Source organism: Triplophysa rosa, linkage group LG7 (genome assembly GCF_024868665.1).
Source record: "Triplophysa rosa linkage group LG7, Trosa_1v2, whole genome shotgun sequence".
In the NCBI taxonomy this organism is placed as follows: domain Eukaryota; kingdom Metazoa; phylum Chordata; class Actinopteri; order Cypriniformes; family Nemacheilidae; genus Triplophysa; species Triplophysa rosa.
In genome coordinates, this window is record NC_079896.1 from 22045496 (window position 1) to 22189674 (window position 144179).

General features: G+C 41.4%; 1 protein-coding gene across 1 annotated transcript; it reads right to left on the bottom strand.

Annotated features, from left to right (window-relative positions):
- Positions 1-17229: 17229 nt before the first annotated feature.
- zeb2b (zinc finger E-box binding homeobox 2b) lies at positions 17230-77437 on the bottom strand. Its single transcript, XM_057337717.1, is given in 9 exon segments — positions 17230-20127; positions 22322-22502; positions 24058-26051; positions 26422-26530; positions 28475-28689; positions 29577-29771; positions 31490-31558; positions 35020-35283; positions 77336-77437. Coding segments are annotated over 9 exon segments (3675 nt in total). The 5' UTR covers positions 77409-77437; the 3' UTR covers positions 17230-19552.
- Positions 77438-144179: the final 66742 nt, after the last annotated feature.

Below are 144179 nucleotides of genomic sequence, written 5' to 3' on the forward strand. Positions count from 1 at the left end.
GTAAATAATTAGGTGGCTTCTGGTAACAAATCTTCAGCAGGCAGGAGAATTCAGCGGAGATTACCTCTGCGTATTTAACCCTTATGATGACTGTCAGTCATTTATTTATAATAAATATTGTGTTGTTGTGTCTACTGTTGTGAGAGCTTGTGTGTCTGATGTCGCCAGGTCAATCTTGTGAAACCCAAGAACATGTTATGCATTATGTAGTCTCACATTATATAATATTATTTAGTATTATTAAGTATTTACATAATGTTAGTATTTGTTACCTAACAATTCAATTAATGCAAATAAAAGTAAAACATAGAGCTGCTCTGGAATGACGAGAAACTTTAACATAGATTGTATTTTCTGATTTAAAAAATGTGTGTAGGTCAATGTTTATGTGTCAAAAAACTGCAATTCTCTACAACGACAATTAAATAAGTATCATTATATGACATGTAGAAGAATATGTTGGACAAACGTCCATTAAGACAGAGAGAGCGAGAGAGATAAGGCTAAATAGCAGCTCATGAATCTGCAGTAATTAGAGCTGTGACAGCCGACAGCTCCCATACACAACACTCACTGCAGAAAGAGCTTCAGATGATTGCTGACAGGTCAAGAGTGAAAGGCCAAAGGTCAACCTGTTCACTTAAAATGAAGAAGGATCTGAGCCGGGCTGAGGTGACCTACATCAAAAGACGAGGAATTACAGGCGAGAGAGAGACTTCCTCAGGGAGCGCTGTATCGCTGCCAGGCTTTAGATGGAGGCGTTTGAAGGAGTCCACTCAAAAGTGTGCATCCCTTTTGAAAGCAGACGGAGCAGTTAAGAGCAGAAATGGAGTGTTACAGGACAAAAGGCCATCTTGTTTAGGAAAGGTGAAGGACATGTTGTAGATCCGCTGTATATGTAAGTGGTGCACAATGACCAACACACAGAATTCAGAATGCAGAATTCAGTCATTATTTATGCACCCTTATCAGTTTTTTGATAGAGGCAGGGGGCTTGTTAGGTACGGTCATTGTTAACTTGTATTAAGACGTTTCACAAATTCTCTTCTCACTCTTCTTACAGGTTTGGCATAATGTGAAATAAATACAGACAGTTTTTTTTTTAAGGTTCTTAACGTGTGTGGTTTGTAACAGCGAAATACAGAGAGCTGTTTTCATGCAGGCCTGCGTAGAGATAAGAAACAGGTCTGTTCATGTGACTCGACGCCGGAGACTCCACGTTTGAGTTTGGAAGTAGAAGAGTTTGTTGTTTCGCCGCCTTTGACTGAGGTCATATCAAATTAACAGTCTATCTTCGGCGTAAAAATAGCATACCATTAATTTCTGCTGCGCATAAATCTTAAAGGTTGACCTGATTTTTAATGTTAAACTCTGTGAAGAAATTAAAGAGCGCCGAGTATGTTACAATACGCAGACAGAACTAATTTTAGCTCTATCTCTGTCAGCGCGGGTCATAGACGTGCTGTCTGTCTGCACAGATCTTAAACTGTCTATCTGACTGTCTGCCTGTCATGAGAGGTGTTGCTGTGATTTAACCACGGGTAAGAGGTTTACCGTAGGAAAGTGACGGTAAAGAACTGCCTCCAGTGGTAAAGGCAACCGCAAAATGATCTGAGACACCAGTGTTCTGTAAACAGTTCTGTTTATTAATTTCAGTAATCTGAATAACCATTTCTTGTATCCAGTACTATAGATTATTAGTCAATACAGGCAGTTCACGACTGGCAAGTAATGAGCCGCATTTCACAACGGCTGATCACAGAACAGTTTTATCCGTATTATAATTAGGATTTTAAAATGTGTGTCATTACGCAAAGAACTTGGCAACACTTTATAATAACTTTCATTTAATAAGCCATTAACAAATATCATACAGCGTAATGCTCAGCAGATCGCCAGTGCATGCAGATCCAGCTATGAACACATATGAAAATATATGAATCAACGTTTTCCTGACATTTCTATCTCGAATGTACATTGACTAATGATGTGTTAAGCGTTATATAATGTAATAGCATTTGTTCATTTAACTCGTGGAAGTTATTATGAAGTGCTTCCAAAAGCCATAATGGAAACTTCAACTTCGTGGGCAACAAACTCACGCAGTCACAATCATTTTTCAGGTAATGCAATTCAAGTTTAGCAGGCTTAAATTCTTTAATTGTATCCGCAGCAGTTAACAAGCTTAGCGCTGGGCATACAATGTGGTCAGCGTAGTTTAAATAGATCCTAATTATTTCTTGTTAAAGGTTTTAGATTTGTTGCCTCTTGTGCAGCGCAATGATAAACCTTCCCGCTTTCAAAAGCAGCCATTACAAGTGCATTAGCTAAGCATTAGCACCCGCTACTTTATTAGCACGTTCAGCCGCTAGCGCAGACGCAGGCACCGGCGAAAGCAGATTATGCCTCCAAATCAAGGCTGAACTAATGATAAAGTGCCACAACCGAGTCAATTATAGTATTTTCATCAGTCTTTCCGCCGTGCATTTGCTGTTTGTTATTTCAATATCACGGAACGCTGGATGTGAAGTGACAGTGGCTGAAGATGAGTCAATCAGACTGCAGACAGCTGGAAGTCTGACAAGAAGATGCTTTTAAAGAAAATCATTTCAGTTAAATCAGGACGGTTTCCAAAAGCTGAGAGCAGAAGGCATTTAAGTTCATTTCAGTTTAAGACGCAAATGTTGGGAAGAGCTTTTAAAACTGCTTGTGGTGCTGCAAGCTACAATATTTTTTTCTGCATTAAGGTGATCATATGTTTTTTAATAAACCCTATAGAAATGCTCACTAAGGACAGAATTTATCTTGCACTACAAAAATAAGTAACCTGCTTAAAATTGACTTTCCTGTTTCCCAGTCTTTGCTGGTTTAAACTGGTTTAGCTGGTTTTGGTCTTTGGGGTCAAACTTATGAAAAAAATGTACAGCAATAATGCTCTGTTGCTTAAAAAAACATTCGCCATTTGCTTAAATGTAACTGTAAAGTTAGAAAAACGACCTTAATTGACATAAAGCTCTCTGAATGAAGTGATTTATTAAATCGCTTTAAAACAGTAATGTGGTATTGTATAATTTTACTTTCATGATCGCTGAAAAAAGTAGTTTGTTACACAGCACTGTTTTGAAAACAATTCATCGACTACATTTGTCCAACTATTAAAAAAACTTGGTTTATATGTAAACGTAATTATTTTGCATTATTACAGTAGTGAAAACACACTACTGGGTTGCAATGTTCAGAAGAAGATCACGTTCTCAGAAAGAGAGCCACAGCAAGTTTTTTTTATGTCTGAGCTTTATATTTAGAACTGAGAAAGCTCAAAACAATTAAGTGCATTTGTCACAGTTTTTATAATGTGCTACATATCTTCAAAACCTCAACCATGTGAAATGAATCTTTGATCAGCAGATGTTAAAGGAGAAAGCTCTTTACTCCAGACAGCTCTTCCAGCTGATGAACAACCTCAAAAAACAGACGCGATAGAGCTTTAACCTAATTTAAGTCTATACAAGGTTAAGGTCCAAAAATATGCGAAGTGTGATGATAACTTCACAAACTTCACCCCACCAGTAAAGCAATAAGAGTCCATTTAAATAGTTTCTCAATAAGAACGGCTTGAGTTATAGCGTTTAGGGGGCTAACACTTTTTCTCATCAAAACGCGATGCTGTTGAAGGCGAACAATTTAAGAAGAAACGCAAGAGCATAAAACAGCAAGAAACGACGAGAGCCATTAATAAAACGCATCTTGCGGCCGGCGACGTGCAGACTGAACCTTTGAGCTTCAGAAAGCGGGCGTGTCCCTTTAACGGTACCCGCTTCCAATCCTTTCATGTGGTTCAGCCCATGGGTCTCCAGCACATCACCGCGCGTCGTCCCATCCAGGAGTATTTGCGTTTCCTGCGCTTTCTACGTTTCAATCAAAACTTCAGAACAAAAGCGCTCCCCTCCCAAAGAAGTGCAGATGCCTGAGTTAAACCAGATGAACCCCCCTCCCACCTACCCACCGCTGCCAAGAGGAGTCTCAGGGACATCCTGTGCGCCGAACCCCACATTACTTTAACTGCGTTCAGAAACAAAGACATTCCTCAGTTCGAACCATCAGCCTTTGAAAATGATCCTGATTACTTGATTATTTCTGCCTTTTGAAAGGGTGGAACCCAACATGCATTTATCAGAATCCACACCGGCATCTGGGCTGATATTATGTGATCAGCTCCAACACTGATTTCACGTAACAGATAACAGCCGGTAGGACAGGATACATGTAAACCTTGCTGATCAAACAAAACATTAAACATCAAATCACGGCCGTGTTTACACACACGGGAGCTTCATGTGATCTTCACTCCTGTAAATGAGATTTGTTACCACAGTGACTACTGTATTACTCACATATGGACGGATAATTTAGTGGGCTCTTGGTTGCTGCTGTGGGTTTCTGAGACCACCACAGGTGCCCCACACAGACCCGCCCTAGCACCACAGCTTCACCCCTAAACCCACCCCATCATATCATTTCACCACACACTTTCATTGGTCTAATTCCATAAACACTTCAACGGCACATAATCACACACAGATGATGTGTAACGATCATATTTATGCTCACACAACTAACGCACAGCAAAATACACACAACTGTTACCAAAGCACAACCTTTAGTGATTTAAAGGTGAAATTCCTTTCTACCCATCTTCCATTGTTCAGTCAAACAGGAAGCCCTAGTTCTCTTAACTGATTTGGAATGCCGTGAATTTGTGAATCAGGGACGTTATTGTGTGGTGTGTGTGATGTGTGGTGTTTAATTCTAACCCTTGTGATGTCAGCGCTGCAGCGGCTCATTTCTAATTTAAAAACAGTAGCTCCTTCATCCTTATTAAAGACATTTCAGGGCATTCAGTAGCCAGAAGGTATGCTTTAAATATATGTCATTTACCAGCTTTTTGAAGAGAAATCTGGTTTTACTGAAAAAAGTTACAGTTACAGGATGTTCGCTACGATACAGTTGTACTGAGAGCACTATCGTATGCAGGAAGAAAGGTAAAAGCATGCAACATCCAGAATACAAAAAATCTTTAATAAAACGACAGTTTGACATTTTTTATGCTGTGCAAAGTGACTAAACCACCAATCAGAGCACATCATATTATTAATATACAGACATGGGTGGGTTGGGCTGGGCATGTTGCATGGGTGGGGCGGGGCGTCCCAGTGATACTGAAGAAAAATAAATAGAATAGGATTTCTAAAAGTAGAAACCGTGAGAGTCATTAAACATGGTGTGCTGTTATTCAGGTAGATACAAGCATGTCAACTTGAATTAACTGGCACATTAAAATTCTCCTCAGACATTTGCTGACCATAGAAAAGGATGCTAATATAGAGCATGCTTAAATGACGTATTTAAGAACGCACATGCACAAAAAGTAGAATTATTCACCGTCACATACATACATTTTTGAGATTGAGAGTCTGAACTGGACAGTAGAATACACTTTTTTTCTAAATGGTTCCATAAAGAACCTTTAACATTCAAAGAACCTTTCTGTTTAAAAAAAAGGTCTTCAGATTATTAAAAGGTAAAAAAAGACATGGTTCTTTAAAGAACCTTTGACTGAATGGTTCTTTGTGGAACCAAAAATGGTTCTTCTATGGCATCTCTGTTAAGAACCTTTAAAGCACCTTTATTTTTAAGAGTGAAAGAAACATCTCATCATTCATGCTGAAGTAAAACTGCGACCTGTATAGAGCCCTGACTGTTGGTGAAGTGTCTAAATCACAAAAAAAACGTCCTTAGTTTATCAATGTTCAGTAGAGGTATGCATGAGAATGGTTGAGGAATGTGAATACATTCCTCCAGCTGGAGACCTTTTTTTACAGATTGTGTTTCCTTCTGAACACGGGGTTCCTTAACATCAGCACAGAGACTCGACAAATCAAACTTATCCAAACATCATCAAAACAACTCATTTGCACACAAAAGCAGAGAGGATTAAGTACGTCCATCCTTCAGCTCCTGTAAACAGACATTGTGTTGAGACGACACAGCTGTAATCGTACTTCTGTTACTTCTTTTGTACTTTAAGTTCCTTTTATTAAGAATACGTTATGCAGTTAGTGCTAGTACTAGTATGCTTGTAAGTGTACTAAAAACTAGTTGGGACTAAATTGGCACTTATTAGTTTATAAAAGTGTCTTTTTAAGTATATTCTGTGTTACACTAGTAAATCTTGAGTTCACAGCTAGTTTACACAACATTTTTCCTGAGAAGTAGCCAACATAAAAAGTAGACAGGAAGTCTACCGCACTTGAATTTTTTGTAATGGTGAAAAAAGGGTTACGCAAGAAACACACACAAGACCTGACAAATTTTTTTGAATGTTTGACCATAAGTGCTTAACTTCAACACTGAGATTCTATACAGTATACATTGATTTGTTTACAGATTATATTGTACAAGTATAAACTCATAGCAATGAAGATTTACCTTTAACATCTACAGAGCCAGTGGGGCTGGGGGGATCTGGGACCCCCCATATGGCATTAGAGACCCCCTATAATAGGTAAAAAAATAGACTTAGGGGGTTCTTCAGATATATATTTTAAATAATAATAATGATTAATAATTAAAAATGTGTGTGTGTGTGTGTGTGTGTGTGTGTGTGTGTGTGTGTGTGTGTGTGTGTGTGTGTGTGTGCGTGTGCGCGTGCGTGCGTGCGTGTGTGTGACAAACTCAGAACACATATTTAATAGGATCGTTCTTATATTTTCTCTCTTCATAAAAGAGACTGGTGGGTGGAGTTTGTATAAATAGACTCTAGGTGAGCTATTTGCACTGAGTATAACTGGACATTCCAATAATATATTTAGAATTGTTTTTAAAACTATTTTTAAATAAATTGGAAGATTTTGGTCCCGCCCTAAAAAAAGACATCTCATGGCGGGGACCCCCCATAAGACCTGATTCAAATTGAGCACAATTCTTTTAAGAACCGTTGACTGAAAGGTTCTTTGGGGTACAAAACTAGTTTGTCTATGGCATCACTGCAAAGAACCCTCATCAGCACCTTTATTTCCAGAGTGTATCATGAAGATGCGTCTCACAGTGGAAAACTGTTGAAATGAAACCAGAGGTTGTTTTGCTCTCCAAGCTTTCCGGAGAACCCGTGAACTCTATTAAACTTTGACAGGTCTATTTAAGTTGAACTTAATTGTTTACAAACCTGTTCAGCTGAGGTCTGCAGGAGAGATTTCATTTAGATTAATGATATGGAGCTGCTTTCTAATGAGGCCGTTTGACAGTAGACACTTCCATTCGCTGGGCCTCGGGGAAGTGTCTTTGTAGTTCAGGTAATTACACACAAACCCTTCACAAACTCTAACCTTTAGAGCTTAACACACACACACACACTCCTGTTAGTGAACAGTAAACGCATTCAACCATTGGACAAAATGGTCTTAGACAGACACGTGCAATTAGCTCGGACTCTTTTTGTGTTGTGAGCAGTGAGGATGCTGTTCTGCCTGCGGTTTATTTGTTGAGTCTGAACTCATATAAATCACTTTAACGTCTCCGTTGTTTCTCCTGGACGGCGTTGAGATCAGATGAAAGGTTTCGCTAAAGTCTACGGTTTCTCAGATGTTTCTCTGACGCAGACAGCAGTTTGCTCATTTGTCTCCTCTTGTTTCAGAAGCGATGGCATGGATATCTCATTCAGTCAGAGATCTCCATCATTTGCTCGGTTGAAGTTCTCGCAAAGATCCGGTTGCAAATTGCAAAATGACTTTCATCTCTTAAGGAATTTCAATAAAATCTTTTGCGATTAAGATACCGATGTGAACCATAACTGAGAGCTCTTAAAAGCATCCAAAGCTTTGTAAAAGCAACAATACACGATTTTCGCACAAAATCCGCTGCTTGTCAAATTGAAAGCACATTCAAGAAAAACACAACGCACAGTCGCGATGAAAGCTAGAGACGGTTCACTCTCTTAATCATCCCTCATTTTGACTTTAATTCATCTTGGCACGCATTCTGCAGAGCTCAAACTAAAATATATGTTTAGCCCTTGTTGTTCGATGCGGTTTTGTGCTGGTAAAGGCAGCAGACAAAAGATCGCGGGCCGGAGACAGGCCACAGCAGCGGCACTATTGAGAGGCGAGAAAGTGCAGAACAAAGTGATCTGTGTGAAAGGCGAATGGAAGAAAGAGACAGATTATCTTAATTATCATTCAGAGGCAGCGCTCGGCAGCACCTGTGCATGAATAATAACATTTATCAGCGCTCGGAGATGTGCGAACATTCTTTAAATCACCCTCATTACTGCCGAGCCGAGAGATCAGCCCTGAATTATCTGTGTCTACACACAGACGGACGGAAAGCACCTCCCTGTCTCAGGGGATGGGGCGTACACGGGCCGCGCATCAGTGAAAGGCCTCGCCAGGACCCATAGAGTGCCACGGTGGGCATGGGACACAAAGCGCTCCGGGGGGAGATGGCATGGCTTCACCCTGCATTAGCTCACAAACCTCACAGCGCTCGGCTTCAATATTGTCTCGATGTGAAAAGCATTTGATGGGATAAGGCCCGGTGAATGACTGAGGCTCTCTGCTGTCACACGCGATCACTTCGGTTTAATTCAGAGCCTGTCAGGAGACACACGATCATATTTACGAATAGCTGCATGCTGATGGAACGCTATGCAGGAAGACGTGGGAAAATTCAAACCAAAACAAGTTACGAACGAGTTCGGACAAGAGAATAGAAAAACCAATGGCCAATAGCTTTGAACCGGGTTTTATGTTTTCTGCACTGACGAAACTGGTGTTGCTCTGTTTGAGTTCGAGTCATTTTTTTTCATGAAATATGAGAATTTTAATTTGTGTTTAAGTTACTTGTTTAAATGTGCTATTCTTAACAAACAACCTGAAAGACGCACAATTCATGCTCTCTATATCAGAACTGCTGAAACCATCTCTGCCACGTTTCCTAAAATATCTGACACTCGGATAATTTGAGAGTTAGTCACTCCGAATGAAAATGTCTTTTCTGAAAAAAAAGAAAGACTTAATTACGCTAGTGGTAATGTTCCTCATTCTGTGTTTTAGTCCAGAGACTACAGAGGTTTAAATAAGAATCCATTTCCAGGTCCGGTGAGACGTTACATTCCTCCACGGGCCGCAGCTGGTCACTTTCTGGTGGTTTGTAACTTCTGCGATCACGTCATGGTGAATTGCAAGGATTCCCCAACCGCCCGCGTCAACAAACACGCACTACGTTTGCAAACAATCCCCATCTCTCCCATTTCATGCAAAACTTCAGCACGCCAGTCGCCTACACAAGCAATTGCGATGATCTGTCCCTGCTTTCTAAAGCCTTCGTCGTAGGCGAAGAGGAGACCCTCATTTATCAAATACACGTCATCTGTGAGGGGGACGGAGGTGAATAGTTTTAGAAGTCGTAGGGCAAGGGTCCGAGGTTGAGGAGGGCGCACCATGGGAGGGCTTGAACAAAGACGTGCTTAGAAAGGAGCTTCAGTGCAGCAAACACATAGAAATGCGAAAAATTCACCCACTGCAATGCAGCCACCAAAGCAGGAGGAGATGTTGAGCAGGGCTGTCAAAAGTTCAGCGCTATAAGAGTTGCCTTTGTCCACGCCGTCACGCGTGAAGAAGAATAGACTCGTTTATTTGAGCTGGTCAATTCTGAGGACGAATTCGGTTGTGTCATTTCCTTCTGACATCAGAAAAATGCTCTGAAGTCTGGACTTGACTCAAACTCCAATGACCAATGCTTGTAGGTTCAAATCCACGAAGCCATGATCACGAATACTAAGCCACAACAGGGCGGCTAAATCTGAAGCGAATGACTCACAACGTACAACATTTTCCTGGAAAACAAAATGAGATTTGAGGATGAAGTCTTATAGGTTTGTGTCGTGAGCTGGTTTTAGGGCTCGGGTCTAGAACACGTCTTACTTTGTTTTAAATAAAAATGTCCAAATCATCTCTAATGTAACCTCAGACGACAACAGACTAAGACCTGAATTAAAAACGTTTTATCAATTTGAGCGTCTTGTCGAATCACATCATATGAAACGAATCATTTTCACCCGTATATTCACTTCACACTAATGCGATTTTTTCTCTCTGCTCTTTAAAGATGAAGACGACTAAATCAGTCTAAATTCACCTCCATCACCGCACGTGTGTGTGGGGGTATCACGAAGCACTCTGAGACTTTTATGAAGGTAAATGAGATGATATTATTCTGCGGTGTGATACGGTCTGTGTGTTGAATCATTTATAGATCTCTAATAGCTCTTCAGAGTTTTGCACGTGTCAACCGGTGAATGTAGTACACTGACCTTCAGACAGCAGATTAAAGACACGTAAGTCATTTCTTATGAATATTCGCAGGTCCTCCTAATATGTGAAATATTTGCTTTTACTCTCTCCTACTGTTTGATTTATATAAAATATCGCATCACGATAAATTATTCATGTCAATTAGCTTTTCATCTTCCCGGATACAAACTCATTGATCCTTTTTAACAACTGTTTGTTTCAGCTGGTGAGTGTGTTTCCACAGCGGTGGGGTGTCTGTGAGCCTCGGGCCACATTTCTTTAATAAAAGCATCAGATTTTTGCATACCTATGATTTCCATATTAAAGGCGTGTGTGGCTCTTTAAATGGATTTGGGGACTCCAAAATTCCCCGGAATTCTAAGGTCCTCAGCGTCTTCCCATCAGAGACTATCTGCAAATTAACAAAATCTTTTAAAACTCTATTATAATCAGGACTGAACTTATTAAAGAAATGCGATACTATGTTTTTATATTATAAATTAAAAGACCATATGATATATTCAGCAAGAATTGGGGACAATTGTGCAAAAAATCTCAATAATCCTGAACATGGAGTTATTATATTGAGACTTTTAAAAATAAATATAGATCTTTTAAGCAGCTAATGATAATAATAATAATAATAATAAAATGAATAATATTATTAATAGTGTTGGTAAGTGTTATTATCAATAGTAATAATAATACATTTTTATTTTAGATTTAATATTACAAATAAACCAGGACTGAACTTATTAAAGAAATGCAATACAATGTTTTTATATTATAAATTAAAAGACCATATGATACACTAGATTTAGTAAGAATTGTGCCAAAAATATGGAGTTACTTTATAGAGACTTTTTAAAATAAATATAGATATTTTAAGCAAATAATAATAATAATAATATTAGAATGAACAAAAATATTGTTGTTATTAGTGTTATTGTCAATAATAATAATACATTTTATTTTAGATTTAATATTACAAATAAACCAGACGTTATTCCTTTAACCAAAAGATTCTACGAGAACTTTTAATAAAGTTATGATAAATCATTCATCTTCTATAATTATAAAGGCATCGTCTTTTAGACCTTTGACATCAGAATGAAGTCCTCCGATGCGATTTCTCCTCAGTTCTGATCGTATTTGATTTCACAGTTGATTAAAAGACATTTCGTCACAGATGAGATACAATTTAAGAACTTTGGGAAGTAATATTCCAGTCAGATTCATATGGATGAAGGGAAACAGACATGAGAAGAAACTTTAATCGGTTCTATATACTATCTTAATCTCTGTTCCTGTCACAGAACATTACACTGTCTCTTCTTCTCGGGTTGGCGTGCGTCACGGGTTGAGGTTTACCTCGACGGGACAGAACTATTGTACGCTGGCAGTTTGCGGGTCTTACAGACGGGTCACGGACAGTAATCATAACGCATGTAACACAGATCGGGCATGCCCATTGGTCAGGTACAGCGAAACCACATGTCAGGTCACGTCAGGTTTATTGAAAGAGCACATGACTTAATAAAGCTTATAAAGGCCCATATGGACACTGGACTGTATTTTCCCTTTGGCTGCACAGGAAGTGACCTGCCACCCATCAGTATAATGTAACTTTGACTGGTTGTTCCTTCTAGGCACGACCGTTTGAGTCACCATGACCATCTCAAGGAGAAAGACTGAGCAATGCTGAGGTCAACATTTACATCATGCTGTCCCTCCATATGTCGTGACCTAGATATGTTCAGTTCAGGAACATAGTTTTGTGTTTGCTAGGTTGAAAACGTGTCGCCTATAGTCAGTAAAAAATGGTAGATGCGTTCCTATTCACTTCCACTGTAGAAAAATGAAGCCGATATGTCCAAGATGGCCGCTGACATATTGCGCCGATGACACCATTTGGAGCCAGAGTCTCTGCAGTATAATGAACGTGAGGTGAAGCCACGGTTTTAGGGTCCCGCCCATATTCCTCAATCGACTCAATTGTAAACGAAGAAATGTTAACACCCATTTTTTGTAACATCTTATAACTAACTAAAACTAAACGGACAGGTAATTGAAATATGAATACTTGAACATTCATCAGCGGGATAAGAAAATGACAATCTTTGCTGTCCCATGATTCTTTCTGTTGGTATTGGGTGGGTTTAAAAGTGAGGACCCCCAATCAAAGCTCATCCTCCAACCAATGACGGACCAATCAGCAGCCTCGCAGGATTGGGATTTCATCAACTTCTGAAAGAATTCCAGCATGGAGTTGTATTTTTCTTTGGTTGTTTTTCCTGTGGTTTCGGCAGCGTGAGAGTTCTCGTGGGCTCTAGACTCTGCTTTTAATGAAGTAAAAACAACTCCCACACAAGTTCATGAGTGTTTCTGAGCAAATTCTGAGATGATTACAAGTGAGCGAGAGCCGGAGGGGGTCTCTGACTCCTGAGGAAACACTGATGTTTTTTTTTCTGTCTCTCTTTTCCCCCGTTTATTTTTTCTCTTTTTCACACGCCGATTCTGCCTTTTTAATCACCCTGTCTTTTTCATAATCGATACATGGCTTCATGCCAAATCGCCGTTTGCACTAAAATGAAATAATTTAGTCGACACCACACAAGCACAGATAAACATTTCCACCAAAAAGCAACGTGCAGTCCAAGAAATGATCGTCCTGGACTTCATCCAGATCTGAGACATCACATTTCACAGGTCTTCAAAGATCTTCGTGCAGGAGACGGTGAGCTGCATCTCCCAACGAAGCATTTGATGTTCCTCTCTCCAGGAGGTAAAAGCAGAATCCGGCCGGACTCTTTTACATATCACGAATGTTTCAACTGATTGCAGCAAATCTAAAAAAACAACATCAAAAAAGGTTCCCGAACATTTACACAACCATCACTGCAAGAGAAGGCAGACACGTGCAGACGGATGCGCAGCTCTCGGCCTCGTTAATGTATTTGCTGGATAATTACCGGTCGAAATTTCTGCCTCACCCTCAAAAATGACATGCAAATGAGATACGCATAAAATTAGGCCGGTGAATAAGTGAGTAATTGAGCCTCCAAACCTTTCCTTTTGTGTGAGGACATTTCACACTTTCTCAAAGCCTTTCTGCTGTTTTCGTTATAATGGACGGGGTTGGAATCGGTTCGCTCTCGGCTCTTTCATCTGGTATTAAAGGATAAGGGAAAGTTGAATTTTTCTAGATTAAGGTTTCAAAGCAACAAAATGGCCGAGATCTTTTTTACTCTTCTATTTCAATTGAGTGAGTCGGGAATCTCTTTGCCTCTCAAGAGTGGAACTTCATAACCGATGAAGAAAGAGAGAAATCTTACAAGTGTCTTGAGGTTAATTATAAGACGCTAATGATGAACTGCTGGACGTTTGTGACGGTTTCACAAATGACACGTATAGTAAAAGTGAATGCAACAAATATTGTTTAAGATCATTTTACGTTAAACGAATGAAAGCGAAAGATATGACCCAATATTTTCACTTATAGGTGTTATCAGATTCTAACTGAGCGTGTGTTAAGTTAACATAAAATTAACATTCACAACCAATTTAACTTCTAAGGTGTGACACATTTTTTAACTGTAGGGCAGGACTTGTACAGTGAACTTTGGGTGGGTGGAGTCAGAGGGTTGGAGGGGAGGAGTTGAAAAATAAGAAGCTTTATGACGTAAACAGAACAAGAACGTTGTTTCAGAGGCTGAGCAGGTTATACAATTTTGATGAAATATTAGAGACAAACATCTTATTATTGGCAACGTGTATTGAGAAAGTTAACAGTTTGTTTTTTGGGGATAGTCAATACTTCTTCATACTTTAGGCACATTGGATTTGTTGTTTTTTTCTACCTAAATACTACAATTTATTATTATAATCATCATTATTATTATTATTATTATTATTGTAAATAATATTTTTGCAGTACTGAAAAAATATTTTAATACTACTGACCTGAGAATGTAAATTAATGTTATTTGACATTTTATATTACTATTAAAACTAAAATTCCAAATATTCAAACAATAAAGGCTGAATAAAAACAATATAAACACAATATTTTACACTATAATCAAAGTGATGAGTGAAATTATTCATCCGTATAAATTGTTTTCCCCCATCTCTTTTTTCTTCGGATCCTTTATTTTTTTTATGTGATATTAAGACGTGTAATTAACATGAAGCGCATTAAAGGGGCTCTTAACTATAATTTGCAGTTCATGAACTGTTTTTAAAAATTACACTTAATATAATTAACTTCTGTCATTAGGCCTAATCCCCAGCGGCTGTGTGTAAATGCTTTGCCTTAAAAAATTACATATAGAGAGAAGGATAAAATGAGACGTACTGTAGGTTTCTCTGTCCACAGAACAGATCTGATAGCGTTCAGCGAATTAAGAATGTGCGATTATCAAACTGACTTCAGAAACAACAAAAAATCAACACTGGTACGTTTTTTTATAAACTGACTGCTCACAAACACACACACCTTCCATACGTATTCCAACCCTGGAAATAAATCGGCAGCACCTCTTAAGGATCTGCCTGTGAAAACCGAACAAGTTCAATTAAATCCAAATATTGAAAAGTCTAACTTAAACCGTGTGACATCATGACAGACAGCTGTGGAGTCACATGACTGTATCGATGACATCAGCAGTGATATATGTAATATAAGCGTGCAGTGGTACAATGGTGTGATGGTTCTGTCCTGAGTTACAGTGTGTTTTGCTGCTTTTACTGTCTGTCAGTGTGTGTGAAGGAAACAGAATGTGTGTGTGTGTGTCTGGGGAGGGGGGGGTGTCTATGTCAGAATAACTGACCGCTAATCTAAACAGATATGATTATAACCTGTACGACAGGCCTCCACACGAGCACAATTCTGCTCCCCTGGAAACACGTAATGAAGGATGTTCCTGGTCCCCAGCTGAGACCCTGCAGTCAGAGCCATGATAAGCCATCTAATCAGAGCTCGCACACACACACACACACACACACACACACACACACACACACACGCACACACACGCACACGCACACACACACACACACGCACACACACACACCACAACCTGCTGCCTGCCGTTCAAATCTGCGTTTCTGCATATCAAAGGCTCCACAAAACGAGCTGGTAAAACCTGTAATTACCTTTCTCCTCTTTTAAACCAATAGCCCAAATAAGATGTTACTGTAGGTATGTGTGTGTGTGGACATTAAAGGCAGATGTGAATGTATATGTGTGTTGAGCTATAAATAAAGGTTACAAGGTCATTACAATATTTTCCCAGTAGAAAAAACATAACCTCATTGAATAATTTAATATGCAATAATTTCTATAATGCTGTTTATATTGGGTGTAGTTTGTGTATTGCTTTTTAGGTTTGTGTAATTGTGAACTTACGAGGTTTGTGCAGTAAACCAGTTCTGATGTGTGTGTGTGTCTCTCTGACAGTCGCTCTTGGCCTCTTACTGCTGTCTGTCTGTGTCTGACTGTACGACATTGAACTTTCTCTTTTTGACTGCCAGGCTGCACACACACACACACACACACACACACACACACACACACACACGCACACACACAGATTTATACAGCCAGCATATGGGAGACATGAATAATTGAGTTCGGTCAAAAGTGTGAGTCCAGCAAAACTTAGGAACAAATCAGACACTTTAACTTCAGAAATGTGTCAGAATTATTTTCAACAACATTTAATCTATAAACATAGTAAAGTATAGTGTGACCTATTGATGTTATTACATCATTTGTTGTAAAAATGTAATAAATGTGTAATATTATGACTGCAAAATAATAGACATCATGGAAGTATCTGTATTTATGTAGTGAACGTTTTATATCTTCTTATGTAATCTAAATTTTCATCTTTAAAGAAGCCATCTTAAATCTGCAAAACACTGACTTTCCTTCACCCCCCCATAAAAAACTTGAAACCTTAAAATTTTAGTTTTTGTAAATTATTTTTAAAACATACACAATTAGCATTTGTCTAACACGAATTTTATTTATTTTTACACATTTCAAGCAAAGCTTTAAGATCAACTGATAATATTTATTTTATTAAAAGTTTAACAGATATTCTTGAAACATAATACTGAATATTAAGTAATATTTCATTACCTATATATTGCCTTTTATGTGTATAGCTATGTCTTTTAACATAATAAAAGTGTACACTACATGACAATTTTGGGCAACAACCAAAACCATGTCAGAAATAAATCTGTATTGTTCCACTGTTCTGTCCATTGCACAAAACTATTATAAACTATCACTAATATTGACTTAAACCTACACAGTTAACCTAATGTGTGTACATTAATTCTGCCTACACAACATATAGAGCAGGAATGCGTTCAGTGTGTGTATGTGAGTGTGTGTGTGTGTGTGAGAGAGAGAGAGAGAGAGAGAGAGAGAGAGAGAGAGAGAGAGAGAGAGAGAGAGAGAGAGAGAGAGAGTGTGTGAGAGAGATACTGAGAGTTACTTTGTTTTTACTTTGGAAGATTTAAGCCATGCAAAAAAAAGATGTTTTAAAAGCACACGGCCGACCAACAGCAACACACGCTTATGACAGAGAGAGAAGAGGAGAGGATGAGAGATGAAGAGAAGAATGAGAAAGAGATGGGACAGAACGGTGAGAGAGAGATGAAGAGAAGAGAGAGAAAGAAGATGAGAGAGAGAGAGAGAGAGAGAGAGAGAGAGAGAGAGAGAGCTCTGCCTCTCAGTAATATTGGTGAATGACAGCGAATCGCTAAAAGGGAAAAACCTCCAACACAGCGAAACATTGCCATTTGTTTTTAACTTCATTGTTTATTGAATATAATAAACAATTCTATATTTTACATATTTATTTGTATGTCTGCACATATGTTTTTAATAAGCTTTGACTATGTACGATGTCACTGTATGACAAACTATCAAATCCTCTATTGCGAGCCTGTGGAACATAAAAATAGAAGCTTACTGATATTCGAACAAATTGTTTTTTGAATGCCGACAAACTTCCCCTGAATTATTTTAGATACACACAGACCCTATAGCCGTTAAAAGTACCACACTGTATCATAACCCAAGGCACTTTATATGTACACAAATAAGGACGGGGCTAGTTTTTACACGTCAATCATTTTACAGTTTTTTCTATCAGTGGTTGTTGTTTATCAGTTCTATTTTTTTATTTTAAACTACAATCTAAAACTGCAATAGTGTCATTTTTTGTATTATCTGTTAAAACAAATAAAACACAATAAAACCACACAGGCAAACATTAAAATCTGTACAATGAATGAAGTTTAATTTACATAATTTTCATACATTAATTATAATATATCTGTTGTCTAACACAATGGGCAAGTACAGTGCAAATGTTTAGTCGTTTTTCTTCATTGCATTAAAAAGTGTGACAACTAGCCCCGGTCCCTTGAGGTAAGTTATAATATGTTTTTTATACTTTTAATTTTCCTGTCATAAAATGTCGTACTCTACTTATATGTCATGCTTTGGCAGCATTGTAAGAAACAGTCAGTTGAAATTGAAGAAGTAGATTTGATAAAGGCCATTGTGATGTATCAATACTGAGGCGTCTTTATTTCTAAAGCATCAGTTGATCAGGTGAGGAGGAAAACAGACCGTCTCCTGTGTGTGTGAGAGTGTTTGATCTGTCTTTCATATGCATATGCCGTGAGAACTCAAGATACGTTAAGCTTCGCTGTCCTCTCTTCGCACTGTCTCTCTCTCTCTCTGGCTCTCGCTTTGTTCGACAGGTTCTTTGCTCTTTATTTGAAGAGTTCATTGAAAACCTGCTCGGCCTTTATCGGCTGTGAAGTTGTTGAATATCTAATGATGGAGGCCGTGAATCACCTCTGAAAGGTGAAATATCTGCCGCTCTGAGACTGAAGATTATAATGGTGTGTGTCCTCTAAAACAAAACACATGAATATATGGACGACCTATGATAATTCAAACCGTCTCTTTAAACTAGCACACACGCTCACATTCACACACTGGCGTTCTTGGAAAACGTTCTTTAATTTGGCTACTTTTATTTGAGCATGGTCATTTCCAAGAGAAATTACAAATGAAAAATTCCATAATACTCTTACAAAGACATTTTCAGGAAAGGTTCTCGTGTAGTCAGTTACGGTATCTTACATGGAATTTCAACTGTCCCTATTCCACTTCAAACATCAAAGTGGATCTCTTTTTAACGCTTTCAGTCGAAAATACAGTGATCTTACAATATCGTATCAAAATTTCCAAATTTTGGAATTTCCAGTAACTGGAAAATAAAAGAACAGAAAAACGAACCATTTAATTGAAAATTTGCATTTCACAATTAATGTTTCAAAACACAATAAATGCTCTCATTAACTTCATGTTCCATTTTACTAAAATAGATCTATTTCTTGAAGAACTATAATACTGTACTGTACAGTATGAAATAAATAAAATTAGGAGATACAAAATGGGCCACATAAATAAGATGTCCTTTAAACCTACGAACAAAAGGATGCAGTTCCGTTGTTTGGTGTAATACTGAGAACAAAATTGCACAAACATCATTGTAAACCCAAGAGCTGCTTGGCTGACGGAGAGAACGAGAACTGAGCGTTTGATTCGGAGAGAGGGTCTCTCTTCTCCGTTTAACACTGAACAGGGTTGGCACTTCAGAAACGTGCTGATTAACAGGTTCGTCTATAAGGCAACACCCTTACAAAGGCTTCATCTGACCTCGCCTGTTTATTTCCTCATTCTCTCTCCAACAGCCCCTTTAAGACTTCTTCAAAACAAACAGAATACTGTTACGTTCCTTCACATAAATTAGGTGACGAGGCCATAAAGTGTGTGTGTGGTGAGGGCAGAAACACGCATTAAATACTAATCGCCCGCAGATTCTTTTTTAACACTGTATAAATATACATCGGCGAATAATTGTATTATTTCTGTAGTGATTATAGAAGCGGAGTGCAATTTTCTTTGTACAAGTTACTAGTTTGTGCTATAAATACTATGGAACACAGGATTTTAAGATGGTAGCACCACACATTTTTTAGGCCGTAATACTGTACACTTAAAAAAAATCATGTTATTCCTTTTCCTTTTTTCATGTTTGCATAATGCAGCTTCTCAAACGTCCCCTGAACAAACAGTAGAGGCAGAACATGGCCCGAGACGGCTACACGGCTTCCTCCGTCACGTCCTCGTGATCCGACTTGGATTCCGCCTTCCCGTCCACGGAGCTTTCGTCCATGGAGTGCTCGCCGTTCTCCTCGTCGTCCCTCATCGTGTCTCCGTCAGTGTCCATGCTTTTGTTCTCGCTCTCTTCCTCCTCCTCCTCGAACTCCTCGTCTCGCCGTCCCATCTTCACGAACGTTCCTTCCACCTCCTTCAAGCGCTCTCGTATGCTTCCGTTCAGTCCGTCTCTGAGGATGGGCTCTCTCTCCTGGTGCTCTGGGTATCCGGGCGGAGCGATGCCCTGCAAGTACGCCCGGTTCAGCAGCAGCTCCGTGGGCTCCAGGTGGCCCTTTTCTCGCGCCTCCCTCTCGGCCGCCTCTCGCTCCTCGGCTTCCCTCTTGCAGTACGAGTATCTGTGGTTCATGTGCTGCGAGTACGAGCCGGAATGCGAAAAGCGCTTGCCGCATTTGTCGCACTGGTAGGGCTTTTCTCCCGAGTGCAGGCGACTGTGTTCGATCAAGTGATGCTTGTGTTTGAAGGCCTTCTTACAGATCTGACACTGGTGCGGTCGTTTACCTGCGGAAACACACGAAAACAGACGAGACGTCATGAGCGAGCGCTCCGGCACGCACCAACGCATCACACTTTTCAACACTAACCAAAATCAACTGCAAATAATAAGGGAAACTAAACGGTTCGGATGAAAAACAAGCGAAAACAATCTAATACAGTCGTGTGTTATGTGTGCCGACGTGCCGTCTGTGCGAGCGTTTGTGTATTTACTTTGTAACATTCCCTCACAGAAGTGAAGCGTGAAGCGGTGAGCCAACACAGAGCCGCACCGCAACGACGCTGCAACATAAATAAACCATCGCAAACCAAACAAACACACAAGAGCTGTAGCGCAGGAACAAACAAATAAAGAGTGGAACTGAACGAGGGTTTCCTGCAGACAGACAAAGTCGCGAGCTGCACTACGCGTGACGCGATCACGTCCAGATATCAGATGATACTGGATGGTGAGAGCTACAGAAGAGAGAGGGGGTGAGGTAGAAAGGGAAAGGATCAGATTTGAACAGGAGAGAGGGTTTGGAGTGAAAAAGGCCCAAAACACCCCAGCTATTTAAATGAGAGGATGGAATGAATGTTTTGCATTCACAGCTACTTTAAATGATTTGTTGTTAATATGATACAATAGTTAAGAGTTTAAAGGATTTTTAATGCCACTAACAATGATGTTAGCGTTTCAATTTCAGTTCAAACTGTCATTTTAATTTTAATTGTTGTTCAACCCTTCATGACAATTGTATATGTATTAAAATGATCAAGGTAAATATTACAATGTAGTTTTATATTCGTGCAAATAAAAAGTATGTATGACACAGTTTTTCTTCTTTTCATTCAATAAAAAAATGAATTCAATATTTATATACATTTTGGAGAAAAGACATAAATACTGAGTTAATAAAAAATATATGATTGTTTTAGCGGTTCTGCTCAGGGCCAGTCTGAACCTCACAGTCATGCTGTGACACACAACTGCAGCTGGCTGAGAGCTCCACGCAAACAAGAGCAGGAATGCACAGCCATAATACACTATAGCCCAATTGCAGAAGAGAGAGGGAGAGGGAGAGAGAGAGGGGGGGATTCATGTCAGTGGATTCATTCCAGACTGTACGTGGTGATGCAATCAAGAGAAAGATGTGTGTGTGTGTGTGTGTGTGTGTGTGTGTGCAGTAACTGTCTTCTCTTAATTTACTTTTACTCTGTTCCTCACACTGGTAACCATAAAATGACCACAAAGTACTACTAAATCACTCCACATTGGATGTCTCGACTTGCATCGGTTATCAAATTTCTGTTTTTGATATGCTGCACATTTCACACAATTGTGATTTTTGGTGGGGTATGAATTATAATCTAATAATTGTTATTATTTGTAAATAAATATTACACACCCCAAGACAAATAGCCTGTTATTTCTTGGTGAATAAAGTTTTCTCTGGCTGCTTGTATGACTACCTAACATACTACTGTATGATATTAAGATGCGATAGAAGTTCATATATATATCACATAATATTTTGTGTATGCAATTAGAAGAACCTTAACGTCTAATTTGAAATCCGAGCATTATCATTAACATTCTGACAACATTCTATAAAACCTCTTTTGTCACTGTTGAAACATAAAAATCATTTACATTGATATATAATGCAAAATAGATGTTTTTTCACCCCGTGTAACACTACATAATTTACAAAAAATACTAAATAAATAATTAAGTATTTATGTACTTATGTGTTTTATTCCATTTTAGTAATAATGGTAAAAAATAACACAGACCCCACAAAACTTACATTTTAATAATAAATAATATTTATTAATAAAATAGCAGACGCTTTGGATAGCGTCTGCTAAATGACTAAACGTAAAATGGTCAAAAATCACGTATTCTAAACTTAATCTTCAATTGCAAAGATTATTCAGCCTGACTTTTGTTTTTGTTTGTATATTCTGTTTAACATTTGCTTAATGTTATTACTAATTCAGTACAATGTCATTGTCGTGTTTGTTCTATATGAATTAAATTTACAATCCTCTCACTGACTGTCAACAGGAGAGAAACTTAAGAAGGGGGAAAAGAAAAGTTAACATGATTGAGGGAAAAAATCAAGAGAAAGAGAAACAGCAGCAGTGTGAATATCTGACGTGAGTTAGACAGACAGTTATTCAATGATGGTGTCTAGAACAGTATATATATATATACCTGTGTGCTCATATTTGTGTCTGAGGAGGGAACTGCTCTTCTGGAATGTTTTGTCGCAAAGGTCACACGCGTACATACCACTTTCTGTCTTCTTAATCTTCTTCCTGGACAGACAGGCCTCGGGGTCGGCCATATCATCTAGACTGCTCAGATAATCTGCTGTCCCGTCGAGAAGCTCAGTCTGGAGAGAGACGACCATCATTAGCTCTGGTACTGTCAACCCACCACATCAAAATAACAACAAATCAAAAACTCAAAACTAAATTTGTTTTTGTTATAAACGATATTTTCAAATATTGTTTATTTATTTACATGTTTTTAAAGTTGAGTCAGAATTTGATTTAGTGTTAAAAAATGTAAACATCTTTAAAACTAGATCAAGTGTTTATTATGACTGATTTTCCGACTGAATTCATTTTAAAAACAAATATTTGGCTTTAATAAATATTTCTTCCAGAATCCCCCCCCCCACAAGTTTTAAGCATTAAAAGAAACATCAAGGGCCACAAATACAGAACAAAAACTGACATTCCCAATGTGGGATAAAATGTTAATTTCAGAATTGCTCATATAAGAACTTGCTTGTTTTACCCAATAATGAACAATATTTAATACATGTTTAACTTTTTAACAATTCATTCCCTTTGCTAAAAGTGCAGCCTTTTCTGCGAAACGAGAATTGACATTGAAATATTTGCAACCTGAAAAGCCATGTAAAGGCAGGATATTGCAAATGAGGCCTTTTTCTCGGAGGTTTCTTAATCGCACCTTATTCCATATATTTGCATTCAAATTTGGTTTAATTTCATACATGAAAGGGTGTTAGCGCAGTATTTATCTGAGCAGAGATTACCCCGATAGGCTTAAACTTAAATTAATGGGGAAAAAATATTATTACATTAGAAGCTAATAACAATACGAGGAGAGGCTTGGCGGGGCATATTGCCACAGTCCTCTAATTTCGAGCAGTAATGATTAAATCAAGAGAGGCGCGGAAATGGCCGAAACGGCAGCGCCGGTGCCCTCATTAACGACAGTCGCTCTGGACTGACAATACTTGTGCGCGGTCTCTTTTTTAAAGCGATCTGCTATCGTTCCGCTATCAATTTAAGCTAAATGCCCTTAGCTGTATTTTTAAAATCTAATTTAATAACTTAGAATAGGAAACATTATTAATACTTTTTATCAGAATGGTTTCCCCGATGTTAAACAGCCTTCAGCGCTGAGATGTAATGAACATGGGGAGTGTGCATTATTAATCTTAATGCTCAAATTCATTTGAGCTTTTCTTGCTTTAGAAATTCACAAAAAAGGGAGCAGAAAGGAAAAGGGCACAGGAATAAAGAGATACGTCTGACTCGCTAGGTCTCGTAATCTTTTTCTCACACCTGAGACAGGAAAGAGAACGGCGGCGCCACGGGGCGCTCGTACATGAGCGCTCGGAGCACCTGCCACTTTGAATCTGTTTCCTGCTCTCTTTCCCTGGACGAGCCAATCGAGGGCTGGCAACAGAACCATGGCGCTATAAGAGCGTGTGTACAGCACTAGAGGCGATGACGTCTGCAGCAGGTTCGCTCTCATCAGCCGCTGGGCGTGAGGTGAGCTCCCCTCTCCCACTCTGAGTGGCTTTTAATTAGTGTCTCAAAGAACCGGAGCTCCACTCACACCCACCCACCAACCAGAGGGCTAGAAAAAGACACGAGGCTTTATTAAACAGCGTTTGGTCCGTTATTTACCTGGAACCCTGGTTTCCTCTGGTATTTTCTTCTCTGATGCATCTCGGCGAAGCTGGCCGCCCCCGCCGCGTACGTGTAGGCCATGTGTGGCAAAAAGCTTATCTGGTCGAGGCTCGGGTAAGGTCTAAGCCCTGGGAGACTGGCTTGCACCGGGGGCATGAACGTGGGGGGTGGAAATGCGCTTTGGGGCGGCAGGGAGGTGTACAGGGGTTTGGCAGCAAAGGGGTTCAGACCAAACATGGGGCTTGAGCTTTTCTCCAGATTGTTGTTTGCATTGGGGCTGCCAAACTCCTTCTTAGAGAGATAAGCCAAGTCGAGCGGCTCGTCGGCGTGCTCGCGGGGCGTCGCGACATGGTTGTTTTCAAAAGGGATGCTGTTGAGTTTGAGTCGGCTCTTCACAGTCAAGATATGCTTTGACTCCTTCATGAGCTTTGGCAAGGAGAGGTCCAGTGGTTCGGCCTGCAGGTCCTCGGAGGTGAAACTGTTGGGCGTTTAAGAACTAGTGTGAGAGTTTTTGGAGGAGGCGGATGACAGGTTAAGAGGGGATGGCGTGTTGCTTCTGGAGTGATCCATCTTCTCCCCCAGTTGCTTGTGGTTGGAAAACTGGGGTGTTTTGGAAAGCCTGAGAGGGGTGTCACAGTTGTTATTATGAAGCTCGGGGATGGAGGGGGATGTGATGCGATCAGGACCTTTGCTCAGGGACATCGGAGACCTAATGCCTAAAGAGTCTTTAGTGGGCGTGTGCATGGAGATTGCGTGAACCGTCTCTGCGTAGTTCCTGTCTAACGGAAGAGTCCTGGAATTATTGTACTGAAAGACTTTTCTTTGTTGAAACCACTCTTTCACAAACTCCTGAGGAAGTCCGACTGCTATGGAGATTTTTAGCAGTTCTTCCGAGTTGGGCTCCGTGTTCATGGCGAAATAAGCTTTGAGCACTGACATGTGGTCCTTGTAGGGACTGATGAGCCCGTTGACGCCCTTCTCAGGGATGATGGAGGGGTGCAAGAGGCCGTGCTTCTCAGCAAACAAGCTGCTTTTGTTGGTCGTGGCATTTTGAGCGGGTTGAAGCACGGCTTTGATTTCTTCATTCATCTTGCAAAGGTAACGCTCATGCTGGTGCAGGGGAATAGGACCGGGGAAGGTCTCTTTGCAGTACTGACAGGAGAAGGGTGTAAACATTAGATTACCGTTCTCGAGGGTTTTCTCCTCTGTGACTATATCGAGCATGTGATTCACCTTCTCTTTCTTGATATTGCTGATTTGTCTCTTAGAGTCTGTGGTCAAGCTCTGAAGGCAGGCTTTGGCTTCGTTGACTTTCTCTAGCGTGTAGTCTATGATGCTTTTAGTTGCACCGTTGTGACTGATGAGCGGAAGAGTGTTCTGGGGTCCAGCATGTGAGGTGAGCCCCTGCTTCTGTTCCTCTATGTGGGCACCCAGCTCCTTCATGTAGGCCTTCAGCTTGGAGATCTCCTCCGGCTTGCAGTCCATCTTTTGTCGACAAACGGTGTTATCCACGATCTGCAGGACTTTTTGTACCTCACTAAAGTTGTTTCCCAGGGACGGGTATCCCAGCATCTGCCCCTCCATACCCATGCCCAAATTCTGCAAGGGACTCTGGGAGTTATGAAGGCCCAGCGGGCTGCCTCCCCTCATGCCACCGTTCAGGAAGGGGCTACCCGTGCAGTAACCTTGAGAGGCCATCATCAGCTTATAGTCGTTGAAGTCCAGTGGTTCAGATTTGATGTTGAGATGGTTTGAGTGGTCCTGCAGGCCGAGGGGTTTTCCGTTCTCCAGTTTGTGTCGGAGCTGCGTTATGGCAGTGTTCGTAGGGGAGGAAGATGCAGAGGTCGGAGATGAACCCGTCTTCATGTTGTTCCTCACCCTGCCGTTGATGGCGATCAGTCCGATGCATTTCTTACTGCTTATGTGCGAACTGTATGAGCCAGAGTGAGAGAATCTCTTCTTACAGTTTGGACATTCATATGGCTTCTCACCTAGAGCAGAGAGACAAATAATAGTTAAGAACCCCATCAATTCAATTTCTGTAGCGCTTTTACAAATGTGCACTATACGTAATCATTCAGATATATTTTTGTTGTTGTTTTGAAATAATGAAAAAATATACAAAAATATGACCTAGTGAGCAAACTAAACGCAACTATGGAAAAGAAAACACTTCATTATTAATTATTCATTGTAAATAATAATTAAGTGTCAATGGGATTGTAGCGGAACAGTTGCATTTAAAATAATATTAAGAAAAATATATAGAAAATTCACCTTATACAGACAACCAGATTTTTCTCTGATGTAGAAAAACAACCCCAAATAATGTAGTGAGTAAAAAAAACCTATGTGACGTACCACTGTGTATCCGCAGGTGCTCCTTGAGATGGTGTTTGTATTTGAACGCCTTGCCACATTCAGTGCATTTGAACTTGCGGTTTCCCGACCCCTGGTTTAGCATCTGGTGCTGTGGAGAAGAAAATATTCACATGAATATTATTTGCACAAACACACACTCACACACAACAGGCAAGATTTCAGCTAATCATTTCATGCAGGCCAAACGGCTCCTAATGTAGAGTGGCATCTTGCTAATAAAAACCTCCTAGATTTACATGTACTACTTTTTTCTCTCATTACGCAGGCAGAAATGTTCTACTTTTACTAATTTAGCATAAACATTCAAATTGAATCCAGCATATTTAAGCAACACGTCCTTCAGATACCTGAGCAAACAGTTCATTACGCAAAAAGGTGGGCTCGCGTAAATGTTGCAATTTCATAATTGGACTCAAATTTGCCGACTGTTTAAAGTCTTCAAACGTCTCTTTAATAAGCCGTGAATGCTGCTCGTAGGCAAGCACTTCATTTGCTGTTCAAAGGTAGAACACGAGAACTGCGCCCCTCGCATTTGCAATTCAAAGCAGAGCCTCGAAAATCAAAATATAATAACAATAACAACAACAACAACAATACGGCGTCGGTGCGGAGAAGCGGAGAGCGCACCAGGCGAACACAATTAATTCAGAGTGGGAGGTGAGCATGTCGAACGGGCAGAGGAACACAAAAGGCCTGTGAGCGCCGCCCATGATCGGCTCCGACAACTGGTGGGGAAGAGAGAGAGGCCCGCGCATTCCACTGGAGACAGATGGCATAAAGCGCAGGATACAGAGAGAATTGTTCAAACAGCGGCAACCTTCGAACATCAAGCGGGGAGTGCGCGGCCCACGGCGGGAGGGACCCGACCGTTCGCTCATATGCTGCCGAGCAGCATAAACAAACAGCGACAGCTGCTTTAAGCCCCCCACCTTCCCTCCGAGGACGCAGGCAGGTTTAGTCCCACCACCACCCTCGATATGTCACCCCGCCACCCTAATTGTGACTGGCAGCGGAGAGGAGAGGGATTTGCGCGCCCGCCGCGATACTCTCGCGTCAAGCACGGTGTTGGTGGGGCATTTGATTGTATATTTGCATTCGATAGGGCTTAGCTGAGCTTTAGCGGTAACGCAGGCTCAAGAATACATGAGGAGCGCTCCATATTTCCGTCTCCTGCACGTTTGGACAATCGCGGTCTGATTTCAACAGCTTTCCGATTTTCTGAAAAACAGGGAGTTTTTAACAAGAAAGTCTTTCAACTGAAGCACACAAACAAAGAGCAACAAATAGGAAGTAATTTGTGGATTAGGGAGGTCACGGGTGCAGAATGGGCCATCTGTTCATGTTTTGAGCGGCCCGTGGCGTCAGGTGAAGAAGTTGGCAGCTCGTCGCGTATCGAATCATTCTGTTCTCGTCAGAACGTCATTTGTGAGAGATAAAAGAGCTGCTTGTATCTCATCTCGCACGACTACGAGGCTAATTCTGATGCTACGATAAGTCTTAAGTGGCTTTGAGAGACCCGGTTGTATCGTTTGATTTTACATAAACCTGCTTTATCGGTCAGGAGAGACACTGCGTATCCACCTGTGCGTTGAGGGAATCCTTCTATCAGTCCGACAACCACAACAGCCCACTTCATGCGTTTAAATAATGGCAGTACAGACTGTTAAGAAGCAAACGCTAAGCGCTCGGTGTACATGTATCATTTACGCAAATGGAAATCGTGATGTGTTACTCTGTCATCGCGGAGAGTTTTCGAGAACATAAAAAAGAAAACCTAAAGAGCGGATACAATTTCTAAATTGGAAATTAACATAGTCATTGGATCGTGAATATAAGACTGCGGTATCATATCAGAGGAGGCCATCAAAAAACCATTTAGACCTCAATTAAAGCTATAACCATTAAAAGATCTGCATCTTCAAAATGCCATGAAAAATTAATAATGATTGTCAATCAAAACGAATCTTTCCTCTGAGGGAATACAGCACATTAGCGCTCAGGGAAAGAGAGAAACAGAGGAAGTGCAGTTCACCTGATCTCGTCCTGGCTTGTGTGTGGCCATATGTCTCTCCAGCTGAGTGCGGTAAGCGAACGTGTAGCTGCACAGAGGGCAGGCGAAGTTCTCCTCGTTCTTCTCGTGCCTGTACTTGATGTGCTCCTTTAGGGAAGTCAAGCGCTTGTAGCCGCGGTCACAGTAGGGGCAGGTCAACAGTTGGGCGAAAGCATCTGGAGTTCCAGGTGGCAGGTCTGCGGCAGAGGGAGGGGCAGAGAGGTCAGCAAACTGACGGCACAGAGCGGGCGCAGTGCCCGGTGCGGTATGAGGTGGTATCTGTACAATCTGCTCCGCTGTGTGCCATTGCGAAGGTTGGCACTGCCACCCATACGCGCACTCACACCAATGCATCTACATGCTTACATTCACACCGTTTGCCGAGTTTTGCTCATGGGATTTAGGTGATGAAAGAAATATAACAAATAACAGGTTTTAAAGGCTATTTTTAACAGGACTCTACTAAACTGTACCATAATTTGGCCCAGTGGGGTTTAACTAGTGGGTCAAAACAAGCATTAGATATACATCATATTAACCAGGGCAATATTTAAAAAATCCATATATACAAAATGTAGAGTGGGAACAACAAGAGTGTTTGGTGACATCAGGGAAATGCAAAAAAGTATTAGAGCCAGCAAGTCATTCAATTTGTAAATCATTACAAAGATAATTTTTTGTTAGTTTTCTATGATAAGCAGTTCTAGCACAGCGTTGACTGCATAAGCTCTCCATTGGATCGTGGGCTATCATTGGCTATCATTGGCTAAAAGCAGCTCTTTGTTGTGCTTTGATTTAAACACAGACACTGTTTAGCACAAAAGCTGGCGGCATCTGAAGCCAGTTGCGCTCTCGGTTGTAATCGCTCCCAGTGGCTCGCACATCAAATTTTTCACACGTTCTTCATAAGAGAGGTATGTGGCGTAATGCCCCCAAACCCCCCCTCCAGAAGAGAAATTTAGAGTTTCTGATTTCACCACTCAGACAGCTGCACCTCGCTCTAAAGGTAAACACTCGGGCATCCGGCCAATCAGACGGCAGCAACAGCTGCCCGTGTTATTGACCGGGCGGGCTGCATTCTCACCTTTCTCCTCGTGTCCGTTGGCTTCGGGCGTGGCGAGGCGGGAACGGGAAAGCTCCTCGGGCGCTTCGGGGTAGATGATGGCGGTGTCGCCCCTCTGGAGGTACTCTGCAATACTGACCACGTGACTTTCGCTGTCCACCAGTTTACGCTTCCCGAAGAAATCCTCAAACGCAGGCACGCAATGCACACCCTTCACTAGAACGAGAGAAAGCAAGAGGGTTTAAATAAGAACCGGACTCGAGCATGTGAAATATATGGTGCACTGAAAGGTGACGGAAACATGTAGCAACAGCTGTGATAAAAGGAACGGAGAAACATTAGAGGAACGTTCTGGGAAGGATATGTCTAAATTACTGCCTTATCTAGCCACCTAATGGCCACTAAAATAAGAAATATGACTTAATCTAACCGGAGAACCATTCGAATCATGGAAAAGCTTTTAACAATAAACCCTTTTTCTACTTTTAACCGTATTAGAGGCATTCAGACAAGGAGGAAATGATGTTTGCCGTAACCCCGACATCACTTCCTAGTTCTATAATCAAACTCTTGGCCAGGCACATTCGGATAATTCCATTACACATTAGACAACATTTTTGATGTGAAGATACACATCATGATGGAACTGCACAGTTCGTTTAAATATAAAAAAGTAAACTATAAATCACTATGATATGTATTTATAGCAATGAGATTAAATGGAGAGCAAATGGAGAAGTAGATTCTCTGCGAGTCTCCAGCTGTTTTCAATCAAACAATTTAAATATATTTTCAAATCTATCAGGATTATTCTCTATTATTAAATCTGTAAAAGAGCAGATCATGTATTTCAACCAAAGGTGTGAATTACAGCACAGCGTTCATTCTGAGCGCGTTTACTCAAAAAGAAGCAAATACACTACAGGCAGAGCCAACGTGATGTATAACAGATGATACAACGTAAGAGTTTATTATCAAACAGAGAATAATAGCCGTCTCCACTTCTAATTCATCAGACAAGTTAAATATTATGGAGGACGGTTTGACTTCACTTTTATAAGCTACCTTTTAATTAGAGGGAGCTTGTGTAAGATATAAACACTGCAGTGAGGTTTGTCTGACAGTAAACATTTTATCGTCTCATTTGTGCAAAGGTCGAGCCGCTGGGCTGTGTCGCTGTCAAAAATGTCTTGAAAATGTCAGAGAGCCGCCAGCCCTTTAACATTATTTAACACGGCGAACGATTTGGCTCTCATTACTATACCTGCCTCCCGAACCAACGCTGTGGCTTCTGCAGCGTACATGATCTAAACAAATCGAGTTCACGTGCAAATTGGATTTGGTCTTGAAATGTGATTTGAGGGAGGTAGAGCTCACGAAAATCAACGTTCTAATGTTTCTTTCTGTTTCACTCCTGTTGCTCGAGAACGGCCCAGCTGCGGAAGAACATCGTGGGCCGTACCCACAAGAGACAAGCTGTTCATCTCTGAAGTGTGTGTCTAACATTAGTAAGCTTTATTGAATCTACACCCTCACAGAGAAACAGTCGTTCCTTCAGAACTGTAAAACATGAGCTGACATTTCCAGTGTTTCACTACAATGTACAATAGTTCATTGAAAAGGCAAAATTTTGGCATAATAATAAAGTGCACTTAACACCCCATCCAAACGGAGCGACCGTCCATATAGCCAATAATGTATGTAGACCTAAATTCTATACAGATGATCTGATCACAATCAGGACTGAATTATTTCCAGACATAACTCAGAAACAAAGCAGAACGCGTCGCTCATTAATATCTAGTTTACATGCTACGACTCTCCGAGATATCTCGCCACTAACTTTGTCAATTCCAGTGACTTGATCTAATGAATGGCAAGGTTCATTAACTTTATTAAAAATGTCAAGCAAATAAAATACACACGTGACTGACCTGTTCCATTCCCAACTGATGGCAAATTGGCATCGGGCCCCATGCTGTCATAGTCACCCTTCAGTTCATCTGTGAACAAGACAGACAGACAGACAGACAGAGGGAGAGAGAGAGAGAGAGAGAGAGAGAGAGAGAGGTGAATCTAGTGATACACACAGTTGGACTGAAAACATGCCATTCTGCATCTTATTTACATTGACAACAATCACACACACAAACACAGCGGAGAAGAGAGGCGAACGCGCTGGGAAACAAACTACAGCAAACTCAAAGATCAGGGCGAGAATGTTCAGCCCACCTGAACAAGCAAACAGAGAGAGAGAGAGTGAGCGAGCAAGAGAGAGAGAGAGAGAATATGTGTCTTATGTGGATGTCTCTGATCTTTGGTGTTTAATTAGATCCGTTCTGTGTCTTTGGCACAGAAACGAGAAAAGAAAATCTTTGATTAAATGATTGACAGCATAAGAAACACCAATCCCCAAAAAATCACACACACAACTGCCGCCGCACACATACAATCAATTAAAAATCACATGCGAATATAAAACATTTCTCTTTGTGGTCTTCATTATAAAACAGCTTGCCGAGTTTAACCGCTTCCCTCAGAAATGTTATAAAACAATGTATGTTGACAACCTATCAACTTTCCCACGTTTTTAAATCCTACTTTCATTAAATGTGTAGTTGGTAAGGCACGAGCAGACTAAATCGTGTGACTCTCTTCATCTGTCTCCATGTCTTTTTCATTCTGCAGTTAAACACGTGCTGTGAGATCATAGTTTGGATTCTTCTCTTTGTACCTCTTTCTATCAGCTATACTATCAGTGTTTTGCAGGAACACTGGGTAAATATTCCAGTCGGATGAGAGCTAGCTCCACACACACACACACACACACACACACACACACACACACACACACGCACACACGCACACGTACTGTACACACTTACACACACACTCTCTCTCTCTCTCTCTCTCTCTCTGTTTGAGCGCTAAGGGAGTCGTGCTCTTGTCTCAGGCTGATAAATCAGTTTTGAGGTGGTGGGTAAGTAAACAGACCTTTAAAGAGAGCCCTGTTGAATCTCTTTCTCCTCACGGTTTCACTCCATTCATACAGTTTACTTTCAAAACATTCCCGTCTGTACGGGCCGTTAGCTCGCTCTCTGAAAACATGCGGCTCCCGTCTGAGGAGGAGGGCTCTCCGAGGACCTTGGAGGGGCCCAGGGAAAGTATGAAGAACAACAGCGAGACAAGGGCAGGTGATTCATTTAAAGTCTCGATCACTGATAACAACGTCACACACTGGTGAAGGTCAATATGGGATACCGGAATGAGTCAAGGACAATACCGGCAACGAAATCTGAGTGACCGGAGCAAACAGACGAGAAGGAGAGTGTGATGGGCTGATCTCAGGACAGAGTTATGCGGTGAGGTACCAGGACAGACAGGCCGGCACCAAGCGAATGAAAAAGTCCCGAATGTAAAAGAAGAGTGCCCGCAAGTTTGGTAAGAGAGCACAAAAGAAAGAAAGAGAGAGAGAGATTTTGTTGGCTTCTTCCTTCAGAGCTGATGAACGTCACATCAGCGGCGCAGAAACACCCGTGGTTTTTATCACAACACACACACATTGAAGGATTTCAACAGAAGAATCACAGACATCCAGGCTCCACAAGGTTTTATCAAATTAAAGGAATGTTCCAGGTTCAACAGCATTTTTGGCGTAATGTTAATTACAGATTGGCTTATAGCTTTTTTATTGGATAGGACAGTTGAGAAACGATGGTGAAAGAGAAGGAGACTGAGAAAAGCACCACAAGTTTGGACTCGGGTTGACAAAAGCACTATTTTTGACATGCAGCCCACTTTAAAATCAGTTTTCTTACTAAACTGTAAATTTGGACTTATTACAACATTAGGGAGTTCTGCAAATGCATTCTTAAGAAGCGGGTACTTCAAAGTGGATTGAGAGTGTAGCGATAGTGAATTCCATCACACGTGAAAACGACTCTGATTGGTCGATTTCAAAGAGTTGGGGTCATGAGGTCCAGAGTTCAAAAACGTCGGACTGAGGCAACAACGCTTGAAATCTCCAAAACGCAGCGATGGGTTGTAAATAATGAAGCCAGCTGCTCTCATCCAGGAATATCCGATTTCATAATATTCCTAACGCTGCACGGTAAACGTGCAGGGTTTTTTGGAGGCTGTATTAAATTTTTAGACTCCTGAACGCCCTCTCTCTTTCTCGGCTCTGTGCACAGCTAGTTCATTAGCACAAATGAATAGTGAAGAACTGCTCATTTAGAAGGCCTGTCTTCCATGGTCTCTCACTCTGCTATGTTTCTGTCATATGCTTCCAAGAATCATTGACTCTTATTACACATGTAAATGGCTATCATAAAAATAAAAATTTCATTTAAGATTCTTAATGACTTGAGCAGCAGCCTGGCCTCCCTTAATGATTACCTCGCTCCCTCATTAAGAGTATTTATCTCTCCGCGCCTCTGACTGCGCCTCCCGCACCAATGACGCTTGCAGGAGGAAACCGGGAGCCGGGTTTACACGGACTCGCGTGCGGCGCTTTGCTATCACTGCAATTACCGACGATGCTCTGCAAAACGGGCTGAATTCGCCTCAGTCGATTACCGACGGGAGCAGGAAACTGATCTTATGCGCTAATTAAAAGAGGAAGATTATGCTTTGGTTGCATCAAAAGTTGAAGGGAGAGGGTGTGGCTGAGATGAGATGGGCGTGTCTAGGAAATGTGGCGGGCGTATTAAATAGGTAAGGGTGTGTGTGAGAGACAAGAGGTGTGTCTAAGAGATGAGGAGTGTGTTTCTTGCTCGTTTAAGATATTCGTGTTACCATAAACACTTTCTCTGAAGATCAAATCTGAAAAATGTTAGCGCCTTAGCATGCAAATAGAAGTTTTTCAAGTTAAAAGTCCAGTTTTAAGTTGTATTTTTTCTGTAGGAAGTTGATTTAAAATAAGGGGGCATGTCTGAGTAAAGCCTGCGGCATACTTCCTTTTTTACGTGTATGCTCTCCTAACGCACACCCTTGCAATGTATACTGCTTTCGACTCATACGCGTACACACGCATGCGCATTACGATTGTTGCTGACGCATGCGCATTACGACATATTGCAATACCTCTCCGGGCCTACAGGGGTCAGGTTTTCTTCTACTACCTTGAATCGATGCTCCCAGGACATGGTTGCCACCTGGTGGTAAAACTAATTACCGCAAGCAATGGAATGTGCATGCGCGACCTGTCCGCACTTTGTTCGCGAGGTAACAAAATTCCAGCGTACTATTCTGATGACGAAATTTGCGTCACGCGCACTGCACGCTGTCCCTTGCGTACGTATAAAAAGGGAACTATACTTTGGCCTTAAAGGGGTTTGTCTAAAAGAAAAAGCATGTCTGATATTAAAGGGGTTTGTGTAAAAGGAGGGGGCGTGTCTGAGAGAAAAGGGGTGTATCTAAGAAAATGGGGCGTGTCTTAGTAAAAGGAAAGAGCGAAACTTACCAGTACCGTCAACTGAGGTGCTCAGCAAGTCATTTTCATGCCACACATTTTCTATCCCACTATCCTTCATATCATCTTCCTCATCTACAGTCTTCCTCAGCAGCGTGTGATCCAGGTTGGGGGAGAGCGGAGCTACTGACTCATGATTGATGAGGCTGATAGGACTCCCCGCCCCATTCAGCAGGCCGTCCTCCTCTGACACCAGGAGTCTGTCGTCGTCTTCAGTCTCTGAGCCAGTTTCTACAACGTTCTCAAAGTCCAACACTGCGAAACACACACAGACAATCAATATTAGAGACATCTAATACTCACAATTCACATAAGTCCACTTTTCATCTGACGTGGTACACTATTGCGTTTTTTTTTTTTTTCATTTCCACCCCCCCAAACACACACAGCATAGTCTCTCTTAACATTCCCCTGTGGACAAAAAGATTACACTAGGCATATCTGTTCCTAACATGATCTTTGGCTAATCCACTGGTCTGCACTTGCCTCCCGAACAACTGCACAACAGGTGCAAATTAAAATGAAAACAGCGTGTGTGTGTGCGTATGTGACCTGGGCTGAATACCAATTGACAGGGGAAACAAAACCTTTTCAAGAGGTGTGACCACAAGGGTTTAGGCAAGTTCAGACTGAGTAATGCTCTCTGTGAAAGAAAGAGGCAAAGAAAGAAAGAAAGAAAAAGAGGGAGGGAAAAATAAGAATAGAAAAGCCAGAATAATAAGTGAGACTTTCAGACTCGATGTGAGGTCCATATATACCTTCAACACATTTACATTTAAAATGCCCTACACCCCCGTGCCTCGACCCTGCATTTCTAGATGCTTTTTTGCCAAAAGGGTCAACCTGCTCTGTGTTTTCCGATGGGCACCATATGCACAGATGTAAAAACAGTAAATGTAGGACCTCAATGAGTAAAAGTATTTGTGTGATTGAATAAATTACTTTAAAAAAATTACATTTGATTGTAAATGATCAAGACTCAAGGCTGTAATGCGCTACGTTTGTTAGCGAAAAGGTAACACCATCGGTGACATCACCACCTGAAGGAGGACAGAGAGACTCAAGGCAATAAATAGAGAGAGAGCTCCCACAAAGTACAAGTGACATCTCGAAAAGTTAAAAGAAAACCCATCAACTTTGCACTGGAAGATTTGAAAAGGCCGATAAATAATGATGGGTTGGGCAGAACTTCAGATGGAGTAAAAACTCCAGAGCGGGCGCATTGTTTGGCTGACAGACAGCCTATCACGCGCCGGTATTGTGCTCTTCAACACAATAATTCCAACCTGCTAATGTCACTACTGCCATTACTGTGATTTCTCACCTCATCTCTAATCAGTCTTTTGTGTTTCGGGAGCGGAGACACAATGAAGTGATAATGTTTACTTTCTGGCGAAGTTCTCCTCCGATGACACGCTCTATTCGTCGGCGTCTTCTGCGAGTGTCAAAGGGAACAAAGGCGATTGCGTCTGCCATTCTTGCTGCGATGCTACCTGCTACTCTGCTTTTGATTTCAAACAAATAAAAGGAACATCTTTCACTCCCATGGCACAGATAATTAAAATGACATTCCTAATTGCCCCAGTCACCGTTAATGCTGGGCTTAACCTACGCGCCGCTGGCAGACGGGCCTGTCATCTCCACGCCCGCAAATCGCAGCTAGATGGTATTGATTCCGATGGTCGTTTCTTAGCTCACGACGCATGAGAGAAAGTCATGGAAAAACTTGGTCAAGACGAGCTATAGAAATGCAGAGGAGAGGGAGCAGTTTTTTAAGAGAACAAAACAGCAAAAGTCCTTAAAGACCCCATACAATCAAAATGGGAGGTTTGGGGATTTAAAGGAATAGTTCACCTTCAAAATAAAAAATTTCTGTCATCATCTCACCCCGTTGTCATTTTAAACCTCTGTGATTTTCTTTCGTCTGCAAAACACAAAAGAATATATTTTGAAAAATTGCGGTAACCAAAAACCGATGAACTTCTATTGTATTGACACAGAACCAATGCAAGTCAATGTGGTCCAATGGTTTTCCGTTACCAACATTTTTCAAAATGTCTTCTTTTGTGTTCTGTAGAAGACAGAAAGTCATACAGGTTTGAAATGACACTGACAGAATTTTCATTTTAAAGGGGAACTATCCCTTTAAGTCTATGTCTGTTGGTTTTAGGACATCTACACACTAAGCAGTGACAGAGTAAATCAAGAATCGAGCCTTAAATCCCATACTTTCTGTTACAATATAAAATGTTAAAGAACTATTTTAAAGCAAAAAGGTCCAAAAAATTAAGCCAGACAACATACGTTAAAATAAAACAAACAAGCATACAAACAGCAAGTATGTCTCTTCCTGTGACCTCTGACAGAAGATAATAATCCCATAATCCACACGAATCAGAGGAGTTTAATACCTCTCAAAATGCTTCAGGGTTTGGTCCTCGCACACTGCCACACAAATGCAACCTGAGGGCTTCACAGCACAAAACACACGCTTGGGTCCGACACAGTAACACAACCTGTAGCTGAGCCTGTGTGTGTGTGTGTGTGTGTGTGTGTGTGTGTGTGTGTGTGTGTGTGGAGGTGACAGACTCCCTGCAGGTAAATACACACACTACAGTTGTTTCATCAGGGCTAATGGGGTGGGATGTGAACCGTGCTGCAAGATAACTGCCCTTTACCATGCAGATCACCTGCACGGCCCACAGGGAACTCTGTCTGTGTGTGACAGAGAGATCAATGAATTGAAATCGCCATATTTCCCCTTTCACTTCAATATAGAAATTGACTGTAGAAGTCAGTGATAACTCCCCTTAATTTTTGATTAATAGAGCAATTTTATTTGAAACTAAAACCAAAGAAACTTTGCTTATAATCTCTCGTTTCAAGAAAATCTTGTAAAAATATCCTGGTTGCAAATATATAAATATACATTGCTCGGAGGTTGATTTTCATAGCTTAAAGGACAAATTGGAGATCTCAGTTATGCATCAACTTTTATCAACAATGTATCAGTGTCAGATGTTTCTCCTAATAGCGACAAAAAAGCACATTTTTTCTAAAGTATACAGCAAGAAAATGTCCCTTAGTTTGCTCACCATTTAATTTCATTACTGAGATGAAATAATAAATAAATGAATAATAATTGCTATATTAAAATAGTTTATTTTTCTATTTGATAGTTTTCTAATAAATCATTTCCTCAATAATGCCTTCGCAAGTAATGTTTGTTTGTGTTAATGTGCTCTCTATGAAACTGTGAAGCTGATATGGGGGTTCTGGGGTGCCGTGCACATCTCCCCCCCCCCCAAAAAAAATGCAGACAGACAGAAAAGATGAAAAGGGGGTGCTGTGGTGAAGGGAGAGGACAGAAGGGTAACAGCCCTGAGCAAACAAAAGAGTGAAGCAGCTCAGAGGCCAATGAATGGAGAGAACTCACTGATGTGTAAACCAACTCCAGCCTGTATGTGTGTGTGTGTGGGACCGGATGAGCGTGTGTTTGTGTGTGTCAGGAAGGGGGTGGATATGTTCAATCACTTCTGCGGCCACAGTAGCCGGACTTTAATTGAATTAGAGTCTCATTTATTTTGCGGAGGCAGGAGCAACAGGCTGAAGAAAGCAGGTCTGAAGGTTTAGCTGCTCGGCCCGGCTCGGCCCACTTACACCATCTGTCCCCGCTCCGGGTCGCCCCCCTCGCTCCACGAGCCAAGAAAATACAACACCCAGACAAAAGGGACCGGCGAAACTTAACAGTAAGAATAACCCGGCGACCCGGAACTGTGCGACAGTTTCAGATCTCTGTCCTGATCATCTACATGTCGGAATATAATCATATGATCTTGTGTTATTTTTATAACATCAGCATCAGTTAGATAGTTCAGTTAAAGTGTGTATGAATTTTGAACTGCTATCGGAAGAATTGTAAGCCTTTTTTATATTGAAAAAGTGTATGTATTAAAAAAAGAAAAACATTCAGCTATTGAGCATATTTGAAACCAGGCGGATGGGAATGTTTGCAGGGCAAGTTTTGAGTCCTGCCGCAAAAGGGATTTTGGAAGAGACGAGAGATGTAGGAGGGAGGACGGGGGGGCATGTGTGCAGGTGAGCGCGGGGGTAACAGGGGTATCTCCGGCTCTCACATCCGTCAAGTAAAGGAAAGGTTAAAATTAGAAAATTTAATTTATTTGATAATTTCCCAGAATAATTAGAGTTAATATGGGTTAATTAATATGCAAATCTCTCAGCAGATGTTCGACAGTGAGAGTTGCGCGCGGAGGCAGCCCGCATGCGTTTGGCTGTCAGTTAGTGACCGTAATTGCCGTAACTAACCAAATACACACAAAACCTTTAGTAGGATAAAACGCTTTCTGCCCCAGTCCCGGCACACCGCCACTTCTCTCGCACAAAGACGCACAATTTCTTATTTTCTCTCGCCTGAAAGGGCCTTTTATGCGACGGTCGTTTCGCCGGTGAATGGATCGAACGTTCAGCGCGCTTCACTTTTCTCTCCTCGCTTTATATTTTCCATAAACGTGTATAAATATAAAAGGCGAACAGAACGACACCTGCTCTCCATGTTGTTGCGGTCTTGTTACCTAAATGTGTTCAGATGGGGCCGTTTACGTGCGGCTGCGCTGAATGAACAGGATGAGGGAACGTGAAAATGCTCCTCGACTCTTTTCAACCAGGTTGCTCATCAAATATTTATGCAACTCCAAAAAGTCCTCAGCTGTGATCACTTTAGTGTGTGTGCGCCTGCCGTTGATCTCCGAGCAGTTTAAACAGCGCATTCACTCAAGTGCACACAGACACGTGTCTTACGCTAATGTTTACCTGATAAAAAGCACGGAGCAAGAGCAAAACGCATCGCACAAAGAAGTGAAGTGGTCGATATCATTTCAAGATGTCGCTTTATATGAGGATTTCTTCTGCTTTTAAAAAGGTGTTTCCAGGTGTCACAAAGTAACAGCGATGGAAAGGCTATTTTAAAATGAGCTAAGATATAAGTTTGTACTTATTCATTTGTTAGGCTACAAGAAATTTGTCATTTTAAGTAGTTAAAGAACAGTCAAGCTGCAACAGCATTTTTCACAAAAAATTAAATAAAATATATATTTTTTAAGAAAATAAAATGTTGCCATCGACCAATCAGAATCCAGTATTCTAAAGAATGTAATTAGGTCTGTAAATTCAGTTGACTCTCTCTCTCTCTCTCTCTCTCTCTCGAGGTCTCTTCCAGGGTAAACGCCTCCCTGCCCTCCCCACCCAAATGCTTCTTACACACAGACAGACACAAAGACATTTAGGCGGTGGATGCCTCCTTCTCGGTCCTCTCTGTCTGTCTGTCTCTCTCGGACGCGCAGGTAGTGGAATGCGCTGACGGCCGCAGTATGTTGTGTTGTTGTGTTGTGTGGGGCGCGGCTGTCACAGTTCAGTGTTATCAGCCCAAACAATCTGTTTAGTAAGATTGAGGCATTTCTTCTGCTCTGGATCAGACGCACGTTTATCTGGATGAGGACATACTGTACCATAGACATCCACTGTTTCCATACATAGTAAATTATAATGACTAACCCAAAACTCTAACACTAACCCTCTACTGTTCACACACAAAGATCTGACTTTAATACGACAAATTAAACAAAACCTCCCAGCCTGGTTTTAATTCATCTAAAATTAAAGTCCATAGAATAACAACATATACCTGAGCATTAACCAAGTTCAATCTTTCCTTAACACTCCACACAAGAAAACGAATCGGCTTTCTTACATATCACAAAGACGACGTTTCGTAGCTAAAGGGCCATATGCCCTATATTAATAAAACCGGAATCCATAAAAATAAATAACTTGCACTAAGTAGATGCAAATTCAAATATATGAAATCGCTGCAAAATTAATTTTGCCAGAGCTGATTAAAACATTAATACATCTGTATGGAGTATTTCCCCGATCTGCTCTGGCAAACGAATTTCACCTCGTGTGAGATTAATAGCAATGCTACAATAACACAGAGCTCTGTCAGAGTAGATTACTGTGTGTTTGCAGTAATAATGGCTAAACACAATCTGAGATGTAATTATATTCTGTAACGGGATCATTTGACTGTGATTTGCTTTGTTATAAATAAAGAATGAACATATGGTAGAGAGAGGTGAGATGGGCTCCGTTTATTTAACATGAAAAGCCATTCGCAGCCCATTTTACTCTTGTAATGTGATGGATTTCTGAGTAAAACAGGATATTCAATGAGATAAAATGCAGGGCGGGACTTGGTTTATATTAATATTAAATGATTGGGTGGCAAAACGTATACATCTCTAAAGGAAGAAAAAACATCTCTTTATGAGCGATGGGTAAAAAATAGGAAGGCATGTGGATGGGAAAACTGGTTTATCTTTAGAATAATATGCACTGATAATCGTTCACAAAAAGACCAAAATGGAGCCCATCTTAAATGGGTTATTCGATAGAAAGAACACACGCTTGGCCTTGTATTCACACAAACTGTTTATGAACGTCTATTTTCTCTTATTCTGCAGGGCTAAATGCCCAGGCAGACCCTGAGATAAACACGCTGAGAACAGCATTTTGAGCCGATCAAGGTTACGGCGCATTCCTGACCCGCCATCCAGCGCAGAATAACCTTTATCTCTGCCAACAGAGTCCCACCTGAAGTTCAACATGACTCCAGCGTGTCAAACATTTCCAACAAATCAAAACATGTTTAGATGCTCAAACAGACAGATATGCAGGGCTAACAGTGTTTAAACGGCTGGATTTAAATGTGTAAATCCGGACAACGATTGGTGGAATAATACATAACAAATCTGAAAGACAGCTCTGTCCTGTAAGAGAAATAGAAATAAAATCTCTTTAACATCTCATGTTCCTATTTGACAGCAAAGAGCTCAAATCTACACCAAAGTCTGTAATAAATTATTTAACATAATGTTTTACTTGATTTTTTTTAAGATGTGACATTTGCTTTAATTTTATACCTCTGTACTCATTTACTCACTAGAGTCTTGTTTCATGTAAGAATGGAATTTTAAGAGAAACGTCTCAGACAAATGCTTTATTTCAAGAAAAAACCCCAAGAGCCCTAAAAGAGCAAACTGTATGTAAACGTTCCTTTGGGTCTGTCAGAACTAAAGAAAAGAAAATGTCATTTATCAACCTGATGCTCCAAAATACGTAGGCGTTATTGTCCGTATGAATAGAAAACTAATAAAATAATAAAATGCGTATGGACGAGGGGAGAAAACAGCCTCTTGGACGCCTTCCAAGCCTTTTTCAGGGGGGTCATGGGGGGGGGCGTATTCATTGTGGGGCCGAATTTACCCGATGCGTTTTGGGCACAATGAGAGAGTGAAATCCGCGTGAGGCAGGTTTTGGAAAAAGCATCTGTGCTCAGGTCGATTACTGTCATAAAACTCTGCCAGCACCCAGCTGGAGTTCATAGAGAGGGGAGCTTTCGGATTCTGAGGGGTCAGGGGGAAAGGAAGGGGAGGCAGAGGTCCTCAGATGGTATAAAGATCAGAGCAGGACTATCCAGGTGAGAGGTAGAACCCCCGGCCAGCCCAATCTGAGCTGCTCATTCAGATGCTAATGAGAGAGGAGAACACATCTGTTCCACCCCTGCCGCTCCGGGTCTTTGTCACCTGAAAGCTCCCCACCAGGTATCAAACAAGCTGCAGGAAACAGCCTCTTTTCATCCTGTTACCTCCGTTCTCCAATCAGCAAATGGGCCCCGGTGACAACAGGGGCCCCCGAGAGCCCGACGGGGCCACTGATGCCCCACACGCACCTGACACAGTTGCGTACCCCAATTAACCCTTAACACACTGACGAACATCACCAGCAGACTGGTTAACTCGACCAAACACACACTCTTCATATTAAACACATTTACCACACACCATTTGCCAACCACAAATTTCCCACACCCGGTATTTGGATGTCTGGTGTCTATCGATTACCTCCGTGTCATATCCGCGGCCTGTGGGTTTACGGTAAAGGAGACATTTGGGACGATATCTGAAGCGTGCGCGGAAGGAGAGTTAGATTTACACCTCTGGATATTATTAGAAACGTCAGTGACGTGCGTAAACACACATGCAGATGTTTGAATTACAGAATGCGCTTTCACCTGCCTTTTTACTGCCATCTTGAGAAACACAATGTGTTTAATTAGAGCGTAATGCTGCGATCGCCCCATGCCCTGTCACACAAGACCTGCGCGCATCTCAGCCCGAATAACGACCTGAGACAGACAGGCCCGCGGCACACTGGCAGACCCCCCGTCGAGCTTTCTTATGCTAAATGTGTCTCTCTTAAACCCTAATCTTCAGCTGGGTCGCTTAAACACAACAGCCCGCTGCACCTTTAGTGCGGAACAGAAGCCGTTAGCATGACAAAGATGCTCATATTCATATGCTGAGCGTTCGACATAATACTTTTTTATCTACGTTTGCGATCTAATCAGGTCAGGCTTAAATCAAATGATGTGCGTGGTTTATAGTTATTATACGTGATAACTCCTAAAGTGGTGGGAAATTGTACTACGCAACCCGTGAATAAACGGTTGCACTATGCTAAAAAAAACATACTATGAAGCTTTTAGAGTTGTGGTGTTTTTTATTGCATTACGATCACTATACTCCAGTAGAAATCTTTTTTTAGCCGGAAGCCATGACAGAGAAACACACTAGCATCAAAGCTCCTCTCTTTCTGCCAGTGGTGCACTTGGCAGCAAGCACAATGCAGACGCGTTTCCTTACACAAGCGAGCGCTTTCTGTTCACGTAAGGTGTACGCAGGGGCCGTGGAGAGTTGCGCGCTACAGTTCGGTGGGTAAAAAACAGTTTTGATCTCCCGTCCACCTCTCCGGCTTAGTTCTCCTAGCATTTCCCTCTGAGCGGCTCTCTTTTGATCACGGGCATGAGAGCCGTTTCTCGTTTGAGTGCAGGTACCTGGGGTATGGCTAGGTGCTAATTAGCTCAGCGGGATAATTGATGTGTAGATTACACTGCGAACAAATGCCTCGACTTGTTTGTTCTTCTCACTTTTACTCCCCCCCACCTTTGCCCTAATGAACGGTACCTGCCTCGTTAAAACGGGAGCGTCTGCGCGGGGAGGGCTGTCCCTAGGTGATATACCTTTCAGCGCGATGGCTTGCAAATGCGCTCCCGGGCGCGCGCTCCTGACCCGCAGGAACGCCTCTGCTGAGCGCGGGGATTTGTGCAGCCGGCTCAAAGCATTTAAAAAGGAAACAATTTCTAAATGAAAGGCCATGCCATTAGAGCACCAATAGAGTTCTATTGTTATGCCCTGTAATGCCATTTCCTACATCTTTTGTCTCAGAGAGGCTATTATTAGCAGGCCTCTCACAGCTGCGTATCCGTTCAATAGGGTTTGAATTTGGTCATTAACAAGTGAATATCAGCAAACACATTTGTGGAGCCCCTGCCACTGCTAATAAACTAACAATGAGTACAAGTCTAATTGGGAAATGCAATGAAGGAATGGGCGCGAGGTGCCTGAGGTAAGGAAGGGAAGAGGAAGAAAGGACAGGTCATTATGAGGACGGATGTAGGGAGAAAAAGGTGAATAGTTGAATTGTCGCCTCTCCGCAGTTTCCGCGGACAGCAGTAATCCGTCTCGCGCTAGTTTACACGTTAAACATGTTATTGTGATTATAGACTCCCATATTATAGTGCAGCTCAGCAGTTAGAGCGCCTACACACTGGAGAAAAGCTATGACGGAGCGTTTGATGGATAGGAATGCTGTTTGGAAAGAGCCGGGTTATTTAAAAATGAAGCGGGAATATGGTTCTTTGGATTTTTAAAAGGGACCCGACTGACATTCTCAGTGTTCAACAGACTGTTCAAAGTAAGCTGTATTTTCTCAATTATTGGTCGCATAATGGAGCGTCACTTTTGTAAATAAAATTAAGCCGATACCTTCTGTGGGCGGTGAAGACGTAACACTATTGTTAAAAATAACACTTTTAGAACTAATTGTATCAACAAAATTAAAGAAGCAAGCTAAATCAGTGCATTTAGGATTAGGTCAGGTTGATCTCCGGGTGGTTAGTGAATAAAACACGTGTATGCATTTGTTTAGTGAATTCTAAGAGTTTCTAAAAGAAAGTCCAGCAAAAGTCCATATTGCTTCTCCAAACTAAGCCAAAGGGTTCTAATCCTCCGACAAACTCACAAATGCACTTTCTCCTTCCTTAAGAAAGTGCAAGGGACCATTTTTTCCTCGATATTTCTGTGCTTAGGCCACACCATAATCATCTTATACACGCTTTTCTTTGTTTGGGGATTTTCACGTTTCTCCTTCCAGAGAGATAAGCAACACAATAATGAAAGCTTTAATTACCCCACCCTCTGCCTGCTGAAGGACGCGAGACTGTGTCATCGCGGGTAGGGGGGATTGTATGGGAGCTACGAAAAAATGCATTTGGACTTCTTGCCGAAAAATGGTAGTTGGGCAAACTGGCAGTTTCCGTCACCAACCTGATAATTCTCCCTCATCCTTCACCCTGGAGGTCTTTTGTTTTCCAACCGCTTCCTGTCACCATCTCGGCATTGAATCAAGTGATGGCAGGGTTTACTTTTCTCTTTCTCAAGAGAGTGAACGATAGATCGAGAGAGAGAGAGAGAGCGCGTGTCAGGTTTTGCTAGGCCACAGGAAACCGTGTTGACGTTTAACAAAACCCTTTTATGTTTCTCGGTTTTCCTGAAATTCCAAAAGCTGGAGTCTTTTAAGTACAGAGCTGATAATGAAGCCTCTTTCACACTATATGCTCCTCTTATGGTTAAGGAACCAAAAACTGGTCATTGCATCATGTATCTATCTAGAGTAATCTAGCAAGAAAGGAATTTCAATTTTTGGATGACATTGTACTGCTGTTGTCACAGGCCTCGGACCAGCTCCTATTTATTAAACAGAATCTTGTAACACCCATTAATACGGAGAGCTCCATCAGTCAGCTATCAGAGAGGGACGTTCACCTGGAGACTAAAGCCGTGAGGTGAGAGGACCCACCGAAAGAAAGCTTTTATTTGTGACGGCCTTGTTTTCTTTCTTCTGCTCCGTGTGTGAGCGTGTTTGTTACCGCGGCTCTTATCGGTGCTGGTGTATGTGTAAGGTGTGAGAGGATGAAAGCCATGTGGGTGACAGGAACTCAGCTGCGGCGTAGCAGAAAGAAACTAATCAGCCTCTTACAGCTTGAACCGAGGCGGTTAGGTAGCCTCGCACTAACCGCACACGCGCGAGCTCTGTCACAGCTACAAATTGGCTTCTTACAGAACACAAGGTGCCAAAGACCATTAGACATAGAAAAGCAAGAGTTTTCCCAGCTTCTTGTGTGAAAAAACCTCCACCTCCCCACCGAGTAAAACACACGCAGTTTGGAGCTCTGGAATATTTCTGTTCTGCCAAACCTAAGATGTTTTTCACAGGCCGAACGCTCAAAACACTTTGCCTTTCAGTAGCGTCTCTACCCAGAATTTTCAAATATATATATTTTTTACGCGCTTTTACAAGACCTAGAAATGAGTATAAATAGCGCAAATCACAAAGGTGATTTTAATTCCCTGTGAACGGGTAGAAAATAAAACACACACAAGCACCTGCACAGGCGGTAAACAGGCTGACGGAGAAAGGAAGCTGTCGCCAATTAGCGGCAGTGCTAATCTGGTTGTGTCGAGAGGATTATACTCTGTCCTATTGGGACGGGGGAGAAATTTCATTTCCTGTGCAGCGTTCGTAGACTCTACCTGAGTCAGCGGAGCTGCGCACGTCAAATCCGCGCCGAGATAACGGTTAATCATCTCTCACCCTGAGAAACTGTTTCCCTCCACTGGGCCGAGAGCACGACGCTTCATTCCTTCTGAAAAAACACACGTGAAACTGTGACCTCACCAACACAGGAAGCACACAAAGATACGTTGCCTCCTACAATTCCATTTTCCACCGTCTCATTCTGGCATCTGGTTCAAAGGACACCGGGCTGCTTTCCTGGGAAGTTCAGTCTTAAAAGTTTGGAAATTGTATGTGATGTGTGTTTAAAGGGATAATTTACCCTTATGACATTTCAAACCTGTATGATTTTTTTCTTCCGCAGAACACAAAAGAAGATATTTTGGAGAATGTCGGTAACCGAACATCGACTGTACCCATTGACCCTCTGACTGGGTACCGCCGTTGTTCGGTTACCAACATTCGTCACAATATCTTCCTTTGTGTTCTGCATGTTTGAAATGACAAGAGGGTGTGTACATGATGAAAGAATTTTCATTTTTGGAAGAACTGTCCCTTTAAGTGATTTTAGTGTAAACAAAATACTCAACAATTATACACAGATACTGTAGGCTTGACTAGCCTAACAATCATTTTTGTACATTTTAAGGCTTTTTTCATTAACAATGCACACACACACAAAAGTAAAACTAGAGTAGGGTTTTAGGCATATCATAAAAACAGTTTTCCCTCAACTATAGATGTATATGAATGTCAGTGGATATCAGTGCATCAATAACTTCTGCTATGATGAAAGAGTTCATTACACAGAGGGAGACAGAAGGAGAGAGAGAGAGAGAGAGAGAGAAAGTGTGTGTGTGAAAGGGTTCTGCAGTTATTGTATTAAGCATTGAGCTGTATGCGAGAGATAACACTAACACAGATTCTGAGCGTGTGTGAGGCCAGAGGGGTTAGAGGTATGAGAGTCTTATCATGTTGTTTTGTCCCTGGAAAGCCAGGTGGAGTCATGCATTCATCCATCATACAGAACCCACCATCTGCACTCCATCACTTCCCAGCCACTGCCGTGTGTGCGTGCATGTTTATCTCTATCAGATCATATGCAGATAAATACTCGCAGCTCTAAAGGGTTTCACAGATTCACTGGAGTGAATTCTGACAGTATTTCCCCACACTAGATGTTCGCTGTCGCTCTCTGTCTTTATTTCATTATTTTGAGCTGATAACACACGGGCGAGAGAAAGTGTCCATCTATCTGAAATTTAAGCAGCCCACACTGACACAAATTCCCAGAGAGAGGAGTGATTTCCTCAGGTTTAACTAAATAATTTATGCTCACCTCACTTTAGCATGATGAAGCAATTTTAGCCTGTACAGCTACACGCTCTCTCTCTCTCTCACACACACACACACAAACACTAAAGAGGGTGAAAGATAGAGAACGAGACTTCCCGAATGTCTAAATAATTCAAACATGCAGCAGAAGAGAAATATTTTTACACTTCAAACAAGTGACCACGAATCTGGAAAGTTACTGAGGTCACAATCTCATCCTGCTTTTTCCTTTTTTCCTGTAAATATTACCCACAATTCCTTGCGGCCACTGTTTTAGTATCATTAAAGCAAGGCCGAAAGTGTGTCAACTGAGTGTCAGACAAGTGAATCAAACTCATTCAGTAGATTAGTAGCGTTTAGCTGAATGGACTCGTGTGGCCCGTTTAAGAGAACAAGAGATCGGCCGCAGACAAGAAGCGAGGAAATTGGAGGTGTTGTAACCTTAGAAGGTCAGATTGGTTTTCCTCCGAGTTCTGTACGGCAGGGATTTGTGAGTCAACAGCTACTCTGGCTTCCTGTCAGCGCTCTGAACGAAACCACGAGGGACCGCTGCCTCTCGAACCCGACACGACTAGATCACAGGAGGAGCACAAAAACAATCCCACTTTTGTCAAACCGAAAAGTGAAGAAAAGCAAAATGACAAGTCTTGAAGTTTAAAGGAAGACATGTCTCGTAGGTTTTGTTAAACAGGGACGATCAAAACGTTCATCAATGGACAATTAATGAAATATTTTTGAAAATGTAAAATTTTAACAGGTATTTACAGTCCCTGTGTTTGCAGCGCAATGGTGTGGGTTCGATCCTCAGGGAACACACATACTGAAAAATGGATAAATGTGTCTGCCAAATTCATAAATGTAATCATTTAATTTTGCTATGTAATGTGCCCACACAATATTTTTTATAAAAGAAAATAAGAAAAAACATCTATAATTGAAAGAACCCGGTGAAAATCAATTCTGGAGAAAATATAATCTCTAAATAAAAAAAGATAAATTTGCTACCAGGTGTGATTTTGAGCCGTACTCGACCTCGCCTAACCTTCTGAAACATGAATTCCTGCCGGAGACACTGGGAAGCGATGGATTATGAGTGGAAGGCGCTTGAACCGCCAGTAACGCAGAGGTCAGCAGAAGTTGCACAGCGTTTGGCAGGAACATCTGAACACGCTCTATCCAAATAACAGAAGAACTGCACAAAACTTGCATCTCAGAAAAACACTCGGATGAGTGTTTACACCACCAGAACTTGTGGAGATGGAGGAGAGCGAGGGGGAGGAAGAGCGGGTGAATATTAAGAAGAATGTGTGATAACTTTTATGGTGTAGGTTAGCGCTGGATATTTACAGGCCACGTTGGCTAAACAAAGACTGATATGCTGCGAGACCTCAATAAAAATCAATACATCAGTGAACCCCCACCTGCCTCGCCCTCTCGCTGTGTGTGTGAGCATGGATCACGTTTCTGAGGCGGCTGCCTACGCCAGATCGGAGCAAGAGAGCAAAACCCATTGGGATTGTGCACAGGACCAGCCCACACTGAACACACGTGTGTGTGTGTGTGTGTGTGCGTGTGTGTGTGTGTGTGTGTGTGTGTGCGTGTGTGTGTGTGTGTGTGCGTGTGCGTGTGTGTTTGCCCTATAGCCTTCAGAAACAAAGCAAGGTAATATGAACCCTTAATATCATATGCATGTTTACAAATGTCTGTTTTATGGTTTATGGAATTCATTTGGCTCAAGAGAGTGCTCTGCATCTTCTTCGATTTTGCATTCAAGCAATAAGACATTGTGAATCGAGCCATGGCAACGGGGTTTTGTTAGGCAAGACATGTAGCCAAGTATGGCATCAAGTGCCTGGATATTTTATGAAATCATTACTGATTAAAAACAAAAAGGACACTTTTTATTTTAGGTTTCTAACATGGGCTTCTGTGCAGTGACATTCACAGTAACTAGTAACAAGTGTAAGACATCATAACTGTTACTATATCCCATATGTTAACTTATATGTTAAAATAGAGCATAGAGCTTTAAGGAGTTTGTGAAAAAGAAAGAATTGCAATAAATATAGCATACTGTACAGATTATCATAGTCACAAACACACACACACACATTTATAAACTGAAATACGACAGTGTGTGTGTGTGTGATGTAGGCGAGGGTCTGTTTTTGACCCTGAGGGCTTGTGGGACAGACACAGAGAGATATTTGGTCAAACAGTGCGGCAGATATGAGCGCTGGGCTCATAAATACAGTGGGCATCATTAATATTTCAGTGTAATGCTTCAGTTCTCTAATTAAACTTGTGGCTGATAGATGCTACTGTCCCATCATTACCTTCATCAGCACGAGCTGAAAAGATTTCATTAGCACTAATGACGAATGATCGGCGCTACACTACACTGCCGCTATAACAACTATACCTTCTATTAGCATTATTTCATAATAATATCATTACCATATGCACACACAATAAGAAAATAATAACATTAAAGATGGCATTAAAGTAAACATTTTTGTAGGCTTTAGTCCATGTCTATGTCAGACTTGATTTAGATTTAACATTTGCAGTCTGTTCTGGGTATATGAATATATCATAAATATTACAAATATGATTTTAATGGGGCGCATACAATATTTAATTCAATAAAATTCTCTAGAATGGAAATCTTCATCTACACGATATCAGCTTCAATCAGCAACAATAAAAAAAATCATAAATTATAAATCTAACAAACAAATAACATTTTAGTAGTAAAAGTTTAGTTTAAATGTATGATATCAGTATTAATCTACACATACACTTTTTTTTATAGAGACTGACTTTACGCAGACCAGAACAGACCAAAATGAATAATAAAAAAACAGTTCGCCACCACTACAGAAATGTGCACAACTTTTTAATATTTTTCATTTTCCTGATATATCCGGGTTATTCATGACCATGGGAACCCTGTCTCTTTGTCTCCACATAAAGAGTCAGAGGTCAGTGACCTGCTGTGGGCGTCATATTTGCTCTGATGTTTTCAGACCTCTGCCCCTGTCAGACATACTGACAGCTCCTTAAAGAGCCGATTATTCCAATATAAAAGAAGGAACTGAGGAGTTTTCTAAGCAAGATCTTGAAGAGATTTACGGTCCAGCACACAAACAGAAAAAATGTATTCTGACTCTGGGGAGCAACCAAAAAAACTGGACCAGAACGACTATTCTTCTGGGTTTCCCCTGATTCTGAGCGCTCGCTCGGGGCTAAGGGTCAGAACAAACCCACCACAGCTGTGAGGGAAAACGCAACATGGAAAAACTAAGAAAACAGGACTCCAGCTTTTGATTACTATAGCTTAAATATAGTTACACTTTTGTGTAGAATACAAACAGGCGGCCAGGTCGACTTCCAAAAATAGAACCACTGACACACTAAGGCCGTGTTCAGACTTGACTTCTTTTTTGAAGCTGCTAGTGTCTGTTTTACATTGCAATCCTATGGAGTAAACCGTGTTTTCAAAAAACGTCCTGAGCGCTTTTTTAAAAAGCCGGTGTCTTTTTCTGCAGGTCAGAGCGTCTTTTGAGGTTGAAGTTCAACTTTTCTGAAAGAAAATGTCCTACATCAAGCTCCTTTTTCACAGCTAACCAATGACAGAGATCTGTCGTTTCCATAACAACATGCGAGGAACGTGATTGGTTGAGAAGGCTCAAGCTCGAAAAAATAAAATGGTGTCCCGTTGGAGCATAGTTCCCTTTCTGTCGGTCTCTCGACGTTGTGTCGAGCCGACAGATGGGGTTCGCTCTTGAGAACCTATCAACTTCTGACTAGTTTAGAAAAGGCCAATGAAATTCGCGAATGAAATTTGCATGCCGGACTCCGCCCCCAGATATCCAGGTATAAAAGGGAGACGGCGTGCTGCATTCATTCACCTTTTGTTCATCGGAGCCTTCACACTGATCGACTTCGAGACTTCAATCTCTACGCCGAATTACTGCTGGAATCTTATGACGTGGTGCAGCGGACGGTCCCTTCCTGCAGTGACTTTCCCCTGGGCAGTTTGGCAGTTCCAGAAGTGTTCAAGTTTTTTTCTAAAAGAGCAAATTTCTCCAGCGTGGCATGTCCCGCTGTTCTCATGGGTGCAACACACTCATCGAGGAGGGGGACGGACACGATGTCTGCTTCCAGTACGATGGGGCAGACGTTGTGGATATGTCCTGCTCGCACTGCGGGCGGTTGACGATTCAGACGTTGCGTCACAGGTGGCTGTGTTCCCACGGGACTCAGCCACCACCTCGTCTGCTCCCCGTTCCGTGGCGGCAGGGCCGTAATGGCCACTACGGCAAGCAGCGAGGGTGATATGAGGATTACTGTGAGCGCTTATCCACCAGCCACTGGCTCACGGACCGTTCGCACCTCGTCTCGCTCGTCTGACCGTTCCCCAGGAGACGGTCCCACCGTCTTGTTCCTCAACCACGTATTCGGACACGATGCGTGATGATGAGATGTTGCAGCATCGGGGGGTGACGTACTGCCATCCGACTCCGACGATTCCTCTGGCTCCCTCTCTCGGGGGGTCGAGCCCAGGAAGAAGCGGACGTCGAAATGTCAGCCATGCTTTCCAGGGCTGCCGTGAGCGTTGGGTTGCAGTGCCCGCACTGCCTCTGCCAGCGCTCGTGGCTGGCTACATGGCACCTCGGGGTTGAGCGTGGCTCCAAGCCGCGCCCGCCCCCAGGGCCGCGTTTACCGGAAGTGCACGAGGAACTTAGTAAGACCTGCAACACCCCTTTCCGGCACGTTCACGTCAAACAAGTTCTGTCACCCTCTCTTCCCTCGAGGGTGAGGCAGCTAGAGGATACGTCGATGTCCCCCAGGTCCAGAGCCATCTGGGGGGCTCGACCTAGACTCCCGTCCAAAGCATGTGGGGTCTCGGCATCTCTGGTGTCGAGAGCTCACATTGCGGCAGACCAAGCTGACTCTTCTCTCCACGCTATGGCTCCTGCCAGGCCAAGGCGTTGAGAGAGCTCCACGAGGGTAAGACCGACCCAGCGCTTATGCAGGAACTCTGCGCCGCCACCGACCTCGCTCTACGGGCGACCAAGGTGACCACGCGGGCCCTGGGTCGGGCGATGTCCACACTTGTGGTCCATGAGAGACACCTCTGGCCGAACCTTGCACAGATGAGTAACGCCGAGAAGGTCCGCTCTCTCGACGCACCCATCTCGCAAGGGGGGGCTGTTTGGTGATACTGTCGAGCCACAGTTCTCGACAGTAAAGAAGCAGACAGAGGATATCAAGCATATCCTCCCCCGCAGCGACTCGGCCGCCCTCGGCTGTCGAGTCCCGTGTGCCGGTCCTCTTCGACGCCCTCCGGCTCTGGCGCCCCCCACTCAGGTGGCCCCCCCGGAAGAGACATCAAAGAGGAGACCATCGCCCCATCAGCAGCCACGGCGAAAGCAGAAGCAGCCCTCATGGGAAGACCCCAGGGAGATCGAGGCTACCATCGGGCCCGACCCCAGCCACATCGCTGGGGGATCGGTTAGGGACGGTTCCTGCCCCGTCTCACTATCTGCTGGATCCCTCCGGGGGGCTAGCGCCCACTTACTCACAAAAGAAGTTTCCTCTCTCTCTGGGTCATTACAGCCGCTCCCACTCTCGGCACGACAGTGGAAGGCAACTCGACGTTGCGCCATGGCGAAGTGCAACGTTGAGTATAAACACCAGCCCTCAGCACTCTCAGTCAGACAGTGCGTTGAGCTGCATAAACGCCAGGCAGGAAAAACAGCAACAGCAGATCTCCTCCCCAGGGGCCCTCCCCCGGCAAGGGATCCGTATTGCTGGCCATCGAACCACCCCCCGCGGGGACGATGAAGCAGATCAAATCCCCCTGTCTCGGTCCTGGGAGCCTGGCTCGGCTTCCCAGGCCGTCAGGTTGGCTAGGGAGTGCGATCCAGTTCGCCAGACGGCCGCCCAAGTTTCGGGGCATCCTCTCTACCTCAGCAGAGGCAAGGATGCGCCCGTGCTTCGGGCCGAGGTCGCCCCCCTTCTAGCGAAGGGAGCGATCGAGCCCGTCCCACCAGCCGAGATGTTCAATGGGTTCTACAGCCCATACTTCATTATCCCAAAGAAAGGCGGGGGGCTGCGCACCATCCTAGATCTGCGTGTCCTGAACAAGCACCTACACAAGCTGCCGTTCAGGATGATCATGCAGAGGCGCATCCTGACGTCTGTCAGATGTCAGGATTGGTTCATGGCAATCGCGGGACAAGCGGAAGTACGCTTCCCCCCAATGAGCCTCATTGCACAGACCCTGTGCAAGGTCAGGGAAGAGGAGCATCAAGTGGTACTAGTTGCGCCTTACTGGCCCAACCGGACTTGGTTCTCAGAGCTAAGGCTCTTGACAACAACTCCCCCTGGCCGCTCCCCCTGGCGAAGGACCTGCTTTTCCAGGGGAAGGGGCACGTTACGGCATCCCAGGCAGACCCCTGGAACCTCCATGTCTGGACGGGACGAGGAGATAGTGAGTGGCCCACCCCTGCGGTAGTTGGGACATCACTCAGACCCCCCCACCTTCGAGCCACTCGGAGCTGCCGCTCTATCTCACCTCACGATAAAGATGGCTCTCCTGATGGCGCTCACATCCAAGAGGGTAGGGGACCTACAAGCACCCTCCATGTCCACAGATTGCCTAGAACTCAGGCCCGGTGATTCTCACGTTATCCTTAGACCACGTCCCGGCTACGTGCCCAAAGTTCCCACCACTCTCCCGAGAGACCAGGTGGTGAATCTGCAGGCACTCCTCACCGGGGAGGAAGACCCAACCCCATCCGTGTTGTGTCCAGTACGCGCACTGTGCCTCTACTTGGACTGCACGCAGAGCTTCAGAAGCTCTGAGCAGCTCTTTGTCTGTTTTGGAGGTCAGCAGAAGGGGAGGGCTGTCTCCAAACAGAGGCTGGCGCACTGGATCGTGGATGCTGTCGCTACGGCATACCGATCTCAAGATCGCCCCTGCCCGTTAGGAGTGAGGCACACTCCTCATGGGCACTGGCTCAGGGCGCCTCTCGGCAGACATCTGCAGAGCTGCGGGTTAGGCTACGCCCAACACCTTCGCGAGGTTCTAATACCTACGCGTGTGAGCCCGCGTCCTGCAAGGCAACTGTAGGACCGGCAGCCGGTAGGGCGTACGCCTGCGAAAGCCCTTCCCCCCTTCCTTAGGTGGGTCAGCGGCTATTTCCACCTCCCTTCTTTCCCCACTGGGTAAAGAACAGGCATTCCATCCATCACTAAGTACTTCCTGTGGGCAGGCTGGGCAGAGCAGCCCTGCCCCTTTAGGCCAGGTACCAGCTGAGTTATCTACCCATGACCTCCCTAGGTGGACTCCCACCTTGCGGTTAATTCCTTCAGTCCGCACATTTTCCCATAAGTTCTCGCCTGATGGTGAGACCATGTTGGTGTCTCCACTAATTCCTCCCTACGGAGGTAGTGGTCTCTGTAGCGTTTTTCCCCCAGGGGGGAATAATGCTTACCCAGTGGTAAGCAAATTTAATTCGCCAATTTCATTGGCCTTTTCTAAACTAGTCAGAAGTTGACAGGTTCTCAAGAGCGAACCCCATCTGTCGGCTCGACACAACGTCTCGTTCCCTCCATCAGGGAACTGAGGTTACATCCGTAACCAAGACGTTTGTTACATGTTAATTTTCACTTTCAACAACTTCTGATTGCATTTCTAGGAGAAATTAGTATTGTAGTTTTTAAATATGTGATTATTATTGCAAAGACGCTCTGTTTATAATTCAAATAGACTTCCGTTACGCTGCCTATCTGTTTCTCTGGGCTGCCTTCGTGCACAGACGCTGCCTCCGAAGTCATGGCGTTCGGCTGCTATTTGTAACCAAAGCTGCCAGGTTTTTTTTTCACTAAAAAAGCGACCTTTGTACTTGTCAAAAAAGTCAATTGTTGAACACGGCCTTATAAGTACAGAATTAAGCATGCATTTCTATTTAAATTGCTTTTTAAATTGCTTAAAAAAGCTAGAATTATCACCCATTGACCACAAGTTCTTCAAACAGCCTCGTGCCAACAACGCTCTACAAAGCTCTGCACACTAACAAAAAATGAAGACATACACCGAAGAAAAGACAAAAAAGTGCATCCGTGCCCAGAATAAAAGTGAGCGATGTGGAACAAGCGAGACGTGTAGTGGAAAAGGTATCAGCGCTTGTCAATTTCAGGTATTTACACTTTGGTGGTTCTGGGTGTTTTGTCCTAAGGTGGCACCTTTAGTGCGGCAGATGTGTGAGAGAGTGGCATCCAGAGTCGCGCCCCAGGGGCAGCTGGGTAATTCGGTGATGTCAGGGAAGGGTTGAGGAGAGCCGAGCTGACAGACTCTAGGACCAGAGGGCACAACTTCCACTCAGCTGGATCAGAGGCCTGCAAATCGCTTATGAATAGTCATTAGAGTTTCATTACCTTCTCCTCCTGTCTCTCTCTCTCTCCCTCTCTCTCTCCCTCTCTCTCTCTCTCCCTCTCTCTCTCTCTCTCTCTCTCTCTCTCTCTCGTCACCACCAAATGTCTTTTGTCATCCTTGCAAGGTGCAGCATTTAATTGCCAATTGATTTTTGCTTTCTCTCTTTTACTCTGCCCCAATATGACAACATGTCACATGGTTAAACAGAGTCGGCATTCCCGAGGGGCCGAATGGAGTCTTGATCTCTGAGCTTCCTGGACGGCAGTAAACGTTCTGCTTTGGGAACCCTTTCATTCGGACTTCTTCAAATCTCATCTATAATTAATACGGGAACCCTTATATGATTCTGGCTCTAAAGTTAAAGCAGCTTCCCAGCATGTCTGATCGTGTACATTTCATGCAGATGTGTTCATACGTGTGCTTTGAACCACTTAAAGCAACAAACACGTCTGTTTTTCGGCTCACCGCTCGCAGGAGCCGTCAGTTACGCTCGCACGCGTGTAGAGTGTTAGACACAAAACTGACTGCCCCTATCACCCTCCAGTAAAGCCATCAAAAAGCGCCCCGCTCTGACAGGTAAGCCTGCAGCCCCTCCGCTTCCCCCTCGTCTACCGTTCCTCCTTTAAAATCTCCGCGCTCCGTTGTCTGACACGCTTCACGTTCAACTTGAGCAAGCAAGCTAGAAAACAGAACAAAGACGAGCGCAAAAAGAAAATGTGAGTTGCGCGTCATGTTCTCGGTTGTATCTTGTTTCCGCTCGGTGATTTTCTACCTCTTTTTTGTCTCTGTACAATTCATTCAGCCCACGATTCTCAGGGCCCGTGAATGCCGCCGTGTTTCCCATTGTGCCGACATATCTGAACGCACGCGATTATCAGTCAGGTACACACACACTCTCGCACTCTGTGTGTGTGTGTGAATAGCGTCTGCCCTGCTTAATAAAACACGATCCATCCTGTATTTACTAAACAATTTCTCCCATCGCTGCGGTTCGAGGGTGCGCGCATTGTTGCCGGGATACGTGAAGCGGCGCCGCTCTCCTTTGGCTCGCCGTGCGGGTTGATTACTGACTCACTCCTTTAATACGCCACATAATGAGCAAATCTCTGAAATGCAGGAGCGGCATTCGAACCCAACAATGTGAGCCGGTAATGCGAGTGTGTGTCGGCAGGGGTAAAGGCTAGCGTGTGTGTGTGTGTAATAATGAGAGTTGTGCTGGGTAATGTTCACTCTATTGTAGCGGAGAAAACACAGCGACGCATTTAACTGCTCAGACGTGCGTTTGGAAGAATAGCCGGGCCGCGTCTCTCTCTCTCTCCGTCTCTCTTCTGGGGTGATTGGCAGCTCTGGAGGTTGCCAGCGCTGTTGCTTCAAACCTTTTCAGTGTAGCAGGTGTGCCGTCCTGGTTAACAAGCGATAATTACACATTCTCTACCGCCCAGACACGGATCAGGTCACTGCCACAATTACAGGCCTTGTTTTAGAATGCTTGACAGAGAGAGAGAACCTTTGCTGTCTGCGACTCTCAGAGCTGATACACACCGACTGTTGCGATGAAGTGAGTGCTTTAACTGATATAAGATACAAACATTGTTGATTCAACTTCGATCATGAACGCTTCCTGAAATGTTGAAAGTAAATTCGTAAATTGTCCAATAAAAGCAAAGAGTAAATTCTTACAAAGTAAATGGTTTAGTGTGCAAGGACGTGTCAGTCTAAAGTGTGATTTTTAAAGTCGAGCTGAAATTGAACAACTCAGAAATAGGGTCAGGTCATCTAATAGAGACGTGCTCTTTGAAGCATGCGCTACATTTTTGAGAGGCATCGAGTGAGTGACAGGGAGGCGGTTGAGAGCCGCACGCATCAGAGATCCACGAAAGCCTGAAATAAAATGAGAGTTGGGACTGTACTGTAAATGCGGACCTATCTCGCTCTCTGAGTTTTCTTGCGTACAGTGACCTTGATAATTGTGATGGTCATTAAAATAAGAGCTCATTAGCAGTGGCGGCTGGCCAATAGAGGGCGCTAGGGCGCCGCCCTCCCTGAGCTACTCACACAAAATAATAAAGATATAATTTTTTTAAAGGGATATTTGCGTAATATAATGTTATAGATAATCATCTGTGGAAAATATATGTTTTCATCATCACAATATGGCCTGTCTGCACGTCTCAATTTCAGCTGAGGGGCGATTGAGAAATCGCCCACAGGAGGCGGGTCTTTGTAGAATTTAGTCAAATCCTGATTCAAGATATACATATATTTAAGACGTGACATAAAATTTACCCAATCAGCGTCCACAAATCTTATCTGAAATGGGCGATTTTTCTGTCGCCCCAAACTGCTAAAATCAGGGCTGGCCTGTAGTGGCGCAATTTCCAATTGTGTGACAATGGCGGACAACTAGATGTTCTTTAACTTCGTTGCTTGCTGTGCCAGTGTGCCACAGCCCCACCTCAAAAAAATTTCACCAGCCGCCACTGCTCATTAGTCTTCAAGGTGCTCAGCATTACAATGATCAATGCACGAGGCCTCGCACATGCGTGAGCGCACACACAGGAAGGCCTGTTATTGTGATTGCATCCTGCAGTGTCTAACCCACCAATCAATATTAACGGCTCTTAAAAAAACAGCGCTGGAGAGATTAGCCGCAAAAATAGACAGACACTTAAACAAAGAGCATCGAACGCAGGATGAGTTTAAAAGTTGCATGATTTTAGCCTCCTGAGCTGGTGTGTGTGTCTCTGCGTGAGTGTTGATGCACGTGTGTGTTGTTACAGCTGTATGTGTTTGTGTGTGTGTGAGAACACACCGATGAGTCGGACTGACACCACATGGAGGTGGACACAAAAACACAACCATGGAAACAGCAGCACAACACACATTCCAAAACACACTAAGCAAAAAAGTAGACACACTTTATCTACATGAACCACATAATAACTTACTATAAATAAAAGAAAAACAGCAGAAAAGGATTGTGTAAGGGTCAGGTTTAGGGAATGGGTTATAAAAGAACAAACATTTTGTTTCAAGTCTATGTGCCTATTTAGGTAGCCAAGTAAATGTGTGTGTGTGGCATTCCAGTGAACCGCTGTTGTCAGTCGGACTCTTAAATTAGATATGAGTTTATCTAATTGTAGGAATGACATTCCGGCCGCCACACAGCGAATCCCCATCCATCTAACCTACATTCCCAGGAGTCCAGAGGAAAAACCCTAGACGGACAGCTATCGCTGTTCTGTTAGATCATAACACAGCACAGACCGCTCTTTTGAAACACCCCATAAAGTTTTACAAAGGTGTTCTAGAGTAACTGGAAGAGTCGCTCAAGCTATATTCTCGGGAAGACAAACTGTCTGTCTGTTCATCTCTTTCTCTATCTGTCAGTGACCCTCAATTTTTGAAAAGTAAAATATATGAAAAGAAATGAAATATTTTGGCATCACTCTCATAACCAAATTTCCACTAACAACAGCCTAAATTCCGTCTGCTTATCACACGAATCGTCATATGACTTCAAAGTTCGCACCACTTGTTTAGCATATCACATCACATACGAGTTTGGAACGACATAAAACAATTCCTTTAAACTGTCAAATTCCCTTTAAAAACATCCAGCCTCACCTGCCCCTGTGCATGTAGACAGCAGCGCTGCTCTATTTTGCCCGCAGGGTAAAGATGAACCCGAGGCTGTTGCCCCTGCCCTGTCAGAGCCCCTTTAACATGAGCGACATCTTTTCAAAGAGCAACAGACACGTACGGGATTCAAAGATGGTGATGAGGAAGCTAATCGCCTGCTTCTTTCCCACCTCGACAGATGAGACGCGACGCCCAGCAGCTGCTAGATTTCAATCAGGTGAGAGGTGCAGGAAAAAGCGTGTCGCTTTGAAGAGCTCTGGAGAGCAATAAGTGCATAAAAGCTTGTATGTGTGAGCTGTAGTGAAGCTGATGGGGTCAGAATATCACCTGCAGTGGCCTGTAGCTCTCTTCTCTGGGTACGAATGGCCGATATACATGAAAAATGGCTAATACTGTAAATATTTGTCAGCCATTTGGTGATAGTCTATTTCATTTTTAACCTAAACTGATTCACTGAAAAGCATTAAAAGTATTAATTCTAATGCAGTTTTTGCTTAAATCAATTTCAATCAAAGACCCTATTAAAACATCCGTCTCAACCCTCTCCGTCTCATAGAGTCGCGAGACGAAGAAGGATCACAAAACCAACGGCCGAATAAAACGCCTGTTAAAATAACCGTGACATTCACTATGTTGTTTAGTTTTATATCGCCACCTGAATCATTGTGTGTATCACGTGAATATTCAATACATCTTGGTCAGTGATACACACGCTCTTTTCATTTCAACTATACGGCGACACATAAAGAGAACGGGGCATCATAACTCTTATTTATGTCGTTCAATTTGCCCGCACAACTCAGCAATTCATATTCCTGATCAATTACAAAGGCTCCGGGCTTTAGGAATCTATTTTCTGTGACACACAGCAGATATCCACACGCATCCTGTCAGCTCGACTCCATGGGGTAAATCCACACTCATTTTTACATGTCCTGTCTTTCCTGTTTGTTTGTTTGTTTGTTTGTTTGTTTGTTGTCTGCGGGCTCTCACCTGTTTTGGAGCATGTAAGTGGCTTATCGCAAGGGTTTAAGGTAAACGGGTGAAAAAGAAGCAAATCAAAAAAACGGTACGCACCGGGGAACATCTATTTGTTCAAACGACATTTTTCGACACCCCAGTTGTCAGGACTGATTTCGAAGAAAATAAATAAAGAATAACGCTCGAAGAGAAACGCCGGCTATTCTGCTTTATGGATATTCAAATAGCAGGCGATTGTATATTTGGATTTTTCCGCAGCCTTCCTCCCATAAAGCGGGACGTTTTTTCCAATCATTACCCTGCTTTGGAGGAGGAGGAGGAGTATTCCGACAGAAATGCCGCCGTGAACTTCTCTTTGCTCATGGACACGAAAATTCATTTCAATATATTTACCTCTATGAATATTTTTTTCTCTTTCAGTGGGAAATAATAAAGAGTAAAGTCGGCCTGCCCAATGGTGGAAGCTCCACAGACACATTAGAAAGGGAAATTGCACTCAGCAGGAAGAAAAATCATTGTGTTACCCCAGGTGAAAAATATTGTTGCTTTGCTTAAAAGTGCATGCAAGGCAAGCCGCATTATTAGAATGTTTAAATATTAATTCTTCCAGCGGGTAGTAAAGATGATCGAGACACTGTGTCAACTACTTTATTTTTCTTGCAGGGGCCAAAGGAACGAACGTGCTCTCTCTCTCTCTCTCTTTCTCTCAGCACAGGTTTTTCTCTCGCAGCAAACAAACAAACAAACAAACAAAGAACGGTTTCATTACAGCAGATTTGGGCCGCGCTTTAAACTCTAATAGCTAAAGCTGCTGGGATGTGAAGATTTCATCATTTTACGGCTGTTTGCGTGCAGATGAAAAGGAATAATTTAAAGACTCCAGTTTGTTCTTGCGAGGTAGATTTAAGTGATGCTAAGAGCCAGGATGTTGCAAATCATATCATCACCGTTTCATCTTCTGCGGTGTGCTAAAACCTCTCCTGAAGCTCTGTGTGTGTGTGCGTGTGTGTGTGTGTGTGTGTGTGTGTGTGTGTGTGTGTGTGTGTGTGTGTGTGTACGCCTGTGTACTCAACGATCCGAAGAAACGCTAAAGCAAATTACAATTGATCCCATATGTCAGTGCGTACAGGTAACAGTCAATAATCTCTGGAACGCTTGGATCGCGAGCGCACGCTTCAGAGTGACAATCTGTGTTGAGTAATTAAAAAGAACCGTCTCGCTCTCTTTCAGATGTGTTTCTCAAGGGCTTTTCACCCCTCGTTCTTACAAAGGAAGCCCAAATTGAGCAGGATTCTTCAGTTTGCTCGCACAAAGCCAGCTTATTTCTGAGGATCTCGACTGCCTTTCAGGTGAACGCTCAAAAAGTTGGTCGCGTTCCCTGCGTCAAAGCCAGACGCCCTAAACGTGGAGATCTGAGGCTCCTCTCCGACTCTCTCTCCTGTCAGTCACCGCCACTCCGCCAGAATTCGCCACCTGAGACGGATTTCTGCTCACCGTGTTCGGCTTGCTCATGCGCGTGAAGCGCGCTACACAGACGGAGTGTAAAGGCACTTTAAAAGCTCATCAAGCGAGAGCTGCACTTGTAGGAAATACCTTATTCATGACGGAACAGCCCTAGTCGAGGTAATGACTCAAATCAAGGTGGCCTCGCAAATGTTTAAATCTACAAGGACGACGAGACCATGAATAATGCAGAATAATTTGCATCTACATTTTTTAAGTGTTCTTTATTCAAAAACTAAAACGCGGCTCCGATTAAAGTTTGATGACCGGGAGCTAAGACGCCACCGCATGCAGGAACCAGAAACCTTCTTATTTGCTGAAATTATTTAAAGGGGCGATAAAACAGGAGCAGCGAGGATGAGCAGGACTTCCAATAAATAGTAATTACGTGTGAGGTATTAGTGTCGCTGAACGACACGTGCAAATGTGGATGCGCACTCATAATAAGACGACCCTCGCGTCTGTAACGGTGACACATTTACATTTATGTAACTGGCGGATGCTTTTTTGTTTTATGCATGCTTCCCTAGGAATCGACCTGCATGTCTCAAATAGCAGCTGTGCTAGAGAAAGTAATACTGAGTGTTTGTATGATATCTGCGAACACAAAGTGTTCAAAAGTTTGTACTTATACAAACAGTTAAAAGATATAAATACAAATGAAATAGATAAACATCAAAGCGCTCACCTGCTGTTGGATGTAACAGGACAGATCCACGGTTCAACGGACAGTCGGCAGCAATTGGGAAAGAGAGAGAGAGAAACAAAATATTGATTAAATTGGTGTCTTGTGTTATCTATGTTCTTTGTAAAAGCTTGCAGGGAGAGATTTCACAGCCTGATGGCATTTAAGAAGTGTGGAACAAACATTCAAAACCCCAGGACAACAAAACTGATATCCAATGGGAATTCATTTCTATTTCTACACTCCGAACAATCAACTAAACTTTATGCAGAAGGACTAGGCCTTCTGGACGGTTGCCAGGGTAAAAATCGAAAATAAAAACACATACTGTATCAAATATTACTAAATATGACCCTAATTAATCTTTGGGAGCAAAAAAATCTAAATGTGTAACAAATGTTTGGTCGTGTATAATATACAGCAGGTCAGCAGATTGAGAGAGAGATAGAGAGAGAGAGAGCATGTCTCCCTGCAGGCTCTTTTGCTCCACTGACCTCTCGCCACTCCACCGTAATTATCGCTGCCTGATTCTCATTCAATTTGCATTTAACCCACATCTGAGTTCAACACGAATCTCCACCCTGAGTCAAAATTACAATACAAACACACGGACGCACACGTCTGTAATCTTGCCTGGTTTATTTTACACACCATACATGATGTAATGATGTTTGTAGTTTGCACTCATTGAGATAACACAAAGCAATTACACAACGAGCAGCTATTGAATTAGCCTTTGATAGGTGAACGTCAAACACACACACACTCACACACGTTCTCCTTCGAATTTCTGTTTCAGACAACAGAACTGGCAAATAAACCACAGACAGTTGTACTATAATAACTGTACTGTCTGTACTATCAGTGTGAAATGAGCGCACACACGCATACATTCATTCATCTGCGTGCACACGACGCAGGAGGAGACACACCAGTGTGTGACAGACGTGCAGCTATTCCAACGAGTCAACAGACGATGGGAAGAAAGCACGCTGGTAAAAAAAAGTGTTTCATTTGTACAGCGTGTTGGTGATGACTAAGAGTACAGCACAGATCCGGCCTACACACACTAAACCAATGGCTTCAATACACCCCAAAAGGAAAATGCTATTGATCACAGATTTTTCTTCCAGGGCTCATTCACGTATTAAGTTTTTCAGATATTTCTTTTAGGTGAAAAAAAGACAAATTGGTCAAGTGTTAAACAAACAGCAAGAATAAGACAGCTACTGTACAGCGCACATTAGCTCTGAAATCTTGGCCAAGTCTAAGACACCGTTGAGATCCGACGCGTGGACATGGCGAAGACGTCAAATTTGTTATCTTTCTCTCCGAAAGGCTTGCACATTCTTCTCAACGGCTCTGTAAAATAAACTTTCATAATGGGAAGTGTCTCCGAGTTACGTTCGGTTCTAAAGAATATTCCACGATAAGGTCTCTGTTCTCTTTGAAAGAGAGAAAACCAGCGACTGATGGCTATCACAAAAACAGAAAGAGAAAGCAAACAATCAAATGTCAAATATCACCGCCACAAAAGACGCACAACGAAATATCTCGGGTGTGATCTTTACCGATACCACCAGGATAAACGGGCGGCGAGTCTTTGTGTTGTGATGCGGGAGATCAAACGCAGGTTCATAATGAGGCAGGCCTCAAATATCGGCTCTCATTATCGCAGGTTTGTGGTTCACACGCTTGAAGGTGTGCTGACAGGAGACGAGCGGAGAAGTGACCGCCGCTGATCAACTGGAGTGGGCCGCATGTCGACGTGCTGAAAGCGCGTGAATGAGTGAGACAGTGTCTCTCCTCTGAGAATTCGCTCACCTCCGCTCCCCTCTCGCCGTTTCATCTGTGAATGAGAAGACACGCTAACATATGTAATTAATTCAGCAGCCGCATGTATGCGTGTGTGTGGATGCAGTAAACGTGTTCGGGCCGAGCAGTCATCCGTTCTGCGACTGAAACAGCTACAGGACGGATAATCGGGCTCGTGGTTGGAGCCCCCGTGCTCCTCACGCACACACAAACATCTGCTGTGCATTGATAGCAGATGTCAGTCAGTGAACGCGCAACAGAACGCTGAATTAAAAATGCAAGCATCACCAACTTTCGCGTATTTACTTGCTGGAAAATAAACTAGTATAATAGCGAGAGGTGTTCAACAAATGCCAGCACACCGGGCCGAGTAATTACAAGCCTTTCTCTCTCACTCTCTCTCTTCACCACGGCGCACATTCTCGTACGGTGTTTAGAGTCTTGCTTTCTTTCTCTGCGCTTTAATTCGACAACACAAAAACGAAACCGCAGTGAGCGCTGCGTTTCTGTCTGTTTGCATCAGTTTTTTCCTGCATAATTCATTTAAATTAGAGCAGAAGCTTGGCTGAGTAATAAAACTGAGTTGGGCCGCGCTGCCGCGTAAATGAATTGTGAATATTTTACCGATGAAAATGCGGAAATGCTCTTAATCCACTTTCCTGCATTACAAATGGATGGCATGAAGAGAGAGGAATGCTTTATTGTCTTTCCTAGGTGCACTAAAAGGTTGCGTCTAAAGAATCATTCTCGCACGCCGTCAGCCAACGGCGCTGACAAACATCTTTCTCTGGCGTCGTTTCTGCAGACGGCCGAACTGGGCGGCGCTCGTTCGCCCCTCCACTCCCGTGCGTAATGAAACATCAAACAAACAGCCACCCTGGACCTGTAGAGAAATCGCACGCAGACGGAATATAGGGCTCTTTTAAAACTCATCTACCCTGAAGATGTAATAAAATTGACATATTGATTCCTTTGAATTTACGAACGCCTGTTTCATAAACTCCATTTCCAAAGCTTAGAGCTCCGTTATTTCACCCCCAAATGGATCAATTATGTGCCCACGTAATCCCGTTACCTGTGAAATCCACCAATGCTCGCCCATCCCCGCCTCTCAAGGCCTGTCTCTCTCGCTCTCTGTATCTCTCTCCACAGACACACACGTGTGTTTTCTGTCTATCACACACAACACACACACTGCTGCGTTTGTGTGATGGCCTATTCCAATGCATCCAACCCTGTTGCATGTTAAGCTCTTCGCTTAGACTCTGCACTGCTTGTGGACAAATACACAAAACAACTGCAACAGCATTTGAGATACTTCATTTAGAATCATTATTAAAATGATTGAATCATTTTAGTAGTATTTTGATCTAAATTAATCCACATGAATGACTTCCCAAAAATGTTTCATTCATTATAAATCGTGCCAATACCAAATCACCATCAAATACAAAAAAAACTAAGCAACACCAAAATAAGGCAGAAGTTTGAAGCAAAAGACCATCCACACATCCATCCAGCTGAGTTACACAAAACCCAATGCAGAATGTGTGTGTGTGACAGCTGAAGTGTGTTCGGGTTAGCGCTGTGGAAATACCTGTCGGAGCCAACGTGACCCAGGCAGCTGAGAGAGGAAGAGGATGAAATCAAAGGGAAATGCAGTGTGTGTGTGTGTGTGCGTGTGTGTGTGTGTGCGCGTGCTCTGATCGGGGTCTTTGGAGATGAGGAGCTGTGTGTGGGCTACATTTGACATGCTTAACACACACAGCACCTTGAGTCTCAGAACACAGCAAACACACGGCACTACAAACACACCCTGACATGACACACCCACAGAAAAGCAGCAGCAATTTGTCACACTGCTGTAAATGTTGGCCGAGCAGAAAAGCACACTATATAACGTGTGTGTGGAGTATAACAGTGTTGTGCTTTAAATAAAATGCATACATATCACATTATAAATTATATACACAAGGATGTTTAAGCATTAATCTTCATCTTCAGCACAGACACATACATACATACATATATTTATACATTAATACATATGAACGTATCTATTGTCTCATCATTTCAAACCCTGAAAACCTTGTTGACTAAATGCTACTTACATGAAACTTACATTTTATCTGCATGTGTATCAAACCTATGACCTCTGCGCTGATAACATAATGCTCTGCCAACTAAGCACATCATCTCTATTTTCTCATACAATGACATTCAGGCATTTTTAAGTGATACTATATACAGGGTCACTGTAAATACAGCAACGCATACGCAATAATCAGATAGCGTAAATCAAGCAACCAGCTCAACACAACTCTACAAATATAAATCTATCTATCAATCTGACAGGTACTTGAGGAATTAGAGCAATAAGAGTTCCCACAGAAGTCTGTCTTATCTCACACTGCACACTGATTTTAACATTGAAAAAAATCTCCCGTCTTAAAAAGAGGGTGGCGGTGGTTTGTATTAGGGGATGCATTATTGTCACCTCGCTGTACACGGCAGATAAACAGATTCTCCATTGGCTGTTAAATCGGCGTCTGCAAATGTCTGTCACCGGAGATGAGCTGCGAGTTTAAAGCCATCAGCCGCGGTAACTGCGCAGCTCTCTGCCTTAAAACACTTCAAATATTTAGCAAACACATTCACGGTGCATGCTGGGAAACGTGCGGATGAGGCGCGTTATAAATCACCTCATCAGAGAATGAAATTAACACCGATTCTTGCAGGCAATTTCTCAATTTCCAATGCTAATTACGCGTTTTCTCTTTACTTTTAAATTCTGTACCACCTGTTTGGAGAAAGACATCTTAGGCAGCGGGATGGATTTAATCACAATTTTAATTAACTGCCGTGTACATGAGGAAAAGCGGCAATTATAATGCAGATGAAGGATGATTTTTCCACATTAAATTGTTTTGTTTCTTGGTTATGTTGATTGCATAAATACTGACAGAGAACGGTTTTATGTACAGTAATTTAGTAATTGTTTTTATACGGGAAAAAAGTCTCAGACTGACTGACTTCATCTGTTTGCAAATTATTTAATTTGGTTAACTGTGTGATTGCCAGAACGGCATCGACAGGTTTTGTCCTGTGACACGTCTAGCATCTCTGTTAACCGATGAGTGGACACCCAAGGCTTAACGGCCCTGTAAAACATCACTGGCTTTTTAGGGGTTTCTGACCACGTTCTCCAGGATTTAATTGGCCGTTCTGTTGGAGAGGGCGGCTTTTATTAATGTCACACTGATAAACCCCGACACTCGCTCTCTACCACTCGACATTGTGCTTCACGTGTCAAAGTCTAGTTCTGTGTCATGTCTCTGTGGTTAATGTTCAGGTGAGCAGGAGATGATACACCTGACGGGTTGAGTGACACCTCCACTCCTCTCAGTATATGCTTGTGGAAGAGAGAGATGAAACGGTAATAAAACTCCACACAAAGACATATCTCTCTCTCTCTCTCTCTCGCTCTCTCTCTCTCTCTCTCGCTCTCTCTCTCTCTCTCTCTCTCTCTCTCTCTCTCTTTCCTCTTGGGGGATTTAAGGCGTTTTTGTGCGATGAACTAGCTTTGGCTTTGTAGTGCAGCAGAGACAGAACTAGAGCAGATATTCTCTAAAACTTTCAACAATTCTAGACTTATCTGCTCTCTCTACAGCTCTTCCGTGGGAATACTCCAGAAAATAATTGTGCAATATTTCCATGTCAAACACAAACCTATTCATCTTTCATTTGGCCAAAGCGACCCAACAGGCACTCACCGCCTGCAATGCGTTTCACAAAGGTAAAGCTCAATTTCGATTCTGTGCCGTGCGTGTGTGGGGTTTTGAACTGGACTAATACGAAAACTGCACTGAAATACTCTATCAACTATAAAATACACAACAGTAAATATTAACAGACACAATAAACATAATGCTCTTTGCTGGAGTTTTGGTGCAGTGTTTATGGGGCTGTGGGTTCAAATCCAGCCTGTTTTATACAGTAATCCCATCATCCATCTCTCCACATATTGATGTCTCTGCTAACTCTACTCATCAAAAAAAAAATGAAAAGAAATAAATGAACTAAAATAAAACTAATCAACTAATGTAACCCCCCCCCACACACACACTATCTTGGCTAATGATGACAAACAGCTGATAGACTTGCTTTAATATTGTTAGCATTTTTTAAATCAAGGTTTTGTCAGAATTTGTTATCTTATCTTTGAATTTGTTATCTATCTCATGAGAAGTGTGTGACATGAACGGAAACCTCTCAAGACAGACGGACACGTGTGTGTTCTCTTGACTTTACACCCATGCTGTTGCGACCTAACGTGCTCTCAACTCTCGCACCTCTGACACGCATGACAACACGCTCTCTGACCCCAAACACCCTGAACACACACACACACACTACCAGGACTGTCTCTCTCTCTCTAACTGTCTGTCTCTCTGCTGTCAACTTCTCGTAGCTTGACTGACTTGATTTGATGCAAATACCTCGAGGGGAAATCCTGCGACTGATGAACGCTTACGTCAAGTCAATTTTGCACCGTTTGGAAAAGGTAACCTCTGCGTTGGACGGGGAACTCACACACATCTACACACACACGCACACACGCACACAAGGTTAAAGAGAGTGGAATTCTGTGTGTGCGCCCTAATTGCAGATGAGACTGTCTGCTATTGTAAGAGAACTGCCCACTCCTCACAGAAAAGGCAGAAATGAATATTTCATTACTTTAATTACCGATAGAAACGCTTTCACCGGCCGTTCCTTCGCTAATTATGAGCACTGATAACGCCTGTGAAGTATGACAGAGCTAAAAAGCAAAACCGAGCTAAAGAGGCTTCACCGCATAGAAACGGTCACATGTCAGCTAGCGTTTCGTTCGTAAAGGAAAGAAAAATCACAAACGAGATCTCTTTAATATCTCGATTGTTTCTTTAAGATAAAATGGAGAGCAATTGCAGATGTCTCCTTGTGTTTCTCCATAAAAAAGGACCTCAGAAATTTCAGGTGTCTCCTCAAGACCTTTGGAGAAGTTGTTAAAAGCATTGCATAGCTCTATGCTTTTACTGAGCTCAAACATTTGACTTATTTGCTCCGGAAAACACACCAACACACTCACATAAGTTAATGATAACAGGTATGTGCATGGAATATTAACAATGCTAGTAACTTCTACGAGAAGCCAAGCGAGACACGCGCGCACACACACAGACGGGCAGGTAATGGCTCTGAAGCACAGCCCCGGGGCTCGTCCTGCGTGCCGGCGTCTGAGAAAGGCTGAGGACACGCTGTCCGTACGATTACTCGCTGCTACCTGAGGAGGTGTTTGTTTGACATTTGTGTGTGACAGCAGCGAGACGTTGCTTTGACGGGCGCTGCAGCACAGTGCTTCATCCGCAGTCAGACTCTATTAACGACAGCGTGCGCGCCAGCCCTTCGGACCAGGAGAAAGTGTGCGTGTTTCTCCACGTCTCCTTGGCACACTTTTACCTAAGGTTAAAGAAACACTCCGAATGGCAATTTCAACAATTTCCTGCTCCGCTTTGATGGTGAGATCATTAAAGACTAAATACAGAAGCGGCGTCAAAATCTCACACGTCAACCGGCTCCACTAAACGGACTTCTCTTTTCTGAGGCCTCATAGACAGATGAAGCCTTATGATGGTGTTATGATCTTCATTTCTATCTCGTGAAAATAAATGAATTGAAATATTGAAGTGTGCGCATGTGTGTTGATGTCATGATGTGCACATCTCTTATTGATTATTTGAAGCTTGTGACCTTGCCAAAAGAGTTTTGACAATCATCAAATAGGAGAATTAGTATGTGTGTGTGTACACTGGTAGACAGTAATGACTGTCTACACAAGTGAATTCATTTCTAATAATCTGATGTTTAGTGTTTACTATCAAACTATGATCAGGAGGTTGCAAGACTTAAAATAAACATAAACATTATAATAATTATAATTATAATGACTACAGACTAACCAAAACCCCAAAGAACAAAACATGGTTTTATTTATGAATCAATTTCACCCTTTGTTGGATCTCGCTTACATGCCAATATTGTAAAACCTCTCAATCTTTACCTCTCACAATTTTCTGTGCAAAGATTAGCCAAGTAAAAATGCACAAACACACACGTTAATCAGCCTTTTAAATCACCTTGAGAGGATAAAAGATGAAAATTTGTTATTTTTTTGCTCGCTCTCCAACATAATGTGACCATCAAACTCAGCCTGCTAATTTATACAGAACAAACCTGCGCAACATGGCAGCGTGTCCAAATGAAGACATGTGTGTTTTCACACCTGAGCTGCACAAGAGTGGCAGTCACACCAGCCCTTCCTGCAAATTAACATGTTGACACCTGAGCATTTTTTTCTTGTAAAATCTTGCACACAATATTATGATGCACAAGCTGAGACAATGAGAAATGAATCGTCTGTGAGATCTGAAACGAGCCGTGATATTTCGTGAGGAGCCGATGCATGAAACGGAGGCCTAAAATCACACAATAGACTGAGTCGAGAAACGCATACAATCACACGGCCGACCGGACCGATGCTCCGGTGCAGATGGTCCAACGATGAGCTTCGTAGAACATGATTTGGCTAAACGTCTCCATTCACAACTTGCGCCGTTTTTAATGTTTCCAAAACAAGGCTACAAAAATCGGACGTTTGAGGGGACGAGATGATGTATAGAATTTGAAAGAAAAACTCAAAAAAATAAATAGTAGAAAACTATATCTCCAAATAACGTACCTCCCCCTCCATCTGACATAATGATTTTATGCATAAATATTTTTTGTTGCCATAAATGTTAAATGTTATGTTTAACAAAGGCCCGTTAACGAGTGATAAACACTAAATTAAACTACTTTGGATGTTCAAATATGTTCAGAGTAAAATTCGTAAACAAAGCCTGTGATACGTTATGTTGTTTCTGGGCAGGGTATGCATTAACATTGCTAGTTGCATCATCGTCCAGCTGTCAAGTCATTGGAAACGCGAGCTGGTCTGAAAAGATGCAAAGTGAAAAAGGGCTAACGCCTGAAATCTGACTGACAGCGCATTCGGGGCCTGTATAAAATACGCTTGACCCATTACCAACTGAAAACCATCTCACATCATCTCAGCTGGACATTAAACAACCACCTTGTGAGCAACACAGAGACGACTTCAAGATAAACTCCGTCCAGCTGTGAGGGAGAGAGAGACGATATCTTTCCTGTTAATGTCAGGCTAAACGTTTGGATTAAACTAGCTAAAACATGGGTTACATGCATCAAGAGTTCATCTAAACAGCTGAACTACACAACAACATCATTTGGTGTGGAGCGGGCAGTATAAGCACCCCTCAAACTGTGCTCAGATTTGCAAAAACACCAAAGTTTTTCATTATTTGGTCCATATTTAAGCAAAACTAAAAACTCATTAGGTCTTAAGCGCTATAAAAGAACAAAATCTGAACAGCCTACAGTGCATTTGAGATATATATATTTATATGTACATACATTCCCTCGGAATTAAACCCGTGACGTTGGCATTGCCTGTTAAGTCGAGATGGTCAAGTCTCGGCAGACGGTGAAGTCTTCAGCCCTACACCTCTAACAAAGGTCGCTTTTACAAACTAACTCCCACACACAGTAACCAAAGGTGTTTGCCGAAGTAAACCGGGATCAATCCCGCAGGAGATAATCTCTCTGTTCAAAGTTCTGAGGGAGAAAAGAGTTTGTGGAATTCTCATCACATGATGCCGTTGGAGGTGGAGCAGCTCTCTGCTTTTAAACTGCCGTCTCACACCGCGAGAATCTATCCGAATGCAGAACGAGACCCAAAATAATCCCAAAAAGTAAATAATGTTGAATGATCTGAAAAATAAATCAAATTTACATAAACAAATAACAGGCTGTTTATTTACTGTCCAGTTCGAGTGAACTCAACAAACTCAATCTGGGATGTGATGTGATGTGCACTGACATCTATCGTCGACATTGCGATGACAGATTTTCAGTCGTTGGGCCAATCGCGTGGTTGTTGCTTTCGACAGAGTTAAATTGGACTATTTACCGAGAATGACCATTTCGAAGTGTTTCTGTGTTTACAAAATCGATACATGCTCAAACATTAAATTGTCTAAACACACACACACACACCTGTTCCAAACTCTCCTCGCGTCTCAAAGCCGAGCCTCAGATGAATTTCTCTTAAGTGTGAAAGTGTGCGGCCATGAATAGAGCTAACATGCCGCTGCGTAACACTATCTGCGTGAGTGTGTGTGGATCTATATAAGGGCTGTAACCAGGGGACGCCCAACAAACATTCACAAACACCTCAGTTATTTTGCTCTCGACACCCACCCTCCTCTGTCTTTATTCTCTCTTTATTTCTGTCGCTCTACCCCCTTTTCATGCACGTTCTCTGAAGCTGAATGCAAATGCTGAGCGCCGGTAGAGAGACAGAGAGAGCGAGAGAGAGGGCTGGGTTGTGATTAAGGAGAAAGGGTCGTGTTCTTTGTTCAGCCCTCGGGGGATGTTTACCGGTGGAGACGCTGTGGATGTGATATGAAAGGCAGTTGGGTCAGCAGTGATGTGAGTAAAAGTGAAGTCACACCTAAGGCATTTCCACTGAGCTCTCGGCCTGGTGAGGAGGGGGTTCCCTTCATAATCTACAATATCTTCACATGCAAGAACATGGAATAAATTACAACTGGGAGAGCTATAAAACGTTCACTAGTGTATCCTAATGTACATGAAATTAAATCATATTTCATATTTTTAAAGCTCATTTTGAGTCTGTGGAATTCTTTTCTGCATTGATTTGGGAGGAACATATTAGTGTGGAATTCTGCTAAATGGATTGAAACATGCTATAATGTGTTAAATGAAGCTGGGAGTTCTTACAGTTAGCCAAAATACTAACAAATGAACCTGCAAAGGGCGCCGGCATATATGTAATATAATTTTAATGACGGCACTTCTGTTCTGCAGATTCTGCTTTGACCTGCACTTGATGTCCAAGTTAAAGTTTAACTGACAAAACGGTTTTACAGTGAAGGAAAAAACACATTTAGTAAGTAAAAATGTAAAAATTCAAAAATATATGAAAGTTAAACTGTATTAATGATTGTATTCCTCAATCCTAATGAGACATAAAATGAAAAAAAAAAGACATGCCAATTTTTCACAACTGCGAAAAGTTCAGTTTCACTGAAATGACCCTGCAAAAATATTCAATTTATAAACACATCCTGGACAAATATGCCATAACTGGACAAACTGGCAACGATCAACTCCTGACCCACAACACAGAATTAGTCCAACGCAACAGCTGTGTACAGCCTGAACATAAACATGATATAATAGAGCAGATACCGAAGCATACATCACACACACACCAGAGTAAAATCTGAACTCTGAATTTAGTTCCGAAAACCACACGAATACACCAGCTCGCAACGAACGCTCAGCAGAGTGATGAAGAGGACTTCCACACTCCTCTTCCTCAAAACCACTTTCCGCTCCACACTCCTTTCCTCTTCTAACATTTAACTAACCCCGGTGCAACCTGAAGTCTGGAAGCTCAACAGTTTTCTTTCCGTGTGAGAAAGGCGTGGGGGACCAGAGGTACACGTTCTCGCTCCGTTCACCTTACACACATGTAAATGACACACATTACATCTGACAGTCAGCTGTGAGCGGCCCTGCGCCTCCCAAACACAGAAGCAAAGGAGGGGCCGGAACGGGCAGCCAGGGAGCCGTGCAGCATAATGGGGGCACAGAAACAGTTTAGACAGGGCGGAATCTGCCATTGTTGGGGATGAAAGAGCAGCCCGAGCTAAAGAATCACCCCCCTCCTAATTCGGCAAGCAAGGCTCAGCTGCCATAATCAAACACTGAGATTCTCCTCTCGCCACAGAGGAGCTTTTCCAAACCTGAAATGATGTAATCAATCTGCCCGAGCAGAGCGTCGCTCGCTGAATGGAGGGGCACGTCTTTGTGCTGCAGGAAACGTGTGAAAATATGCGTCTCGGGACGACCCACGGCAGTCATCTGCTCAGGGGGAAGTGGGTCTTCCTGCCGTTTCACAACCCTGAATTTGTGAAAGACTTCCCTTACATACAAGGCGCATGGAAACGATGACAGAAAACACTTCTTGACCTATGCCATCTGCATATCATATTCAGAGGCACAGAAATGCATGTTTAAAACTACAATCAAAGGAACAAAGAGTATAAAAACACTTACAGAGTTTAAAAAAGCAGAACAGCCTTATCACATACAGCGAAAACCTCATAGCAAGACAAAACTTCCACACCTGGACACAAACACAACGGCATCCTTGAACCGATTTCAGCTCTCAAATTCTGATCTGCTCTTATCACATCAAATTCCCTCTACAGTCCATTCAGTCGAGTAGATTAAATTCTATGTGATAGATCAGAAAACTGAAGCAAGATGTTTGCAAAACAGAATTGCAAAATGCAGCCAGACCTATTTCAATTCATTTTAGAGAATACAGAATATTTTATAATATCCATGATGTACATGTTAATGAAATATTTAATTCTTTAATTTCTGTTAATTTCTGTCTAAAGTTTTCAGTTGTTTGCGTGTCTTCCACTACACACTTGAGATTACATGGACACAGATTTTAGCAGGTGTGTGAGCATACACACATTTGCCTTTCAAGAGAAAAATCTAAAAGCATCCAACATTCCTAAATATTTCATCTGCGTCCTCGTTTCAAAATGACTGTCACCCCTATACCAATACACACTTTTCACTTGTGCATTTTTATTTCTAGCATACTACAATTTTGGTATTATTATGCACACGAAAAAACATCTCTTCAAGTTCCCCAAATAAACTCCCAATTTCAGAACAGTTTCAACTTGATTTTCGTGTAAAATACACACGTTATATCTAAACCATAAAACGCGCACGCATCGTCTAAAATGAAGCGTAAAAAGCCGACCGTCATTTTTGAATAAATGTGATGAAATGCATTAACATGCACGATTAGTTTTCACGTGCGCAAAAGTCTCTAAGACAACAGAATGATACACGGAGGTGACGTACAAAATTATTTTTTAACTTCAGTGCTTAAAGACACTCGTGAGGTTGAAAAGGCTCTTATTGATTTTAACGGATCAATATGAAACATTTCATAAAGGAAAGAGGGAGACAGATCTGAACTGATGTGTGTTCGCAGCGTTTAATCCCCGTGAAACAGGGGTATTAAAAACTCAAATGTACACACATACACACACACCTACACACGCACACACACACACACACACACACACAAATGTGCACCATCAAACCCAAACACGAATTTAATGCAACTCTATAAACCGCCATCGTTTGTTGTTTTGCGTGCTCATATGGTGTGCTTAGTTTATATAATGCACTATAGTGTTTATACATGCGTAAACACGCACAAACAACAACTTGGCATGAATTCAACCTGATTTAACACCACTGAATAAAATAAGTTGATAAAAACTCACAGTGCATTCTGCCCCGCACAAAAGCATTAATGCGTGTTTGTAACTGTTTATCAGACTGCATTAGCGTGTTACAGCCAGCTGCACTTGTGCGACATTCATTGCGACTAACGGAGCTCTATACACACCCCACACAAAAACACACAACGAGCTCAGCCCCACTATAGAAGAGCACTAATTCACGCATTAAGAATGAATGAAAATAATGCACCGCTGCTGACTGTATTCAAGAACCCTGTCGATGTCTTTGGATTGTCAACAGCTTCTTTAACAAATTAAAATGTGCGTGTAACGAATCCACAGGCATCTAACATGAGCAAAAGATAGAGCGCGTATAGCGGTCCAGCGAATTTACGCACAAACTTTTATTTCCAAACTCCTTTTAACTTGCGCACAATACAAAGCTCCATCTCGTTCGCTACACGGCCTTTGTGTACAACACACCCGTTAAGTACAATTTCTAATTCTGCTCTTTTTATGTTATTTATAAACATTAGGAGGCATAAACAGAGTCTGATCTCACTCTACCCCTCGTATCGCATCCATTTGCGCAGCGCACCCGCTCCGCGCCAGGACACTTTCCCATGCGGCTCTTACCGTTTTTCCTCCGCGGGTTGGCTTGTTTTCGCCTCTTACACCGGGGGCCGTCCGCCATGATCAGCTCCCGCATTGATAAACGTGGATCAGATGGCAGTTCGCATGGACTCAAACCCGAACGAACACAGCGACAATGTAGTGGAGGCGCAGGGTGAGACGCTCCCTCTGGCAGTCCATCAGCCCGAACAGACGAACAGAAAGACAGAGAAACACACAGGCACATGGGTGAGTGAATGTGATTGTTTGAGAGGGTCTGATATCGTTCTGCGAGGGCGCAGCTTGTCTGTGGCAACTGATCACCGGAGAGCACCCAAGCACCGACTGTAATACGAATGCATTTACTTATGGACTTACATGTAAACATGCCGCGCACTGAACAGTCTGTCATGTTGCTGTGATCCCTGATTTAAACGCCAAAACAAAATGACGTGAAAAAACTGCAAGTATCAAAGGTCAGAGTCTAGATTTATATTTGACTTGTAGTCATGTATAAATGATAAAAAAGGTAAAGAGTTTTACTTTAAAAAGATTTTTGCTGCTTGTTTATTTTGGGAGCCTGAATTAATTTTACAGACAATTTCAAAGTAACGGTCTGTGTTTATAGTATGTCTTTTACAGACAACGCTGAACGTAGCCTAAATCATTTTCAGGTTGCATTTATTTTCATTAAAACATTTATTTCATAAACTATCAGCTCAATTTCATTTTTTTTTACCTGAGTGGTGTAGTTTATGTTGTTCAATATGTGAAAGCTACAGCTTTTTGTGCAGTCATGAAACTTTTATTTCTGTTGAGAAAACGAAATGCTGTGGGTATCTATATAATATCTCTCTGTGTAATGATAACAAGCTACACGCTTGAATAAATGTGCATATTACAGCTTAAAAAGTCGCACACAGATGTCATCAACATCATCTCTGAATCAAATACTATTCTCATCAGGACGCACTAGGCACAAATACTGTTACAGCTTCTTTACATTTATGTTTACTTTGCATTTGACTATCATGCAACGTTAAAATATATATTTTGTGATTGCATGTTAACAGATTTGTAGGCGAAATTAGTCAGAAAAGCTAAATCAAATCGAAGCATTTAAACTACAAACTGTAGCGATTCTAACATATTATATTATTGATCTCCCACAGAACAAATATTGCAAAATAAAATATTTGTAAATTTTGACTGTGTTTAAACGTCAAGTCAGGTTATTCTCAAATCAAATTATAGTTTTAAATAAGTTCACTGTCATTCACTGCACCTGTACAGGTGAACGTGAATCACACGCGCGCATTGTCACCTGTATTTGAGCATCCTGATTCCAGCACAGCAGCTTTATTTCTCTTGAGAAGTATTTTAATATCATATGAAGGCAAAAGAGTATGTCTTACCGTGTCGTTTCTGCTGCAGGAGTGTGTGTGTGTGTGTGTGTGTGTATGGGTCCAGAATAAAGCCAGGGAAACAGACGCGCGTTATTCCTGACGCGCAGGTTTGCAACTGATTCCTCGTGCAGACTCCAGGACTCAAACCTGCGCTCGGACTGACGCGCGTACACGCCTCGAATGACACTTTCCTCCTTTTCTTTTCGAGAGAGAGAGAAACACACGCCACCTATCAGCACAGGGAGGGATAATGGATCCAAACGCGCGTGTGTTATGAGGACACACACACATGCACACACACACCGCAGAGCATCAGGCACCTTTAACGTTTGAAGGAAGTTACGCACACTCACTTGCTTACTTTTCATCTCCGACCGCAGATCGACTGTATAGAGAAACAAAAGAGGATGACTCTATTAAAGAAAAGATTAATAAGATGATCGAGTTTTATTTTTGAAGAAACGCGTCCTGTCAGGTGAGACGTGGGAAGCGCGTCCAGGTTTCCACAGGGAAGGACGCGCGCGCGCGCGCGCTCCGGTGTGACAGGTGAGTCTGCAGGTGCGCAGGTTTATTTCAGGATTTTTTTTAATAAAGCCATTACGCGGTTTATAGAAGCCATTAAATAAATAATATTTTCTGTTTTAATCGAATTAAAAACAATAAAAAGAATTAAATGCTTTGTCGACCGGATCTACTAGATGGATTTAAGGGCGTGAACAAGCTCTCTCTGTTATGTTATTTTCTTAGCTTTACTTTTTCTTTTCTGTTTTGCCTTTTCTGTTTATGCTTTAGTTCTGATGTCTTCAGGGGGCGATTATGGTTTATGTGTGAATAAAATATTTTTACAGCAATTGTCGTATGAATTAAGCCATCAAATACTGGCGTCAACACTGATTCATGCTTTTATTTCGAATAATTTTAAGCTAATTATTATTAGATATGCATTTTGTTAATAATAATATTACTTAGATTATTTGACATGATATACTACTACAAAATAATTGTATTTGCATTTATTATTTATGAATTAAGATTATTTTAAATGATTTTGTATATTTAACTGTGTGCATATTTGGAGGATGCGATCATGATTTATTTATTGGAACCCTGCAGGGTGAGTGACAAATCAATCAATCATTCACTTAATCAATCTATATATTTTTAATTGCAATATTTTGTTAGTTTTTATAAGTGAATAGTTTTACATGGTGTGTGATTGAGACAAACCCTCATCCACAGACCCATGGGTTCATAAATCGGTTTAAGGGGGAAACAGACGCCCCCTCTCTGCGCACGATTTACTTACACTCTGTCCTCCATTTCTGACCCATCACATATTTTTGCTTTAGGCCTATAGTCTTTGCTAAGGAAAAAGCCCATTTATTTTTTCTCACATCACTTATCACTAATATTGCTTTGTAACTTACAGTGTTACATATGCAATGTAAGATAGAGATATAAAAATATATTTTTACCTTAAAAGTACAGATTTATTGTTGCCCTTTTTTGTATGTTTAACATATACAAATGCAGCAATAAGTCTAAAAATAATTGCAGGGGTTTTATTCAACTATGTGTTGAAAAAAAAGGTAGAAAAAAGCTATCAATATATTGGTTATTTAAATATTGAATTTTTACACATATTTTTTTTAATCCTCAGAATAAATGTCATTTTGCTCTATGAAATGCTTGAGGTCTCATGCCACGTGTGGATGTTAGGTGGTTCATTTTCAGAGTTGTAAGCCACACCGCACACAACATTACCAGAGATGCAGGCATGTATGTCATTAGCATAATTATCACATCTTCATGTGTGCATGTTCATCACCAGCCCAAAAACCCCGTCCGACTCTTCACAGATCCACCTCTGTGCAAATACAGCAACGCATGCACGCGCATTACATGCGATAGCGATTTCTCATCTGTACTTATTAATTATGCATTTACCCAACAAACCTGTTCAATTCACAGCCAAATGTTAATGTGAGTGACAGCTGTACAGAGCGAGCGTGTCACACATGCGCGCGCACGTACACACACACACACACACACACACACACACACACACACACACACACACACACACACACACACACAGTCAAAAGAGAACAAGGATGACAGATTGACGGACAATTAGAGAGCAGCGTTAGCAGAGAGAGATTTCAAAGTCTCTAAAAAAACATATGAAATGAGGTATTTTACCGTAGCCGCAGGCCCTGGGCTCGCCGACGGGCTTCAATCTATTGTATATAACAGCACACTGGAATCCTCAAATACTGTATGCTTCAAATAGTTATTGATTTTCACATGTAGCACTTGTTCTGTATAGAGGAATAACATGAATGATCTGATTATTAACAGACGGTCTTCATTTGCGTGCATCAAACACGAGACGTTTCAAACATGAGACAAAGACGGTGATGATCCTGTAAAGAGGTCAGGCCTCCAGTGAGGTGAAGAATGGCATTCCAATCCAGCACAAGCAGATATATCTGTAACTATTTTGATGTTCCGGCTTTCCTGAGCAATGAAATGAAAAACATTCACAATTCATTCTGACATTAGGAAAGTTCACACACACTCACAGAGAGAGAGAGAAAAGGTAAAGTCCGTTAAAATGGAAAACTGTGCCTACAGAAACATAGCTTATTGTTCCTGTGGAATTAATAATTGACGGTTGTTAAATGAATAATTTATCATGAACTGGAATAATCGTTGTATCTCTAATCTCAACGCACATTTGCATATGAATCTTGTAAAAATCTGCTCCTATGTGCTGTATAAACTTTGCAGGAGTGTGAAATGTAATTTATACTATGAAATAAAATGTGACTTTTTTTCTCTCAGGATTCAGAGCTCTCGTGAAAGTACGGTGGGGCTGCTCTTAAAACAGCCGCCATTCACAGAATGTGTTTCAAACCACTTACCGCACAACCACGAGTGTGACATTCTTCATATGCCTGTGTTCAAATCTGTACACGTCTGCAGAGAAGAACATACAGTTTTATTCTGCAATTTCAAATCATTTAATACATGTCATGTGAAACACGTAAACAATAAAACAATTTATTATGCTTAAGAGTTCTGTTGTAGGTTGGTCGATACTGTTCATCAGTCACTGTACAGCATCCACAAAGACCAGCTTTAAACGTCAGCTTACTGTACATGTCAGGAATGAAATCTTCTAGTGGAAGGATAAGCCTTCATGAATTTTATCAATAAAAAAATATGTCTTTAGTATCAGTATCTCTAGTACCAGTTTGAGCAATATGGCACTTGAGTATTTAAGATAATCAACACCAATCAGTTCTCAGCAAGACACAAAATGAGCAAAACGACAAATATTTATATGCAGACGTGTGATGCGAATAAACAGTCATCGCCGTGGCAACAAACATCACTGTCTTTTTCTGTCTGTCTGTCTCTCTCTTAAGCGGGCAGGACGTGAGAGTGATTTGTGTTTGATCTTGCGTGTGTGCGATGAAGAAAAAAAACATCTAACACAATTGACAGCGACAATTACTGCCGATCAGAGTGGCTGAGCGGACGATTTACACTTACATTTACACGTCAGTTTGTTGAATGAAAAAGAGAAAAGCTGTAGGATATTTCCTATCTGTGTTTGGTGTATAATTTGTTGAGATTTGAGAAAGAAGAGGTATGTAGAGATGCACATTAACATGTGAAAAGGAGGCAATCACGGGCCACTGCTGAGACTATTGTCCACACTCAGAGAGAGAGAGAGAGAGAGAGAGAGAGAGAGAGAGAGAGAGAGAGAGAGAGAGAGAGAGANAAGGAGGATATGACGCGCGGATGCGGAAACTTTTGTCAACACACAGAGAGAGAGAGAGAGAGAGAGAGAGAGAGAGAGAGAGAGAGAGAGAGAGAGAGAGAGAGAGAGAGAGGGGCAGTTAAGTGTTGCTCTACTGAATTTGACCTATTATGCCATGTCTTTCTCTCTCGCTTATACACACACATTCACTCACGCATCCATTTGGTGCATTGTAACATACTCCAATAAACATGTTTTTTTAATTGCAGGTCAGAGTGGACTTGAACATGCTTTTTTATGGAACAGGACATAACATGTGATGTATATCAGTAAGTACATTTACATGGGCACCTACAATCAAGCTGTAAGTGCGCTACGGCAGGTTCACATTGTTCACATGGTCATTACTCCAATTTTACCTTAAAACACACTACTGCAATTTTAGTCATCCTGAAACATTTACACAACACTATAAAAATGCTAAATTACTGCTTTAGGCACATAAAAATTCAATAACTGAAATAATTGTACTGAGATATGGCACCTGTGTGTGATACCACTAGACTCTTTCGATTGAAGGGTCTACAGTGGCTCTTTGTGACACTTGACAAAGAACCTCTTCTTATGAAGAACCGTTTTCACAGAACTGGGCTTTTGAGTTATATGACCCTTCATGTTTCAATACAGGTAAACTGTTTTTATCTCTAAGATCTCTAACAACTTCTCAAAATAAAGCCTTTATCTGTAATACTCTAAACACAAACGCCTTAATTTCTGTGTGCGTGTGTGTAAGAGAGAGTAGAAGGGTTGTTGGAGAGGCAGGAGAGAGGGAAGGAGAGAGAGACAGAGTGGCAGGGTTGTTGGAGGGGCAGAAGAAAGATCCGGCAATGAACAAACGAATGCACAACGACCGTCCTAGATTCCTAAAATCTCGACGTTCTGTAAAGTGACACATTTAGCAGCCGCCCCCTGCCGGCACTACTATTGTGTGTGAGTGTGTGCGTATATGTGCTGAATCAGTTTTTCAGGATGTTTTTTTCTCTTCCGAGCTGTAGACCGACAAATTCCTGCTGTATTTGTAAACTTTGTAATAAAAAGCAAAACAATACTACAAACTGAAATTAAAATAAAAGAGTGAAAGAGGTTGGGAAGGACTTATTTGGACTGACACGGAGACAAAATGTTGAACATGAACAGGAAAGTTCACTTTAAAAATGACAATCCGTCATCATTTACCCGCCCTCTTATCATTTCAAACCTTTATGACTTTCTTCCGCAGAACACAAAGGAAGATATTTTGAAGAAAGCTGGTATCCGAACAGCACTGGCCCCCATTGACTTCTATTGTGTGGACACAAAACCAATGCAAGTAAATAGGGGGCAGTTAACAACATTGTTCAAAATATCTTCTTTTGTGTTCTGCGTAAGAAAGAAAGTCATACAGGTTTGAAATGACAAGAGCGTGAGTAAATGATGACAGAATTTTTGGCCGAACTATCACTTTCAGCACCTGACTAAATTCTGAGCGAGACGGGTGGATGAATACATCACATACTGTAATACGCGCACACACAGAGCTCATGTCAACCTGGTAAAAAAATTATTTGTTAAGGCCTTTAACTTAACAACAGCTCACTGTGACCTATAAATACTTGTTTGTCTACATCATTGAGGACCTCACATAGTCATTACTGCCATGCAAAGATGTTTATTACACCCTACACCAAACCAACAAAGACCTGTGGATATTATTACCGAGAGCAGCGAGAGGTTGAGAGAGCGCATTTTACACGCTAGCAGGACGGAGGTGCATGAGCATATACGTGGCCTGCGCTAACCTGATCAAACGTCTGCGGGACAATCACGCAAACTCTGCGCTCCGTTGGCTCGTTCTGAACCAGCAGAGGCTTTGATTGGTCATTATACCAATGTCACATAGTACAAACGCACACGCTTGATTTGATGTGCGTACCGTCGGAATTTGTTTGCAGATTCGGTTGTAGTGGGGGGAAATAAATACAATTATACAGAACACTTAAAGGGATAGTTCACCCAAAAATGAAAATTCCATCATCATTTACTCAGCCTCAGGTTGTTCCAAACCTGTATAAATTTCTTTGTTCTGCTAAACGCGAAGGACGATATTTGGAAGAATGTCGGTAACCAAACAGATCTCATCCCCCATTGACTCCCATAGTATTTATTTATCTAACCCTAACTATGGCAGTAAATGGGGGATGAGATCTGTTTGGTTGCTGACATTCTTCAAAATATCTTCCTTTGTGTACTGCAGAACAAAGAAATGTATACAGGTTTGAAACATCTTGAGGGTGATTAAATAGTGACAGAGTTTTAAATTTTGGGTGAACTATACCTTTAATAAAACGACACTCGAATGTGAAGTAATTGTCCGGATTATGAAATACTTTATAGTTTTATATAGTGTGCTTTTTGTTTTTAATGTATGCTTAAGTAATGTTGTACAGCTGTACAAATAAACATCATTTGATCTCAGTTTAGAGTTCTCAGAGATCTCAGAGTCATTGGTTTCTATCGAGTAGAATTTCTGGAATATCGCATCTAGAGTCCAAAAATTAGACCCTTCTGGACTAGTAAGCAACTGCCCGAGTATCTAGCAAGCAGTGTTGGGTGTAACTAGTTACTAAGTAATTAGTTACTGTAATTTAATTACTTTAAGTAATTAAAAAAAGAAAAAGTAAAGTAAGGGATTACTCTTATTTTTTCTGTAATTTAATTACAGTTACTTCTGATGTAATTAAACTAAATTCTTTGTGTAATATGTGTGTGTGTGTGCAGAAGAGGAATTTACATTAAAATTCAAAGTCTAACTTTAAAATCCGTGCTTTAATGTATAATTCTCACATTTGTAATTAATAATAATACTTTATGTAGTTTTATATTATTTATTTAAATGAATTAAAAGAGCCGTTTCATGTCTATCCTTGAATCACTTAACTCATCAAGGTTGATGTAGGATGTAGAAAGTAATTAGTAATAAGTAATTAAATACTTTTTGAAGAGAGTAACTTGTACAGTAATCTAATTACATTATCGAATGTGTAATTAGTAACTAGTAATTCATTACTTTTTCAGAGTAACTTACCCAACACTGCTAGCAAGCTACTAACATCGCCCAAAAGACAAAGAACAGCATGTGTACTGCAAAGAGTAAAGACTATTCCTTCAAGAGAGGAATAAGTGTGCTTAGTGAAGGTCGAGTTAATAAGGTCGTCGCTGTCTGACAGAACAGTCACACAGGAGTTTTGCATGAGGGGTATTTAGGGCTGTTGGCAGACCGATGGGGGCAGAAGGACGTTTGTCACCAACGCTTCAGACGGCCCTGTGGTTCTTCTGTTTCTTCTGAGCATTGAGGTTTATGTGGAGTTACAGCTGCAGGTCACAGATAACCTCATAAGGATAAAAGAACTACATTCCCAAAACACAGCACGGGCCAAAGAGTCAGCTCAGGGAACATACACTTTCACTCAAAGTTTGACTGTCGGTCACTGTTTGTGTTCATACTACAGAATAACACTAACAATGTAAAACTTTCTTTTCATCCACCCAAACTGAAGTACACTATATGAACTGTATACTACACTTCTTACAATATGGCAATTGAACACTTCACCCTGAGGGAAAAAAATGAACAGCTACAATATGCAGCATTAAAAGAGTGTGTGTGTTTTCTTTTACGCAAAGCTTCTGAAATTTAGAATCTTGCTAAAACAGGCATTTTTCTGACTGGGAGCCGCCCACAGCATCTCCCCAGCGGAGCCCTAAAGACTCGGTGATATACGGGTGGAAAAGTGTGTAAATGTGCAGAGGAGTGTGTCGGTGGTCTCAGTCAGCCCCGTGTTTGGCTCCTTTGCCCGCCTACCTCATAAAGCATCATTTCTCACATCACCTCTGAATTACTGCCTGCTGAACTCTCGGCAGGAGCAGACGGCTGCGTTCAAACGGCCCTGCGCTTATTTTAGACACGAGGGTCGAGTCGCCCCGTTTGGACTCGTCTCTAATTAGAAACATCAGTGTTGAACATTTACAGACGGCAGTAAAGAGAAGTCCCTAGAGCAGAATTACTCCTGAGCGCATAGACTGCGGTAAAACAATCAACCGATTAGAGTACGTCACACTTGTATCTGTATGTTCAAATAAAGAAAAGCAAATATTTTGAACTGTGACCGTTTCTGAGACTTGCGGCATCTGAGAACTAAATGCAAACTGAAAGTGAACATTCATTAAAAATGATGCATGCCATTTCTTCAAAATGCATTATAATTCAATATTTCATAAAAGTAAGACACATCTGTTAGCGTTTCTACAAATGTAACCGTCCATCCAACAAGTCTAAAACGACTCCTTCCTACGCACGCTTTCCAGGAATACAGCTGCAGTCAGATCTGCCTACATATTGAATAAACTAACTGAACACATCATGTTCTACACCGAGATCACAGTCTGTGTGTGGAAGTGAGCCGATCAGTCAGAATGAAGCGCTCACCTCTTTCTCCACCTTGAAACACGTCTTTTAAGCGGTTGCATAATGTCAGAGGAGGGATTTTATAAATATCTGCGGAGCATCAGTGTTGAGCGCTGTGAGAGCTGGAGTTAAGCGGCTCTCATGTTCCTGTGCTCAGAGCGCCTTTGAAATGCAGATTACGAGTCTATCCGCTGTCACCTGTGCGGAGCAGAGCGCCGGGGAGAGGCAGGTTAGATCGGTATCGTCGCTCTGGCAAATTGCTCCTGATGTCTGTATTGTTCTGTAACAGCGGTTTGATGTCTTTATCCTCAGACGTCTGAGGTAAGAACGCTCACCTTAGAAAAGAATCAATTTTCAGGACGAAGCATCAATCTGACACACTCTGCCTTTTTCTCGATAACGATTCGGTTTTCGTCTAAATGCGATTATGCAAGAAGATGGTTTGAGGTGCACATAATGTCTCTATTTTCACCTGAGATTAGCCGTTTCACTGCAGAATTGTTCCTTTCAACCTCTCTCTCGCTGTTTTATTCAACACATCATTGAAGAGTGTGTGAGAATTCTGCTCTGAAGTTTGATCGAGTTGACAAAGGTTAAGCAGTGAATAAAATATCACCATCCCACAGCAGTAGACATTTAACAAATACCTGCGAGACCCCGTTTGCACCTGCCGGTACTGCTGCAGGTTTCAGGTGGAAAAAAACGACTCGGGAAAACTCACTGTAGGTTACAAGAACACTGCCAGTAACGTAAAGGACTCTAGTGTGTACTTCTTTGGAGGATCTATTGACAGAAATGCAACATTATGTACATAACTATGTCTTCAGATGTGTATAAAGACCTTAAATAAAGAAGAGTTATGTTTTTAATACCTTAGAATGAGCTATTTTTCTCCATACACAGCGGGTCCCCTTGCATGGAATTCACCATGTTGTTTCTACAGTAGCCCTAAACGGACAAACTGCTCTAAAGAGCGCGTTTCGTAAATACGTTATCGACTTCGGCAAAGAAGCAAAAACGTGACATCTTAGTTCTGTGTCAGCCACCGTAGTGCTTCGAAAGGGAGGGGTGAGGAGTGGAGTGAGCCGTTGGTTGCAATTGGCAACCTCACCACTAGATGTTGCTAAATTTCACACTGGTTCTTTAAAACTGATTTGTTTTTTAAATAAAAATTCAATATGGTCAAGACTTAACGCCTCTAGTGAAATGTTTGGCTTCACGAGACACCGTCTGATGTGTACATTCCTTAATCAATCCAAAGCGAGACCTGACCAATCCAAACTCCTCAGGCTACTCAAACTCTCACAAACCTCTGTGACCTCCTTCCCATTCAGAAACATTACCTGCCCCCCCAAACAAACACAGGACTACCTGCTTGTCTGGGACTGAGGCCAGGACTATGTTCCCAGAATTCTCTTCCCTCGCTCTGGCACACGGGTCATAAAGCTGTCAGTGCTCTTGTAGGCCAGTCACCTCTGCTATTGTTACATGAAGGAACAAGCTACACACACACATACACACAGTCTCTGGTGCTTTGAAAGCGGAGGCTTCTTATTGGATCAGTGTGCGAAATCCTCTCTACCAACATCCAGTTAATAATAACAGGACTGCTGTACAGGTTTTATTCCTACGCTCTTACAGATCACATCAACACACAGAGATCAGGCCTTCACACTGACATTGATTTCATCTCTGGAGGTCAGTGGCGTTCCTATAGCTGGATGCTCTAATGTTATTGTCAGGCTGCACAAGGAGCTATAGCTAGAATACGGTGCGAACACTTTTTACGCAGCTTTTTGATATATCTGTATGTGGATTTAATACAAAGTAGGGCCGATTTTCACATCAAGATAATGTGGCCAAAAGAATGAACTATATCGGTATTATCATGATATCGAAACATTTTTATTAAATAAATAATGCTATCTGGTGAACTCATCTTTATTTTTCTCATTTTTTTCCGCCAGTGAATCGCACTCAAAATATGAAGGTAAGGAGGTGGAGAGACTTTGTAACCACTGTGGCTCTTAAAGGGATAGTTCACCCGAAAATGAAAAATCTTTCATCATTTACTCACCCTCCTGTCATTTCGAATCTGTATGATTTTATTTCCTCGTCAGAACGCAAAATAAGATATTTTGAAAAACGTTGGTAGCCGAACAACGGTGGTACCCATTGACTTGCATTGGTTTTGTGTCTGTTCAATAGAAGTGACGGGGACCCGCTATTGTTCGGTTACCAACCATTTTCAAAATATCTTCTGTTGTGATCTGCAAGAAAGTAAGTCACAGTAAAATGACGAGGAGGAGTAAATAATGACACAATTAGGGTTAGGGTTGAGTTAACTACCTCACTTTTAAATGGGGGCTGAATTATTTACTATATTATCATACAGTACTGTATGTGTACTTTTTAAAGGGGTGGTGCAACAGTGTGTCATGCATTCTGACTTCTTTACAATGTTAAACGTGCTGTCTTCTCATGCTTAACATGGTCAACTTGTCAAAAAACGAGTTGGGTGTATTACGTAGTATTTCCGTGCTCGATACACTCCCCCAGCGATCGTACAGGTTTCAGGAAAGTTTTTTTCGAACATATAAAACTGTATAATAACTATTTTTCTTAGTCCCTTATTGGACATTTCTCCCCTGAAAAGCACGCGGCACGTCCACATGGCAGCAAGGAGAGCAGGAGAAGGAGCATGCGCAGACATCACTTTCACTTGTGAGAGAGAGAGCATACGTTCGCGAAGTTCAGGTGTTTGTTTGTTCACTGCATTTGGGTGATGAATGTTATATAAACGGTGGATATAACGCTGGTTTTGGAGATCGTTTGAAACTGATATATTGAGCCGTCCCAGCGCTAAAAGATGCCGGACATGAACCGCATGCGGTGAGTGAAACTGATGTCTGTGTTTTGTTGGCAATGGGTGCGCACGTGCTTTAGTTCAGCCTACCCCTCCCCCCCGCATGCGCCGTATGCTTTCGGAAATAATCGTACAGCTGTATCTATCTTTTATAAATGTGATCAAACTAAACACTCTTCGAAGATACGAAGTATGCAATACTACTCTATAGGTATTCAAGAATAATATAAGATTGGCAGAAACCGTGTGTGTTAGGGCCGCTTTAACACAATATTGATAATGGTGGTTTATAATATCACGGATATTGAAAAAAACTGTATATTGTGACACCCCTAATAAGAACATTATAAAGAACAGAGAAATCACTTACATCTCATTACATCCCTCAACTCCAGTATGTCCCAGGTGAGGGATCATATGACCTCCGCCGTCCATCTGCGTCACGTCTCACTGGCTGTTGTTCATCAGCACAGACTAACGTCTGATTGCTGTGAATATTTCATAACCACAAATGACATATATAATACAAAATCTAGGACAGACATAAGACAGAAATAATAACAACTGTTTCAGTTAACAAGCTTTACCCTTGCACAATCTACCATAGTACTGCTTCCGGTCTAATGCCATCATTTATATAAAAATAATTGTATAATTATAATAGCAAAAATAAAATTAACATAAATATCTTCAAACAGTTTGGACAAAAAAAGAGTCAAAATTATTTTGTATTTAACACCATGTTAACAGATTTAATGTAACAAAACTGTAACTATTCTATTAACAGTCTTCGTGGTTATCATAGTAAAGTACAGTGTTCTTTGAAAATCACTGATTCTGTTTTCTTTCCATTAGGGGATTTTAAGTGTGGCTGTTCATACGGCTCAGAAAGCACAAAAAGCAGAAAATTACTCTTGTCAACAAAACTAAACGTCTATACTCTGTTTGGATGTGTGTAATGTGCAATACCACCACCACACACACGCACGCACGCACGCACGCACACGCACCTCGGTCTGTTTTATTGCTGTGTTATTACAATACTGGCATTACTATGGTAACGATGTGATTTCGTGGACTCTAATGCAGGTGCTAATGCACACGAGAGGCTTATATTATGAAATATTATTATGTTCTATTTAAACATCCTGTAGATGTTGTATTTCTCCCCTGGTTCGTGTGCTCTCAGGTTTTATGAGTGACCGTCAGCGGAGCGTGTCTTATAGTGTTATTCAAGACTTCGTTCGGAGACTGTGATAGAACACAACCCAATACTCCCCCAGCTCTCACTCACAGATCAGACCAAACACACAGATTCATTTCTGACACGCTACGCTGCAAAGTGTAACATGTCAGATTCTTTCCAAAGTAAATGAGCTGAAGGTTCTGGGGTGGAACTTCGGGGCCTGGTCTCATGTTGGCGGACTTCTGACGATGAGCATGATGTCTGGTCTACTTTGGGGTGGATTCTGGCCAGGAATGTCCCATTTAGACAGGAGGAAATGTTTAAAATACAACAAACCCCATGAGAAAACTGTTGAGAAAATAAACTTACTAACATGTCCAAAGGTTGTTTTTTTTTACTTTAGAAGTTTGTTGTAACTGGGCACAAAATGTATGACTGTCCATAAGTAGTAAATATTGATGCCGATTCTGAGGATTAAATGAACTTTCTAAATGTTATTAATTCATATAATGACTATAAATATTGAACATCAAACCGATGATGTTTCTTAACATTTTTTTATACACAGAGCACAAATATATTGCATTTTCCTGTCCTCTTTTGATTGACAGGATATATTGTCCCTGACCCTGATCATCGGCTGTTTTAAACTATCGGCCGATAGAGTGAACATTTGCTTTTATCGACCAATACCGATTATTGGCCGATATATCAGGGCATCGAATTATTTCTCATATAGAAAACAAAGCGGTTTATACAGTTGTGTTCATGAATATCTTCATGTGTCCATAGCCACAAACGAAACCGAATCTGTCATTTCTTCCTCTGAATTACTCACATGATCAACCTACAAACAACAACAATTTTGTTTCCTCATGAACTAAAAAAAGCATACCAACTAGAAGCTGCAGTGCATTTGATATGTGAAACTCAAAGTGGCCCCACATCGAGATGATTTCACAACAGATCAGAGGTCAGGAAAAAACTTGCTGCCAACCGAACTGCTTCTATAACAGCATTGGGAAACAGCTGTGACCCCTTTTATAGAGCCAAACTAAAGACATCATTTACTATCATAACAAACGCCCGCAACATCAAGCCCAGGGTTCACAAACTCAACTATTTTATGATCCCACATTCAGCAGTTTCACAATAAAAAGCAATTGAAAAAAAACAAAAAGGTAAAACACTCGATGGCTGTCATAATTCTGGCCTTGTTACTGGCTGCTGACGGCGTAATTGTGGGCCAGACTTTAAATTGTTACTCAAACACAAGAATGAAGGGAAATGTGTTCTGTTCTCGTGGCAAATAATACGTTATTTATTCCCGGCTTCCACTGGCAGCCGCGCTGTCTTACACCCGCTGTAAAATATAGCAGAGACGCGGTCTCCTGCGGAGCGTCTGGGGATGAGACGGCCTCTTTCTCTCACTGCTCACTGACAGCTCACCTAAATCTCACTCTGAGGGGTATTACTAAAGCACAGGCCGCACACGCACACAGAGGAGGGAGGAATATTTTCCGCTCTTGTCAGGTTCTTTAAGCATTTTGTCATTCCTTTTTAATTCCAAGAGTAGATGTGATGGATCTGTCAGAGAGGCTGGCAGCACTTAACAGGTCTCAGTGCACAGTTTGACATTCTAAGTCTCCAGGAGAGACGCTTCAATCTCTGGCAATCTCAGCAGCACTGTTCTTTACTACTTATGATAAATACAAGGCTCCTTCTTATAAATCCACTGTGTTGGGCCGTTGCCTCTTTCAAAGAGACACATTTGGGAAAGAGAGCGAAGCACCACGGTTATAACACCTCAATGCTATATAATGCACAATGGCTCCAACTAGTACATTTACTTTAACAAAATTCACCTAAAATTCCAGTAACTCAAGACTCATTTTCAGACACCCATTCATTTATGGCCTGATGCAACTACACATAGTAATTGCTAAGCATTAGGGATGCACCCATACCATTTTTTAAAGACCGAGTCCGAGTACCGATATTTTTTTCTGGTACTCGCCGATACCGATGCCTGTACGATTTCAAAACACAGTGAGACTAATAAAAATAGAATAGCTTCATAGCTAACCAAATTTATGTCTTTGTTATGCCACATGAGGTATCGGTCTTTAGTATTGGTACATTTTTACGAGGACGAGTGCATGAGATTAGTATCGGGCCCCATCCCTACTAAGCATCCTTGCAAGTTTATGATCTGTCCATGGGAAAGTCATGTTTACAAGGATCTGTGCTGTTTATAAAGTTGGGTTTACAAGGTTTTTAAGAAATGCTGAGAGTTTTAGGAGACAAACAAGCTAAAGGATCTGCAGTTCCTGGCATCAAATGTTTAAAAGCTATTCAGAGATTTAAGAGAGTCTGACGCGATATTCAAAGACAACTTTATAATTATTCCAAAAAAAAAAAAAGCTAATTAACAGTAATACTGATAACACACAGCGCACCATGTTTAGAATGTATTCACCTATAGCTGCAGAAAGAGTTGTGCCAATAGCGGAACTACAACCATCACTCACCGGTCAATGTGAAATGTTCACTGATGTCTGATGCCTTTGAACACAATGCACAAACAGAATTATTGCAGTCAAAGCCAGATTTAGAATCAGCAACTTTAATTACCTAAATAAAACAAACGCTGGAAGTTAGTTATAATGAGACTTATGGGAGACGAGAGGAGCCGTCTGTGTGGAACAGTTAGAAAAAGCACCACGGCTCAAACCATCCACCTGTTGGTAATTACCAACTCCTGAGTCTCTGAGGTAAAGACACGGAAATACACAAACATAAATGTAGCTTTTGGAAATGTCTGAAATTTGCAGAGTACCATCAGCCCTTCTAACAAGCCCCCATACACCTGAGAGACAGACAGGCATTTAAAAGACACAGACCCTCGATCACAATTCACATTCTATCTGTCCTACATAGTAATTGAAATAAGAAATAATCCCCTAAATTATAGCATGTTGAAATGAGTATTCTTAACCAGAATAGACTGTAAACCTTAAAGGAATAGTTCACCTTCAAAATGCAAATTCTGGCATTATTTACATGTCCTCTTGTCATTTCAAACCTGTATGACTTTCTTTCTTCTGCAGAACACAAAAAGATATTTTGAAAAATGTTGGTAACAGAAAACTGTTGGTCCCCACTGACTTGCACTGGTTTTGTGTCCATACAATAGAAGTCAATAAGAACCAACAGTTTTTGGTTACCAACATTTTTCAAAATATGTTCTTTGCATTTGCAGAAGAAAGAAAATCACACAGGTCTAAAATGACAACAGGGTGATAAATGATGACAGAATTTGCATTTTGAAGGTGAACTATTCCTTTGAATTTGTCTTACTGTGTGTTCAGACCAAACGCCTAGATTATTTGTTTTTCATATCACTCTCAAATTTTTCGCAAATTAAAACCTTACGCGATGGGGAATGTCTTCGCGCATCCGGACTTGTTACACCGTAGTATTCAATAAGCTCTTAACACGAATATGCTGCTCGAGTTTATTTTTTCAACTTGCGCGGAAGATACGAATTCATGCCGGGCGACGTCAAATGCCGTGAACGCACGATATTCCCTTCAATCAAGCCACCCAGTTCTTGCCATTTTCGTCGCCCGGCATGAATTCACGTATTTGCATTGAGTTATTGACATTGTATGTCATTTACTCGTGCAAACAGTTCAATTTGCTCTTGGTGAGAACACACCATTAGCTTACACAATTACGTAATTATGACTATACAGTATTGTTAGTTATTGTGACAGTGTTATGTTTTCCACAAAAAAACCAAGAAAATCTAGTTTATTTCATTTAAACCAACAAAATCCTGGAAAACATTATTAGTTGGTACCCGTAAGCCCATCTGAAATTTTTTATTATTTGAGTTATGTTTAAGGAATATGAACTGATGGGGCATTTAAATATTTAAAAACAAAGAGATTGTAGTATTTTTTAAGTTGTTTTGTTGTCAAAAATAGTTTTATGTTATGTCACCGTTCAGGTAATTGGTGTTTTCTTTGGTGAACATGGACCCTGTTTCTCTCCACAATTATGAAAATTCATGTACAAAAATGAAATTTTAATCATGTGAATTCAATGACTTCTCTTCTATATTCACAACTCACAACACAACATCTCTCTGCACATGACATTTACATTTATCCATTTTGCAGATGTGTTTATCTAAAGCAGTGGTTCTCAAACTGGGGGCGCCCCAAGATGGGTCCAGGGGTGGCATAGTTTTTGTGGCATTTTATGAAATGTAGAAATTTATCATAAATTGTGTGCAATCAAACATAAAAAAATAACACCACCAACCAAACAAATTGATATTCCAGCATTGTATAATTGAACATGTCTTTGGTTTGATCAAAATTCTAAGTTTAAGATCTTAAGTCGTTTAAGTCTCTATTTGGGGGGCCAGAAAGAAATGCAACCTACACAAGGGGGGCCTTACAACGAAAACGTGTAAGAACCACTGATCTAAAGCATTGTCCAGTACATTTAAGTAAAGTATGCATATCTTTTCGGGATATGTACACTGCGTTCCAAATTATTATGCAAATTGGATTTAAGTGTCGTAAACATTTAATTTTATATTGTTCAATTAAACTTATGGATGGTATTGTGTCTCAGTGCTCTTTGGATCACTGAAATCAATCTCAGACACCTGTGATAAGTAGTTTGCCAGGTGAGCCCAATTAAAGGAAAACTACTTAAGAAGGACGTTCCACATTATTAAGCAGGCCACAGGTTTCAAGCAATATGGGAAAGAAAAAGGATCTGTCTGCTGCCGAAAAGCGTCAAATAGTGCAATGTCTTGGACAAGGTATGAAAACATTAGATATTTCACGAAAACTTAAGCGAGATCATCGTACTGTGAAGAGATTTGTGGCTGATTCAGAGCACAGAAGGGTTCGTGCAGATAAAGGCAGAATGAGGAAGGTTTCTTCCAGACAAATTCATCGGATTAAGAGAGCAGCTGCAAAAATGCCATTGCAAAGCAGCAAACAGGTATTTGAAGCTGCTGGTGCCTCGGGAGTCCCGAAAACCTCAAGGTGTAGGATCCTCCAGATGCTTGCAGTTGTGCATAAACCTACTATTCGGCCACCCCTAACCAATGCTCACAAGCAGAAACGGTTGCAGTGGGCCCACACATACATGAAGACTAATTTTCAAACAGTCTTGTTTACTGATGAGTGCCGTGCAACCCTGGATGGTCCAGATGGATGGAGTAGTGGATGGTTGGTGGATGGCCACCATGTCCCAACAAGGCTGCGACGTCAGCAAGGAGGTGGCGGAGTCATGTTTTGGGCTGGAATCATGGGGAGACAGCTGGTGGGCCCCTTTAGGGTCCCTGAAGGTGTGAAAATGAACTCTGCAAGGTATGTAGAGTTTCTGACTGAGCACTTTCTTCCATGGTACAAAAAGAAGAACCATGCCTTCCGTAGCAAAATCATCTTCATGCATGACAATGCACCATCTCATGCTGCAAAGAATACCTCTGTGTCATTGGCTGCTATGGGCATAAAAGGAGAGAAACTCATGGTGTGGCCACCATCCTCCCCTGACCTCAACCCTATTGAGAACCTTTGGAGCATCCTCAAGCGAAAGATCTATGATGGTGGGAGGCAGTTAGCATCAAAACAGCAGCTCTGGGAGGCTATTCTGACATCCTGCAAAGAAATTCAATCAGAAACTATCCAAAAACTCACAAGTTCAATGGATGCAAGAATTGTGAAGGTGATATCAAAGAAGGGGTCCTATGTTAACATGTAACTTGCCCTGTTAGGATGTTTTTGATTGAAATAGCTTTTGATTTCAGTAAATATGACCTCCTAATGCTGCAAATTCAACAAATGACCATTTTCAGTTTTTTACAACCTATGAAATGTTTTCAAACTCTGTTGTGCATAATAATTTGGAACAGTGCATTTTGAGTTTTTCATTTTTTAAATAAATACTGTTGTCAGTGGGAGGTTTGTTCAATAAAATTCCAAATGTACCCTAACTGTTGATTACTTGAAAATTATACTGACTGTCATTTGCATCGACAAATTAGGAAAACCAGAGAAAGATATCATTTGCATAATAATTTGGAACGCAGTGTATATCCTGATTATCAAACCAATGACCTTTGTGCAGCTAATGCAATGCTATACCAGTTGAGCTACGAACACCCTACCTGAACATGAAATAAAACCCCATCAAATTCCACCTATAGTTAAACACCCAACCACCCACCCTTAACCAATTAAACATCCAACCACACTCTACACACCGACAGCAATCAAAAGCCTCTTCACCCAGTACACTCATCATCCAGCCTCACACTTTGGCTATATTGTAACAGTTGAGCAACAGAAAAAAATGCATTTATCAATCACCTGGCCAGGCAAACAAAGGACGCAACCAATCAAATCAAGCCTACTACATCACACTAAATAGGGCACCTTTACCCATCATTGACAAAACAGCCAAGCAACATCATGACCCGCTGAGACACAGCCGTAGAGAACATTCTTAACAGACCCCCATTACCCTTGCTAACACCCCCACATGCACACCGCGCTGTTTACCCCAGCCCGTCTGAGCGTCCATTGTCTCCTAATGAGAACACAGTCACCTGGCGAGGGAGCGCAGAGGAGCGTGACTCCCTGTGTGCATGGGCCATTGTCTGGGGTTGAGCTCCTCTCCGAGTCTCTCCTCCGCCCTCCCCCTCACGCCTCACGCTTTCTTTTAAAGAAGGCAGTCATTAGCAGAGGAGAACGTGAGGCCCTTGGTGGGACCCACTCCTTTTCAAAAACACGGCTCGTCTTTTGTTTTTGTGTCCTGTCAAAAACGCTCCCCTAATTAAAGACGAGATCTCGGGCCCACAGAAAAGCCTTGTTAATGACTGTCTGCGAGTTTACTTAATGAGTTTAGATGAGCATTGTGGGACGGCGCTTCTGGAAGAGCGCAGGGGGAAGAGAAAAACCATAATGTGGCAAACATAGTGACAGGCCGTTGAGTATATGACTGAAGGCCAAAGAGAAAAGGTGTGGAAGATGAATCAAAGCACGTCATTACAGAACTAAAGCGCAGGGAGAGGGAGTGAGCTTCACCTTGATCATTCTGCATCACTGATGCGTTTTCTTGCTCCACGGGGCTTGTTTTAGGGCCTCGTCTGTGTTTCTTCTCGTTCTGGAGTCGGTGCAGCGAGCTGAGGAATGGGGCTTGTTAGCATGAGCGTCACAACTGACCACAGACACAAAGCTCAACTTGGTGTAATTGTCATAGCTGCAATCCTGAAAGACACATATCAAACATCCCTCTTATCTCAAACTCTTTTGGCACATCACTTTTGTCTAAAGAAGAATAACTTTGCTCCATTCTTTGCTCTGTTCTCTCTTTCTCCAGTTTATTATGCTGCCGGTTTTGTCCCAGAACTTTTCATCAAAAGTCTGCAGTTCTAAGATGGTCTGCAGTGGAAAAAAAATACAATGTAGCAATCACTATCACGTGTATAGCCTTAAGTGCGGCTTATTGCATTTCTAAAACATTAACAACAGCAAAAAATAAATAAATCTAAGTACACACTATCTGGAAAAAATAAACATGTGTAGCCATTCCAGTAATTTCAATCAAAACAAATAGTATGCCATTTGATACCTTAAAGAATTTTTAAATTCAAAAATTCTACTTCAATCTTTTTCTGTTCCAAAGTGAATGTACCCCAGTGTACAAATCATTGATGGGTCTGGGTGACGAGTGTGGAGTAGAAAAACAGTTTCTATAAAATCAGAAGCACACAATTCTCTAGAATATTATTATATGCTATAGCATTAAAGTCGTAGTTCACCCAAAAATGAAAATTCGGTCATCATTTACTCACCCTCTTGTTGTTTAAAACCTTTATGACTTTTTTTCTTTCACAGAACACCAAAGAAGATATTTTGAAGAAAGTTGGTAACCGAACAGCACTTGAACCTATTCACTTCTATTGTATGGACACAAAACCAATGCAAGTGAATGGGGGCCAGTTAACAACATTTTTCAAAATATCTTCTTTTGTGTTGGCCAGAGCATTTGTGTTTATAAAGCATATACCTGTACATTTTAATTTTTTAGAAAATGACCCGTCGTTTCGCTAGATAAGACCCTTATTCAGGGTCTGGTATCGTTTAAAGCCCGTCAGCTGCACTGAAACTGTAATTTTGACCTTCAACCGTTTGGAGTCCATTGAAGTCCACTAAATGGAGAAAAATCCTGGAATGTTTTCATCAAAAACCTTAATTTCTTTTCGACTAAAGAAACAAATACATAAACATCTTGGATGACATGGGGGTGAGTAAATTATCATGAACATTTATTTTGAAAGTGAACTACTCCTTTAAGAGGTGTATAAAGACCTTATATAATGAAGTGTTATGTTTTTATTACCTTAGAATGAGCTATTTCTATCTACATACACCGCGGGTCCACTTGCATGGAATTCGCCATGTTGTTTCTACAGTAGCCCACCGAGAAACTGCTCTACAGAGCGTGTTTCCTAAATCGTCCCGTTCTCACTCCCGACTCGTGAATAAAAGTACAGTCAATGGTATTTATTGCACAAACAGACCAAAATCAGTGTTAAAGTATAACAAACAACTCGTGTCGCAGACCTTTTGCACCGAAGCTGTACTATAACTTTATATGAATATGCTGTGTCCGTGAATGAACGCAGTCGGCTGCCATTCAAAAATTATACCGGAACCACCGGAGCCAATACCATTTCACGTTCAAAGCCAACGAAATGACGCGATCGGTCACGAGACACGGGAGAGCCAATGGCATCAAAGCTGACGTAACTATTTTTGAACGTCTGTTGTTCACAGGATCTGAGATTTACGGCGGACGGTGATCGCTTTCGCATCTGTTTCTTTGTACATTCGATCGTTTCGCTCTGGTACACTTGGAATATATGTATTTTTGAACAACATTGTGACTGCTTGTATCTTGTGTTTAATATCACGATAAATAAACTGTTACTTGCTCAAACTGCCTGAATAGCTTTATGTAAACGCAATAATCCTGGCCATTAAACTTAAGTAAACCCCGACACATCATTGCAAATGATATCCAATATACGTTTTCATAACAACGGTAAAATTTGTGAGGCCTGTGCATCGAAAAATGACACCAAACGGGTATCCTGCCCGTTCAAAGGTGACGCCGAGGGGCGGTGACCGAGTGTCAATACGTGGCGAGTCCGGAGTGAGAATGTGTTACGTAAATACGTTATCTCCTTTGGCAAAGAAGCGAAAATGTGACGACATCTCACTCCTGTGTCAGCCACCAAAGTGCTTTGAAAGGGAGGGGTGGAGTGAGCCGTTGGTTGCAATTCGCAACCGCACCGCTAGATGCCGCTAAATTTCATACACTGGACGTTTAATTAATTAAAAAAATGCACCTAGAGTTTAACATTATCTGTATGTAGAAGTATAAAAACAGACTGCACAGATTTAATGAATTTGCATAAAGGTTCAATGAAACCTCCAAAGCTGTAAATTCTGTAATAAGCTGTATTTACAACCAAAATCGATATTGTTTTGAAATTAAATCTGTTATTTGAATTTCGGTTTCATTTTTCAAATTTTCTTCGATATACTGTGATACCATCAAATCGTGAACCTAGTATCATATCAAGAAACATATAATAACTAGAAACCAGAAGGAAATGAACATTTTGCCGAAAATGGTGTTTTGAGAATATGTGGTGATTAGATTCCTCAGAATGACTTGGCAAATGATCTATCATGTTGTTTCTGGATGGTGGCTCGTGTTTGACAGTATGAGGTATACACTGCAGATATTCCTCCATTCAGTAACATATCCAGATTGATGGATGGCATACTACAACCCTGCTCTGTACTGAAGGACATTAACGTGTGAATGATGTCTAGCCGACACATATTTAATATTTCATAACTCTGCAGTGAACAGTATGTCAACATCTATCTGACCCGGCCCAGTACACAGGGCTCATTTCAGAAAGCTGATTACTGACCTCAGAACAGTAATGGGCATGTTATCGATGACAAAATCCTTCCCTGTGGAACACGGTTGCGTGCGCTGCTATACAGAAAACCCAGACAATTCACTAACAACATTTCAAAGCAACCGGAGGAAAATTTAATTGCTCAAAGGTTGCCCTCTCATACCTCAGGAGACGTGATGGAGTTTGGTGCTGTGCCGTTCGTTCAACTTTGTCTACAATTTCTAAAATTCCTTAGGACACATAAAAGAGAAACAAAAAGATGAATTTTAAATAAAAATCAGAGACTGTTGAGATCCCTTCTAGACTACAGGCCAATAAACCAAAAACTCCAAACGGTGTTAAAAGACATTAAAGAGATCTCACTTGCGTTTTCTTTCTTTTGGGTTCACAGACATGGAAACAGAAGCAAAGTCTTGCGATAATGGAAGGGAGGAAGAGAGGCAGACTGCTTCAGATTGATGTGGGCTCTGCAGGAGATGTGCACTGGTCACAGTTAAAGCTGTTAGATGCTGTTACATCAGCTATTGTGTTGTTTTATGTACTTGGAGCAATTCAATTATTTGTTTGTGTGAGTTAACGGCGATGATTCACATAAATTCAGCGAGTGAATCCCAGCGGATCTCAGACCGGTTTTCTCTGAATGATGCTCTTGTCGGGAACGATGTGTCACAGTGTGTTGAGGAAATGTTTTGATGAATGTGATGCGATAAAAGTGCCGACTGCCAAAATGCCACGGTGGGAGAATTTCATTCATCAGCTTAAACCCTGATTGGAACAATTGATTTTATTTATGTTATGCATTGTCATTGCTGCTTTGCGCTCATGTCCCATCATATATATATGCATATATATATATATATATATATATAATGGATCAAGTATTACACTTAAATTTTGTAGAAATGGAAATCACTCGAACACAGGGTGTATTCTACATATTTTGAATTTTTACTTTTGAGTGTTTGGGTGCTATTCATGGACTTGAACCGAAGAAAAGGACAACTGGCAAACTGAGATAAAAACATTTTTAACATTCTTGGGGACAAATATTGATAACTAATTTATAGGTTGTTTGCTTTGTGGTAGATATTTTATTTTATTTTGTATCTTATCTACAGTATATAGTCTTGTAAAACCCCTTTTAAGGGATAGTTCACCCAAAAGTGAAAATTTTGTCATCATTTATTCACCTTGAATATCTGTATGACTTTCTTTCTTCTGCAAAACACATAAGATGATATTTTGAAGCATCTTGGTAACCGAACAGCCGCAGCACCCATTCACTTCGATTTTATGGACACAAAACCAATGCAAGTAAATGGGTGCCATCACTGTTCGGTTAACGGCATTCTTCAAAATATCTTCTTTTTGTGTTCTGCGGAAGAAAGAAAGTCATACAGGTTTGAAATGACAAGAGGGTGAGTAAATGATGACAGAATTTTCATTTTTGGTCGAACTATCACTTTAACTAACAAAATATGGCAACTGACAAACTTTTGGTGGGAAAGAGTATAAACAACAAGATTAGTATTGCACTTGATGTTTGTGGTATTACCTGGTTTGTCTTTAAAACATTTCATCCTCATCCTTTTCATCCAAAAAAACTGGTATCATCATATCAAGATAATGTAATGTACAAGGCAATGTTTCTTATTAACTAATTCAGAAAAGAAATTACTCACCTGGTGACATAGTTTACTGCATTTTTACCCTTTTTGTCTGTTGGCATTTTTCATCTGGTCATCCACGTAGGGTGAATAAATAACATCGGTTCATATCTGTCAAATTGAAAACACACACACACTTAGAAAATCTTATATTGCTTTTCTATTCAGTGTGTGTGTTGCTCTGTCTGTCTGAATGCCATGCGTCTGTATAATGACAGATTAGATCTGAACATTATACTGTAGAAACCCGTCGTGAATGCTGTGCTGGTTTTATGTGGCTATTACATATTTCTGAATACATGGTTTACTGTGTTTTCTGTGATAACAGCAGGTTTATGCAGAGTGAGGAATAACAGACAGAAAACAGCAAAGAGATGAGACTGTCTTAAAAATCCCGTTGCGAGGGCTCTGCACATTCAGTATGTTTAGGTGTATCTGTAAACATGTTCAGTCACACAAGCCCATGTCATACATTATAATAAAACACATTTGTTTCATTTCAAACAGCTCACAGTCCAGTAAACACAACGCGGGTCCCGCGGAGAGAGTCGTGTGCTTTCATTTAGCGCGAAGAGGACCGAAGTTCCCCAACAAACCAAGCAAAGCTGACAGCCAGTGACTTAAACACGTGTGTTCTGTGGAAAAACAGCAGGTTTGACATTTCAAAAGCGTGTTTCGAACGACTGTGTTTTTCATTTCTCAAATGTGATTATAAAGTGTTTTTCAAGAAACTCATGAGTTCAAGCGTTAATAGAATCCTTGAGTGAGATACAGGTAAACATGTCTGGCTTGCCGAAGGCTCTGAATACCCGGGATTAATTATTACTCGAGTTGAGTGTTGAGGTCAGATAGTCAATGTGTCAGCAGTTTTGTCCAGCAGACTTCATCATCAGCACGTCTGTTACACACCTGAGTGGAAATGAGCACCTGTGGACAACAAGACAGGTTACTGATGAACAAAGAGAGGGAAATCAGATCTCACTAAATCTAGAGAATTGAAGGTTCATATTGCGTAAAGGATGCCCATTTTAGGACCATCAAGATTTTTGGCATACTATATCGTAAAAAGAATGACATAATACATTTGTGAAACACCATTGTGTTCCTGTTTTGTAGGAGGCATGGCTTTAGAGAGCTCTCTGAAGAGCTCAGTGCTAGCTTGCCAATTTTTTTTAACATTTAAACACAAAAATAAAAAAGGGCTTAAAAAGGGTTGTTGTATAGTAATAGCACGCATTATAGGATATAATAAGAATAAAAAATATCAGGATGCATTACAGTAGTGGCCTAAAGCGATGTCCATTTGCACATATTTGTACAATATTTGCTTTTAATGCCCACCCAAGGTTAGATCAACATATGAGTATGGTTTAAAACACAAAAACTCTAAACTTTTTATTATTTATTGAATTATGTGAATTATTCGGCAAAATAGGAAAATTGCATCATTTCAGAGAATATGGGAATACATTCTCAAAGCTAAACTTCAGTTTCCACCCCAAACACAACTACACAACACGGATAAAACATTTGTAATACAGTTTTAATAACATATTTCAAAAAGTTCAAAATTGAACATCACTTTTGGACACTACTGGACACTGATGTGAATTTTAAAGGAATGCGTGTCATGAAATTATCATGAAAATAACGACATTAACTTAAAAAGGTTAAAGATAGGCTGGAGATGGTTTTGTGGGACTCGCACACTGAAGAAAGACTGTCAAAGTTCTCATGGTTTTAGTTATAGAATAAACATAACCTCTCACCGGCCATGTGTTTCTGTACACATTGAGCAACTCACCTTTGAAATTTCCACGGCTTATTTGAGGTAAATCGTTCTAATTTAACGCCACTAAACCTCTGTTTGCGTTCTTGTAGGCCTTGTCATTTTTATCCTCTCCTTTGTCAAGCAAACGTGCAATTGCGAAAATCCTGTAAACTGTAATTTGTTTGCGCTCAGCGCGTTTGAGCGTCACACGCTCGTACCTTGATTTACCGCAGGTAGCGAATTAACTGTTAAACACTACAAACATCCAATTCACCCCAAACACCCACATCTGGCTTCACAGCATCCGCAAAGAAATCCCAGGATGTGCTTCAGGTATTGGAATGTAAATCAAGCGTTTTCCATGTGAACAGCAGAATCACCTGAACGTACGGTGTGTTTTGGTAAAAGACAGCAGGCGTCGGGGGTTCAGAGACACTTACACGCTCGGTTCATTTCATAGGGCTTGTAAACACGCTGCTGAATTGATGTTATCAATTGTGATGTTGGCAAATAGCAGCGACGCCTCCACCTCTGTGTTTATCTCCTCTCGCACACAACCACCTGCTAAGAGGTGTCACAGTTTAATGAAATTGTTTGAATATCCCTGGCGCGTTGCTAAGAAACAGCGCTGGCGCTCGTACCGCCGTAACGCACGCAGACTTCTGTCATCAAATAATGATTAGGGACGAGGCGAGGTGCTCGGGCTCCGCGGGAGCTGCCGGGCCCAGCGCTACAGACGGGGTTCCGCGCGTCATTCTGGCAGCAGTTCTGTAGAATTTCAGAGATTTTAACACTCGCCATGGGAGCTTCGCTCTGATGGCTTTATAATATCTAACGGGATTGGCGCGATCATGTCTGCGAAGCTAGAACTCATGGATTTCTCAGGTTAAAGGATTACGACAACTGATGTAGGAGGTGGAAATAAATAAACGAAACGTTTGAGCGGCACCTTTTGCTTCGCTCTTTAAGCGCTCTGGTCACATTGAAGTTCAGATAAGCGGGTTTCTGTCATCTCAAGCTTTCATCCGTCAGTTGCAAGGTGATTGAGATAGGCCCGTGTCGGATGGGCCAGGTATATCCATGACGGCAATTATCACACGGTCAGACACCGTCAGGGCTGGTCTGGGAAGAAAATTCGGCCCTGGTATTTTTAGGCCCGCATCGGCCCTCCACCGAATCTGTCGACGGGGTGGGGGGGGATTGGTGCATGCATTCGCATTGCGTGCATTTGCATTTATAATACAAATTACCAACGCCTCCGTTACGGCCCCATACGTTAGCGGCAAATGCGTCCGTTACGGCCCCATACGTTAGCGGCCACCGCATCTGTTCCGGCCCCATACGTTAGAGGCCCACCGGGAAAACGTCCGGTACGCCAGATGGCCAGTCCGCCCCTGGACACCGTTACTCTTTTGGGGTCTCTTTGTACTGGCCAAACCAAAAACGAAGTCCATCTATAACTGTATTTGTGTGAGCTTTTTAAGTGCAAAAAGACAGTTTATGGTCATGCCGGGTTTCTGCGGGTGGCTGGTTGGATTTCGATAACGGTCGGAGCATCGGAACGCTACCTTACTGAGACGACGATACGTCATGGCCGGTTCTCTCGGCAGGGATCCAATAAGGCTGCCGTGGGATGGCAGACGCCACGCGGGTACAGGCAGACGGTCCGCTGGGGGCGTGAACTTGCAGTCTTTTAGAAACGAGATTATCGAGTTTTTCTCCACAGGTTTAGATCAATTCGCCCCTTTTAACGCCGCAGGCAACACAGCAATGTTCAAAAGGCATAACTCAGCATTCACTAACACGTGCACACACTTATTAACATACACACCTGCAGAGGGTTGTGTTTCACTTTATGTTCATTTCACTTCCGCCTCAGATGCTTCTTCAAAAATCCCTGAGGAGAATCAAAATGGAAACGAGTCAATTGTTTACAGTAAAGGAGCCAGAGACTAGACAAACATACTGTGTAAAGCTATAACATGAAGACAGCACAGATCAGAAAATATTGTCTTGAAAGAATAAAAAAAATACTAATACTATTTTTGTTTAAATGTTAAGACTAACAGCTTTGATTTTGACTTGCACACAGTGTAAAGGAATTGTGAGAATCATTCAGTTACACAGATGGAAAAAAATCATATTAAATAGCACTGAAGATATGCTTTTGTTTAAAGGGATAGTTCGCCCAAAAATCTAAATATTATTGATTAATTTATTTACTGTATGTTCATTCCAAACCTCTTCTGCAGAACACAAATATATTTTGAAGAATGGTGGTAACAACTTCCACTGTATGGACTCAAAACCATTGAGACATTTCTTAAAATATCTTCTTCTGTGTTCCACAGACACGGGAAGCAAATAAGGTGTCACAGTGATCTCATATGTGAGTTTCTTGCCAATGTGCAGAGCTGTACATAAAAAATGAAAAGCAAGCTATCTGCTCTGGTGTCAGGGTTAAAGAAGCACTTCCTCTAAAGATCAAATACATCAATTACACAGGTTGTATCCTGGAAATCTCAAACGCACACACTGTCGTGGGGTGCTGGAGAGACTGAACCGCTGACTCGACCAGCGTGTTTAACAGGAAGAGATTGAGTAACTGTGACCGCTGCAACCACAATACACACACCTGTGAGAGAGAGAGAGAGAGAGCAAACCACAACTGAATGAGCAGTTACACAGGTTATTGTTCCAAAAACTCAATGTTTTTTTCTCCGTGTATGTGTGTGTGTGACAGAAACCTACCTTTGTACTACTATATTATTCTCGGAAAAAACGTTGTAAAGGTACTACTGTGAGTAAATACCATTGTACGTGAATATGTTAATCATTCAGTATTATGGTAATTTTTTGCAAAACTATTAAAAAGACAGCTTGATGATGCTGTGAATGAACGTGAAATGATGGGAGTTGTAATCTTCAGCTCCACTACTGATGGAAATCAAGTTCAAGAATGACATGAAGTTTTATAACTGTAACGTTATAATGTAAGCCGACATGGCTTAATAGAATGAGTGTTTTTTTTCATGAGACTCACTGATTTGCCATTAGGTGTGCGAGACTTTATGCGGCAGCAGATCGATTGCGTATTAAAGTATCGCAAGAGCAATTTGACTTCCAATCTAACGTATTTTAATACGCGGTCAGTCAGCACGATTATTTTCTGTAACGGCTTCAATCTAACGTATTTTAATACGCTGTATCTTTTATATGTATAAACATATCAATGCAATCTGATGGGAATTCATTTTACAAGGTGGTTCATTCGTGTGAATTCCTATGTCCTACAATCTGATTCGTATGTTTTTTTTAATGATTTGACTTTGCCCCTGAGTATTAGGTTATACAGTATCTCACAGAAGTGAGTACACCCCTCACATTTTTGTAAATATTTTATTATATCTTTTCATGTGACAACACTGAAGAAATGACACTTTGCTACAATGTAAAGTAGTGAGTGTACAGCTTGTATAACAGTGTACATTTGCTGTCCCCTCAAAATAACCATTAATGTCTAAACCGCTGGCAACAAAAGTGAGTACACCCCTAAGTGAAAATGTCCAAATTGGGCCCAACGTGTCAATATTTTGTGTGGCCACCATTATTTTCCAGCACTGCCTTAACCCTCTTGGGCATGGAGTTCACCAGAGCTTCACAGGTTGCCACTGGAGTCCTCCTCCACTCTTCCATGACAACATCACGGAGCTGGTGGATGTTAGAGACCTTGCGCTCCTCCACCTTCCGTTTGGGGATGCCCCACAGATATTCAATAAGGTTTAGGTCTTCATCTTTACCATCAGCTTCTTTAGCAAGGCGGTGGTCGTCTTGAAGGTGTGTTTGGGGTCGTTATCCTGTTGGAATACTGCCCTGCGGCCCAGTCTCCAAAGGGAGGGGATCATGGTCTGCTTCAGTATGTCACAGTACATGTTGGCATTCATGGTTCCCTCAATGAACTGTAGCTCCCCAGTGCCAGCAGCACTCATGCATCCCCAGACCATGACACTCCCACCACCATGCTTGACAGTAACACAACACATCAATGGACCCACTCATCGATTTAATCATACACTAGACTTGATTATATCTCACGGAGCCGATCTAACCAATATAGATATTATACCTCAAAGCGACGATGTCACTGATCACTATCTTATAACATGTACACTGCGCACTGCAGAAATCAGCCGTTTAACTCGTTATCGACAGGGTAGAACAATTACCTCGACTACTAAAGATAGTTTCACAAAGAGCTTGCCAGATCTGACTCCTTTAATAACCATACCAATAAATATAGAATCGCTCGATGACATGACCAGCAAATTGGGCACTATTTTCTCTAATACATTAGAAGCTGTCGCACCTATGAAGTCAAAAAAGATTAATGAGAAAAACGCAGCACCATGGTACAATAGCACCACTCGCGCCCTTAAAAGAGAAACACGTAAACTGGAGCGCAAATGGAAACAAACCCAATTAGAGGTCTTTAAAATTGCGTGGAAAGAGAGTGCAAACTGTTATAAAAAGGCACTAAAAGCAGCAAAGGCTGAGCACCTCCGTAACCTCATAGAAACTAACAAAAACAATCCAAGGTTTTTATTTAGTACAGTTGCTAAACTAACAAATAAACAGACTTCACCTGACCTGGGTATTCCGCCGCACCTTGGTAGCAATGATTTCATGAATTTTTTTACAGAGAAAATCGAAAACATACGAGACAAAATAGTAAAAACTCAACCTCCAAGTCTGTCCTATAAATTAGTACCAACCATCGCCCCAAAAGAAAGGCTACAGTGTTTTTCACCTATAAAACAGGAAGATTTAATTAAACTTATTGCAACATCTAAACCTACAACTTGCTTATTAGACCCCATACCAACTAAATTATTAAAAGAGTTATTACCCGTTGCAATTGAGCCCATTTATAACATTATCAACTCGTCAATTAATCTAGGCCATGTCCCAGGACCCTTTAAACTGGCCGTCATTAAGCCTCTTATCAAGAAACCAAACTTAGACCCCAATGAACTAGGAAACTATAGACCGATTTCAAATCTCCCTTACCTGTCTAAAATACTAGAAAAAGTAGTGTCCACTCAGTTGTGCTCTTTCTTACAAAATAATGACATACACGAAAAATTCCAGTCAGGCTTTAGACCGCATCATAGTACTGAAACTGCGCTCGTTAAAATTACAAACGACCTGCTTATAGCATCAGATAAAGGTAACATCTCACTCCTAGTCCTGCTCGACCTTAGTGCTGCGTTCGATACTGTAGACCATAAAATACTTCTAGATCGCTTACACAATTATACCGGTATTCAGGGACAGGCACTACAATGGTTCAGATCTTACTTATCAGACAGACATCAATTTGTCCATTTAAATGGGGAATCATCAAATCTAACGCAAGTAAATTATGGATTACCTCAGGGATCGGTTTTAGGACCCTTGCTATTCTCCATATACATGCTGCCCCTTGGAAACATTATTAGAAAACATGGAATTAGCTTCCACTGTTATGCAGATGATACTCAGCTATATATCTCATCAAGACCAGATGATTCCTTCCAACTATCCAAATTGGCAGAGTGCATCGACGATATAAAGCATTGGATGACTTGTAATTTCCTTCTTTTAAATTCTAATAAAACAGAAATATTACTTATCGGACCAAAGACACGTGAGCAGAATATTTCGGATTATGACCTGCAAATTGAAGGCTGCACTGTTACTCCAACAAATACAGTTAAAGACCTTGGCGTTATATTAGACAGCAACCTGTCATTTAAAAATCACATCTCAAATGTCACAAAAACAGCCTTCTTCCACCTTAGAAATGTTGCCAAATTGCGAAATATTTTATGTGTGGCTGACGCAGAGAAGCTTATTCATGCATTTGTGACCTCAAGACTTGACTACTGTAATGCACTGCTTAGTGGTTGTCCTGCAGCATCAATAAACAAACTACAGTTAGTTCAGAATGCAGCTGCCAGAGTTCTAACCAGGTCCAGAAAATACGATCACATAACCCCAATGTTATCAACCCTTCACTGGTTACCCATTAAGTATCGTATTGACTTTAAAGTTCTTTTAATTACTTATAAAGCCTTAAACGGTTTAGCCCCTACCTACATAACAGAGCTTCTACCACACTACAACCCATCACGCTCTCTAAGATCTCAAAACTCCAGACTTTTGATAACACCTAGAATAACTAAATCCACCAAAGGGGGTAGAGCTTTCTCATACGTAGCACCTAAACTCTGGAATAGCCTCCCCGATACTATTCGAGGGTCAGACACACTCTCCCAATTTAAATCTAGATTAAAGACACATCTTTTCAGCCAAGCATTCACTAATACATAGCTAATGAACAGCAGCTACGCTAATTATTCTCTTTCTGTTTCTGCCCTCGCCTCGGGATGCCCATCCCGAGGTAGGGAGAGATTCCGCCAGACCCAGATGAACGTCATATGCCCATCCACAACTAGAGATTACGCCAGCTACATCGGAAAATCCCGTGCCATCCTCCTGCGAGAGCCTGCGGACTGACTGACCATCCAGCTCCATCCAAGGCAATTCCATCACCACCCAAGAAAAAGGCGACCATCTGGCCGGCCCAGCTCAGACAATTCCATCCCCAACCGAGAGCAAAGACGGACTACCTGTCACATAAATGCTAAATTTACAATACTTGGTATTTAATGCTAAACTTACATCACACGACAGCAGTTTGAAGTTATGGCTGCACTCAGTGACTTTGATTGGAGGTAGCTGGGTGGGTGTTGTAGGGAGTGGGGGGGCTTGTTGGTTGTGGTTCGGGGCGTTTCATTTGTTGGGACTGTGTGGGTCTGGTCTGGTTGGTCTTGTTTTGTGGTCGATGTCGGACAACAGAGGAATAAAGTTAATTATGCCATTACTACTTTTCCCTGGTTGTCCCTCTGTTGTCTGTTGTTGACCACGGAATGGGACCGGGTTGGACCTGCACGGTTTCGGCGGGTGGGGCTTCCTGGGTCGCGGCTCGTGGGCTCTCCCTGTTCTTCGTGGACGTTGCTCGGTGGCTTTGGTCGGGGTCACTGAGTGCAGCCATGACACGTCAGAGGAGATCTGGCCCTCCCGGCTGAGCCTGGTTTCTCCCGAGGTTTTTTTTTCTCCATTATTCAGCATTGGAGTTTGGGTTCCTCGCCACAGCAGAGCAGTGCAGTGTTGGCTTGCTCACCGGGAGACTGCATTTATTTATTTATTTATTCATTCATTTATTAGATATTATTTATTATAATGATCTTGCTTGGTCTATAAACACCATGCACTGTGCTGTGTTTTACCTTTCTGTGTTTTTCTTATTTGCTCCTGTAAAGCTGCTTTGGAACAATGCACATTTTGAAAAGCGCTATATAAATAAAATTGAATTGAATTGAATTGAACTGTAGGCAAGACACGCTTGTCTTTGTACTCCTCACTCCACACACGCTTGACACCATTTGAATCAAATAAGTTTATCTTGGTCTCATCAGACCACAGGACATGGTTCCAGTAATCCATGTCCTTAGTCTGCTTGTCTTTAGCAAACTGTTTGCGGGCTTTCTTGTGCTTCATCTTTAGAAGAGGCTTCCTTCTGGGACGACAGCCATGCAGACCAATTTGATGCAGTGTGCGGTGTATGGTCTGAGCACTGACAGGCTGACCCCCACCCCTTCAACCTCTGCAGCAATGCTGGCAGCATTCGTCTATTTCCCAAAGACAACCTCTGGATATGACGCTGAGCACGTGCACTCAACTTCTTTGGTCAACCATGGCGAGGCCTGTTCTGAGTGGAACCCGTCTTGTTAAACCGCTGTATGGTCTTGGCCACCGTGTTGCAACTCAGTTTCAGGGTCTTGGCAATCTTCTTATAGCCTAGGCCATCTTTATGTAGAGCAACAATTCTTTTTTTCAGATCCTAAGAGAGTACTTTGCCATGAGGTGCCATGTTGAACTTCCAGTGACCAGTATGAGAGAGTGAGAGCATAACTCCAAATTGAACACACCTGAGACCTTGTAACACTAACGAATCACATGACACCGGGGAGGAAAATGGCTAATTGGGCCCAATTTGGACATTTTCACTTAGGGGTGTACTCGCATTTGTTGCCAGCGGTTTAGACATTAATGGCTGTGTGTTGAGTTATTTTGAGGGGACAGCAAATGTACACTGTTATACAAGCTGTACACTCACTACTTTACATTGTAGCAAAGTGTCATTTCTTCAGTGTTGTCACATGACAAGAAATAATAAAGTATTTACAAAAATGTGAGGGGTGTAATCACTTCTGTGAGATACTGTACATATATGACCCTGGATCACAACAGTCTTAAGTAGCACGAGAATATTTGTGGCAAAAGCCAACAAGACATATGGGTCAAAATTATCTATATTTCTTTTATGCCAAAAATCATTAGGATATTAAGGGAAGATCATGTTCCATTAAAATATTTGGTAAATTCCCTACCATAAATATATCAAAACTTTATTTTTGTGAGTAATATGCTATGCTAAGGACTTCATTTGGACAACTTTAAAGGCGATTTTCTCAGTATTTGTCCTATCCTAAAAAATGTCCTATCCTAACAAACCATACATCAATGGAAAGCTGTTTTATACAGCTTTCAGATGATGTAAAAATCAAAATTTTGAAAAGACTGGTTTTGTTGTCCAGGGTCACATATAAAAATGTACATTCTGTGTATTTCAAAGTCGTGCTGACTGACGAAAAAAGGGGAAATTCGTGTCCATGAACACGAATCAATAGATTCCAAATTTCATATATACGACACGAACTGCCTTGAGACTGGGTTGAAATTTGTAGTTCGATGCATCTGTGTGCACAGAAACAATATACAGTATATCACATTTAAAGTACAGTTAAATTGTGTGAAACACGCTTTATACCAAATATTAAAACATTTATGTTCAAAACCAAATAATTTGGTGGCAATAAGGAGCAACAATCACACAAACATTTACCATTAGTAGTATATCGGCAAACTTTACCGGATTAGAATAATATACCATACAGTAAGCCGCAGGCGGGTAGACAGATTCCACCACAGCATTAATTACTCATCAGATCGCCAGAGTTAGCAGCGTGGTTCTTGGCTTGGCTCAGTTCAGGCTTTCTCTTAATTAACCTCGAACCTCAGGCCTTTCTGCCGGAGGTTCACAACCCCCACCGTCAGCCCACGTGCCGCTGGTCACTACTGACCACGGACCCCTTTGCTGCAAACGGGCCGATGCCAGCGATACAGTTAGGAATACGAGGTCGCCGTTACACTTAGCCTCGGAATGGAAGAAGTGCTGTCGTCTCACATCTCGGCTACCTGCTGTTGGAGGTTAGACTGTAAATCTGAACCTCCCTCAGGTGTCTAGCTGTAGGTGGCTTTCAGAGCGCACGAAAGGAAAAAGGCTTGCGAAACGTCAGTATCCACCGCTGTGTTTACAGAAAGAGATCAGAATAAATAAAGCAAACGCATCTGATGCGATGCAGTTACCTGCTCTCACAGGAACGCTCACTCTCACCCCACCAATAACCTTAATATTTCATATCTCACTCTGATCTGTGGGAGAGCTTCTCTCAAAGCAGAGGGCACAGGAGATAGATGGAGAAACAGGATTATTTTTGTACCTGTTCAAACACGCCGCATTGAATTATTCAGCGTGTTGATCTCCTCTCGTCTGCTTTTACCTCCGCGTTGAAAATGCACCTACAACCTCAGACAAAAAGGGGACACGTCGAGGAAAGAAATCTCGCCTGAGGGAAGACGAAACAAGAAACAAACGAGAAGAAAACAAGCGGCACTTCCCGCAACCTGCGCGGGCCGCCCGAGCTCCCATCATTTATAATTCATGAGCCGTGCTCTCACAAAATGGATCATGATACAGTCGTGCATGTATCCCGGGCAGATATAACCTGATATGACAAGTCTCTGACCCTCTTCTCTGTAAAGTCTGTTATTTTTAGGCAGGATTAAAAAATGCAGAAGCTCTCCTGACGTCAAGCGAGAAGCCGAGATGACTGCGGCGGCCCTTACCTGCTCCTGAACTATATCCTATCTGAGCCATCAGAAGACTGTGTTACATTTTCTCTACATTAGCCTACTGAGACCTAATAAAAAAGGTTTTGGTCCATTACAGTTAACAAACAGTCAACCACAATCTTGTGTTCTAGTGAATATCTGTGTTTTTAGCTGGAGACTAGCAGGAAACTCTTCTTTTGGATGTAATCTGGAAAGAGTGTGTAGAGATGAAAGATTATCAGCGAGCGCACACACGTACAAATGAACACCATTACTCTCTCACATTCAATAATCTCACAGTTTTCTCCGTCATTACAGCTGTGAAGAGCTGAACTTTTCATGTTTCCGCTATAAAGTTCATCACACTAATGAGAGACATTTCCTCTCCGTAACGCTTTTGACCACTGTGTCTTCACGACACAGCTGATCTGGACTGTTCTCTGGGATTCAGCCGTCAGGACGGCAAAATCTAGAGAAGTTGTATAAAACTGAATTCTGCAGGTTGATCGTATACTTTATCACATATTTTTTTTCAAAAGACAATTAGGTGAAAGCTTTAAAAGCTCAGGAAAAAAAACATTAAATTTCAATATTACTAGTAATCAATCACCCTCATGTCATTCAAAACCTGTATGTGACTCTTTCTTCTCACAAAAGAAGATATTTTGAAAAATGTCTCATTGGTTCTGTGTCCATACAGGAGAAGTCAACGAGGGCCTATGCTGTTTAGTTACCAACGTTCTTTAAAATATCTTATTTTGTATAAACTATTCCTTTAGGGGTCAGACTCTGAATTAAGTCTCCAAGTTAAACCACAGCCCACATTCACTTTCAACAGTGCAGACAGCTCTGTTATATCCATTGCTTATGACACCAACAAAGTTTAAGGTCCCATAAAACAGCAAATTACTTTATAAAATGACAATAAAAACCAACCCGATCTCTTGGTAAATCAGAACTATTTTACAAAGTGCATATTACGTACCAATTCATGTAATGTGAATCGCACAAAAACGTATGATTATTAGAAAAACACAAAAGATCATTCAAAAATGTACAAATGAGAACTGAAATTCATACAAATTAGCCATGCCACATTTTAAAATAGTTTTTAAGCAATTCGCAACTGTTAGATTCTTTTAGCATGAGATGAGAAGTCAAGACTATGTCTTCCCCCATTCCTGTCTGGTTTAAACTGGGCCACAGAAATGCCCCCTGGTGCTTTTGGTGTGGATCATCATGCATCAGAATTCTCATGAACTGCACAGGCGTTTTTCAGACTAATTAAATTAGCCGGGATCAGAGGTACTGAGGAGTTCTGTGCTGGACACGATGTTGAGCCACATGCCTAAAGGACGAATTTGTGCCATTTAAACCCCTGCATGCCCTAAAGCAGCTGCCGGACCGCCCCGCACACTCGCAACCTTAATCTGCCTGAGTGAGAGAGAATTATAAACCGATAATAAGTGAGACACAAGCGGAGAGCCATGAGCAACTGAGAGAGAGAGAAAGTGAGAATAGACTCAAAGCACCTGAAGCGAGAGCAATTGTTATTAATTCCTGCCTAAAACAAGGCATTCAAGAAAATTACAGCAGAACAGACATGAACAATCGCCCAAGTAATTCCTCTCTACAGAAAGTGTGTGTGATCTTTGTTTCTCAAACATAACTGCATAACAGTTCTAATGTATGTTGCAGTCCACTGATTCTGCATTTATTCAAACGTCTCTTTAAACAAGGTGATTCTTAAAATAGTATCTTAGTGAAGAATCAACATGTTTATTTATTTTTACATATGGACAAGCAATGAAACATTGTGGTATTGACAGTCTACACACTACTGATCAAAAGTTTAGGATCATAACATACAGTACATTGCTCTTTTAATCTGAAGGTGTACGTTTCAATGTTTGAAATTACATTTGTAGACAATAATACAATTGACCCTTCGCAAGCAGTTTCACTGACAGGCGATCTGACCAATCGTAACGCCGATATTATGTGCCCCCATGTGCCCACCATTTTGTCCGACAAACAAACCAGTCTGACAAACCTGGTGTAGTAGAGCTTTGGTGATTAATATGAAAATATAGCTTTTTAATTATTGTAACAGTAAACAGAGATATATACCCAGGGTTATACGCTGCAGGTGTGGACACAAATATAGGTATGATTATTGTTAAGCCCATTGCACATTGAGTCCGAAATTTGCGTCCGAAATTTCCGCACGTTAAAAAATAAATACGACCTCACGTTGTGTCAATCGCATTTACACACTGCCTCCGATATTTTCGTCCATCATAAAAAAATTCAGACCGGGTTCGATTTTATGCGTTTTTCGCATCCGTCAAGCATTTTGAGTGGCCTTTTTTAACAATTCAGAGACACCGTACAAACAAGAGCCAAATACGAAAAACGCATACGAAAAATTCGGACTGTATGTGCAAAGACCTTTACAGTTATCTCAAATCCTGAATGTATCCCACGAATGCATATGGCAGACCTTTCTGTCTGAAATCAGCGTGTCATTTTTCCAGAAATTCTTCACTATTTCCCCAGGGAGTGCACAAATTTACACTGGGAGCACATGGCTAATACCAAAAGCTTGTCGGACATAGCAACAGGAACGAAGGGGGGCGGGGTTTTGCGAAGGGTTGTGTGCCAACATTTTTTACATGGATTATTGCACCATAAATAATAAAAAGCAGCCAATTAAAGTCCAGCACAGATTCCAACCAATAGTCATGTAATTCAAGGACAATCAATATTAGTGAGTTTGTATTAGATGCTGTCAATACATTGTTTATGTATGATCCACACTAGATGCACATGTACATCACGTTAAAGGGATAGTTCACCCAAAAATGGAAATTCTGTCATGAAACCCTCTAGTTGTTATAAACATGTATACATTTTGTTGTTCGGTTGAACACAAAGAAAGATTGGTAACTTAAAAGATAATTAAAAGCAATAGCGTGCACCAATAGAATAGATTTTGATTAGCTAACGATGTTTTATCATCATCAGCTTGAAAGTAAACTGTTGTTAAAGTTAAACTCTAAAACGTTAAAAAGTTAAACTAGATTTGTAACTCTGGAATTTCGCCTTTAAAGTTGGTGCTGTAACAGGCCGTTGCTAAGAAGAAACTGGATTGTTTTAACGCTCTCTATTAGCTTACCACTGTAATGACAGTGTGGAGAGAAACCCGAAAACGGAAATTCTAAGCTTTACATAGATACCAAACTTGAGTGGGTAATTCCCAAAGACCGGGCAGCAGCGAGCGAAGTGTGTAGGTGTGTTTCCGGCCATTTTTGTTTGCGATTTTGCTGCATCCACTCACAGACATAAAGTTTTGATACATTTAAGGTAGGAAATGTACAAAATATCTTCATGGACCTTAATATTTTACTTAATATCCTAATGATTTTGGGCATAAAAGAAAAATATAAATTTGTCCCATACAATGTATTGTTGGCTATTGATACAAAAACCTGTGCTACTTATGATTGTGGTGCAGGGTCACATTTAACTATCTCTAGAGCTAAAGTTATTGTCCTTGGTGTAAATGTGCCTTTAAAGCGGTGTCTAACAATGTCAGTAGGCTGAAACTCATGCAAATTTGTAAGAGGTAAATGAAAGGTGAGAACATTATTACAGAAGGTCAGCAATTCTTAAGCAGCATATGTTTCAATGAGCCGAGCACTGCTCCATGTGCTAACCACCCGTAAAAGCAGTTTACCTGTCTCAAATACAGAGACATCTGTTCGTTTACCTGTGTCAGATCCACAGAGGTTTCGTCTGCACACACCTGCTGAAACATCTGTTTCACCACGCTCACTACACACGGCTCAATAGATCTCTCACTCTCTCTCTCTCTGGTGTATATTTGATCTGATAGTTGTTCACATCAGAGTTGAGCTGCTCTGAGCAGTTCAGATCAAGGAAACGTCTTAAAAACCTCCTTAACGTTCTAAAAGCTCTTATTCAGGGATATAAATCCTGCATGTTGACTTTCTGTGGACTACAATTACAGAAGGGATTAAGGAATTATTAGCATAAAGTCACACACACAGCGAAGGTGCAACTTTCTCTGCTTATATCAAAGGCTCAGAATGGTAATACAGGGAAATGACAGGGAAATATTCACATAAAGCACTTGATTCTGCCATAATTTACATGCACTCGTGTCGTTCCAAACCACCTTGACTTCCTTTCTTCTGTGGAACACTAAAAGAAACTTTACACGATACAATGATGGTTCACAGTGACTGTTTCATCTTTCATTTTGGTCTAACACAACGACATCTTATAACTGACTAAATTAATATTTTGCACCATTCTGACACATTAATGACATGTCTATGGTGCTTTTTCAGTAACTACAAACTGTCCATGTATGGAAAAGAGCTGCAAAAGACTTACAAAACCAACGTGAGAGACAGTAAATAATGACAGACATTAGTCAAACTGCGTGCAGATGAATGCAGTGAAACATACATGGACTCAATTTCACGGCACATGGCAGGTGAAAGTCTCACTGAGCAGAGTTGTGTAAAGTGATGTATGCCAGGGCATTAGAAGGACATCTGGCTCTCTGTGAGCTCCTGGTGTTTAATGACTGATGCTTGTGATCACAAAATCATACAAATCATACAGTTTTACCTGTAGCAAAAATGCACAAATGCAAACGCCAGGTCCTGGAATGCACTTATCTAGATAGGTTGAACACCGCCTCCACAGAAGAATATCAACGACTACTTCTCTAGCCCCGCCCACTGGTTCGCGCATGACAGTACTGAAGTAACACAAGTTGCGCGGAACCAGATAGAATCAGAATCAGAATCAGAATCAGAAGAGCTTTATTGCCAAGTGTGCTTGCACACACAAGGAATTTTCTTTGGTGTTGGAAGCTTCTAGTACAGACATTCAACACAATGACAATACAATATAATACGATTTACAGTCTAAAAGATTCTAAATTGTGCATATATAAAATAAAGACTATTTTACAGAAAATGGGGGATAATAACATATAAGAGACATTGTACAGGGTAGTATATAGTAGAATAAACATATTAACAGATTGTATGTACACTTGTGCAAATGGATAATTTAGTAAGTAGAGGTAGTGTTATATACATGTATACATAAGATGTAGATATAATAAGGCACTATAGTGCACACTATAGGAGTAGTGGAAGTGGAATATTGCTCTTAAGGAGCAGTTATCTGTTTAGGAGGGAGATTGCCTGGGGGAAGAAGCTGCTTCTGTGTCTGGAAGTCCTGGTGTTTGGTGCTCTAAAGCGCCGGCCAGAGGGCAGCAGATCAAAGAGTTTGTGTGCTGGGTGTGTGGAGTCAATGATGATTTTTCTTGCCCTGTTTTTCACTCTGGAATCGTACAGGTCCTGAAGTGTGGGCAGAGGAGCACCAATAATTTTCTCAGCACTACGAACTGTCCGTTGTAGTCTTCGTAGGTCTGATTTGGTGGCCGAGCCATACCAAACAGTAATTGAAGTGCACAGAACAGATTCGATGACCACTGAGTAGAACTGGGTCAGTAGCTCCTGTGGTAGGTTGAACTTCCTCAATTGACGGAGGAAGTATAACCTCTGCTGGGCCTTCTTTACAATGGAGTCTATGTGGGACTCCCACTTCAGGTCCTGAGAGATGGTGGAGCCCAGGAACCTGAATGACTCCACAGTATCCACAGTGCTGTCCAGGATGGTGAGGGGAGGAAGTGATGGAGGGTTCCTTCTGAAATCCACTATCATCTCCACTGTCTTGAATGCATTCAGCTCTAGGTTGTTTTGACTACACCAGGCAGCCAGCTGAGCAACCTCCTTTCTGTAGGCAGATTCATCACCGTCTTGAATAAGGCCAATGACTGTGGTGTCATCTGCAAACTTCAGGAGTTTGACAGAAGGGTCTGTAGAGGTGCATTCGTTTGTGTAGAGTGAATATAGCAGTGGAGAAAGAACACATCCTTGAGGAGCTCCGGTGCTGATGGTACATGTGCTGGATTTAAATTTTCCCAACCTCACTAGCTGCTGCCTGTTCGACAGGAAGTTAATAATCCACTGACAGGTAGAGGTTGGCACAGAGAGCTGGGTAAGCTTGGGCAGGAGGAGGTCTGGGATTATGGTGTTGAAGGCCGAGCTGAAGTCTACAAACAGGATCCTGACGTAAGTCCCTGGTCTGTCTAGGTGTTGTAGGATGTAATGCAGTCCCATGTTTACTGCATCGTCCACAGACCTGTTTGCTCGGTAAGCAAACTGGAGGGGATCAAGAAGTGGTCTGGTGATGTCCTTCAGGTGGGCCAGTACAAGTCTCTCAAATGACTTCATGACCACAGATGTTAAAGCAACAGGCCTGTAGTCATTAAGTCCAGATATTTTGGGTTTCTTCTGTACAGGGATGATGGTGGAGCGTTTGAAGCATGAAGGGACTTCACACTGCTCCAAAGATCTGTTAAAAATATTAGTGAAGATGGGCGACAGCTGCTCCGCACAGACTTTCAGGCAGGAGGGTGAGACATTGTCTGGGCCTGGTGCTTTTCTGATCTTTTGTTTGCGGAAAAGCTGGCAAACATCCTCTTCGCAGATCTTAAGTGCAGGTTGAATGTCAAGAGGAGGTGTTAATGGTATAGCAGAGATAGGGTCAGGGCGGGTGTGAAGGGTGAGACTCTGCATTTCAAAACGACAATAGAAGTCGTTCAGGTCGTCAGCCAGTCGTTGATTACCCATAGACTGAGGGGATGATGGCTTGTAGTTGGTAATGTCTTTCAGGCCTTTCCACACCGATGCAGGGTCGTTGGCTGAAAACTGGTTCTTCAGCTTTTCAGAGTAGCTTCTCTTAGCTGCTCTTATCTCCTTTGTCAGTGTGTTTTTGGCCTGATTATACAAGACTTTGTCCCCACTTCTGTAAGCATCTTCTTTGGCCTGACGAAGCTGTCTCAGTTTCATTGTAAACCATGGTTTGTCATTGTTGTATGTTAAGCGAGTCCTGGTGGGAATACACATGTCCTCACAGAAGCTGATGTAGGATGTCACTGTGTCAGTTAACTCATCCAGATCAGTGGCTGCAGCTTCAAAGACACTCCAATCCGTGCAGTCGAAACAGGCTTGTAAGGCCCGCTCTGTTTCGCTGCTCCATCTCTTTGCTGTTCTTGCTACAGGCTTGGCAGATTTAAGCTTCTGTCTGTAGGTCGGAAGAAGATGAACCAGGCAATGATCAGAGAGACCCAGAGCTGCTCTGGGAACAGAGTGGTATGCATCCCGTATTGTGGTGTAACAGTGATCCAGAATGTTGCTGTCTCTGGTGGGGCATGTGATATGCTGCCTGTATTTTGGCAGCTCACGGGAGAGGTTTGCTCTGTTAAAGTCCCCAATAATAATAATAAGAGAATCCGGGTGTTGCTGCTCCGTGTCAGTGATGTAATCCGCCAGCTGTTGCAGCGCCGCGCTCGCACAAGCATGTGGAGGAATGTAAACATTCACGAGAATAAATGAGGAAAACTCGCGTGGCGAATAAAAAGGTTTGCAGTTGATAGAGAACGCTTCTAAGTACGAAAAGCACATCTTCTTCAGTGTTGTTATATCTCTGCACCAACCTTCGTTTATATAAAAACATAATCCACCACCATGCGTCTTCCCTGTTGACTCGGCAATGCGATCCGCTCTGAACAGCTGAAAACCCGGCAGATGTAACGCGCTGTCCGGTATGGTGTCATTGAGCCATGTTTCTGTGAAACACAGCGCAGCGGAGTTGGAAAAATCTTTGTTTGTCCTAGATAGAGTAAACAAGCAATAAACATGCCGTTAAAGATCGCAAAATATTGTGCAGTCAGTGCAGTTCCTTTGTGAACAAGGCACAGGTCGAGCTGGATTTGCGGAGAGACTAAAATTAAAAAGCAGTGCTGTGCCGTCAATATTGGATCCGATAGGAATGGCGCAGCAATCTTATTTGAGTAAAACATTTTTGTACTATGCGTCACTATTGCTTTGTTAGAGATCGCTTGATATGCCCTGATAGCCCTATTCGCACAGGATTAGTATTACCTGGGGACCTCTAGTCATTTATAATCATTACAGAGGTTGTCTGTGATCTTAATCCCGTGCGAATCGGCAATGTCTGTATGATCTGCGAAGTTCAGCTGATCATCAATTACCACTCCCAGGTTTCTAGCCGTTCTGGAAGGAGTAATGGTTGATGGAATGGAAAGCTAGTTGGATGGAAAGGTCGTGTTGCTGAACAGTTCAGTTCAGCTGCAGGTGATGGTCCTTCATCCAGAGTGAGATGTCATTCAGGCATGCCGAGATGCGCTGAGAAACCATCGGATCATTAGGCTGAAATGACAGGTGGAGCTGTGTGTCATCTGCATAGTAGTGATAGGAAAAGCCATGTTTCCGAATGACAGTACCTAGGGATGTTGTGTATATGGAGAAGAGCAGAGGTCCAAAAACTGAGCCTTGGGGTACCCCTATACTGAGATGCTGGGACTCAAAGACCTCACCTCCCCAGGATATTCTGAATGACCTATCCGAGAGGTAAGACTCGAACCGCCATAGTGGGTGTCCAAAGACACCCATATTCTTGAGGGTTGACAGGAGGATGTGGTGGTTGACAGTGTCGAAAGTGGCAGATAGATCCAGGAGGATGAGTGCAGATAATTTAGAGGCCGCCCTTGCCAGTCTCAGGGCTTCGATGACTGAGAGCAGTGCAGTCTCGGTGGAATGACCGCTCTTGAAACCAGACTGGTTGCAGTCCAAGAGGTTGTTCTGTGTGAGAAATGAGGACAGCTGGTCAGCTACCACATGCTCAAGGGTTTTTGCAATGAAGGGGAGGAGAGATACTGGTCTGTAGTTTCCTTGCAGTGCAGGATCAAGGGTGGGCTTCTTCAGCAGCAAGGTTATATGGGCCTCCTTAAAAGCAGAGGGAAATGTACCAGTGGTAAGAGAAGAGTTGATAATGTGGGTCAGAGCGGGGACAACCGATGGAGAGATGGCCTGAAGTAGATGGGTGGGAACGGGATCTAGCGGGCAGGTAGTCAGGTGATTAGATGCAATGACCTTGGAAACTAAGTTTACTACGCAAACTGCTATCCAATCATAGCAGTGGGCGTTTACTTCCAAGTCTTCAATGCGGCAAACCCATTAAAACCGATCGTTTGTCGAGCCGGCCTCAAAATCCGGGTAGAAAATAGCCTATTACTTATTGATTTTTATGTTTTTGAATGTAAAAACCACGCAAACGTCATAAATAGACCTCATACAACAGATTAAAACAATAAGATAGACCCATCCTTAAAGTCAGGGAATCAGGTTTACTTGCACAGCTCTCTCTCTGGTCTCTGTTGCGATGTGATTGGTCTGCTTGAACCCCTCCCTCAGGTCAAAAAACTCCGTGATAGAGTCATGTTTACTCAAACGCATTTCCAAATGAATTACTTAAGTAAATTATTTGTGCTTCTGTATTTAACATCTCAAATCTGCAACAAAAGTGACTGTTTACTTGCCGCTATCATTGCTAATGCTTCTCAAACGAGCTGCTTCTTCTTCGACTCTTGTCTTGGTTAAACAAGCAACACGCGCGTTGACACTGACGCCTAGTGGTCATTGCCTGTTGACGACGTAGAAGTATAAATGAAAACCGACACGTAGCCTACGGCGTAGAGGCTACGGCTGGGCAAAAATTGATCTGTTTTTTTAAACAGATCAATTCAATATCGATTCTTAAAAGCTGTGAATTTTTTTTTCTGTCATATTTATGCAAGCACTGAACATTCATTTACGTTAATGTTATTGCTACTACTATCCACTAGATGTCACTTTTCGTTTTACAACGGGTGGATGTTACAACAGAGAGTATCCTTCATTCATTGCTTAATTAACATGGGATCTGGGTGTGTCCTCGAATTTAACATCACCTTCATATAAAAGGCAGCAGTTCACATGATTGCAGCCTCTATTTAAAGCTATTTTTGTGAAATTTTGTTTCTTATACTGCATCTTAAATTTAAAATAACTGTTCTGTTTCAATATACCCAAGTGTTTTAAAGTTTAATATACATGGTTGTGGCTCTTCATTTCATTTTTTAATTCACCATTGTAATGTGATATTTACTGATCTTTTTTAGAAATATCTATAGGATTTGTATTAAATCTATACCCAGATAGCAAGCAACCATTGAATCAATGTTAAAAAATTGTTAATTTGTCAATGTTAATTGCGTTGAATCAATATCACTTTTGCACCTTGCTTGCTATCTGGGGAATCATTGACTCGAATCGAGAAACGAATCGAGAGCTTGTGAATCAGAATCGGAGCATCAGAATCGATACCCAGCCCTAGCTATGGCGTAGGTCCGACGCAGAAGTAAAAATCGCACTTCACTCACTGCGCCACTGATAAAATAGTGTCTTATTTTTTGTGCTTCCTACGCCCCTGATCCTAATTATTGGCAGTTATTTAATAGGACACATTTTCATTACAAAATTCACAAAAAAAATGACTTAAATTCTGGACAGTGATGGGTGGGTCGTTTGAACCACCCGAACCCCCCTGGCTACAGCCTGGTATAGTGAATAGAAATAGGCCAAAATAACGGCAGAGCTCACTGGATGTTCCAGAAGTATCACTTTAAGCATATGTAAAATAATTTGTATAATTGCAAAGATTGTAAGAAATCTAGAATAACAAACATATGTCCTCGCCATGGTTACATTTCATTAGGACCCAGCTAAAGCATTCGCCTCATTCACCTGTAACAAAAACAAGATAATGAAATAATTATCACACAGATACAGAACAGAATAAAGTCAGATTATTATAAACTTCTCATAAGAGTTACACACAGTAGCTAGTAAATACAGCAGAGTTACCTTTTTAACCATATACTGTAGGCATAGCTGCTTTACGTTCAGGGGACAGCATATGGGGACATACACTCAGACAGGTCTAATCTATTAGTACAAGCAAGAAAACACAGATAATAAGAAGAGTGTAAAGCCACTTCAGTACAAATCAACTGCATCTAGTCTGTATGCTTTCTTCATCTGAAATGAACAGAAAAAAATTACTTAATTTAAAACAACAATGCACTACAAAGAGATTAAGTAAAGTCTTGTATACATGGATAATACATATGGATTTAATTAGTTAAAACAGATGAGTTTCATAAACACCTCTCATTGAAACTAATGGCCCATTTTAATGTAGGCGTGGCTTATGCTGTCCGCCAGAAAAAAACATAGTAAACTTTCTTTGAGCTGCATACAATAAACGGAAATACAAATCAAGAAAACAGATCTTTGTAATAATCGATAATAGCATTTTATTAAATATGGTGATCAACGTTTTTAACCAGACTCCGTGGAAAATCATATTCGTCTAATCTGCCGCCGTCCGACATCTGCTGTGAAATCGGGTAAAATCATCACCATGCACACGCATGCCCCCAGATAAAACGATCCAGTTGATCCAGAACACCTGCCCCGAAGACGTCACTGACGAAAATATCCAGCGTGATGACAAACACAAACACCAGCGAAATATTAACGTAAAAACATTGTCTGTTGACTGGAGATCCGCTTTGTAGTTGGAGTCATTACCATCCGATGTGATAGCATGAATAATTCTCCGGCGTGCCTTAAACAAGTTCTGTCCTGTCCGATAGAATAATCAAAGAATAAGGATAAAATTACCTCTTTAAGTCGCGCGCTCCACTACAAGCATAAACAAGATCAATTTGGGCGAACCTGACAACTGACTTTTTTTGCCACTTTTTTTTTTATTAATGCCATAATAGTGAATACAAAGAGAAACATTCACATTATATCAAACAAATATAAATGTAAAATCAAATAATCCAGAGTCTGATTACTTATAACAAAAGAGAGAGAGAAAAAATAAATAAATAAAAGGATAGGGTTAATCAACAATAGCATATTTGCTTGTAATTTTAAGAGCTCTGATTACTTTTCTACTTGACAACTGACATCCATACAGAAACTATACAAGCAATTACGTGTAGCCTCGATATTAATCCTTGGCGTGTCTTTAACACACCTACGCAGGCCACACACTCTTTTCCCGCCCCGCCCCTTTCTCTACATCAACTCTTGATTGGCTCATACTTCAAGATTAAGCAAAAGTTGTTTTAGATTAAATTAATAACAATACAATTTGGAGTTGGATGAACACCGTTGCCAAGACTTGAGATTTGATGGTACGAAGCTTTAACTTAAAAAAAAAAATACTAAAGCTGTCACAGTGAGTGGCAGAAGCTGACCCTAGACCTACACTTGACACATTCTCCACAACAAATACTTTTTTTATTGCTTCATATTAAACAGTACAATAATTAAAAACATTTCGATTGAAAGTAGTACAAGGGAAACATTTCAATATTATTCAACATTACATATGTAAACATAATACATAAAATAAGAGGGAAAAAACATAAAATCATATACTTAAATAATACATACAAAAATAATGATTATCATGAAAAGTACTAGTGTATACAAAGTGCTTTCTTTTAGTAAGGGGGTAGAAAGGAATCAATTGAACAGTGTATTTCTGTTCACTGGTGATCTTATTATCATATTTAATATATGTTGTGTTTTAATTCATTTTTTGTTTTTCTTCAATTTTATAAAGAGTTTCAGCATAACTTTTTAACTTGGACGAAAACAAAAATATTAGGTTTAGAACATATAACTTTACATTTATGGATATAACTCTTTCCAAGCAAGCACAGGATTGCCTAATGTGTGAAGCCAGTGTTGGAAAAGAAAGGATCATTTCTTCTTTGATACCAATCAAATTGTTAAACGAAAATGACATGTACATCTAAAAAACAAGTACCTATGATTCATCTCATGTTTTCACCTCCCCAAAATGAGCAATCTGGTTGAATATCCATAAACTTAGACATAAAAAAATGTACAGGGGTAAAAGTTATGGCACAACGAAGACTAACAAATGATAAAAAATAATGTTTAAAGGAAAGGCGGGACATTGTAAGATTAACTTAAAGTGATAATGTCACATTATTATTATATTCCCTGAGGATACTCATATTTTAGTGTTTCATGGCCATTTTCATTATTTCTCTGACAAATAGAATTATATAATACGTGTTTTGCTTCTTCGCGGTGGGAATGGTTGGTCCAGCGGGCCTGTTGCCTATGCATAACATTTACACCATAGGCCTTACATGTGTGTTTGTATTTATTGCTCTGTGTTGGTGTGTCTGCCAATTCAAAATGCTTTTTTACAATTGATTTAGTTTTAATATATCCACCAGCCTTAGCCTGCCACATGTTTTCGATTGTGAAACTAAAGTTGTAATCAATATAACATGCTGTGTAGTGTAGTTCAAATTACTTACTAAACTAGTTTGGCTTTATGATGCTTTTGACACAGACGTCACTTAAGTGCTTTTGTAGTATAATTGCTACATTTTCACATCAATCCAGCTACTGTACACACAGCATGAATCAATGCATATGTATTATGACCCAAACAGTGCAGGAACGTAAAAAGAAAAATGATCCTGTTTTGATGTATTAAAGGAGTAGTTCAACTTCAAATTGAAAATTCTGTTATCATTTACTCACTTTCTTGTCATTTCAAACCTGTGTGACTTTCTTTCTTCCGCAGAACACAAAAGATATTTTGAAGAATATTGTTAAAGCGGCAACGAGTAACTTTTGCTCACTGTTGCCCCACATGGTTGTTTAGCGGAATTGTCTGTATGCAGTGTCGTAAAAACTGTCGCAAAGATTTCCTGCTGGCAGCTCAATAATACACGTGAGTTTGTTTACAAAGCCGACGGACCCGGCAGACCCAGATACGCTATGAAAACAGCGCATAGCATGTATATATATAAAGACAACATTAGCCTACTCAACGACTGAACTGTTTACTGAAACGTGGTTTACTGGTCTGAACTAAAGAATCTGCTACTTTTTAACACAACATGTTTATTGTGTTTTTTAGTCTTCATTTACAAGCACTACACACATTCATGACGAGACATGACAACATGCTAGCTATCGACACCGGCAACCATATATTATCTCTCAGCTAGTGTGAACCGGTGGTGCGCCAATGACACAGACTAATAACAAATACGTTCAAAAGTACAGGACAGTAACAATAAATGTACAAATAACACTTACAAATCCAGGAGCAGGACCGCTAGGTCTCCATCCGTTTTGCAACCCATTGCCTGTTGCTGCTTGCGCCACCGAGTGTAAGCCCATCCGATATTGATTCGTGACCGGCCTCATGTCTGATCACTCTCTCGCTTTCTTTTCTTTGCTTCCTCTGACAAAACCCTCTTTGGTTTTTTGGCTGGCTCTGCCATGGTGATGTTTTGATTCGTTTCGTCTTACTGTTAGCTCTGCTGTTGGCCAACTTCTCCCAGGCTATGACTAAAATGTGATGTATGCCATAAAGCAGGGAATAGGCGGGGCTTGTACCGACCAGAACATCAAAGTTACAAGTGCAATTTCAGCCGATAGGAGGCTGCTCAGGTAGCAACGGCAGTAAAATTCGCCCAGTTAAAAGTTGACCTACCACTAAAATAATTTTAGAGACATTATTTTAAGGTCAAAATGTTACTCGTTGCCGCTTTAACAGCCCCCCCATTCACATGCATCGGTTACCAGAGAAGTGAATGGGGGGCTATGCTGTTCTGTTACCAACATTTTTCAAAATATCTTCTTTTGTGTTCTGCAGAAGAAAGAAAGTGAAGAGGGCGTGTAAATTATGACAGAATTTTCATTTTGAAGGGGAACTACTCCTTTAAGTAATCTTTAGCATAATTCTAAACTTGCATATCAGTTCACAGGTACAGTAAATACTGGAGATATCCCATCATGCATCTCTCCAGTACACATCAGCTCTCACGCCATAAACAATGACATCCTCGCATATCGGCACAAACTTGCAACAACAGGTCAAATATGTTTACAGAATATTTTTATGATGAGAGTTGATTTTAAAGATTAGGCCGACTGCTGACGCTGAAATAAATTGTGGTCAGTTCTGTCATAGATTTTTCATAAACTTTTTTTTCATTTCCTTGTGGCTATGATTTTAATGGCTGGGTTAACAAAAGTGTGTTAAATTAACACTGTAAATACACTCCGGCTAAATTTGCAACTGCTCAACTGTAATCGTGTGATTATCTAATGACTATATTGACTCTATTAGGAACATTCATACATCATACTGAGGACAAACACATACTGCTGTATATGAATATTTGACAGAATGTCAGATCCGAAGACCTCTGGCGTCATATTGAGCAGATTTCTTCCACACCAGTGGACACGTGCTGCTATGAATGAAAGGTTTCTGTTACCAAACTGCAGTCATCTTTTCACCTACTAACATGCCATGCTGTGTGTCCTGTTGAAAATTCAGGTGATAGAAACTTATCCGCCCACCCACTCTACTCCACTAGCACCCGGAGAGACAAATTTCCTGCCATCTACTGCATGCGCCTGATTGGCCGGCTGGAGGATCGTTGTCATGGTGCTGTCTCTAGGTCCTGAGCAGTGATATGAGATTGGTCATCAAATTAATCACATGGCGTGTTTGAGAGGACACATCAGCGCGCTGATTACAGCGATGTGGAAGCGTCTAAACACGCTGTCAGAGAGAGAGACAGGCTGCCTCTCATGCACCAATCATTCTCATTGAGGCGGAGAATCAAATGAACCGAGCGGATGATGATGATGATGATGAACTCTTCAGGTCAACAGAAGAGAGACAGAGGCCACAAAACATCCCTGGGTGAATCGTAACGTTGAGTTTACATTTTACCTTTTAATAAAAAAAAGTGTACAATTATATTTGCCATAAATGAAACGTCTATTTTAAGGTCCATTGTGAGAAATGAGAAAATCACTCATCTTAAACCATGAAAAAATGTTGGTCCTTAAAATAGGCTTGATATAATTTAATATTTTTGTCATTTGATTTTGGGGTGAAGTGCAATCTGCTCACGTTCTTGACAGTGTTCATGAGATTCCCTTTTTTGTTTTTCATTCTGTTCATCTAGGGATGAGTACCGAGAACCGGTACGTTTTTGGACCGGTATATAATTGGGTCGATACCAGAGTATCGATAAGCTTCATGACAAACGATACTGTAATCGATACTTGCGTTGCTTTATCTCTGTGTATTCGTGTGTTAAATGGCGAATTAGAGGCTGCTGCCTGTCATTTTCCATCCCTGAATGATGTCCGAATGGCCGAAGTTTGCTCGAAGTATGTGTGATATCTAGGGCCATATGATTTCCGCGATGTATTTGTAATCTGCTTGTTTTGCGTGTTTATTCGTGAAAGAGTGGCGTGGTTGCGCTTGTGAAGCTTCCAGCTTCCGCGTTTCGCAAGGAGGAAGCTTCCGTCAAACACCCCTTTGCGGCAACCCGTCAAAATAAAAGTCCTTTATTTGCGAACAAGTTATAACATTGTTTTTAAAAATTCGGCCACGGAGTATATTTACTTACTTTAGTAGATTGAAGTAAATGTGTTAGTAAAATTACAAAAAAGAGTATATATATAATTAAAAAAATATTACTTCAATATATGTAGAACCAAAACCAGAAAGGAAAAAAGAAATACGGTCTACCAGCCAAATAACCATAGTGATGTAAAGTAAATATGTTGAATTACATGCTTAGTGCCGTAAGTGGTGCTAAGCAACACACATACGTTTTGTTATGTGGCATTTTGTGTTTGCTCAGAAGCATTTGTAAACTGCAGTTCTACTTCAAATGTTTAACATCTTTTCACATCATGTGTTTTTGCATCAAACTATAGAGCGTAGTATCGATAACAGTATCGATAAAATCTTAACGATACCCATCCCTATGTTCATCCCATGTTACTGTACACAGACGCCCGTCCCTCTGAACTGTACTGTAATCCTTCGACAAACCCCATCACACTGCCAGCCGCTCACAGACAGAAATGAAGGAGAGAGAAAGTTACACGAGAAGCGTGTTAAGGTTGAATATTTATTAGAATGAGCCATCTGGCGTCAGACTGTCTGTATATGAGCGAGAGTCCAAGAATAGATCCTCTCTCTCTCTCTTTCTTTCTCTCTCTCTCTCTCTCTCTCTCTCTCTCTCTCTCTTGCACACTCTGGCTCTTGGTATGATTGTAATATAATTATATCATTAAAGGTGGGACGTATTGAAGTGGAGAGCGAGTGATTAATGTCGGACTTCAGAGAGAAATGATCACCGCTCACTTCAACCACTTAAGAATATATTTATCATTACCTGCAAGAGCATTACCCATCATCCTCTGCAGGAGCAGACACCTGCTGTCCAAGTCGCTGTCCAATGTGCTAAAGGTGACTTTTACCAACACAGTATCTGGCATCTGCCAAATGAGTAAATGTAAATCTTCACTCTGTCTTAACAGCTAGTGTGGATCATGGGAATGTTCTGGAGTCTTTCTTTTGGGAATCTTAAATGGATCGACTCGTACCTCATTCGTACCTTATTAAATGTGATGCTCATTAATCACTGATGTTGTTAAGATAATAGAAATCCACTAAGCACATTTCTACAATGTTTATTCATGAATAAGTAAACAGCGCTGAGGCCTAGACGTAAAAGTGTGTGTGTTATAGGGAAAGCTGAAGGGAACAGCTGTATCACACTCAAAATCCCTGCGGAATGTTGCGTATTCCCGTCGGGAGAACATTGAAGCTGGATTTCTTCCCCTGAGATTCCGGAAAGCAACACTTACATTCCGAACACAGTCAAACACAAACATAGGTATGTTTGGACTGTACTCATTGCTTGTCATTGATTTACTGTAAAGAGTCTTTAGTTCCCAGGAATCTGCCAGTGGAAAAGCGGAGCTCATTCACAACAATGTGTTTTTATATCACCCTTTGACGGATTGTAAGTTATTGTGTATGTGTGTGTGTTAAAAATAAAATCAGTGAGGGAAAAACTTTTCTGTCAACATTCTGTGAAAGTTTTCCCTTCACAGACGGGATGGATGTTGTTTTCTCACACAGGTCCACAGAAGTCAGCCCAGATGTGTGTGCGTGCCGTGTGATGTGCTGAGGGACGTATTAACGGACAAACTGCTTGTGGTAATTACATCAACACATTTGACACACGCTCGCGCACACACAAGGTGTTTACATAATCAGGGTTTATTTTAGGAGTTTGTTAGGTTACACTGAGTTATACTGTAATCATCTTTCTCTTTCAGAGATACACTTTAATGTCTTTGAGCTTAACTTCCAGCAGGTTTCAGATGTTTGTGAGACAAACCTGGTAATTAGAGGAGCATGTGAACCGCTAAGACATTCCATCTCACACAAACACACACTCGCGCACACACACACACTAGCTAGACCAGCTGGGCATTAGCCGTGTCTCTGATCACGGCATCACACATATATTTTCTGTCTGATACATATTGGACACAAAAATGTGATGCCTGGAATCACCAGGCTTGATTGGCACAACATCTTGTATGTGGGGAGCACCAGTCCACCTGGAAATGTAATTGTGTCTAGAACAGTGGTTCTCAAACTGGGGGCCCCAAGATGGATCTGGGGGGCCCACAGATTTTGTGGCATTTTATGAAACTATGCAATCAAACAAAAAAAATAAGACCACCAACCAAAAATTATTGATGTACCAGCATTATAACTGAATATGGTTTTGGTTCAATTAACATTATAAGTCTTTATGGGGAGGATTTTTGATTTTTTTGGGGGGTTTAAGAACCACTGGTTTAGAAGATATCAGGCTGAATGTATATTTTACATTTTAAAGTAGAATTAATTTTAAGTTTGTTTAAGGCATATGAGCAGAACTGTGCAGTACCTTCAGAGACTTTTTACTTTGATCACAAAGTATTATAATATTTGATGATAATTAACTGCTTTAGAGGTTTTTGGCTAAAATAGATTGCAAAATGTACAAGACTTCTGCTGACAGTAGGGCCGATGCTATAGTGGTGTGAGCGATTGGGGGGTCTCACTGGTCCAGGGGGCTACCATAACAATTTTATTCTTGAAAAGGCAAGGGGCCTTGAGCCATTTACAGTCAGGGGGTCCTGGCTGACATCCAGCAGTCTGGCAATGCAAGACTAGTTCCTTCCACCTCTTACAGACAAACATTATGTTTGAGAATCAACTCAGTATTTCCCCAGTATTACGACCCACAGGCAGCTACGACTGGAACTTAAAAAAATGTTATCGTTCGTCTACCCTCATGTATTGTTTGTGAGCTTCTGAGATGTCCAGACCAATTTCAATAAGATTTAAGGTTTAAATATTAAAACGAACAGGTTTATTCTGCATATAGTTTATAGCTGCAGACGGCCGCCTCACGTTTCTGCACCCCGTTCAAACCGCAATCCTCCATCTCGCCGCTCCGCTCTGAATTAAATTCATTTAAAAGCCTTAAACTCCCATTAAATCACTAATTACTGAAATGAACCCGAGTTAAACACATTAGTAGGTTATGTTTATAAAATCCTTTTTTCATTCTCTATTGCAACATGCATTTCAATGACAGGAAGATGAAAGAAAATTACATTTTCATCTGTGCTCGGTAGCAAAATGTGTGTTTTTATGAACAGAGGTTAGCTTCATGAAAATAAGACCAATTAAACTGTAAATTGCTTGTTTTCTCATAACGTTATATTAAAATTAAATAATTGCTTCATGTTAGGTTTAATAACGCAGAAGGAGCTTTGGGGGGGGGTTGAATATTGTAACGGATCTTTTTATTTTCTCGCTGGCAAGAACCACTGGGAATTTCTAAAACACACAGAACGGCAAAGATCTGTAAACAAACTTCTGCAGAAAGTTCAGCATCGTTCATTCTGCATGTGTGTGTGTGGTAGGAGGTGCTGGAATATGCAGATGTGGTTCTTTCTGATTGAACACCAGCGGCTGTAGGCTGTTCTCTCACAGATTGTAGAGCGGGCTGGGCTCCGCTGGACTGCGTCACAATGCCTGAAGGGGATCGCGGCACTCTTTATATGAGACATTAACAAGACTTCAGAAAATTCACTTATCAATTCTCATCCTGAGTTTAAACTACCGTGAAAATGTTTTAACAAACTGTGGGATTAAGAAGTAGAAGGAAAAGTTTAAACTATATTTTGGACCACATCACAAGTCTGTGTTTTACATTTGGCAGTTTATTTGGATTCTGCGTGTGTATTGCTGTGCTCAGCGGACAAAATTATCCCTACACTCAAAAACATGCTGTGTTGTTTTAACCCAATGTTGAGTAAAATAGTCCTATGAACAAAACCAACTGCTGGGTTTAAATTGACCTATGTTGGGTTGTTTTAACTCCAAATGCTGGATTGTTTCAACCAAGGGTGTAACTTTGGTTTGAGAAGTGGAGGGGACACAAAATGGCGGAAAAAGTTTTTGATTTGAATCCTATCACAAATTAAAAATACCTAAACAACGACCAGGGAAGCCCACGTTTCTGTCAAATCTTGTCATAAACACTAACTGCTGTTAAAAGAACGAGTCCTTATCAAACGAAAAAAGTAATAAATCACGCCTTGCGTTTCTTCCCCATAGAAGTCCATTATAAGGAAACAGCTTAACATTGCCTACCGAAACAACAACCACGTAAAAGCAAATTTCTATTAAATTCAAATCAAAACCACGTGATTGAAAACAATCTTTCAGTGATCTTTTGTAGCGTGTGCACGCGATGCGCGCATCGACACAGGCAGGCAGACTCTCTTTGTCCTGAAGACACCCTCTACTTCTCCGTGGCGATGACGGCGTGAGGTTAAAAAATCATTACAAACCAATTTGAAAGTGAGGGGGACACGAACGGGATTTTGAAAAGTGAGGGGGACATGTCCCCCCTGGCCCCAGTGGAAATTACGCACACAAACAAACACACGCACACACACACACACACACACACACTCAGGCTTTGGTTGACTATCCCCGTGGGGACAGTCCATAGGCGTAATGTTTTTATACTGTACAAACTGTATATTCTATCCCCTATCCCTAACCCTATCCCTAAACCTAAAGATCATAGAACACTTTTTGCATTTTTAGATTTGTAAAAAATATTGTTCTTTACAATTTATTAGCTTTTTGCCCCTGGGGACCTCAATTTTGGTCCCCACGGTGACACGAGTCCCCATGTGTTGGTGTGTATTCAGGTTTAGGTCCCCACCGGGATATACAAACATGAACGCACACACGCGCGCACACACACACACACACACACACACACACACACACACACACACACACACAGGCTTTGGTTGACTATCCCCGTGGGGACAGTCCATAGGCGTAATGTTTTTATACTGTACAAACTGTATATTCTATCCCCTACCCCCAACCCTATCCCTAAACCTAAAGATCATAGAACACTTTTTGCATTTTTAGATTTGTAAAAAATATTGTTCTGTACAATTTATTAGCTTTTTTGCCCCTGGGGACCTCAATTTTGGTCCCCACAGTGACACGAGTCCCCATGTGTTGGTGTGTATTCAGGTTTAGGTCCCCACCGGGATATACAAACACACACACACACACACACACACACACACACACACACACACACACAGTGAGTGCTGATGGGGGGGGGGGTTCTGCGATCACACACACACTCTTAACGCCCATGTGTGTGTCAGGATCATGTGACTGTGTCACTTCTGACTTTGTTTCCACGACAGCTTTTCTGTAAATAATTCATCAAAACGGCATTCACAACTGCATTTTAGTGTATGCAGTCTGATGGACACAGAAATATTCCTGCTGTTACCCATACAGAAGAGAAGTTTGAGGAATGTTGCTTTAAAGGTAACATATTTTTGTTTATTTTTTGATATGTTAGCTGAACAAGACATCTGCTTGGCTTACAGATAGAATATGGGGTGGGCTGGAAGGGGAGTTGTTTTGAAAGTTTCTCACACTTACTTGAATGACTCCACACAGTTATTTGTTGATAAAATCATTTTGTGTCTTCTCAACCCCTAGCTAGACTCAAGCCTATGAATAATTATGAATTATTAAGAATTCAACTTTTCAAGAAGGAAACTATATTGTTCAGTTTATTTTAGCTAATGCATTTATCTAATGCATTTGATAACATTTATGTTATCAAATACAGACTTATTGTAAAGTGTCAACACCCTTTCTAAAACACACACACACAGACAGACAATTTCACAGACGATTCATTTCTTTATGTTAAAAAAGTTTTCCTGGGGTTAAATTAAAGACCATCGGAAAGGGGGGAAACAGAATAGACCGTGTGAATGAGAGACCTGGTGGTCCACAGCGAGGGGCGTGTGTTAAATTTAGCCAGAATTGATGAGACTTTAATGAGGAACGGATGTACAGGGCTACTGGAGAGACGTCACTTGCTCATGGAAAGAGAGACAGAGTGTGTGCGTGTGTGTGTGTGTGAGAGAGAGAAAGTGAGTGAGAGAGGGTTTTCCCATTCTTCAGCTTTTACTGGAGCAGCTCACATTTCTGAATCTCACTGACGGATGGTGGACATTCTTCTCAAGACAACATCTCTTATAAGGGATCCACCCTGCTGAATGTCTTACTAACGCAACAGAGCTGCTGTTATGAGCACACATGCACTGCATATCTGCATGATAAATCACTCCTGAGGAATCTAGCTAGAGTTTTGAAATATTATGTCAGTCTGCAGGGAAAATGTAACTAAGTTACACGAATGCACCTGCCTCGAAACACACAGCTGTCACCTACAGCACACACAATCTCTCGGTAAAGTTGACACATTACATCTCAATTAAAAACGTTGAGTCTTTATTTTGAAAAGTATGCAAAAGTTGATAGTGAGTTTTTCTTTTTTAACCCTGACTTTGTTGATTTTTAATATATGAATATTCTATATTGTCTCTAAATGAATAAAAGCATAAACATGCATAGTTATAAAATAATAATTTGGATGATTGAACACATCACAGTAAAGACCGTTAACTGCCCATTTGCACTTACAGTACTTGAATGAGGTCAGTTTTATAATGCTTTACAAACTGTTGAAAGCTAGCAAAGGTGAGCTGTGTGTGCAATATTAGTTTATTACATTAAAGTTTTTAGTATTTAGACGAAAATAAACACAAGACTTCATCGCCTGCACGCAGCTGACTGCACGTCGCAGCTGACCGCTCAGAGGCAAACCTCACAGTCACATCACATGCAGATGCGACACACTCCATACGGAGAGATGCTTCTAGAACACACCGAGCTTTGGCTTATGTTCTGATGTTCAAGGGCAACAATCGAGAGTAGAAAGAGACACAGTACAAAAGGGCCCTCACAACTCCAACATTAGTGTTTTAAATAGCAAAATAAGATTTTTTTCAAATTTAACATTTGAAATCTATCATGCGCAATTTTTTTAATCTGTCCCACAAAAATCAGTGCAGTAAGTGTGCTGGAAAGCGAGAGTGAGGTGATCTGTTGTCCCGCTGAGCCATGTGTGATCTGACTGTCATTCAGCGGGCCTTGAAGCAGCCCGTGTGTGTGTGTGCGTGAGGTAGAAAGAGTCTGTTTTATGAATAACCCAGAGAAGTTATTAAATATTTACAGTCTCAGTGATGTCCCCCAGTGTCATTCTTTAATAGAACAGAGAGAACGCGACAGATATTCACTGATATCTCCACCACACAGGAGTGTGTGTGTCTTTGTGTGTGTGCGTGTATAATCTGCAGGTCTGTATATCTCTAAACAATAAGCAATAAATATTGATGGCGTCAGACCTGCAGCATGAACCTGTGTGCGGTCCGATGCTCATCTTATGGTTGTGCGTGTGAGCAAAAAACAAATAATCAGAAAATCTCAGAAACAACAACAAATATTTGATCATGCAGATGAGATCCGATACAGCGATGAGGGGATGAAATTTTGTTTATACTTTATTAAGTTGGAGCCACACAGCACACCTTTACACAAAAAGAGAGAAAGAAAATAAATCAGGAAACCTTAAATGTAAATAACACTGGTGGAGGACTCACTCAACTGTCCACTGCTTTCATCACTATAGTCAACATTCTCAGTGTATATCTGTCACAATGTATTCTGAGTCTCTGTGAGCTACCCTCACAGCTCGAAAAGAGAAAGAGAGAGAGAGAGAGAGAGAGAGAGAGACTGTTGAATAAGTACAAAACCCTTCATATTTCTTTTGTCATCATTTCTCATTGAGAAACGTCAGGCCTCCCTCACTCTTCTTCTGTCTCTCTCTCATTCTGTCCGTCTCTCCGTGCTGATGAACAGGTTGAATAGATGAAAACCTCTCGAGGCCAATTTACTCTTTGCTCTAGAAGGTAAGACATGCATCTCTCTTTAACGGCGCTCAGGAGAGTACGGCGCATGTCTCTCTACGGGGAGCGAATCTGACATCTGTGGAAACATTCGTGCACTGATTCTGGATCAGTGGGAGGCAGAAATCGTGCTGAGAGGAACAGTTGTAATAGATCAGCAGTAAAACACAGAGAGAATGAGGAGGAATATCCACATAGAGAATGGGATTGCAGTGAAATATTCACATACGGCACTGATTCTCAACTGGTTTTGCTTCTGGTTTTACACTGGAGACAAAACGGAACTTAAAATGAAAGAAGTCTGAAAATGATAATAAAACGTAGTTTTGAACTGTGGCAACAAATTAATATGGAAACTATTACAGTTTTGATGAAACATTTATTTCATAATATAAATATGGTTATGTTTTGTATTTTCAACTTTCCGAAATATTAAGTCAAAGAGGGGATATTTAAAAGGATGGTTATTCAGTTCAGTTCATTTGTCACATGTAAGGTCAAATGCAGCACGTAGTGCTGTAATATACTGTACCGTCTGACAAATAGATCATCCAGGGATTATTTTATTGGGTTTTCATGCATGTTCACCTTCTTGGTATAAAAGCAGCCGTTGTGTCATTTAAAATTAAACAGCAGGTCTGAAGAGTTTTACAGTAACACAACACACAAGGAACAGACACAGTAAATCCAAAATCAAAACTCAGCAGCCGTGCGTCTAAATGCAGCTCTGTCATAAAAGCCTTTTCATCGATGAATGGGCGGCAGAAAGGTCAATAGTTAATTAAATAATCTATCACCTCTGGACGGAGCAAAGCCTGCTGCTGTTCTCAATCAATGACTGCGGCATTAAAAGGTCAAAATCAGCTTCATTATAAACCACCTGCTTAATGTCTCCGGCCACAGAGCCGCACTAACACACTCTCTGCCGCTCTGTTAGGGGTTATCATAACTCCGTGTGTGTAGCTATGTGTATGCGTGAGTTTATGTTTGTTTACCTGAATCGGTTAGGAATGAGACCACGGACGTCTAGAGCAACAGAATTCAAGCGCACACTGAAACATTCCATCAAGGTTGCAGGTTCAACACTGAGAAAATAAGAATTATGCAAATAAAAGAGCTCAATATTTATTTCTGTTGTAATTTAGCCATAAATTAGGTAAATACTGTACATGTAGTCTTTGTCTTTCATTTGAAATTATAGCTGGGATTATCATATTTCAATATAAAGATGACTAATTTGGGCAGAAAATGGGCAGAAATATTAATTTAGCAAGGAATTTATATGCAAACGTGTAAAGACTGCAGAAATCTTCTTTTAATACTTCATTTAAGACCTTGAACATTTATTATAGATGGTCAAGACACAATTCAAATACTGATTTTAATTTAAATGAAATGAATATTAATTATGATATGTTATTATGTGTTAATAAAATAACAATACTAATTTATTATTATTATTATTAATAACAATTATTATATATTATATATGCTGTTATTTTTTATTATTGTTATTATTATTTATTCACCTAGTTCACTATTTTCAAAGGAACATGAAAGCAATAATATTAATCTCAATAATCTTATAAAAAGGTCTTTGATATCACTTGGTCATGCAAATGTTATTGATACATGCATAATTTCTCACGAAATAACCGATTACAGTACATTTGAATCTGTTCCTCACACCAGGTACATGATTATACTTAAAAGATGTGAAGTACAGTATATTTGTCATATGGACTAACTGTATTTTTACTCGACAAGGCCAGGTTACATGCGCTTTTATTCAAGAGATCAATGTGGAGATTTCTCTAAACTTCTCCTTTTCTGTTCCACCAGGTTTCACAGGTTTGGAGGGACATGAGGGTGAGTAAACTGTTTTTGAGTGAAGACTATTTCTTTAATTAGGTCTGATGGTTAACTGTTGAGATTGTGTGTGTTATTCTGTTGTTGTGGAGCTCTGACAGAGATTTCTCCAGCAGAGATCCGCTCACCAGCCCAGAAACCATCTCGTCCCACAGCGCATGAATGATGCGTGCGGAAACCCGCTGAGATTTTGTTTGGTTCTCTATAGTTTTACAGAAATGTATTCAATCAGTCTTTTGTTTTAAAGGACTCTTGGAATCAGAGCAGCTTCTCTGTCCGTCTGAATGTGACAAGAGTTGGAGAAATTCCCTGGAAATGAAGCCAAAAAAGGAGAGAAAAAGAATCATTTCTACATCAATAAATATCAACATTCATGCACACAGTCAGTGGAGGCCCTCCAGTAACTGTAAATGAAATGAATATATTCTCAGAACAAAAGAACGGACTGAAACGGCTGTTGTTTGTGGAGGACGGCGGGCCGGTGAATGATGCTCGTTGGCACGCTACTGTCAAGCATCCCTTAGTCGCTGTCAAAATAAAGTCCCTCTGCTCCTGCTCGCCTGCCAGCGTCCGCGGATGCATTTAGACATGCGGGGGGCGAGTCGGCATATTTGATTGGTCATGGCGATTGGACGGTCATTAACGTAATGGGTTTGGCCTCTGAGCGTCTCCGAGTGTCTCCGTAAGGTGACAGCACTGAAGTCACATTAACGTTCTCTTCTCAAATGCCTGACATTGACGTGCTCTGTCTCCGTCGCATATGAGCCCTTTGACGAGATAAAAGTTTGTCCCCGCAGAGGCCGGGCGGAATGTTGTGTGCTGTAGCACGCCTGTCAATCTGTGAGCATTAGGACGCAACGCAGTCCCTACCACACCACAGTTAGAGACGTCTAATCGAAGTAACAGGACATGTCACCCCGCACACACAAATACAGATTTATATATTTCTCTCAGTGCCTGATCTATGAACTTCTCCATCGTTTGGTGTTTATGGTAAATCCTGTCAACTTTTCGTAGTGACTGTCCATGTTCGGTGTTAACATAACATAAAAAATAAAAACATAATTTACGCAATGGCTTGCTTTCATTGGCCCTTCAGTTTGATCCATACAGACAAACAGGAAAAAATATGAATTCAATATGTGCTGGCCCTCATGTCTTTTCAAACGTGCTGTTTCTTCTTTCAGACTTTTAAAGCATCTTCACACAATTTTCCATACAATTCATATAGTTCACGGTAACCAAACGCAAAGTAGTTTAAATCTATTTTTAAGCTGTATGATAGTCCTCTGTGAGAAGCAGACCGAAATTATACTGTTATTTCCTAAAAATCCTAAAATATAGACCTCAACTGATTGTGCATTTCTCAGCTCTTACAATGACCTGGAACATTGGCTATCCATTCAGCTAATGTAAAAATCAAAATTTACCACATAAAATATCTACAGTTTGTGGAGTTTAAAGAGCCTCAGTTTGTGTGACTGAAATGTTTGCTTTAGCCAATAAGTGTCTTTTCCATGTTGTATAAAAACAGAGAATTTTACTTGAAAGTAGACCTAACCGTTTCTGTATGGATCATGTTTGTGTGTATGGGAGTCGACTTAAGCATATGTTGGGGACAAATTAGTATCAAAAAGTGAGAAAAACCTGACGAATCTAAGAAAAAACAACAACAACAAAACAATGATGTAAAAATGCAGATTGTTCAGAAAGTCATTGAAAAACTCGTATTGTTATGGAATACTGTAATGTTTTTTATACATGACTTATCTGTGCACTTTGTTTATTTTTATTTGTGTGCCTTCATAATTTTAATGAAAAAATGTTAACCCCGCCCCCTCCCCCGAAACAATGACCCAATTAGTTCTCGATGGACGAAATCAAGTCCCGCCCTTCATTTCTTCTAATTTCAGAAGCCGTTTCACTCGAATATCCATCACGATACAAAAAACACGCCAGCCGCTACTTGCGCTACATGACGACCTCAAGGTTACAGTGTGGGTTAGGTTATAGTGTTTATAATGAACTGTTTATGAAAACAAGTCTATGGAATGTCGACATTTAGAAAGATAAGCAAACGTGTGTGTGAAAAAAAATGCAGATTATGACTGATCATTGCACAAGTTCACATGAGTTTGTATCAGCATTTGCTTGGTTAAATAAAAAGCAGAAACCCTGGATCAGTTCCCATGATTACCTTAGACACACTAACCACGCCCACACCACCCAACGTCACGCCCACACTAAGCACCCTGCACCACTGAACACGGCACACATCACACCCACATCTCAGCGTAAGCTCCACCCACGCCACATAACTCCACCCACAACCACACCCCGCATCTCTTAATCGACCCCACCCATTACCACAACAACACCACTGACTTCACCCAAACTTGTGAAATATTGGCTCCGTCTAAAAATAAATATTTTAAAGTTTGCTTTATGCATTCCGTGTCTGACATTTTCATGACCCGTTTTCTCTCTCTCATCCTACCTACAGATCGTGCGGATTAGAAAGAACACCCGAGCATAAATTGAAGGATAGGAAAGGTGACGCAAGGTGAAAATATCTCCTCTGAGGTCTGCAGGCCTGCTGGACAGAGCTCAGGTACTTTAATAAAAGGGGATAGAATTTCCATTTTCTCAGGACATTGTTAATGTCCAGCTCTTACACCGGCGCAGCGAATGAGTCGAGAGGTGCGGAACGCACTTTATAGACACAAATAAGAGTAAATTGTGAGATGTCACTTTTAAGCCCGCTCATTTTTATTACTGGTACAGGAAATGCCTGAGATTTCAGCCTCCAGAGAAGCTCGGGCTCCAGCTCACGACAGAATCTGTCTTTATCGTTTTCCCTGAGTGAATGAGAGCGAGAGAGAGATTGATAGCAGATGGTTGTTTCTAAAATAAACCTATCCATTACGGCAGTATGCGTTTACTGCCGTCTACGCACTCACGGTTACATCTCTACACTCCACAACACACACACACAGTGAGAATGTGTCTCGGCAGGCCGCTTGGAGAGGTGAAGGTGTAGGACTCTTTATTTAGAGGTTTTCACTATCGAGTTAGTGCAAGGCTTTAAATGCCTTATGTCAAGAGGAATCACACACACGATTCTTTCAAATACATATTTTTTCTCTACTATGAAAACATAACTTTTACAATATCACATGACAGTCCACATTTACACCTCAATAATGCACATCACATACTGTAGACGGGAATGAAAACGACGTCAGATGCTCAGAGTGTCAAAGAATGGGTGGAAATGGTAAATTATGGTGCAAAAAAGGTTTACTAACATCATAAGCAGATCTCAGAGGGAAAATTAGACATCTGTTCACACAGGTATTTTATTTCTCTCAGAGAT